The 144,179-nt window shown below is 41.7% G+C and overlaps 4 protein-coding genes across 5 annotated transcripts; 2 read left to right on the forward strand and 2 right to left on the reverse strand.

Moving 5' to 3' along the window:
- The first annotated feature begins 6,094 nt into the window (after positions 1–6,094).
- On the forward strand, positions 6,095–13,879 carry cUnh5orf63 (chromosome Un C5orf63 homolog). The gene is made up of 4 exons (XM_079600327.1): positions 6,095–6,185; positions 7,060–7,133; positions 13,461–13,517; positions 13,662–13,879. Exons 2-4 carry the CDS (start codon positions 7,062–7,064, stop codon positions 13,830–13,832), a joined length of 300 nt encoding a protein of 99 aa, XP_079456453.1. The 5' UTR covers positions 6,095–6,185; positions 7,060–7,061; the 3' UTR covers positions 13,833–13,879.
- Positions 13,880–27,595: 13,716 nt separating this feature from the next.
- On the reverse strand, positions 27,596–46,239 carry lmnb1 (lamin B1). Of its 2 annotated transcripts, none has more exons than XM_079600573.1 (12): positions 45,827–46,239; positions 45,175–45,543; positions 38,948–39,104; positions 35,810–35,935; positions 32,529–32,699; positions 32,263–32,388; positions 31,351–31,571; positions 29,323–29,548; positions 29,125–29,229; positions 28,896–29,015; positions 28,611–28,703; positions 27,596–28,510 (listed from the first exon to the last, which is right to left on the reverse strand). In XM_079600573.1, exons 2-12 carry the CDS (start codon positions 45,534–45,536, stop codon positions 28,469–28,471), a joined length of 1,749 nt encoding a protein of 582 aa, XP_079456699.1. In that variant the 5' UTR covers positions 45,537–45,543; positions 45,827–46,239; the 3' UTR covers positions 27,596–28,468. The 2 variants fall into 2 exon arrangements, with proteins under 2 accessions (XP_079456699.1, XP_079456698.1); XM_079600572.1 differs by having other exon boundaries at positions 45,676–45,839.
- Positions 46,240–47,586: 1,347 nt separating this feature from the next.
- Positions 47,587–59,166, reverse strand: phax (phosphorylated adaptor for RNA export). Its single transcript, XM_079600727.1, has 5 exons — positions 58,960–59,166; positions 57,126–57,667; positions 55,625–55,745; positions 53,024–53,107; positions 47,587–48,730 (listed from the first exon to the last, which is right to left on the reverse strand). Exons 1-5 carry the CDS (start codon positions 59,056–59,058, stop codon positions 48,491–48,493), a joined length of 1,086 nt encoding a protein of 361 aa, XP_079456853.1. The 5' UTR covers positions 59,059–59,166; the 3' UTR covers positions 47,587–48,490.
- Positions 59,167–61,675: 2,509 nt separating this feature from the next.
- On the forward strand, positions 61,676–92,624 carry aldh7a1 (aldehyde dehydrogenase 7 family, member A1). Its single transcript, XM_079598937.1, has 18 exons — positions 61,676–61,972; positions 65,444–65,497; positions 65,592–65,657; positions 67,160–67,240; positions 67,308–67,431; positions 67,513–67,645; positions 67,731–67,775; positions 69,157–69,234; positions 69,381–69,478; positions 79,858–79,899; positions 81,800–81,894; positions 82,016–82,100; positions 82,536–82,642; positions 86,204–86,320; positions 86,408–86,505; positions 89,943–90,016; positions 90,658–90,733; positions 90,868–92,624. The coding sequence occupies exons 1-18, from the start codon at positions 61,778–61,780 to the stop codon at positions 90,920–90,922; spliced, it is 1,623 nt and encodes a 540-aa protein (XP_079455063.1). The 5' UTR covers positions 61,676–61,777; the 3' UTR covers positions 90,923–92,624.
- Positions 92,625–144,179: the final 51,555 nt, after the last annotated feature.

The raw sequence follows: 144,179 nt of genomic DNA on the forward strand, positions 1-144,179 counted from the left end.
ATCTCATCCACATCCCATCCACATCTCATACACATCTCATCCACATCTCATACACATCTCATTCACATCTCATCCACATCTCATACACATCTCATACACATCTCATACACATCTCATTCACATCTCATCCACATCTCATCCACATCTCATCCACATCTCATACACATCTCATACACATCTCATACACATCTCATCCACATCTCATCCACATCTCATTCACATCTCATACACATCTCATCTACATCTCATACACATCTCATACACATCTCATACACATCTCATACACATCTCATCCACATCTCATTCACATCTCATACACATCTCATACACATCTCATTCACATCTCATACACATCTCATACACATCTCATACACATCTCATCCACATCTCATACACATCTCATTCACATCTCATACACATCTCATACACATCTCAATCTCATCCACATCTCAATCTCATCCACATCTCATACACATCTCAATCTCATACACATCTCAATCTCATCCACATCTCAATCTCATCCACATCTCAATCTCATACACATCTCAATCTCATACACATCTCATACACATCTCAATCTCATACACATCTCAATCTCATACACATCTCAATCTCATACACATCTCAATCTCATCCACATCTCATACACATCTCATACACATCTCATACACATCTCAATCTCATACACATCTCATCCACATCTCATACACATCTCAATCTCATACACATCTCAATCTCATCCACATCTCATACACATCTCAATCTCATACACATCTCATCCACATCTCCTACACATCTCAATCTCATCTCATACACATCTCAGACACATCTCATACACATCTCATACACATCTCATACACATCTCACACACATCTCATACTCATCTCACATCTCATACACATCTCATCCACATCTCATCCACATCTCACAGACACATCTCATCCACATCTCATCCACATCTCATCCACATCTCATCCACATCTCATCCACATCTCATCCACATCTCATACACATCTCACACACATCTCATACACATCTCACATCTCATACACATCTCATCCACATCTCATACACATCTCATCCACATCTCATCCACATCTCATCCACATCTCATACACATCTCATTCACATCTCATCCACATCTCACACACATCTCACCCACATCTCATCCACATCTCATACACATCTCATACACCTCACACATATCTCACACACATCTCATACACATCTCATCTACATCTCATACACATCTCATACACATCTCATACACATCTCATACACCTCACACACATCTCACACACATCTCATACACATCTCATACACATCTCAAACACATCTCATACACATCTCATACACATCTCATACACATCTCATTACACATCTCATACACATCTCATACACATCTCAAACACATCTCATACTTCATCTCATACACATCTCATACACATCTCACACACATCTCACACACATCTCATACACATCTCAAACACATCTCATACACATCTCATACACATCTCATACACATCTCATACACATCTCATACACATCTCATTACACATCTCATCCACTTCTCATACACATCTCATACACATCTCATCCACATCTCACCCACATCTCACCCACATCTCATCCACATCTCATACACATCTGTATCCTGATGTACTTGGTAATACATACACTTGGTAATACATACACTTGGTAATACATACACTTCCCGTAATCCTGATGTACTTGGTACATCATAAGAAGAATGGCGTCTACGCTAATATTAGTCTCTCTGTCTATCCCGAGGTTTACCGCTGTCCACCGGAACCAGGCCGTATCCAGATCTGATGAAGGACCAGCGCCAGGACACGACGACGACGCTGACCTGAAGTGTCAACCAGTCTCTCCTCCTCTCCACTCCGACTTCACCCAACCGGAACTGGACAAATACTCTGATTCATTCTGAACTTCATACACTGTTCACTCATTGGCCAGAGGAGAACTGGCCCCCGACTGAGCCTGGGTTCTCCCAAGGTTTTTTTCTCCTTTCTGTCCCTGATGGAGTTTTGGTTCCTTGCCGCTGTTGCCTTGCCTTCTGGCTTGCTTAGTTGGGGACATTTAATATTCAACAATATTATAGATCTGCCTTAAAGGTGGACGATGATGAAATTATTTTTTGTATTATTTTCATGTTATCACTGTGAAGCTGCTTTGATACAATCTGTATTGTAAAAAGCGCTATATAAATAAAGATGACTTGACTTGACTTGACATCTCATCCACACCTCATACACATCTCATCCACATCTCATCCACATCTCATACACATCTCATCCACATCTCATACACATCTCATACACATCTCACACACATCTCATACACATCTCATCCACATCTCATCCACATCTCATACACATCTCATTCACATCTCATACACATCTCATCCACATCTCATCCACATCTCATACACATCTCATACACATCTCACACACATCTCATACACATCTCATCCACATCTCATCCACATCTCATCCACATCTCATACACATCTCATACACATCTCACACACATCTCATATGGCAAGCCGTTTTAGCTTTTATTCATTTCCAGGATATGAATTCTTGATATCAACAATTACATTTTTGATATCAACAATTACATTTTTTGATATCAAAAATGCAATTGTTGATATCAACAATTTAATTCTTGATATCAACAATTTAATTCTTGATATCAACAATTTAATTCTTGATATCAACAATTGCAATTGTTGATATCAAAAATGTAATTGTTCATATCAACAATTGAATTGTTGATATCTGTAATTGTATTTTCACTAGTGAAATGTCACAATAGGCTGCCATTCAAAATCAATTGTTGATATCAAGAATTGATTTCTTACTAGTAAAAATGTAATTGTTGATATCAATAATTACATTGTTACTAGTAAAAATGCCAATTACTGATATCAATAATTCAATTGTCACTAGTTGAAATGTCTATTCTTGATATCAACAATTGAATTGCTACTAGTAACATTTTTCATTTTTGATATCTGAAAATGTATTTATGATATCAATAATATTTCAGATATCTAAAATGGCTTTCTTACTAGTAACAATCACATTCATGATATCAGAAATTAACATTGTCACTAGTGAAAATGGGATTATTGATATCAAAAATTAACATTGTTACTAGTGGCAATTCAATTGTTGATATCAAGAATAGACATTTCAACTAGTGACAACTGAATTCTTGATATCAAAAATAAAGGTTTTTACTAGTAAGAATTGTATTTCTGATATGTGAAATTGGAATTTCTACTAGTAAGAAATCAATTCTTGATATCAACAATTGATTTTGAATGGCAGCCTATGGTGACATTTCACTAGTGAAAATACAATTACAGATATCAAGAATTAAATTCTTGATATCAAAAATTAAATTCTTGATATCTAGAATTAACATTTTAACTAGTAAAAATGTAATTGTTGATATCAAGAATTAGCATTTTTACTAGTGGAAATGTAATTCCTGATATCAAAAATGGCCATTGTTACTAGTATAAATCTAATTCCTGATATCAATAACTATAATTTTAACTAGTGAAAATGTAATTGTTGATATCAAGAATTCATATCCTGGAAATGAATAAAAGCTAAAACGGCTTGCCATACATCTCATACACATCTCACACACATCTCATACACATCTCATACACATCTCATACACATCTCATACACATCTCATCCACATCTCATACACATCTCATACACATCTCATACACATCTCACACACATCTCATCCACTTCTCATACACATCTCATACACATCTCATACACATCTCATCCACATCTCATCCACATCTCATACACATCTCATCCACATCTCATCCACATCTCATACACATCTCACACACATCTCATACACATCTCATACACATCTCATACACATCTCATACACATCTCATCCACATCTCATACACATCTCATACACATCTCATACACATCTCACACACATCTCATCCACTTCTCATACACATCTCATACACATCTCATACACATCTCATCCACATCTCATCCACATCTCATACACATCTCATCCACATCTCATCCACATCTCATCCACATCTCATACACATCTCATTCACATCTCATCCACATCTCATACACATCTCACACACATCTCATACACATCTCATACACATCTCATCTACATCTCATACACATCTCATACACATCTCATACACATCTCATACACATCTCATCCACATCTCATCTACATCTCATACACATCTCATACACATCTCATACACATCTCATACACATCTCATCCACATCTCATACACATCTCATACACATCTCACACACATCTCATACACATCTCATACACATCTCATCTACATCTCATACACATCTCATCCACATCTCATCCACATCTCATACACATCTCATACACATCTCACACACATCTCATACACATCTCATACACCTCATACACATCTCATACACATCTCATACACATCTCATACACATCTCATTCACATCTCATACACATCTCATTCACATCTCACACACATCTCATACACATCTCATACACATCTCATACACATCTCACACACATCTCATACACTTCTCATACACATCTCATACACATCTCATACACATCTCATCCACATCTCATCCACATCTCACACACATCTCATACACATCTCATACACATCTCATTCACATCTCATACACATCTCATCTACATCTCATACACATCTCATACACATCTCATCCACATCTCATCCACATCTCATACACATCTCACACACATCTCATCCACATCTCATACACATCTCACACACATCTCATACACATCTCATACACATCTCATACACATCTCATTCACATCTCATACACATCTCATTCACATCTCATACACATCTCATACACATCTCACACACATCTCATACACATCTCATACACATCTCATACACATCTCATACACATCTCATTCACATCTCATACACATCTCATCTACATCTCATACACATCTCATACACATCTCATACACATCTCATACACATCTCATACACATCTCATACACATCTCACACACATCTCATACACATCTCATACACATCTCATACACATCTCATCCACATCTCATACACATCTCACACACATCTCATACACATCTCACACACATCTCATTCACATCTCATACACATCTCATCTACATCTCATAATCATCTCATACACATCTCATACACATCTCATACACATCTCATACACATCTCACACACATCTCATACACATCTCATCTACATCTCATACACATCTCATACACATCTCATACACATCTCATACACATCTCATACACATCTCACACACATCTCATACACATCTCATCTACATCTCATACACATCTCATACACATCGCAACCAATATCTTCTATGTTATAACATATTATGACAACGTGTTGTGCATTTTGCACGTAATGACTTATGATATGAACTAATGCATAAGGTTGTGTGTGTGGGGGGGGGGGGACTATTCAACAGAGACACATTATAATGTTTTGATCAACATGACATAGGCAGCTGATAATGTAGGAAACCGCAGAGAATTGCACATAATCATTTGCATGGATGCACCAAAGCATTTGCAACTTGTTCAAAGAAATGAGAAACTGCTTTTTTGATGTGCACAAGTGATAATGATGTGAAGATTGAACAGTTAGTTTTCAGAATATCAATTCTGATCTGAGAAATGTACCAAAGCGACTGAGAAAAACTGTAATAAATGCTGTAGGCTATAAGTGCAGTTCATTATTAGTTCATAACTAATGTAGTTAATTAATGTTACCCAATGAACCTTATTGTAAAGTGTTACTACCACTTATTGGAACTGACAAAATGTAAAATGTGTACCTTGAATGCAATGTAAGTCGCTTTGGATAAAAGCGTCTGCCAAATGCATAAAAAATGTTTAAAAAAATATATATATATTGTTTTGTCCGTACTACTGAGAAAAACTGTGACAGGTTTTTTTTTTTTTTTTTTTGTCGCCTCACACTCCAAAACCAGTAGGTGGCGATGCGCGCCCTCAGCTGGTGTGACAACCGCCGATAATCGAAGAAGAAGAAGAAGAAGAAGAAGAAGAAGAAGGAGAAGGAGAAGGACACACTGGGCAGTTTATGTTCTGTCGGTGAGAGGTTGTGAATAGCTGAGCTGTCAGATGATAATAAAAACAACAACAATCTAGCGTAAACTCTTATAATTCCATAAGGAGAATGACGGACAGTGTTTATTTACATAACCCGCTGCTTAATCATCGGCTGGTCAGATCTGCGTGACCCGTACCAACACTTAATAACCTCAGAAACATTCAAACAACTGAAATAAAAACAAACAGTCGTGTTTCACAACATTATATCTAGTCTATTTAAAATGTTTAATAAACTATTAACAGCTTTGGCATAACCGAAACAATTAAAAAACAAAATTCATGAAACAGCAAGAATTAAAAAGAAAGATGCAGAAATGAGTAACACTTTACAATAAGCTCACTCACAATGAGTATTATTATATTTTTACCAGACTCATTAAGCAAGCTATATTAATAGTTTACAGTGTATTGACTGTAATGTCAGTTGTAACATTAGTCAATACACTGTAAACTAATTTGATCTAAAAACTATGTATTAGTAAATGTTGGGATTACTATTAACATTAATACATGCTGTAAAAGTATTGCTACTTGTTAGTTCATGTTAACTAATATTAATAAACTAAGCCTTATATATTAAGTTTTACCCAGAAATCTGAGGGCTTGTTTTGTGCTTTCAGAAATTGTAATTAACCCTATAATGACCTGCATACAATGACATGAAAACACAGAAAGCATGTGTTAACACTGATTATGAATACTCTACATGCTGGACACTCAGCATAACTCACAGATATAAGCTGGTTACAGCGGCCTCTGTGCGACTGGCCCTGGTCTCGCTTGAACTGTGTGTGACGAGGCACGATGTTCACAGTGACCTCAGGCTCATAATAACTGATGATGTCGTTCACAGTCATGCTGCTCTCCAGTGTCTTCAGACGGCTCTGCACCAGCACTCAGCGGCCCGTCCTCCTGCTCTTCACCAAGGTACAGGTGCTGTCCATCACACACACATCTCACACACACACACACATCTCACACACACACACACATCTCACACACACATCTGTCCATCACACACACATCTCACACACACACACACACACACATCTGTTCATCACGCACACATCTGTCCATCACACACGCATCTGTCCATCACGCACGCATCTGTCCATCACGCACACATCTGTCCATCACGCACACATCTGTCCATCACGCACACATCTGTCCATCACGCACACATCTCACGCACACACATCTGTCCATCACACACACATCTCACACACACATCTGTCCATCACACACACATCTCACACACACATCTGTCCATCACACACACACACACATCTCACACACACATCTGTCCATCACACACACATTTCACGCACACACATCTGTCCATCACACACGCATCTGTCCATCACGCACACATCTGTCCATCACACACACATCTGTCCATCACACACACATCTGTCCATCACACACACACACACACACACACATCTCACACACACATCTGTCCATCACACACACATTTCACGCACACACATCTGTCCATCACGCACACATCTGTCCATCACGCACACATCTGTCCATCACGCACGCATCTGTCCATCACACACACATTTCACGCACACACATCTGTCCATCACACACACATCTGTCCATCACACACGCATCTGTCCATCGCACACACATCTGTCCATCACACACGCATCTGTCCATCACGCACGCATCTGTCCATCACGCACACATCTGTCCATCACGCACACATCTGTCCATCACACACACATCTGTCCATCACGCACACATCTGTCCATCACACACACATCTGTCCATCACACACGCATCTGTCCATCACGCACACATCTGTCCATCACGCACACATCTGTCCATCACGCACACATCTGTCCATCACGGACACATCTGTCCATCACGCACACATCTGTCCATCACGCACGCATCTGTCCATCACGCACGCATCTGTCCATCACGCACACATCTGTCCATCACGCACGCATCTGTCCATCACGCACGCATCTGTCCATCACGCACACATCTGTCTATCACGCACACATCTGTCCATCACGCACACATCTGTCCATCACACACACATCTGTCCATCACGCACGCATCTGTCCATCACGCACACATCTGTCTATCACGCACACATCTGTCCATCACGCACACATCTGTCCATCACACACACATCTGTCCATCACACACACATCTGTCCATCACGCACGCATCTGTCCATCACGCACACATCTGTCCATCACGCACACATCTGTCTATCACGCACACATCTGTCCATCACGCACACATCTGTCCATCACACACGCATCTGTCCATCACACACACATCTGTCCATCACACACGCATCTGTCCATCACGCACGCATCTGTCCATCACGCACACATCTGTCCATCACACACGCATCTGTCCATCACACACGCATCTGTCCATCACGCACGCATCTGTCCATCACGCACGCATCTGTCCATCACGCACGCATCTGTCCATCACACACACATCTGTCCATCACACACGCATCTGTCCATCACGCACGCATCTGTCCATCACACACACATCTGTCCATCACGCACACATCTGTCCATCACACACACATTTCACGCACACACATCTGTCCATCACACACGCATCTGTCCATCACACACGCATCTGTCCATCACGCACGCATCTGTCCATCACACACACATCTGTCCATCACGCACGCATCTGTCCATCACACACACATTTCACGCACACACATCTGTCCATCACACACGCATCTGTCCATCACACACGCATCTGTCCATCACGCACACATCTGTCCATCACACACACATCTGTCCATCACACACGCATCTGTCCATCACGCACACATCTGTCCATCACTCACACATTTGTCCATCACGCACGCATCTGTCCATCACACACACATCTGTCCATCACGCACACATCTGTCCATCACACACGCATCTGTCCATCACGCACGCATCTGTCCATCACACACACATCTGTCCATCACGCACACATCTGTCCATCACACACGCATCTGTCCATCACACACACATCTGTCCATCACACACGCATCTGTCCATCACACACACATCTGTCCATCACACACGCATCTGTCCATCATGCACACATCTGTCCATCACGCACACATCTGTCCATCACACACGCATCTGTCCATCACACACACATCTGTCCATCACACACACATCTGTCCATCACGCACACATCTGTCCATCACACACGCATCTGTCCATCACACACACATCTGTCCATCACGCACGCATCTGTCCATCACGCACACATCTGTCCATCACGCACGCATCTGTCCATCACGCACACATCTGTCCATCACGCACACATCTGTCCATCACACACACATCTGTCCATCACGCACGCATCTGTCCATCATGCACACATCTGTCCATCACGCACGCATCTGTCCATCACACACGCATCTGTCCATCACACACGCATCTGTCCATCACACACGCATCTGTCCATCACACACGCATCTGTCCATCACACACGCATCTGTCCATCACGCACACATCTGTCCATCACACACGCATCTGTCCATCACACACGCATCTGTCCATCACACACGCATCTGTCCATCACGCACGCATCTGTCCATCACGCACGCATCTGTCCATCACTCACACATCTGTCCATCACACACGCATCTGTCCATCACGCACACATCTGTCCACACACGCATCTGTCCATCACGCACGCATCTGTCCATCACTCACACATCTGTCCATCACACACGCATCTGTCCATCACACACACATCTGTCCATCACGCACGCATCTGTCCATCACGCACACATCTGTCCATCACGCACGCATCTGTCCATCACCCACGCATCTGTCCATCACTCACACATCTGTCCATCACACACGCATCTATCCATCACACACTCATCTGTCCAACTGCGCAGAATCGGGTCGTGCGTTAATACTGTGCAGAATCGGGTCCCGCGTTCGCTACTGCGTAGAATCGGGTCCCGCGTTCGCTACTGCACAAGATCAGGTCCCGCGTTACTACTGTGCAGAATCGGATCCCGCGTTCGCTACTGCGCAGAATCGGGTCGTGCGGTACTACTGCGCAGAATCGGTTCGTGCGTTACAACTGCGCAGAATCGGGTCGCGCGTTCGCTACTGCGCAGAATCGGATCGTGCGTTCGCTACTGCGCAGAATCGGGTCGCGCGTTCGCTACTGCGTAGAATCGGGTCGCGCGTTCGCTACTGCGTAGAATCGGGTCGCGCGTTCGCTACTGCGCAGAATCGGATCGTGCGTTCGCTACTGTGCAGAATCGGATCGTGCGTTCGCTACTGCGTAGAATCGGGTCGCGCGTTCGCTACTGCGCAGAATCGGGTCGCGCGTTCGCTACTGCGCAGAATCGGATCGTGCGTTCGCTACTGCGCAGAATCGGGACCCGAATCGGGTCGTGCGTTCGCTACTGTGCAGAATCGGGTCGTGCGTTCGCTACTGCGCAGAATCGGGTCGTGCGTTACTACTGCGCAGAATCGGGTCGTGCGTTCGCTACTGCGCAGAATCGGATCGTGCGTTCGCTACTGCGCAGAATCGGGTCGTGCGTTCGCTACTGCGCAGAATCGGGTCGCGCGTTCGCTACTGTGCAGAATCGGATCGTGCGTTCGCTACTGCGTAGAATCGGGTCGCGCGTTCGCTACTGCGCAGAATCGGATCGTGCGTTCGCTACTGCGCAGAATCGGGTCGTGCGTTCGCTACTGCGCAGAATCGGGTCGTGCGTTCGCTACTGCGCAGAATCGGGTCGCGCGTTCGCTACTGCGCAGAATCGGATCGTGCGTTCGCTACTGTGCAGAATCGGATCGTGCGTTCGCTACTGCGTAGAATCGGGTCGCGCGTTCGCTACTGCGCAGAATCGGTTCGCGCGTTCGCTACTGCGCAGAATCGGATCGTGCGTTCGCTACTGTGCAGAATCGGATCGTGCGTTCGCTACTGCGTAGAATCGGGTCGCGCGTTCGCTACTGCGCAGAATCGGGTCGCGTGTTCGCTACTGCGCAGAATCGGGTCGAATCAGGGTCCCATGTTCGCTACTGCGCAGAATCGGGTCGCGCGTTCGCTACTGCGCAGAATCGGGTCGCGCGTTCGCTACTGCGCAGAATCGGGTCGCGCGTTCGCTACTGCGTAGAATCGGGTCGTGCGTTCGCTACTGCGCAGAATCGGGTCGCGCGCTCGCTACTGCGCAGAATCGGGTCGTGCGTTCGCTACTGCGCAGAATCGGGTCCCGCGTTCGCTACTGGGTAGAATCGGGTCCCGCGTTCGCTACTGCGCAGAATCAGGTCCCGCGTTCGCTACTGCGCAGAATCGGGTCCCGCATTCGCTACTGCGTAGAATCGGGTTGTGCGTTCGCTACAGCGCAGAATCGGGTCGTGCGTTCGCTACAGCGCAGAATCGGGTCGTGGGTTTGCTACTGCGCAGAATCGGGTCGTGCGTTCGCTACAGCGCAGAATCGGGTCGTGCGTTTGCTACTGCGTAGAATCGGGTCGTGCGTTCGCTACTGCGCAGAATCGGGTCGTGCGTTCGCTACTGCGCAGAATCGGGTCCCGCATTCGCTACTGCGTAGAATCGGGTCGTGCGTTACTACTGCGCAGAATCAGGTCCCGCGTTCGCTACTGCGCAGAATCGGGTCCCGCATTCGCTACTGCGTAGAATCGGGTCGTGCGTTCGCTACAGCGCAGAATCGGGTCGTGCGTTTGCTACTGCGTAGAATCGGGTCGTGCGTTCGCTACTGCGCAGAATCGGGTCGTACGTTACTACTGCGGATCACACACGCATCTGTGTCGTGTTCGACACAGATGTGGACAGATGTGTGCGTGATGGACAGATGTGTGCGTGATGGACAGATGTGTGCGTGTGTGATGCGTGATGCGTCACAGTAGCGTGTTCGCTACTGCGCAGAATCGGGTCGTGCGTTCGCTACTGCGCAGAATCGGGTCGTGCGTTCGCTACTGCGCAGAATCGGGTCGTGCGTTACTACTGCGCAGAATCGGGTCCCGCATTCGCTACTGCGCAGAATCAGGGTCCCATGTTCGCTACTGCGCAGAATCGGGTCGCGCGTTCGCTACTGCGCAGAATCGGGTCGTGCGTTCGCTACTGCGTAGAATCGGGTCGTGCGTTCGCTACTGCGCAGAATCGGGTCGCGCGCTCGCTACTGCGCAGAATCGGGTCGTGCGTTCGCTACTGCGCAAAATCGGGTCCCGCGTTCGCTACTGGGTAGAATCGGGTCCCGCGTTCGCTACTGCGCAGAATCAGGTCCCGCGTTCGCTACTGCGCAGAATCGGGTCCCGCATTCGCTACTGCGTAGAATCGGGTTGTGCGTTCGCTACAGCGCAGAATCGGGTCGTGCGTTCGCTACAGCGCAGAATCGGGTCGTGCGTTTGCTACTGCGCAGAATCGGGTCGTGCGTTCGCTACAGCGCAGAATCGGGTCGTGCGTTTGCTACTGCGTAGAATCGGGTCGTGCGTTCGCTACTGCGCAGAATCGGGTCCCGCATTCGCTACTGCGTAGAATCGGGTCGTGCGTTCGCTACAGCGCAGAATCGGGTCGTGCGTTTGCTACTGCGTAGAATCGTGTCGTGCGTTCGCTACTGCGCAGAACCGGGTCGTGCGTTCGCTACTGCGCAGAATCGGGTCGTGCGTTACTACTGCGGATCACACACGCATCTGTGTCGTGTTCGACACAGATGTGGACAGATGTGTGCGTGATGGACAGATGTGTGCGTGATGGACAGATGTGTGCGTGTGTGATGCGTCACAGTAGCGTGTTCGCTACTGCGCAGAATCGGGTCGTGCGTTCGCTACTGCGCAGAATCGGGTCGTGCGTTCGCTACTGCGCAGAATCGGGTCGTGCGTTCGCTACTGCGCAGAATCGGGTCGTGCGTTCGCTACTGCGCAGAATCGGGTCCCGCATTCGCTACTGCGCAGAATCGGGTCGTGCGTTACTACTGCGCAGAATCGGGTCCCACATTCGGTACTGCGTAGAATCGGGTCGTGCGTTCGCTACTGCGCAGAATTGGGTCGCGCGTTCGCTACTGCGCAGAATCAGGTCCCAAATCTGCACAAGATGTCAGTGCCATATTAGGACTCTCACCAGTGGAAGAGAGTGAAGGAGCGTCGTCTATCTTTTTTTAGTCTATGGGTAAAACTTGTTAGCAACATGTTAAAACATGCTAGTTATTAGTCTTCCAATAAGTTCACTCACACATGCAAGACGTGACGTGATCAGATCTCTGTCTGTGTACAGGACCCGTGTCCTCTGTGTGACGAAGCGAAAGCAGCCCTCGAGCCGTATACACACCGGGTAAGACTGTCTAGTGTGTGTGTGTGTGTGTGTGTGTCACTCACTCTGTTCACACTGCCCTGGTGTTCCTCTGCTCTCCTCTGTATAATGTGTGTGTGTGTGTGTGTGTGTGTGTGTGTGTGTGTGTGTGTGTGTGTGGTCCAGGTCCAGCTGCAGGAGGTGGACATCACTCTCCCGGAGAACAGAGTCTGGTTCGACAGGTACAGATATCACATCCCCGTATTTCATTTAAATGGACAGTTTTTGATGATGCACCGTGTGAACGCAACACTCCTGGAAAAGCGCCTGGATGAAGCCACTACAACTGGACAATAATATGTGGAGATGTTATGCAGTTCATTCAAATAAAGTTTTTGACATTAGTAGTACCTCTCTGATTGTAAAATGCCTTTGGGTGCCACACTTTGGACGGCTGTGTCCTAGTAAGGCTGGATATCCCGACTGCCTCGTCATCAAGAGTTTGTCAGTGGGTGTGGGGAGTTTATTGGATGGCTGTGGTTTGCTATTGGCTGATCTCATGTGAGTGACAGGTTATAGCCCCGCCCTCGTCATCAGAGAAGAGAAGAGATGCTGCAAGAGGAAGTTCTTCTGACTGAAGATTACAGAGCACATGAATTTTAAATAAATCATTTATAAGAAACAGTCACCATGAAATCAAATTTGACAATTCTTATTTTTTATTGAATATTGCTGTAATTTGAGAGGTTTAGATAGAGGGGTTTAAGTGAAAAACCTGAAGAAAAAATCTGCAACAACGTGAACTTTAGATGTGTTTGATCATACTTATGCAAACAATCGAGGAGAGTTTCCACATGAAAGACACGACAGCTTCATTTCAAACAGGATGAACTAAATTTAAATTGAATGTGGAGGATTTTAACTGTGACAGGACAGTTTAAACAGTGACAGGACACACAGATCTAAGACACAGAGCTGTCCGGTATGTTGAAGTTATGATGAAGTAGTGTCCCAAAGCTGGTCTACTCTTCTGCTACACACTCAAAAGTGTACTTTTCTTCACAAAAACACTACATACTTTTAGGGCAGAGGTGTATAATCCTGTTGGAGATCTGCCTTCCTGCAGAGTTCAGCTCCATTTCCATCCCTGATCAAACACACCTGAAGCAGCGGATGAAGATCTCCGGGAGCAGTGCGGGTGTGGGATCAGGACAGGTAGATCTCCAGGAGCAGTGCAGGTGTGTGGGATCAGGACAGGTAGATCTCCAGGAGCAGTGCAGGTGTGTGGGATCAGGACAGGTAGATCTCCAGGAGCAGTGCAGGTGTGTGGGATCAGGGCAGGTAGATCTCCAGGAGCAGTGCAGGTGTGTGGGATCAGGGCAGGTAGATCTCCAGGAGTAGAGCAGGTGTGTGTGATCAGGACGGGTAGATCTCCAGGAGCAGTGCGGGTGTGTGGGATCAGGACAGGTAGATCTCCAGGAGCAGTCCGGGTGTGTGTGATCAGGACTGGTAGATCTCCAGGAGCAGTGCAGGTATGTGGGATCAGGACAGGTAGATCTCCAGGAGCAGTGCAGGTGTGTGGGATCAAAACAGGTAGATCTCCAGGAGCAGTGCGGGTGTGTGGGACCAGGACAGATAGATCTCCAGGAGCAGTGCGGGTGTGTGGGATCAGGACAGGTAGATCTCCAGGAGCAGTGCAGGTGTGTGGGATCAGGACAGGTAGATCTCCAGGAGCAGTGCAGGTGTGTGGGATCAGGACAGGTAGATCTCCAGGAGCAGTGCAGGTGTGTGGGACCAGGACAGGTTGATCTCCAGGAGCAGTGCAGGTGTGTGGGACCAGGACAGGTAGATATCCAGGAGCAGTGCGGGTGTGTTAGATCAGGACAGGTAGATGTCTAGGAACAGAACAGGTGTGTGGGATCAGGACAGGTAGATCTCCAGGAGCAGTGCAGGTGTGTGGGATCAGGACAGATAGATATCAAGGAGCAGTGCAGGTGTGTGGGATAAGGACAGGTAGATGTCCAGGAACAGAACAGGTGTGTGGGATCAGGACAGGTAGATCTTCAGGAGCAGTGTGGGATCAGGACAGGTAGATCTCCAGGAGCAGTGCGGGTGTGTGGGATCAGGACAGGTAGATCTCCAGGAGCAGTGCGGGTGTGTGGAATCAGGACAGGTAGATCTCCAGGAGCAGTGCGGATGTGTGGGATCAGGACAGGTAGATCTCCAGGAGCAGTGCAGGTGTGTGAGATCAGGACAGGTAGATCTCCAGGAGCAGTGCAGGTGTGTGGGATCAGGACAGGTAGATTAGGTTTAGACAGGTAGATCTCCAGGAGCAGGGCAGGTGTGTGGGATCAGGACAGGTAGATATCCAGGAGCAGTGCGGGTGTGTGGGATCAGGACAGGTAGATGTCCAGGAACAGAACAGGTGTGTGGGATCAGGACAGGTAGATCTCCAGGAGCAGTGTGGGATCAGGACAGGTAGATCTCCAAGAGCAGTGCGGGTGTGTGGGATCAGGACAGGTAGATCTCCAGGAGCAGTGCAGATGTGTGAGATCAGGACAGGTAGATCTCCAGGAACAGTGTGGGATCAGGACAGGTAGATCTCCAGGAGCAGTGCAGGTGTGTGGGATCAGGACAGGTAGATCTCCAGGAACCGAACAGGTAGATCTCCAGGAGCAGTGCAAATGTGTGGGATCAGGACAGGTAGATCTCCAGGAACCAAACAGGTAGATCTCCAGGAGCAGTGAAGGTATGTGGGATCAGGACAGGTAGATTAGGTTTAGACAGGTAGATCTCCAGGAGCAGTGCAGGTGTGTGGGATCAGGACAGGTAGATCTCCAGGAGCAGTGCAGGTGTGTGGGATCAGGACAAGTAGATCTCCAGGAGCAGTGCGGGTGTGTGGGATCAGGACAGGTAGATCTCCAGGAGCAGTGCAGGTGTGTGGGATCAGGACAGGTAGATCTCCAGGAGCAATGCAGGTGTGTGGGATCAGGACAGGTAGATCTCCTGGAGCAGTACGGGTGTGTGGGATCAGGACAGGTAGATCTCCAGGAGCAATGCAGGTGTGTGGGATCAGGACAGGTAGATCTCCAGGAGCAGTGCGGGTGTGTGGGATCAGGACAGGTAGATCTCCAGGAGCAGTGCCGGTGTGTAGGATCAGGACAGGTAGATCACCAGGAGCAGTGCGGATGTGTGGGATCATGACAAGTAGATCTCCAGGAGCAGTGCGGGTGTGTGGGATCAGGACAGGTAGATCTCCAGGAGCTGTGCGGGTGTGTGGGATCAGGACAGGTAGATCTCCAGGAGCTGTGCGGGTGTGTGGGATCAGGACAGGTAGATCTCCAGGAACCGAACAGGTAGATCTCCAAGAGCAGTGCAAATGTGTTGGATCAGGACAGGTAAATCTCCAGGAGCAGTGCAGGTGTGTGGGATCAGGACAGGTAGATCTCCAGGAGCAGTGCAGGTGTGTGCGATCAGGAGAGGTAGATCTTCAGGAGCAGTGCGGTTGTGTGGGATCAGGACAGGTAGATCTCCAGGAGCAGTGCAGGTGTGTGGGATCAGGACAGGTAGATCTCCAGGAACCGAACAGGTAGATCTCCTGGAGCAATGCAGTTGTGTGGGATCAGGACAGGTAGATCTCCAGGAGCAGTGCCGGTGTGTAGGATCAGGACAAGTAGATCTCCAGGAGCAGTGCGGGTGTGTGGGATCAGGACAGGTAGATCTCCAGGAACCGAACAGGTAGATCTCCAGGAGCAGTGAAGGTGTGTGGGATCAGGACAGGTAGATTAGGTTTAGACAGGTAGATCTCCAGGAGGAGTGCAGGTGTGTGGGATCAGGACAGGTAGATATCCAGGAGCAGTGCAGGTGTGTGGGATCAGGACAGGTAGATATCCAGGAGCAGTGCGGGTGTGTGGGATCAGGACAGGTAGATGTCAAGGAACAGAACAGGTGTGTGGGATCAGGACAGGTAGATCTCCAGGAGCAGTGCAGGTGTGTGGAATCAGGACAGGTAGATCTCCAGGAGCAGTGCGGGTGTATGGGATCAGGACAGGTAGATCTCCAGGAGCTGTGTGGGTGTGTGGGATCAGGACAGGTAGATCTCCAGGAACCGAACAGGTAGATCTCCAGGAGCAGTGCAAATGTGTGGGATCAGGACAGGTAGATCTCCAGGAGCAGTGCAGGTGTGTGGGATCAGAACAGCTAGATCTCCTGGAGCAGTGCGGGTGTGTGGGATCAGGACAGGTAGATCTCCAGGAGCAGTGCGGGTGTGTGGGATCAGGACAGGTAGATCTCCAGGAGCAGTGCAGGTGTGTGAGATCAGAACAGGTAGATCTCCAGGAGCAGTGCCGGTGTGTGGGATCAGGACAGGTAGATCTCCAGGAGCAGTGCAGGTGTGTGGGATCAGGACAGGTAGATATCCAGGAGCAGTGCGGGTGTGTGGGATCAGGACAGGGAGATCACCAGGAGATGTGCGGGTGTGTGGGATCAGGTCAGGTAGATCTCCAGGAGCAGTGCAGGTGTGTGGGATCAGGACAGGTAGATCTCCAGGAGCAGTGAGGGATCAGGACAGGTAGATCTCCAGGAGCAGTGCAGGTGTGTGGGATCAGGACAGGTAGATCTCCAGGAGCAGTGCAGGTGTGTGGGATCAGGACAGGTAGAATCTAGGAGCAGTGAGGGATCAGGACAGGTAGATCTCCAGGAGTAGTGCGGGTGTGTGGGATCAGGACAGGTAGATCTCCAGGAACCGAACAGGTAGATCTCCAGGAGCAGTGAAGGTGTGTGGGATCAGGACAGGTAGATTAGGTTTAGACAGGTAGATCTCCAGGAGCAGTGCAGGTGTGTGGGATCAGGAGAGGTAGATCTCCAGGAGCAGTGCAGGTGTGTGGGATCTAGACAAGTAGATCTCCAGGAGCAGTGCAGGTGTGTGGGATCTGGACAAGTAGATCTCCAGGAGCAGTGCAGGTGTGTGGGATCAGGAAAGGTAGATCTCCAGGAGCAGTGCGGGTGTGTGGGATCAGGACAGGTAGATCTCCAGGAGCAGTGCGGGTGTGTGGGATCAGGACAGGTAGATCTCCAGGAGCAATGCGGGTGTGTGGGATCAGGACAGGTAGATCTCCAGGAGCAATGCAGGTGTGTGGGATCAGGACAGGTAGATCTCCAGGAGCAGTGCGGGTGTGTGGGATCAGGACAGGTAGATCTCCAGGAGCAATGCAGGTGTGTGGGATCAGGACAGGTAGATATCCAGGAGTAGTACGGGTGTGTGGGATCAGGACAGGTAGATGTCCAGGAACAGAACAGGTGTGTGGGATCAGGACAGTTAGATCTCCAGGAGCAGTGTGGGATCAGGACAGGTAGATCTCCAGGAGCAGTGCGGGTGTGTGGGATCAGGACAGGTAGATCTCGAGGAGCAGTGCAGGTGTGTGGCATCAGGACAGGTAGATCTCCAGGAGCAGTGCAGGTGTGTGGGATCAGGACAGCTAGATATCCAGGAGCAGTGCGGGTGTGTGGGATCAGGACAGGTAGATCTCCAGGAGCAGTGCGGGTGTGTGGGATCAGGACAGGTAGATCTCGGGGAGCAGTGCAGGTGTGTGAGATCAGGACAGGTAGATCTCCAGGAGCAATTCAGGTGTTTGGGATCAGGACAGGTAGATCTCCAGGAGCAGTGTAGGTGTGTGGGATCAGGACAGGTAGATCTCCAGGAGCAGTGCGGGTGTGTGGGATCAGGACAGGTAGATCTCCAGGAGCAGTGTAGGTGTGTGGGATCAGGTCAGGTAGATCTCCAGGAGCAGTGCAGGTGTGTGGGATCAGGATAGGTAGATCTCCAGGAGCAGTGAGGGATCAGGACAGGTAGATCTCCAGGAGCAGTGCAGGTGTGTGGGATCAGGTCAGGTAGATCTCCAGAAGCAGTGCAGGTGTGTGGGATCAGGACAGGTAGATTTCCAGGAGCAGTGAGGGATCAGGACAGGTAGATCTCCAGGAACCGAACAGGTAGATCTCCAGGAGCAGTGAAGGTGTGTGGGATCAGGACAGGTAGATTAGGTTTAGACAGGTAGATCTCCAGGAGCAGTGCAGGTGTGTCAAGTCAAGTCACCTTTATTTATATAGCGCTTTTTACAATACAGATTGTATCAAAGCAGCTTCACAGTGATAACATGAAAATAATACAAAAAACAATTTCATCATCGTCCACCTTTAAGGCAGATCTATAATATTGTTGAATATTAAATGTCCCCAACTAAGCAAGCCAGAAGGCAAGGCAACAGCGGCAAGGAACCAAAACTCCATCAGGTGACAGAATGGAGAAAAAATCCTTGGGAGAACCCAGGCTCAGTCGGGGGCCAATTCTCCTCTGGCCAATGAGTGAACAGTGTATGATTATGATTCAGGAGCATTACAGGTCAGAAGTTCAGAATGAATCAGAGTGGAGAGGAGGAGAGACTGGTTGACACTTCAGGTCAGCGTCGTCGTCGTGTCCTGGCGCTGGTCCTTCATCAGATCTGGATCCGGCCTGGTTCCGGTGGACAGCGGTAAACATCGGGATAGACAGAGAGACTATTATTAGCGTAGACGCCATCCTTCTTATGATGTACCAAGTACATCAGGATTTACGTGAAGTGTTCCCGGTCCCTGCTGTTCTAAACTATGCAGGCTAACATTGAGTTATATAAGTCTATAATGTGTTATGTGTATGCTAGGCCGAAGAGATGTGTTTTTAGTCTAGATTTGAACTGACAGAGTGTGTCTGCTTCCCGGACAATGGTAGGAAGACTGTTCCAAAGTTTTGGTGCTAAGTAGGAAAAGGATCTACCGCCAGCAGTCGATTTTGATATTCTAGGTATTATTAACTGGCCGGAATTTTGAGATCGCAGTAGACGTGAAGGACTATAATGTGTTAAGAGCACGCTCAAGTACTGCGGAGCTAAACCATTTAGTGCTTTGTAAGTGATCAGCAATATTTTAAAATTTATACGATGTTTAATAGGCAGCCAATGCAGTGTTGACAGAACGGGACTAATATGGTCATACTTCCTGGTTCTAGTAAGAACTCGAGCTGCTGCGTTTTGAACTAGCTGTAGTTTGTTTATTAAGCGTGCAGGGCAACCACCCAGTAGAGCATTACAATAATCTAGCCTTGAGGTCATAAACGCATGAACTAATTGTTCTGCATTATTCATTGAGAGCATATGATGTAATTTAGATATATTTCTAAGATGGAAGAAAGCGGTTTTACAGATACTAGACACATGACTTTCAAATTAAAAATTGGTATCAAAGAGCACACCCAGGTTCCTAACCGACGACGAAGACTTAACAGAGCAGCCATCAAGTGTTAGACAGTACTCTAGCTTATTACGTGTGGAAGTTTATTGTCCAATAATTAGAATCTCTGTTTTTTCTGAATTTAGTAGAAGGAAATTACTAGTCATCAATTTTTTTATATCAGCTATGCATTCCGTTAATTTTGTGAATTGGTAGGTTTCGTTAGGTTTTGAAGAAATATACAGCTGAGTATCGTCGGCATAACAGTGAAAGCTAATTCCATGTTTCCTAATGATATCTCCTAATGGTAGCATATACAGAGTGAACAGCAGCGGTCCTAGTACTGAGCCTTATGGTACGCCATAATGAACTTGTGATTGATAAGACATCTCTTCATTTACTGCTACAAACTGATAACGGTCAGATAAGTATGATTTAAACCATGCTAGTGCAATTCCACTAATGCCAACATAATGTTCGAGTCTATTTAAAAGGATGTTGTGGTCAATGGTGTCAAATGCAGCACTAAGATCAAGTAATACTAATAGAGAGATACAACCACGATCTGATGATAAGAGCAAATCATTTGTGACTCTAACGAGAGCTGTCTCGGTACTATGATACGGTCTAAATCCGGACTGAAAATCCTCGCAGATATCATTTCTTTCAAGAAAGGAACACAGTTGTGAGGATACTGCTTTTTCTAATATCTTTGACAGAAATGGCAGATTAGAGATCGGCCTGTAATTGACTAGTTTTGTAGGATCAAGTTGCTGTTTTTTAACAAGCGGTTTAATCATAGCTAGCATAAAGGTTTTTGGTACGTATCCTAGAGACAAAGATGAATTAATGATATTAAGAAGAGGATCTATGACATCTGGAAGCATCTCTTTCAGCAGCTTAGTTGGTATAGGGTCTAACATGCACGTTGTCGATTTAGATGATTTGACGAGTTTGCAAAATTCTTCCTCTCCTATAGCAATGAATGAATCAAATTTTCCCTCAGGGAGACTACAATGCACTTCCTGATGCGATACTGTATTAGACGGTTGCATAGTTATAATTTTGTCCCTGATATTATCGATCTTATAAGTGAAGAAGTTCATAAAGTCATTACTGCTGTGTTGCTTGGAAACTTCTGGGCTTGAAGCTTTCTTTTTCGTTAGGTTAGCCACTGTTTCAAATAAATACCTAGGATTATGTTTATTTTCTTCTAATAGGGTTGAAAAATAAGCAAATCTAGCAGCTTTTAAAGCCTCTCTGTAAGCAATCGAGCTCTCCTTCCATGAAATCCGAAACACCTCTAGTTTTGTTTTCTTCCAGTTGCGCTCCATTTTTCTGGCTGCTCTCTTAAGGGCCTGAGTGTGCTCGTTGTGCCACGGCGTTGGACTATGTTCTTTAATCTTCTTTAAGCGCAGCGGAGCAACTGTGTCTAAAGTGCTGGAAAAGAGAGAGTTAAAAGTTTCTGTTGCAGTATCAAGTTCTTCTAAGCTATCCGGGATACTGAGATGATGAAACTGATTAGGAAGAGTATTGATAAAGCAATCTTTAGTGGCAGAAGTGATCGGTCTAACATATTTATAACACGGAGTCGGCTTTGCAGCCTTGGCTAAATGTAAATTACACGAGACTAGATAGTGATCTGAGATGTCATCGCTCTGCTGCAGTATTTCAACGGCATCAACATCTATTCCATGTGATAGTATTAGATCTAGAATATGATTACGACAATGAGTAGGTCCTGACACGTGTTGTCTAACTCCAATTGAGTTTATAATGTCTTTAAATGCCAATCCCAATGCATCTTTTTCATTATCTATGTGTATATTAAAGTCACCAACAATTAGTACTTTATCTGCAGCCAATACTAATTCTGATAGAAAGTCCGCACATTCTTTGATAAAGTCTGTATGGTGCCCTGGTGGCCTGTATACAGTAGCCAGCAGAATTTTCAAACGTGATTTATCGTTTACACTAGATATTTTTACATTAAGCACCAACACTTCAAAAGAATTATATTTACTAGATTTCTTAGTGGTTTTGAAAATATTACTATAAATTACAGCAACACCTCCTCCTTTGCGTTTCAGACAAGGTTCATGTTTATAACCGTAATCTTGTGGGGTTGACTCATTTAAAACAATGTAATCGTTTGGTTTTAGCCAGGTTTCTGTTAAACACAGCACATCTAGGTTATAATCTGTAATCATATCATTAACTATTAGCGCTTTTGAAGTAAGAGATCGAATATTCAGCAACCCAAGCTTTATCATTTGCTCATCCGTATTATATCTGTTTTTTTATTTGTTGAAGATCAATTACATTTTTAACCTTAGATGGGTTTGAACGTTTTTTGGATTTCCAAGTTCGGGGAACAGACACAGTCTCTATATGAAGATATCTAGGTGAAAGAGTCTCTATGTGATGGGATTTATCTGACCTTGGTGACGTGAGGCCGCTAGCAGACGGTTGGTTAAGCCAGTCTGTCTGCTTCCTGACCTGAGGCCCAGATTGTCATGTTTTATCTCTAAGACTATGAGCCAAATTACTAGAGAGAAGAGCAGCACCATCCCAGGAGGGATGAATACCATCTCTTTTCAACAGGTCAGGTTTGCCCCAAAAACTTTTCCAATTGTCTATGAATTCTATATTATTCTGCGGACACCACCCAGACAGCCAGCCATTGAGTGAACACAATCTACTAACTATCTCATCACTCCTGCGAACAGGAAGGGGGCCAGAGCAGATTACAGTGCTTGACATCGTACTTGCAAGTTCACACACCTCTTTAATATTAATTTTGGTGATCTCCGACTGGCGGAGTCGAACATCATTAGTGCCGACGTGAATAATAATCTTAGAGAATTTACGTTTAGCATTAGCCAGCACTTTTAAATTTGCTTTGATGTCAGGCTCTCTGGCTCCCGGCAAACATGTGACTATAGTGGCTGGTGTCTCTATTTTCATGTTCCGTGTAATAGAATCGCCAATAACTAGGGCACAATCAGAATAATTCTCAGTGGGTGTTTCACTGAGCGGGGCAAATCGATTTGTTATCGGAACGGAAAAGTGGTTTTTTGATCCGCGACTAGAGCGATCTCTCACTGTCAGGCTCTACTTCAGCCGGAACGGACTCATGTAAAGATTTCACTAGGCGCATCCAAAATAGTATCTAAAGCTCTAGCACTCTTCTTACTATTCTCAATTAAAGTTTGGATGCGTGTAGTTCTGAAATCTTCTCCGTCAGCCTGACTGTCTCCTTGCATTTATCACATATAAATCCTATATTGCCGACAAAGAAGGCTATGGTAAACATGTGACATGGAGTGCAGGTGACAATAACAGTACAAGACATTACTCACCGTGTTTGTTGACTGATTACTCACCTGGGCTTTTATGAACTCAAAGGCGCGGGCGCGCGAGAGAAAAATAAATAACTGAGCGCACGGGTGGTGCGTTAAAAGGCTAGCGAGTTAGCGTGTTGTGCTGACAATAGCGGAAGCTAGCAATGTCAGGTTAATCTGAGATGTTGAGTAAGCTGTATTTAGTAGTATAAACAACTAGAAACGATAATAAATGATGGTTCAAAACAGAAAGAAATACGAAGCTAATACGAGGCTTAGACGCAGCAAACAAACTCACAGCAGCAGCAGTCACAGCGAGGCAGTCACATGTGTAACAAGGACAGAATTACCTGTTACACATGCAGTGCAGGTGTGTGGGATCAGGACAGGTAGATCTCCAGGAGCAGTGCGGGTGTGTGGGATCAGGACAGGTAGATCTCCAGGAGCAGTGCGGGTGTGTGGGATCAGGACAGGTAGATCTCCAGGAGCTGTGCGGGTGTGTGGGATCAGGACAGGTAGATTTCCAGGAACCAAACAGGTAGATCTCCAGGAGCAGTGCGGGTGTGTGGGATAAGGACAGTTAGATATCCAGGAACCAAACAGGTAGATCTCCAGGAGCAGTGCGGGTGTGTGGGATAAGGACAGTTAGATCTCCAGGAACCGAACAGGTAGATCTCCAGGAGCAGTGCGGGTGTGTGGGGTCAGGACAGGTAGATCTCCATGAGCAGTGCAGGTGTGTGGGGTCAGGACAGGTAGATCTCCATGAGCAGTGCAGGTGTGTGGGGTCAGGAGAGGTAGATCTCCAGAAGCAGTGCGGGTGTGTGGGATCAGGACAGGTAGATCTCCAAGAGCAGTGCAGGTATGTGGGATCAGGACAGGTAGATCTCCAGGAGCTGTGTGGGATCAGGACAGGTAGATCTCCAGGAGCAGTGCAGGTATGTGGGATCAGGACAGCTAGATCTCCATGAGCAGTGCAGGTGTGTGGGATCAGGACAGGTAGATCTCCAGGAACAGTGTGGGATCAGGACAGCTAGATCTCCAGGAGCAGTGCAGGTGTGTGGGATCAGGACAGGTAGATCTCCAGGAGCAGTGCGGGTGTGTGGGATCAGGACAGCTAGATCTCCAGGAGCTGTGTGGGATCAGGACAGGTAGATCTCCAGGAGCAGTGCAGGTATGTGGGATCAGGACAGCTAGATCTCCATGAGCAGTGCAGGTGTGTGGGATCAGGACAGGTAGATCTCCAGGAACAGTGTGGGATCAGGACAGCTAGATCTCCAGGAGCAGTGCAGGTGTGTGGGATCAGGACTGGTAGATCTCCAGGAACGGGATTGATTATAATTATAGGAACCCTTTTATACATGTTGTAAAGGTTAACATCTGCTCAGTAATACTACTGTTCACGGAGCAAACGCCAACACCAAAAAAAGTTTAAAAAAATTGCTGGGTCCACCATCTGACCTCAATACGGCCCGGATCCGGCTGACAACAGTAAACCTCAGAATAAACAGAAAGAATAACATTGGCATAAATGACATTATTCTCATGATGTAACGAGTACAACGGGTGTTACAAGAAGTGTCCCCGGTTCCGGCTGACCTAATCTATGCAGCCTAATAATCATTTAACTGATTTGAATATTAGGAATGTATAATTTTCTGTGTTTGCCAGGCCAAAAAGATGTGTTTTTAGCCTAGATTTGAACTGACAGAGTGTGTCTGCTTCCCGGACAATGTTAGGAAGATTGTTCCAGAGTTTTGGTGCTAAATAGGAAAAGGATCTACCGCCAGCAGTCGATTTTGATATTCTAGGTATTATTAACTGGCCGGAATTTTGAGATCGCAATAGACTTGAAGGACTATAATGTGTTAAGAGCTCGCTCAAGTACTGCGGAGCTAAACCATTTAGTGCTTTGTAAGTAATCCGCAATATTTAAAAATGTATAATATGTTTAATAGGCAGCCAATGCAGTGTTGACAGAACGGGGCTAATATGGTCATACTTCCTGGTTCTAGTAAGAACTCGAGCTGCTGCGTTTTGAACCAGCTGTAGTTTGTTTATTAAGCGTGCAGGGCCACCACCCAGTAGAGCATTACAATAATCTAGCCTTGAGGTCATGAACGCATGAACTAATTGTTTCGCATTTTTAATTGAAAGCATGTCATAATTTAGATATATTTTTAAGATGGAAGAATATGGTTTTACAAATACTAGAAACGTGACTTTCAAATGAAAGATTGGTATCAAAGAGCACACCCAAGTTCCTAACCGACGACGAAAACTTAACAGAGCAGCCATCAAGTGTTAGACAGTACTCTAGGTTATTATGTGTGAAAGTTTTGGTAAGTAAAGAAGTTCATAAAGAAACTTTGGAAACTTCAGAAGTAGAAACTTTATTTCTTGTGTATTTAGCCACTGTTTCAAATAAATACCTAGGATTGTTTATTTTCTTCTAATAGGGTTGAAAAATAAGCAGATCTAGCAGCTTTTAAAGCCTCTCTGTAAGCAATCGAGCTCTCCTTCCATGAAATCCGAAATACCTCTAGTTTTGTTTTCTTCCAGTTGCGCTCCATGTCTAACTCCAATTGAGTTTACAATGTCTTTAAATGCCAATCCCAAAGCATCTTTTTCATTATCTAAGTATATATTAAAATCACCAACAATTAGTACTTTATCTGCAGCCAATACTAATTCTGATAGAAAGTCCGCACATTCTTTGATAAAGTCTGTATGATACCCTGGTGGCCTGTATACAGTAGCCAGCAGAATTCTCAAACGTGATTTATCGTTTACACTAGATATTTTTACATTAAGCACCAACACTTCAAAAGTATATTTTAATCTAGACTTCTTAGTGGTTTTGAAAATATTACTATAAATTACAGCAACACCTCCTCCTTTGCGTGTCAGACGAGGTTCATGTTTATAACCGTAATCTTGTGGGGTTGATTTATTTAAAGCAATGTAATCGTTTGGTTTTAGCCAGGTTTCTGTTAAACACAGCACATCTAGGTTATAATCTGAAATCATATCATTAACTATTAGCGCTTTTGAAGTAAGAGATCGAATATTCAGCAACCCAAGCTTTATCATTTGCTCATCCGTATTATATCTGTTTTTTATCTGTTGAACATCAATTAAATGTTTACCCTTAGATGGGTTTAGACGTTTTTTGCATTTCCTAATTCGGGGAACAGACAGTCTCTAAATTAGGGGTCACCAAACTGTGTCCTGGAGGGCCACTGTCCTGCAGAGTTTAGCTCCAACACACCTGCCTGAAAGTTTCTACTATGCCTAGTGAGACCTTGATTAGCTGGTTCAGGTTGGAGCTAAACTCTGCAGGACAGTGGCCCTCCAGGACCGACGTTACCTATCCCTGATCTAGGCCTTGATAGTGGTACCATAGAAATGCATAATTCCCAGTCAGAGAACAGCTCACAGTCATCGAGAGTGCTTCGTTTAACTCATTCATTCCACAGATGATTGCAGTGGCCGTAATGAAAGAGAACACCCTGAACATACATTCAATCAACACTTTATTCAATCATTTGAAATATAAAGGCTGCAGCAAAACAAACGCATGCAAGTGACAATTCTTAAAAGGTTAAATCAATGTATGTGTAAGGCTAGTGTTTGGAGAATACAGACAAAAGCAGTACAAAATACAACTTCAGCATCTTAGCTCGACAACCTGATCTGTAAAAAAACTAATACAGTACTGAATCTTGAGGTTTAATAGCTTGCACACCGATGATGTCAGCAGGCAGTGTTTTCAGGGTCCGCTGGACACACTCCTCTATGGAGACCCGAGTGACACACACAACTGCAGCGCTTCGTGACTCGGCTGGTGCATCATATCACATAAAAACAGACACTTCACATACAGAAAACATTCACTGATCCTACATTGGAGGACAAAGTCACTTTCTCATAAAAAGTAACGACTGTTGGAATAGATGAGTTGACGGGTCAGTCGAGCTGAAGAGCTTGTGATCGTGTAGAGATTACTTACAAGCGCCGCTTTAAATACAGTGACAAACTTCAACATTATTCAAACTACCATGCACATGTCTACTGTCTGTAATACTTTACTAAAACTATTAGCCATTATAAAACACTGTCTATAAAAAGACCTAAAATGCCATCTTATAAAATATAAACATGATAAAAAAAGGGTTAGTCACAGATTCTGAAGTGGACGAGTTTAGAAAAGCATCTCAAACAACTCTCACATGAAAAGAAAGCATTTGGTTCGTTCAATTTAAACAAACATTCACAAAACAAACTCAAGTGAGAGATTTTACAAGTAAAAAAAAAAGAATCTCTCAGAAAAGCGATCACATGAAGCTTTATGGTGGTTAAACTGGCAGCTCTGATTGGCTGAAGTGTTGATCACATGACCAAACAGCCTCTCTTGGCAGCGCGTGGATCTCCCTGTGTAAACAGAGTGGAACACTGAGCAGAAGCTCTCACACACACACTGGATGACGAGGAGGTTTGATGTATGTAATGGATGTGTGTGCTTGTATCAGACCTGCTGGTGAAAGACACGCTCCTCTTCAGCGTCCTCCTCCTCTTCCTCCTCCTCCACGGCAGTGTTGAACACAGTGCTTCTCACAGCCACTTCCTGTAGTGACACTTCAGAAGTCAAGTCATCTTCATTTATACAGCGCTTTTAACAATGTAGATTGTTTCAAAGCTGCTTTACAGAGATAAACGTATAATTTAGGGTAACAGATGGTTTTGGCTTTATAGCGGCTCTTGAATAATGTTCAAGGCGTACAGTAAGAGGAAGCCTGCAGTTATTCAGGGGTCTCACCTCTCCGTCTGGGCTCAGCAGAAGCACTCTGATGTCCTCGCCGCTCCCCCATGAGCTCTGGCTCTTCCAGATCAGGTCAGCAGGAGGACCGGAGCTCACGCCCGCGTCACACGCCCAGATCTGGCCAAAGCAAAAGAAGAGTGTGTGAAGGCGTGTGGTGTTCCCCCAGCAACAGCCGGTCAGGTGACGGGCTTTACTCGTCGTTAAGTCGATGAAGACGTGAGGTTACCGTCACTTTCTGTCCAGCCTTCAGGGTGTATTTAGCAGTGAACTTGTACACCGCGGACACATCAGCGACCGCTCGGATCAGCTGAAATCCTGCCATGGGTTGATCCTGAAATATTCAACCAAAAACTTTACTTGGCATCAACTTCAAAAGTGTAGGAGCATTAAAGTTCATTTGTGAATGAGTGTGTGTCACACGCACCTGCTCAGAGTTGTTGTGCAAGCGAATGAACTTGCCGTCCACGTCCAGCTCGTCGATGCTGATGTTTCCAGTGGCAGACGCCGAGTGAGCGATGCTAACGCTGCTGCTAGCCTCGGACTCCTCCACGTCCACACGCTTCCTCTTCCCGCGCGTGGTGCGCACACTGCGACTGGAGGACGCGCGCGACACCGTCACTCGAGACGAGGGGCTGGGAGACAGCTTCAGCCTGACACAGGAGACGTGCGGTTAGCATCACTCGCCATCCACCGTTAGCTCAAGCTAAACATCCATATAGAAACACACTAGCAGGAGAACAAGAACTTCGGCCAAGATAAGAGATGGCCAACGAGGACTCGAGTCACAGGGGCACCGCTCCATAACAGTGATGCACCATACAGAAGTCTATATTACTAGTCAATCCTACAAAGATACATCATTATGAAAATAAAATGGCCGTGAAAAGGTTCAGCTAAAGTCCAAACTGTTAGAAAACCGCACAAAAAGGGTCTGCAAATTAAATAGAACATTTCCAGTAAATGAAACATGTAATGCTTATTCTTTTTAAAAGCTTAAACTTTTCTTTTTGTGTGTAAACGGACATTTAACTGCTTAAAATGTGACGACACCAGCATTTCCCCCTAGCATTCTGATTGGCCATTGTTTCCATGCTCAACATACGACTGTGATTGGCTAATGAGCAGCGCTTCAGATGTGCTGTAAGTAAGGCTGAGCTCTTGCACAGACACACACGGGAGCGTTGGACAGCAGGAGTCTATCAGCCGATGTATATCAGGGAATCTGCTTTCTGACGCTCCCGTGTGTATCTGTGCACTCGGTGAAGAGTGTCAGAGAGGACCATTTACAGCATGTTTGTCTCATCAGTGGTATAAAGCCGAAGTGTGTCCAGACTGTGGACTGCTGGACTTTACTCGCACGCTAAACCTCTTTTACTTAGGCTAGTTCACTTGTTTTAAATCACAGAAAAAGCACAGCTATGACCAGATCAGTTCATCACTGTGCAACACAATATACTGTCAGCCGTTTACATGCACACCATTTTGCGGTTCGGGTTGAGATCGTTCGGGTTGAGATCGTTCGGGTTGAGATCGTTCGGGTCGAGATCGTTCGGGTCGAGATCGTTCGAGATCGTTCGGGTCGAGATCGTTCGGGTCGAGATCGTTCGGGTTAACGTTATCTACACCGATCTGGTGTTTACATGTGCTGGCGCTTTCAGTCAGGATAATTGTGACCGCACACTCAATCCAGCGCTTTCAATCCGGTCAGGATTGTGCATCACTCAATCGCTGATTAAGTGTAAATTACAGTTTGATCGCTGTAAAGCTGATGTTAGCCGACAGAATCATCCGGCGCAAACCAGGCACGCGCAGAAAGATGCACTCAAAGTCATCGGATCAGCTCGTTTACATGAGTAATCTTGCGTTTGATCGGTTCCTGAAAAGGTTTATTCCCCCTCAATCCCACTGACATTTCAATTGCTTTGAGCATTTTCATTCTGACTGGACTTCTAAACTGGTTATAATGGGAACACAACGCATCATGTAAACGGGCTAGTGTTCACATGCAGGAGACCCGGTGAGGCAGCTAATTTGAGTTTCCTGGTTCATGTATGGTGCTGCATGTTCATTTAGTTCCACTGTTTAATGACGCTCCTTGAATCTTAAGGCCAATTCACACCAAACCGACAGACGCAGACCAACAGCACAATCCCAGAGAACAGAACATCAGTGTTCAGACATTCTGACCTGAAGAGGGTTCAGCGGGTCAGTCCGACAGACACTGATCCGGCAAACCCCACGGGCCGTCTGTCGAGTGCAGTGGGAACTGGCCTGAAGCCGGACTCAAACCGGTCTGGTTTAAACTCAAACGTTTTCTCATGCTTACAGATTTGCAGATGTATGCGAGGAAATATCATAAAAAGACTCCAGCTAGGAGCGTTCTCTTGCGGTTAACGTCACCAACTGACACGGTTCGATTTTAACACTGCCCATATAACAGACAAGTACTCGCCTCTCCTCCTCTCCCTCCAGCATCTTCCTGTAGGCGTTGATCTCCATGTCCAGCGCCAGCTTGACGTCCAGGAGCTGCTCGTAGTCGTCCAGCTGCTGCTGCATCTTGGCCCTGATCTCAGAGATCTCGCGCTCCTTCTCTGCCAGTAACCGGCGGCTCACGTCCTTCTCTCGGCTCAGAGCCGCCTCTAGCTCGCTGATGTGATCCTGCCACGCACGCGCCTGTACACACAACAGCAAGGCCTTCAAAACTGACTGCACATCACATTATGATCACTTAATGGATGTTTCATTGTGGGTGAACTATTCCTTTAACATTTTAAACATCTTATCACTGACTTTTTCTGAGGAAACCAAACCCTTTCGGTTCACATCGACTTCCATTGTATTTTTTGACCCTACAATGGAAGTCAATGGGAATCAAAACTGGCAACCAATTTTCTTTTCTATATGCGTTTGTCCATAGAAATGTGTTAATCACTACTGTACAATGACACTGGCAGACAATCAAATTCGTAGTTTTATTATTTTCATTATCAATTATAACCCATTTTATCAATTGGTTGTTGCAGCTTTGACTAATACACCCAAGGTCATTTAATTCATGTTCAGTTTTCCTTCAACAGCACAGCGTGTGTGTGTGTGTGTGTGTGTGTGTGTGTGTGTGTACTCTGTAACAGGATGTTAAGTATAGCTAGAGTAACAGTGAGGATCTCTCATTAATCACAAATGTCACTTCCTGAAGACTGTCGGACAGAATTAAACACTCGAGTTTAGAGAGTGAACAAGCACTATAACAACAAGTCAACAAGAGATAATGATGAGCAAGACGAGGAGGAAGTTGACTTGTGTCCGTGGGAAAGTGTCCGAGTAATGAGTGTATCCAGCAGATGAGCTGTCGTCGGGTCAGTACCTCTTTCTGCAGGCTGGTGAGCTGAGCGGCCAGACTCTCGACCCTCAGCGCGGACTCGCGCAGCTCCTCGCGGGCCATGCTGGCTGAAGAGCTGTTCATCTCGGACGACAGACGCACGTTCTCCAGCTGAAACACACTCACAGCTCAGACTAATGCAAAGAGGAACTAAACAGAGGAAGTCAGAGACTTGAGGAAGCGCTTCTTCAAACATGTGCAGAGGTCACAAGACGTCTGCTTGGACGTGCCACTGAAACGCCTGCGCTCACCTTGGCCACGTACGTCTGCTCCATCTCCTCCTTGTAGAGTCTGATCTGGTCGTCGTGTTGTTGCCTCATGTCTGCAAACGCCTGAGCCAGTTTAAAGTCGAACTCCATCTGCCGGCCCGAGTCCACCTCCACCAGACGGCTCTCGTGCCTGTGACGCGTGTCCTTGATCTCCTGTCAACAATCACACAATATCAGCTAAAGGCCAAAGCTGGGAATTCTCGGTTCAGTTAATAGATGACAATAACTGGTTACGCTCTCGTCCCTGTGACCATTTCACTGCATGTCTGCAAACCAGTGATGGAGTACTCGAGTCCTGGACTCGGACTCGAGTCCGACTCGAGTCCTTATTCTCTGGACTCGAGTCCGACTCGAGACTCCATTCTCTGGACTCGTGACTCGACTTGGACTCGCGGACTGATGACTCGTACTTGGACTCGGACTCGAGCCGAGGATATATAAAATCGGGCTTGAGCATTCATCAAATGAATGACGTTGTTTCTGAATAAATAGGTTATAAAAATTTGATATAAGATGTTAAACTTTATCTGTTTCGTGCTCCAAGACCGGCCGTGATCTATTTTTTCCCTCACAGACACTGCTACCGCTCGCTCTCCTTGCTTGACAACACACTCACTGACGTCACTCACTTTACGCTTCATTCTCGAGCATTATTCATTTAACAGTAGATAAGTCCCTCTACATCTCATCAGCAATTTCGATTTTGGCACGCTTTGCAGCAGCTGAGCTGACCACTAAGGAGCGAATGTACAGTGACGTGACATAACTGCCAAATTCAAACTGTGCTTTCGTGCTATGGCTGGCGCTGAGCCAAAGACGGACGCGCTCAGCGCTTAAAGGAGAACTCCGGTCAATTTTAACATTGAGCTCATTTTTTTTTTAATTCTCTTTTAATCCCGCTTATCATACCATAACACAATTATGTTTATTTTAGATTTCAGATATTTAAATACATACAATTTATAGCAAAACAATACATTTATAGTTTGTAAAATACAATGGTGTCTATGGAAGTAGCAATAAACAATCCTTTCAAATATATTTGCCGACATATTTAATTCATATCAGATATACACAGTGTAAGTAAGTCAACCATAAAGTTTATTCTTCTCCCAGTTCACCGACCTCTTACTTTCATTTATTTCGGGAGAAACGGATTAATTCAGGAAGAAACCAAGCCTTGAAGAAGCTTGTCGTTTTATTGTTAACTGTTAAATTACTTTACATCGTCAATCTTTTTTCTCTTGATTTTTCCTCACAGCCACACATACTCAGTTGGACACCGCAACATTGTTTAATCCCTTTACAATGAAAATCTCTAAACTTATTAATTTTTTTACAAAAGTAAATACAGTGTACTTGACTCGGACTCGAACACAGGACTCGAGACTCGACTCGGACTCGAACTCAGGTAATGGTGACTCGACTTGGACTCGACTCGGACTCTTCTTTGGTGACTCGGACTTGGACTCGGACTCGAACACTGGGACTCGAGACTCGACAGTTGGTGACTCGACTACAACACTGCTGCAAACATTTCTCATGTATTAAATATGAAGTCTGTTAGCAGCCAAAACTTCATTAGCTAAAAGAAGTATAAAAAGCGAGCCTTAAAGCGAGTCAAATCAGCAGCAAAAGTTACTCTAGCAAAATCATGGAGTGCACAATAACTATTAAATCTAAAAATTTAGAGATAACTTTGTATCAGAGCCTTTCATGTTATAATACTTGTGCAGTGAAAGATTATTAATAGCAGTTCTTCTGTCCTATTCGCTTTTATTTGTTCTCCATCTCCACTAAACCGAGCGCTCGTGCACACCTCGTGCTCAGACTGATGCACTACACAGCGCAAAGCTCAAAGCAAAGTGGGAAGAGATATTGATGCATAGTGCATTATATCAATGCAACAGTTTGAGCCTTTTCTTTAACGGATTTGAATTTCAGTTCCGGTGCGCGTGAAGAACCATTATAGAGGTCTCTACTCCAGTGTGATCTAGCAGACACCCGGGAGAGAGTTACACAAGGAGCAATAAACTCCAGATATACCACAGACCTTTCTCTACAGACCACGTCTAACAGAAACATTGAGTCCTCCCTCTTGAGGTTCATCATGCTGACTGTAGGAACCGAACGCTGTTGGTGCTGGATGGAGAATGACTGACAGCGCAGGGGAGAGTTTACACGAACTTGAATAACTTTAAACTACAGAATGGGTTCAGTACACTTATAATATAGAGCACAACAAGTTGATGGTGCTTTAAAATGTTTGTGTCTTTTGTGAGGCTTAACAATAACAGAATACTACACGCACAACATCAGATTTGGATCGGGCCGTTTGACGACGGCGGCGTCTGAGCATCGGATCACTAGTATGTTTGTTTGCTTCATTAAAGCCGTCTCCTGCCAGAGAGTGAATCTGCGGTTCCCTTCTGCCCATCTGAACGATGTAATGCTTTGGTTTGTTCAGACCCATTTGCATGTGGAAATCAGCTTTTCATGCCAAACATATTTATTCTGTCTTTAGGCGATATGTTTTGTGTCATCGGATTTCCATGAACCATTCAGACGACTTTATTACTCCAATAGAATGTGTGGGAATCCTAATGTGGCGGTGCGGTGATTCATTTATGATGTCATGAGCAACCCAGCTCTTCGTTATAGATCTCTCACTTAATCTGTGTGTGACAGACGTCCAACTGAAGAGGTGAGACCGTTTCTGTCCTTCACTGATACACGAGAGTCCAGTTGAGATGCTCTCTTTCACTAATGCAGCTCTTAAAGGTTATCTAAGCGATCCTGGGTGACGTCACTTCTTGTTGACGTTCGAACTATTGTCAAACAAAACGGAGGCTAGCTAGACTCTTCCTCCTCATCCGCGCACTAACCCCCCAAATCCTTCTTGTCGGTGATTGGCTAGAACACTGTTTGTTATGTTTCGTGGTGCGGGTAGCCCAGTTTATTTTTGTTGATGTTTGTGGAGCCTGGGGTGTCTACAGAGACCGCATTTTTTTTAGAGTGTGTTCAGGAGACAGACAGCTAGCGGATAGTGAGGAGATATTTGCTGTATGTGACAAAAAAAATGTTTGGCCTAAAAAATGCATGACATCGCATGGAGCACCTTTAATTTAGGACTTGTGTGTTGCATTTCTCGAGTGCATCCCAGTGTGCTCCGTCTTCCTCATGAGGAATACACATGCTCAGGCTGAGGACAGAATCAGATTAGAGTACTTTTGGATCTTGCAGGCATTGGTTAGGACACTGACCTCCTCAAACATGTTCTTCCTGAAGTGCAGCTCCTCCATGAGGCTCTGGCAGCGGTTCTCCAGATCCACGCGCAGCAGCGTTTCATCCGACAGCTGCTTCTTAGCCGCGCTCAGCCCGCCCTCCAGCTGAACACACACACACCTCATCACTGACTGGCTCTCACACACACACACCTCATCACAGACTGGCTCTCACACACACACACACATCTCATCACTGACTGGCTCTCACACACACACACACATTATGTTGGCAATGTCAATGGAAACATGTATGCTGGAAAAGTCATGAAACTATGGACCTTCTAAAGTGACCCTGCAAAATAGTCAGATAATTTTGACAATCCCAGAGTGCATTGTGCAGATGTGGGGGATATTTGGCACCTTATACAGTACACTTTTTAAGAAATATATAATACAACCAAGTATTACCAAAAACATTTGCAGTTAAAAAGTACAATATTTTTTCTGAGAATGCCTGATCGTTCCGCTAGAGAAGACTTATTCTCCGGCTGGGGTCGTGCAGGGCCGTGGCGGTGGCGTTTTTATAATATATATCAGTAAATATTGGAAACTTAAATACAATAAAGTTAAATATCAGTAAATATTGGAAACTTAAATACAATAAAGTTAAATATCAGTAAATATTGGAAACTTAAATACAATAAAGTTAAATGAATAAATCTTTTGTTAATGTTTCCACACAAAGACGTGTGATATCGCCTCCCGCTGTGCGCTCAGAGGGATGTGGGACACGCGCAGGAAAGAGACAGCTGAAATCACCCGTGCGAGTGAAACGCTTTACAAATAAACTTGACGTGCATTACCATGTCCAATAACTAGCACAAACCGCGTTAAAGAGAATCTGACGTGCAGGTAAGACGGTAGGCGATCTGTCCTACAGCGTTTTTCTACTTTACCGCAGTAAAGAATACGAAAATAATAGGCTAACAGCGAACCAAGGAAGAAACGTTTATAATCCACTTCGAAAATGTGTGAGACGTGAGTGAAGATGTGGGTAAAGAAACAAGAGACTCCATGCAGGGATGAGTCACGGTTTTTGAATATTCGATTAGTTGATTTAATTCTAGAATATCGAATAGGTTGTGTAATTATTCTCTAAAATAAAATCTCCATGTGTTCGGTGCGGATGCGGTGGTGTTCATGTAACCGGAGGGCGGCGCTGCCAACAACACACATAACAGCCGTCACAAAGAACCAGCAAAAGTCATGATTATAAAGGTGTCAAATTTAGCAAGAAGACATTTTAATTGTTTATTAATATGTTTTCTGTGTCAGTGTCGGGCTGTAAATAAGAAGCTGACTCGTCATCTTGAACTCTCTATAGAGAGCATGCACACTTCATACGGAGTACATCAGCAGACAGTAGGCTAGGCGGTTTCTTTTCGTTTAGAATTGTTTTGTTTAAAAGTAGACAATTCAAGCTTTCTTGAATCACTATCACTAATGGAATATTGTTAAATTTGCTGATAATCGGGAGACCAGATCGCAAACCTTAATTCAAAGCCGATAAAGCTTAATGTATGAGGTCACGCACGACTCTCATTCGTCATGAATCCAAGCGTTTCCATGGCTGCGGTGCAACATTTAATTGCTAACCGATTATTTCTTTTGTAAACAGAGCTTTGTGCTTCACTCGTGTCATATTAATGTAAACAGCATTCACATTTGTAGGGCTGAGCAAATAGGAGCAGAACTCTTTACTGCCCTAATACTTCACAAATCCTTTTAAAAGTATACATGTGAATTAAACGTGGCACAAAGGCCTCTCTCATCACAGTATGCTAACGCCGAGTGCAAGGGATTCATCAGTATGCTGATTGAGGACTGCTGGGACACTACGGGACGGATCTGTCGGCAGTCGTTTACACCTCGACACGTCTACCATTTGCTTCACAGGACATATGCTTTCAACTACATACTGTTTATTTACTAGTGTGTTCTAACATGTAACTATGTCACGCTTGGTCTCATCTGACAGCTTATAAACTGAACTGAGCGGTGGTGAACTTAGAGATATTAAAGTATCCTAATGTACAATCTAGGTACTGTTGCTTAAACCTGCATCGAGGAGAATGTTAATGTTCCTCTCCCCCTCTTGATCTCCACCCATCTGCCTCATCTTTCGGTTTCCTGTCGGTCGCGTTCGGTGTTGTATCCACTCATGTTTAACAATGCTTTGCTCAGGGTGTAAGGAGGAAAGGTAACTGTTGATCTGGGAGAAAGGCTTTAACCCCGCCACTCCCGCACAACCTCATACTATGAGAGAGGCTTTTACGGCCTCGTCTGCACAACAGTGCATTATCTGTTACAACTAAGTTGTCTATACAGTATGTTGTTCCATTCTACTGTCTGTATATTTAAACATGTTACTCAAATAACTCTGCCTGCTTTAAAGGTTTTGAGAATCTTTCCTTTTATCACCGATTATGTGAAAGCTAAAGCTGAATCTAAACGTTCAGGTTAAATCCTACGTTTTCCTATTCGTTCTAAGAAGGACCTTTACATTTAAAGAATAAGAGGTTAAAGAATAACAAACACTTTAATGGAGTCAGATTAATTATATCGGGGTCAGATAAATGTTTGAATTATACACGTCATCCTTCAGCTGCCTTTTGTTTCCGATTATTGGTTTAAAATAGCAGCGTGAGCTTCCAGCCGTACACATACAAAACATGTGATCAATCTGATAAACCGATTATTTGGGTGCATGTCAAGTAGCTATTAGGGATGCTAACGATTAATCCACGGTCGATTCATTGTAAATTGAATCAATAAAACGTATCGATCATGGATTAAGCAAGTTACATTTAAACTAGCACTCACCTGAGGCAGCCCGGTGGTGACGTGTTGTATTAGTAGTTAGATGTCATTATTAAATAAGTAGTTTAAATGATATATCACATGGATTCATCTTACAATCCTAATCACCCTTTATCTAGTCTAAAACCCTTCTCATTCCTTTGGCGAGGAACATGTCGTTTGGAGCGTTTGCACACCCCGTCATGCGGTTGGCTGTGCGCCACTACAGTATTAAGGCGACCCATTGTAATGTGTGATGACCCCTAGCAGCAAAAGGCCCATGATCCTCCACTCTTCATGCTGCGGCTCATGTACCTCCTGCGCGTGGATCTGCAGGTCTGTCAGGGCGTTCTCCACGGTCTTCCTCTCGGACACCGCAGTGTTCAGCGCCGCCTCTCGGGAGTTCAGCAGCGCCTCGACCTCCTTCAGTCGGGCCTGAGCGCCAGCGAGGTCTGCGTCCTTCTTAGCACATCTGTGACACACAACACACACCATCAGAGGCTGAGACCGCTCTCGTGTGCCCGCCACTGCTCTGCTGAGGACTACTGTGTGCATGGCAGCGCAACGCATCATGGTTTAAAAAATAAAATTATCTTGCGGTTTCAGTTAAAAACAAAAGAAACGACAACAACAACAAAATATCACGATTGACAATATTCTCACACACACAATCTAGTTTGGGGTTTCCATTTAAATTGAAACATTTCAAAAGGAAACCAAATAGAGCTTTATCAAGAAGCTGTAATGTCTCTAAAACAAACAAAGGTGACCATTTTTAAATTATGAATAATAAAGTGCACCGTTCAACTTCAGATATGTGGTCAGGCAGAACACCAGAGCCGTAACTAGTGGCGTAGTATTGCACTAACTTGAAATCATTCAACACCAGCCTTTGCTTTTGGAACATTTCTGGAACGGCAACTCGTGAAAAATGCATGTGTCGGCCAGCATCAGTCATCAAGCGCACGGACGCCAGAGGAATACACTTTCTGCGGTTTAGAAATCATGAATGATCGATCATCAATGACTGAATCAAACTCATTGAGATTTTATCATGTTACACACAGCCGTAGTTCCTACACAACAGGGTTGTGCCAAATTAATCAAAATATCAGGATTCTTATTACTTTAAAGTGATTGTATTTTTAATTTCTGTTATATAATTTCCTAGACAAAAAAGTGGACAAGTGAGACAACCCGAATCATGAGACTTGAGCAGATCCAATCACGACACGCATCACGAGACCGTCGGCAACACTCACACACACATCAGGCATATGATCGGACCAAAGAAAAGAAAACCTGCACAAAGCCAAGTCAAGTCAAGAATATTTGTATAGCGCTTTTCACAATACAGATTGTATCAAAGCAGCTTCACAGTATTAAATTAAAATAATAATAAAACGTCCATGTTTGGTAATGCTAATCAATAGTATTATTCATTGATTAATTAAATTGAATATCCCCAACTGAGCAAGCCAAAGGCAAGAGTGGCAAGGAAACGAAAATGTGGCAGGCAGAGCTTATTATAAGATACAATTTAAACCAAATAATAATATATATATATATATATATATATATATATATATACACATCCCTATTACTGCAATAGTAATGTAAGAACACATGTGTATAGTAGGGCTGGGGGATTTAACGCCTTAATCTTTGCGATTAATTTAACGCATAAAAAAAGAAAAGAAAAAGCAATTGACGGAGCACTTTGCCTCATTTTAATGACTTCCTCTTGCGGCTGCTGTTGTGAGTGTGCCGAACCCATTCCCCGTCATGATGGAGAAGGATGTGTACATGTGTGTGCGTGCTCATGGCTCAATTTTCCGCTGTGTGTATATATTGATGTTTAATATTATTTGAATATAGGGCTATTTTCTGTGTTTAATTTATTTAGGTGATTCATCATTTTTTAATCGATTCCCAGCCCTAGTATAAAGCAAACTGCTGCTGCACATCTTGCATGATAACAGTGACTGGCTCTCATACTCCGCTTCACGTTACTCCGCGGTCTGGACGGCGTGCTGTCATAAAGCTAACCAATCACACCTCAGATACCGCCCAAAAACAACAAACTTCTTTATTTTAAATCCCTGGCGATCATCTTTTACATGATTGGTCACGTGAGAGTACCTGTGCACATCTCTATTACAAAAAGAGTTGTGGAGTGAGTTTAATAACCTTGCTTGCTAAAATCAAGCCGTTTCTGTCCAAGAAGTCTCTGGAAGTTGCCATCCATGCTCTTATTACGACCACCAGGCTGTATTACTGCAACTCCGTCTACTACGCTACATCTAAGTCTCAGATTTCCCCTTTAAAAGTGGTTCAGAATGCAGTTGCAGGATTTCTGCAAGGATGTAGAAACCGAACATGTCGGTCTCCTTCTGAAAGATCTACACTGGTTGCCAGTTAATTATAGAACTGCGTTTAAAATCCTATTACGGGTCTGTAAATCTCTACATAATCAAACACCAAGCCATCGGTGTATTCGACTACACACTATAATCCCTCACGAAGCCTGCGGTCTGAGGTCAACAGCGCTGGCTACAGCGTCGGTGATCGAGCGGCACTGTGGCTCGTCCCACAGCAGGGCTTCTCCTTATCTGCAGTCAAATCCAGTCTCAACATACCTGTCGTTGCCTTATAATAGGATTGCAATGTCTTTTGTTTCCTTTTATCGGTCATCTTATGGTCTTATTTTGTAACTGAGGAATGAGAGGAATGTCTCGCACACAGCCGAGAGCGTCTTGAGGACACGAGCGCTCACTTCATGAGCTTCTGAGACTCCTCACTCTTGACATGTGCTACACGACTCGTGTGCTTCCGTCCAGAGAAGCGGAGGGAAACAAAGAGCGCTTGACCTGGAGGCTGGGGAAGCAGCCGGTGCCATCACCTCCTCCAGCTGCCACGGGCCAATGACAGGCTTCAGTCGTAGCACTGAGACACACTGTTAACACACACACTGCTGCTCCTGTCAATCACACCACACACATCACTACACTGATGGACAAACTCAACCGAACACTACGCAGCCCAGACAGCTGTACAATACTGCACTACAACACACACACACAAGATGAGCTTCTGCTCTGAGCCTGTGACACTAAAGAGTCTCAATACACACCACCGCAACACTGCTGATGGTGCGAGACCAACCGTTGGGATCATTCTGGTTCGCCTGGCTAAGCGGGAGCGATAAAAAAATTATATATTATACATTTATCAAGACTATTTCATGGTTTGTGTTCTCGAGACACAGGCACTGATCTGTGCGGATGAGCGGCCGGATCGCATGAAGGGTTTTCTGCTAGAACGGAGTCGTGTTAGCGGACCCTAAGTTAATAACTGATGACCGCTGCAACGGAAGTGAATCAATTATTAATTATTTATTAATTATTAATTAGGGCTGAACGATTAATTGCATTTGCGATAATATCGCGATATGATGAAACGCGATTTTGTAATCGCAGAAGCAGCGATTACACTCTGGTCACGTGACACGCGATAGTAAAGCAGTCTGCACTGCAGATGAAGCATCAACTTGGCACGCTACGCATATAGGCCTGGCATAGGCTACAGGAAAGAACAGTTTGTTTAATTTATTTGATTGTGTTATACATTCTCTTCAACGATTCTGTATGGATTCAGATAATTTCAGAATCGAGTCTGAGCTTAGTTTTAAACACAGATGCGTGATGACGCTGCGTGTGCTTTATACACAATATTCTGCTTGCTTCTAATTCCTCTGTCACACACACACATTCGAACCTTCCGAAAAATAGTCTTTCATAGCCTACAGTTCGGAAAAGTTGAAGCGAATTGGACATTCGCGGGCTTCATTGCACTGACTAGAAGATCATATGGCACTCGCTGTGAAATACGCGCGCTTGATGTTACTCTAGTAACGTTAGTGCGCTGTCTCGCCCGCCGGTATTTTCCTTACAAATGCTCTATAAAGGCATCATATGTATTTTGGAATGCAGTTGGCTTATATATTAAAAATAAAAATATGAAAACCATCGACAGAAGCTGCTTTCAATTTCAAATACTCACGCCCGCTTTGTGAAGAGCGCTCTCACATGCGGCTGTGAGCGACTGTCTACGTGGTTAAATGTACTTGCATCTCAAAATGCGTTTATGACGCGAAATTAATGTAAACAGTCAGTTATGTCTTAAGATATTAAACAGACACAGGACAAACCACATCTTATATTTCAAAAGATATCTGTACATAAGTGTGAAGCAGCTTATCTTATCTAAACTGAGAAAGAAAAATCACTTAATCACAGCTCTTGAATGTAGACATGTGCCGATTTTCGGTAATTCGATAAATCACGGTAATGATTATACACGATATTGTTATCGTGGGCACTTCAAAATACCGTAAAAAATAATAGATCCGAATTTTTTTTTTTAGAACGTGCATTATAGCTTATTTTCCATCAACCGCTTGAACAAACACTGCGTATATGCTGCGCAGAACACGTGAGCGCACCCGGATGTAAACAGTGTTCACGTCACATGTAGAATCAAACTGCACGAAGTGCGCGCCACGGGCACTGGCGCCGCATTCAAATTCTCACATGAAGAAGAAGAATGGCGGAAGGAGGAACGCTGCCGACAATTTATCCCCCTTCAAAAAGGGTAAAGTCAGATGTTTGGAAATATTTTAGGTTCCAAAAAAATGCAGAGGGATTGCTGATCGAAGACAGTTTCCCTTTGTGTAATGGTGCGTTCACACCGGACGCGAATAGCGCGTCGGACGCGAATAGCGCGTCAGGCGCGAGTGATTTCAATGTTAAGTCAATGCAAACGCGTCTTTGCATTGACTTAACATTGAAATCACTCGCGCCTGACGCGAAGTGATTCTATACAAAACAAGGGAACACATGTTCGCTCATATTCGTGACAACCATCCACTGCAATTCAGGGAGATAAAGGATATAATTGTTCAGTTTACTTTTATATTTTATATTGTTTTATTTATATTTATTTGTATTTAAATGTTTGAGTTACTTTTAGTTCATTAAAAAGTTATTAAAGTTACTAAAAGGACACAACTGAAGTTTGTTTCTTTTTTTTAACCTGTTTCTCTTGTAAAATTACAATATCGTGATAATACCGTATACCGTGATAAATGCTCTCTCAATTAATCGCAGCATGAAAAAGTGATACCAGCACATGCCTACTTGAATGGAAAACATTCAGACTACTCTTAAATACTGAAAGCACTCTTTGGTTATTGCTTGTAATGTTTTTTCCCCTCTTTGTTATTGATAGCTTTTATGTTTTGAAGCTATTCGCTTATATAGCCTATTTAAAATTCTTAACATGTGATTGTATTAATTAATTTTTTTTAATGTGTAATTATTTTTAAAAGTAGCCTATTTATAATTACATATGTAATTAAATAAATATTTAAAGTTTTATTAATAAGATTAATTGATAAATAAAAAAAGTTGATCGGCTCATGAGGTGCCTAAAGATTCCCATCCATATTTTACAATTACTTATTGCTTGTGTTTGTTGAATAATATAAAAGATAAAGAGCTTAAAAAAATAATCGCAATCGCAATATTGGTAAAAAATAATCGCAATTAGATTATTTTCCAAAATCGTTCAGCCCTATTATTAATTAATTAAAGTGAAACTTTATCTGGACAATAACTTTATTCTATAGCTGATGTAAAACCAGAACTATCGCTGTTACTGTAATCTCCTGTTATCTCTGTAAAGCTGCTTTCAAACAATATATATTGTTAAAAGCGCTGTATAAATGAAGATGACTTAATTTAACACACAGACAACACAACTACAAATAAAAAGAGTAAAAGAGTGAGCCGACAGGCCTCGTTTTAGCACAAGAGATGAGAATCAGTGTCTGTCATTCTGCAAATGAAGCTGGAGTTGGTGAACCGAGAAAGAGACGAGAGCTTGCGGTCCACACAGTAATGATAGTGAAACAACTAAAAGTATCAAATCTTCTTGTTTAATAAGTTAAGTGTGTTTTCAACCGCTTTTGATTTTCACAGTTGACTGATTATTGTGCAGTGTTGAACCCATTAAAGACGCACTATATCATTTTAGTTATAATAGGTTTAGCAATGTCATTGGAATCGGCCAATAAAGGCTTAAAATGGAATCGGAATGATACGAAAATATTATGCCTAGCCGATAAGATAACAATATAAATGTTACCTTTCAATGTTTAGGTAAAAAAAAACAAGTCATTTTAGGTTTTCGGTCAAGTACATCCACAACTTTTTTTTTGCAAAGAAATTCTCCTTTCGGTGCATCTCAAAGTACAGGTCAATGCTATCTGACCCGAGAGACACCCTAATCTGGACACAGCCTCAGTGCACAGTATTATAAAACATTTTTACATACATTTTAGTTTCTCCAATCCTTTGGTGTATTCGTAAGCAAAAGCATTTTTTGTGTGTATTCGTAAGCAAAATAGTTACCATGCCCATAAAACACAATTATATAGTAGGAGAGAGAAATGAGATTGAAGTTTGAATGAAGTGTCTCACGTGTGCTGTAGCTGCTCGTGCGCGCTCCCGATCTGGCCCAGCTCGATCTGCAGCCTCGCGCGCTCCCGCGCCGTTTGGTCCAGCGCCGTGCGCGCGTCCGCCAGCTCGGTCTCGTAGAGCGCCTTGACCCCGCAGATCTCGCGGCCGCGCTCCTCCTCGTGCGTGCGGATCTGCAGCTGCAGCGCGCTGTTCTCGGTCTCCAGGCCGCGCACCGTGTCGATGTACACCGCCAGCCGGTCGTTGAGCTGCTGCAGGTCCTCCTTCTCCCGCAGCCTGGAGATCCGCGCGGGGCTCAGGGGGGTCGCGCTGCCGCCGCGGGGCAACGGCTGCTTCCCGGCCGGGGTACACGCCGCGCTCGCCATTCTTCAGCTGCAGTCACAGGGAACAGGGGTCAGCGTGAAGGGTCAGTGTCGGGTCACTCCTCGGCTCAGTGAGCGGAAGAACACGATTATAAACATCCGATCAAAGCTAATGATTATGAGCACGACAAAAGCGGTTTACCTTCTGAATGGGAAGTAACTTATAGAAACAACGCTCCGAGCGAACAGGGTGTAACTCTACAAAAGCTGCTTTAAACACGGCAGTGTCCTACATCAACAGCACTGTAAAATATGAAATAATAAATATATATGAGAATGTGTGAGCGTCTTACCGTGAGGCCGGTCGCGTGAGAGAATGAACTGAACTAATATGGCCGCTCATCAGAACCACGCCGACACGTGACCACCGACACTCAATCAGCAACCGCCACGTCATCAGGGTCAACGGTGTATTTGAGACAAAATTCAAACTGCACAAAAACGCGCTGAGAGCAACATCACTACACGTGCTCGTGCTTCCCGTTATAACGCAACAATCAATAAACATTTCATGTAGTCTGACTTTTCTTTTGTGGTCATGCTTGAACAGCGAATCAAATATTCATGATCAGATGATACACACAATTATGACTGACTGTTTTTTTCAGGTTTAAATGATCGTTTTCTACTTTAGTAGTACTTTTTCACAATTGCTAATACACTAAACCCTATTTTCTGAACTAAATGCTCACTATAGCCTAGCCCTAGACCAATAAATCACTCTGCAAAACCTTAAGTCAGTTAGACACTGTCTGCTAATCTCATCCACTCTTTTTGCAAAACTAAACACTAAAGAGGCAAAAGTTAAACACAAATAAAACAGTTGTCATCATTCACACACAACGATTCAAACTTGTACACTCTAGTTTCTAATGTTGTGATCAAATCAACTGTATAAAATATGAAATCGTCTTGGAGGGAGAAGAGGAAGAGTACATATGAGGAAGAGTACATATGAGAACGAGGAAGAGCAGGTGTGGTGTTAGGCCTGTGCTGTGGTGAAGGCCGGAGTCAGCAGGAGGACATGAGGATGAGGAAGAGTATATATATGAGGATGAGTATATATATGAGGAAGAGGAAGAGCAGGGGTGGTCAAGGCTGGAGTCAGCAGGAGGATGAGGAAGAGTATATATAAGAGGAAGAGCAGGTGTGGTGAAGGCCGGAGTCAGCAGGAGGATGAGGAAGAGTATATATAAGAGGAAGAGCAGGTGTGGTTAAGGCCAGAGTCAGCAGGAGGATGAGGAAGAGTATATATAAGAGGAAGAGCAGGTGTGGTGAAGGCCAGAGTCAGCAGGAGGATGAGGAAGAGTATATATAAGAGGAAGAGCAGGTGTGGTGAAGGCCGGAGTCAGCAGGAGGATGAGGAAGAGTATATATAAGAGGAAGAGCAGGTGTGGTGAAGGCCGGAGTCAGCAGGAGGATGAGGAAGAGTATATATATGAGGAAGAGCAGCTGTGGTGAAGGCTGGAGTCAGCAGGAGGATGAGGAAGAGTATATATAAGAGGAAGAGCAGCTGTGGTGAAGGCTGGAGTCAGCAGGAGGATGAGGAAGAGTATATATATGAGGAAGAGCAGGTGTGGTGAAGGCTGGAGTCAGCAGGAGGATGAGGAAGAGTATATATATGAGGTAGAGCAGCTGTGGTGAAGGCTGGAGTCAGCAGGAGGATGAGGAAGAGTATATATAAGAGGAAGAGCAGGTGTGGTGAAGGCCGGAGTCAGCAGGAGGATGAGGAAGAGTATATATAAGAGGAAGAGCAGGTGTGGTGAAGGCCGGAGTCAGCAGGAGGATGAGGAAGAGTATATATAAGAGGAAGAGCAGGTGTGGTGAAGGCCGGAGTCAGCAGGAGGATGAGGAAGAGTATATATAAGAGGAAGAGCAGGTGTGGTGAAGGCTGGAGTCAGCAGGAGGATGAGGAAGAGTATATATAAGAGGAAGAGCAGGTGGCAGTCAGCAGGAGGACATGATCATGTTGAACGTGTGCATCTTGATCTCTCAGCTGAAGGAAATAACCCATTATCAGCTCGAAGTGTTCTCATTGGGCCGACAACTAGAACACAACACTGACACATGCGGATACGGTGGCGATGTATCGTGTGGCCCGAACACATGTGCAGGAGTGAACCTGATCACACAAACCACAGTACCACTGATCACACAAACCACAGTACCAGTGATCACACAAATAAAGGGTTTACGGTTTAATGTCAGCACACACTGAACCTGTTCATGAATATTCGTTACAGCATTTAAATCATTAAAGTATCATTGCCCTCAAACCTAAAGAAGATACAGTGAAAGTAAAATCTTTTTAAAAAGACAGACGTTTTAATCAATCACAGAAATAGAGCCAATATGACAAATGACTTTCATCATCATCATCATCATCATCATCATGTACTGGAGCAGTGCCGCTTCAGCGAACACAGCTTTCCCAACGTCTACAACACACACACGTTCCTTTGAAACAAGTACATTTATAATATGTTCTTACTGATATCCTCTATTATTTTGATAATGTATCAAAAACATTCAGACAGAAAAAGATTACAATTTATTAACATCACTCTAAACTCTAAACCAGCCAAGATAGAAAATCTGTACAAGCTTCGGCTGCTTCTCACAAGCTAAAGAGTTTAACATGTAGGGAACTCAAGTGCTACTCGTGAACATCAGGACAGAGCCTCGGCCGGAGGAACATGTGACGAGTGGAGGAACATGTGACGAGTGGAGGAACATGTGACGAGTGGAGGAACATGTGACGAGTGGAGGAACATGTGACGAGTGGAGGAACATGTGACGAGTGGAGGAACATGTGACGAGTGGAGGAACATGTGACGAGTGGAGGAACATGTGACGAGTGGAGGAACACGTGTGACGCGTGGAGGAACACGTGTGATGCGTGGAGGAACACGTGGCGCGTGGAGGAACACGTGTGACGAGTGGAAGTGTGCGGTCCGTCAGAACACCTCCAGGTCGCTGGCGTTGTAGACCACAGGGCCGTCCTCGGTGCCCAGCGCCGGCTCCTCCTCCTCCTCCTCCGCGTCGCTCGCCAGCGCCTCCCGCGAGACGTCGTCCTCCTCCTGCAGGTTCAGCGTGTTGATGGCCTGCTTCATCTTCTTCGCTACGATCTGCTTCCGTCGCTTCTTAGCAGCCTTTTTGCTGTTGTATTCTTTCTGGTTCTCCTCGTAAAATATCTCCTGTGTGAAGGGAACATGTAAAGAGAGAATTAAAGTGGGGGTTTGTGCCCTCTTCACAAGATGTAAAATAAGTCTATGATGTCCCGAGAGTGTGTGTGTGTGTGTGTGTGTGTGTGTGTGTGTGTGTGTGTGTGTGTGTGTGTGTGTGTGTGTGTGTGTGTGTGTGTGTGTGAAGTTCTAGCTCAAAATACCCCCACAGATATTTTTATATATCATGTTAAAGTTGTCACTTTTTGAGGGTGAGCAAAAACACACCGTTTGTGTGTCCCTTTAAATGCAAATGAGCTGCTGCTCCCAGCACAGGGGGCGGAGCTAAAACAGCGCACACACACACTTTTAGTCTTTTATGTTCAAACCGGAGTCAGACAATAATGGAGAAGACTCAAGAAGAAGTGACAACATGTAGAAGAACAGGACATTTCTGAATGGTTAGTTGATGAATTTATGATGCTTGTGTAGTTATCTTCTAGTTATTGATTAGCATATTCTGTCATGATCTATAAATCGGGTTCCGGGGGCGGGGTTTATGTAAATTCTAGGGTTGGTGATGTCACTAACCCGGGAGGAATGTGGTGTAGTTCCTACCAGCTGTTTGTTGTAGTCCTTAAAAAGTTATTTCTTTAAAAGCAAATATCTCCCTTTGCTCTGAACTTTGAGTGTTGTAACTTTACAGATGTTGTTTATGATCAAACAGCAACATTACACACTAACTACAGCTAGAAAAGTGAAATAACAAAGATCTTCCATACTGGTCTTCTTGCTTCATATTTTCCCATCGTTGTAGGAACGCTGTCTTTCGGGTCTCACAGCGTGAAGCGCACATGACCGGATCACCTCTGCCTCTTTACAGGACAACTTCCTGAAGCCACATCAAGCCTGCCATCGCTTACTCCGTTTCAGATTTCAGCCGTGGAGAGAACAGTAAACTAGAGGTCACGTTCACCTCAGAAAGACATGCACTGTCCATAGCTCTCAATAGTTGGCAATAAACTGACTAACACTGGAGAGCAGCAGCACCAGTCCTACACGGCGGCGCCGGCGCCTGATCTCTGCAGACCTGCATTTATTTGTAAATAAGTGTTTGTTTGTTACGGAGTCCCTAAAGTGACCTTTGCAAACATACAGTGGGGCAAAAAAGTATTTAGTCAGCCACCAATTGTGCAAGTTCTCCCATTTAAAAAGATGAGAGAGGCCTGTAATTTTCATCATAGGTACACTTCAACTATGAGAGACAAAATGAGAAAAAAAATCCAGAAAATCACATTGTAGAATTTTTAATGAATTTATTTGCAAATTTTGGTGGAAAATAAGTATTTGGTCAATAACATAAGTTTATCTCATTACTTTGTTATATACGCTTTGTTGGCAATGACAGAGGTCAAACGTTTTCTGTAAGTCTTCACAAGGTTTTCACACACTGTTGCTGGTATTTTGACCCATTCCTCCATGCAGATCTCCTCTAGAGCAGTGATGTTTCGGGGCTGTCGCTGGGCAATTCAGACTTTCAACTCCCTCCAAAGATTTTCTATGGGGTTGAGATCTGGAGACTGGCTAGGCCACTCCAGGACCTTGAAATGCTTCTTACGAAGCCACTCCTTCGTTGCCCGGGCGGTGTGTTTGGGATCATTGTCATGTTGAAAGACCCAGCCATGTTTCATCTTCAATGCCCTTGCTGATGGAAGGAGGTTTTCACTCAAAATCTCACGATACATGGCCCCATTCATTCTTTCCTTTACACGGATCGGTCGTCCTGGTCCCTTTGCAGAAAAACAGCCCCAAAGCATGATGTTTCCACCCCCATGCTTCACAGTAGGTATGGTGTTCTTTGGATGCAACTCAGTATTCTTTCTCCTCCAAACACGACGAGTTGAGTTGGTACCAAAAAGTTCTATTTTGGTTTCATCTGACCATATGACATTCTCCCAATCCTCTTCTGGATCATCCAAATGCTCTCTAGCAAACTTCAGACGGGCCTGGACATGTACTGGCTTAAGCAGGGGGACACGTCTGACACTGCAGCATTTGAGTCCCTGGCAGCGTAGTGTGTTACTGATGGTAGCCTTTGTTACTTGGTCCCAGCTCTCTGCAGGTCATTCACTAGGTCCCCCCGTGTGGTTCTGGGATTTTTGCTCACTGTTCTTGTGATAATTTTGACCCCACGGGGTGAGATCTTGCGTGGAGCCCCAGATTGAGGGAGATTATCAGTGGTCTTGTATGTCTTCCATTTCCTAATAATTGCTCCCACGGTTGATTTCTTCACACCAAGCTGCTTACCTATTGCAGATTCAGTCTTCCCAGCCTGGTGCAAGTCTACAATTTTGTTTCTGGTGTCCTTTGACAGCTCTTTGGTCTTGGCCATAGTGGAGTTTGGAGTGTGACTGTTTGAGGTTGTGGAAAGGTGTCTTTTATACTGATAACAAGTTAAAATAGGTGCCATTAATACAGGTAACGAGTGGAGGACAGAGGAGCCTCTTAAAGAAGTTGTTACAGGTCTGTGAGAGTCAGAAGTCTTGCTTGTTTGTAGGTGACCAAATACTTATTTTCCACCATAATTTGCAAATAAATTCATTAAAAATTCTACAATGTGATTTTCTGATTTTTTTTTTCTCATTTTGTCTCTCATAGTTGAAGTGTACCTATGATGAAAATTACAGGCCTCTCTCATCTTTTTAAGTGGGAGAACTTGCACAATTGGTGGCTGACTAAATACTTTTTTGCCCCACTGTATATAGACTTTCATGTGCACACAAAAAATGTTTTGCATGCTCGAATTTCCTGTTTATGCATACTGGCCTATAACCCATTTCACTTGTGTGTCACTGCCATGTTACTATGAAGTAAAGGAGAGTATGAATATGGCTCATGAATGAATAAAGCACATCATGTGGCAGCCGTGAAATATGCTAATGAACGACTTCTCAACGGCTCGATGGAGGACGGAGGCTCAACACTGGAGTTTTTCTCCACCTTACGAGAGCAATGTTTTGCTGATCTTTGAAAATAGTGCGGAAAGTAAAACACCGGATAATTAGAGATGTACGGATGCGCTCCAACGTCACCCGAATCCACAGCCAAACAGATCATCCACCCGCCACTCACCCGCTCCAATCATTCTCTCTGATTCAAGTGTCCGCACCCGTTGGTCAAACTACTATTATTCTTATGTGTTGTAGCGCGTGAGGATAAATTGATTATCAATTTACTCGACGACGGTTGCTGCGCGCATCTCTGGTATAATACTCTGATGAGTGAGCGCTGCTTTTAAATGAACATTTCTTTAAAACAAAATGTATTTGACAGAATTTAATTTTCTTAATGGCATTAACAGGCTTTACTCCCTTGAAACTTAAACTGGAATGGAACATGCTCATATTTTAGAGAATGTAGTTAATATTTTCGTTAATAATGATTTATCATATCCAGCCGCGACCCACCCGAAATTAATCAGAATGTTATTTTTATTACTTGACATATTGCTCTGTTTTACTTCATTTCCCGGGTCAGAGCGTCTACATTGGGTTGTTTCGGCAGTGTGTAGTGTAAATGCAAATATCGGATATGGGTCACTTTTAAAAGATGATGTAGTGGGCGGCAGTGGCTCAGTGGTTCATGTAGGTTGTCTACAAACCGGAAGGTTGGTGGTTCAATCCTGTTAGATTTGAATTAAGGAAATCAGCATTTCTCCGCCACCGGTAAGGATGCGTTCAATCCGACAAAGTGGTTTAATAAAAGGAGTTTTGATTTGTGTAATATAAATTTTTAGTAAAACGTACCAATCATTTTTTCATTGGCATTAAAGTTTTATATGGGACTTTATAAATACACTGCCCTAACGACAGCCGTAATGGAGCACTTTCTGCTGCATCACTTTGTGGATCCTGACGGTGGCCTACAGCGCACAGCGGATGTTAAAGCGGACACAGGCCATGACATCACAGGTGCTGCCCTAATGAAAGCCAGAGCTTAGGCTAAATACATCTCTATTAATTCATGCGCATCCATCTTTCATCTTCTTCATAGTAAAATGGCAGTTAAACACAAAAGAAATGGGGGATAGCATCCAAAAAATTGACATTTTTTGGGGGGGAAACCTGAGTGTGCACACGTGAAAAGTTTCTCGTGTGCATGTCGGTTCTGGTTTTTGCAAAGGTCCCTCTGGGCAGTGGTTCTCAGCCTTGTGTGGGCCAGCGCCCCCTATCCAACATCCAGTGGACCGTCACTGCTGGCATTATTAGAGTTTTATATTTGAGTTGATGAACACAATGCTTTATATTAGTCCAGCCACACACTGACCTTCACCTGCCCGTCAGAGATGCTGGGCGTGTTCTTCAGCAAGTTCAGATACACTCCACCAGGTGTGCGTCTCCTACTGCCATCCTGCGGGAAACACAACACCGAGTCATGTTCATCCGATCTTCATTTAGATTCAATCCAACAGGATCAACACGTTTGAAAATATACTGGCAAGAAAAGTACGTAAACCCATTGAAATGAACTGGTTTTCTGCAGTAATTTGCCATAAAATGTGATCGGATCCACAACAATAGACAAACACAATGTGCTTAAGCTGATAACACACAAACAATTCCTTTTTTTGTTTTTACTTTGTCTTTATTGAACACACGCATTAAAGGGATAGTTCACTTTAAAATTAAAATTCTGTCATCATTTACTCACCCTCAAGTTGTTTCAAACCTGTATTAATTTATTTCTTCTGCTGAACACAAAGAAAGATATTTTGAAGAATGTCAGTAACCTAACAGTAGTCTGTACCCATTGACTTCCATAGTATTTTTTTTTCCTACTATGGAAGTCAATGGGTACAGACTACTGTTTGGTTACTGACATTCTTCAAAATATCTTTCTTTGTGTTCAGCAGAAGAAATAAATGAATACAGGTTTGAAACAACTTGAGGGTGAGTAAATGATGACAGAATTAACTATCCCTTTAACCCTTCACAGTGCTGGAGGAACGAGAGCCTGTTTGGCAGCAGGACTGCAGCCAGCTCTGGCTCATAAACTATGTCTACCTGTCGACGGATTCCTCATAAACGATGTCTACCTGTCGACGGATGGATGAACACTGACTGCTGTGCATCCCTTAATGGAGATCTCTACTCCTGATTGCACACAGAGACATGGTTCACATCAGGTGATGCTTCTTACCAACGAATCGTGAGATGTTTGAGTGCATCAAAGTAGCTGATTAAAACATTTTTATTAAATTAAATTGTATCTGCAATAATGTGGACTTTTATAAAGATCCGTTTGGCCATTAACTTGTAAATGCATCATCATGCATGGATATGAGGAGTCTCTGCATGACAGACCCACGACTGCAGATCAGCGCGCCTCTGCATTCTCTGCGATACGGTAGGGCAATAAGTGGAGGATTTTAAACTGTGACCAGATGACTGACAGGCCAGTGACAGAGCAACCGTTACAGAAGTGACTGTATGCCGGGAGAGTATATGCCAGAGCTCGTCTACTCTTCTGCTACACTTAACAGTGTGTACCTCTTCTTCAGAAAAACAGTACATATTTCTGTGGCGTAGTACAAGTGGATACTCCAGCACTGTGAATGTTCAATGCGTATACTCCAGCACTGTGAATGTTCAATGCGTGTTCAATAGAGAATTGCTTGTGTGTGATCAACTTAAGCACAGTGGCCTCGTTTATCAATCTAGCATGCAGACCTCCTCTTACGACAGGCTTCACGTGCGGTTCATCAAACATGATAAATGTGGCGTCTGAAAACTATCATCATCAGAATATCTGAGGTTCACGGCTTAGGTCGCCGTCCCTGGAGTTCACGACACGGAGAGGCGGAACCCGGCCAAGAACAGCTCGTGTCTCGTGAAAGAGAACATTATTTAACTTTTAAAAACACCTGTAATTGATTAAATCAATTGAAATAAACATGGATTTAAGCACTTAAGTTTTTTTTTTTTTTTTTTTAAGTCTAACAGTATTTAGGCAAGAAATACTACAGAAATGAAAGTAATAAAATATGAAATAATGCTGGATGGTCCTCATTGTAAAAATTAAATCCAGAGAAATGCTTACAACTAAAGTTATTCAGTGAAGAGCAGTGAGTTTTCTCTGTGATTGACATGACACACTGAAACACTTCATGCACAGATCATCAATAACACACTGGGTTCAGGACCCTGTTTTTACACAGCACTTTGGGATGTGCATCAGAAACAAGTGCTGGAAACACCACATCTACTAATTTTATATTGCAATTTTATATTTAGATTATATTTTTACACTCACTTGAGGTGTTTTTTGACTTGTGAAAAAAAAGAGTTAATACAAATAATGTGAAATGGAAACGCATTTGCTGAATAAATAGACGTAGCGAACACTGAACCCACGCGACTAATTTGCTGTTCCCGCTGAGAGCTGGTTCTAGGTCACCGATACCACCGGCATACACGCGACGGAAATGCACCAAATCCGCTTTGGTTTGTGCAACTAGAGCTGCACAATTCTGGATAAATGAAGAATCACTTCTTTTTTTTTGTTTAAACAGAGATCCCAATTCTCACACGATTCTCAATAGACAACTAAACTAAGCTGTTCTAACTGAACGCATATCTTGAAACATGACTCATGATGCACAGCAGTAATGTTCTCTTTCCAAGGCATATTTGTTAAAGCTACTTAAAAGCTTTAACTGAACTAAGGCCTAATCCTGGCTTAATCTAAGCCCTGTCTGGGAAATCAGGAGTTAGTCAACTAAAACTTGCCTAAACAAAATAGTTTGATTAAATATGATAAAAACTACATTTTTAAAAAAGTACATTTTGACAAAACAAAAAATAGCTGACAAAATGACCAGTACTCCGAACTCCAATCGCATGTCCTGCCCTGGAGATTGGCACATACCACGGTGTAGAGCCCTCCGGTCTGCTCGATGGTTGCCGTCTCTGACAGAAGCTCGATGGCCTTCTTCTTCCCGATCACTCGCACCACACGCTCGATCAGATCCTTCTTCGGCTCCATGAGTCTGCGCCAGAGCGCACGAAAGCACGGTTATTTAAAAGGTTCACAGTCAAGGAAGGTATATGAAGATTATGGCAAGGGACTTTTTTCATCCAACCATCTTAAAATATTGAAACATAAATATTCCTGAGCATCACAGCCAAACTAATGTCCCTATTTTAAAAACAAAGCCTTAGGTAACACAATATAAAATAAAAAAAGAATTGCAGACATTTAGGCCAAAGTGACGAAGATAAAAAAATCTTTGTCATTTTCTTTGTTATTAAAAATTAAGAACAAAGATACACATACACAACTTAATATACAAATTAAATAAACAGTGCTTTATTTTTTCAGCTACAGGTGTATTTAACAGCATTGAAGAAAGTAATTAAATGAACAAATATGAAAATAAAACAAAACAGACTTCACTGTATAAATTTTACATTGATTCTTATTACAGCTACTATTAAAGTTCTCAGTCAAGAGTGAGTGAGATGCTCTTTGTATTTTGTTGTTTTATTAACAGGGATAGTTCTCCCAAAAATTTAAATTCTCTCAAGCCGCTTTAAACCCGAAAAAGTCTCCCTCTTCTGTTGAAAATAAAAGTTATTTGGAGGAATGTGGGTAAACAAACAGTTGATGTACCCCAGAGACTTCCATAATAGTTTTTTCCTACTATGGTAGTCAATGGGGACCAGCAACCGCCCGGTTAGCCACACTCCTCAAAATATCTTCTTTTGTGTTCAGCACAAGAAAGAAATGAATACAGGTTTGGAACAACATTAGAGAGTGAGTAAATAATGACAGAATTTTTATTTTTGGGTAACTGTCCCTTTAAGGACAAGCGGCAGCATGTTTACTATTAGTCTACTGTCACTTTAAGATCTGCGCGCAGCGAGTCTACACGCATTTGACAAGCAGATTTTTTCTTCATTTTTTCTATTGTTCTTTCACTTTAGACATAACCAACTTTCTTTATGTAAACCTTGTGTGCATTTGACAGTATTAGCGCAATAATGCGCTCAGAAAAGCGCTCGTTAGAACAGCGCATCAGCAGCGAATGACATGTTTAACCGGCAAGGCTTTAAAGCACATGCAAATAATTAATTTTTATGAACTACAGTGTCCCGTTCCTCTGCATTTCATGTACGTCGCGCTGTACAGTATGTTGAGACGGAGGCGCCAGAAATTCAAACTGATAAAATGGACGATCCTACGATATTTCTTCAAAAGCAGATCGTGGAGACATTTTAATCGTCCACGATCAAAATCGTAATATCGCACACCCCTAATTGCAGTATGTATCAGGAGCCGCACATGGGACATTCCTAACACACTAACGCCTGCTTGTGTATTTCAGTGCGACTACGACAGCACTACATCTGACCACATGTTCTCTGACCTGTGTGCGATTTCCTCAATCACTTTCTCGTCAGGGTCCCCCTCCGCGATCTCACAGCGGCCCTTGACGTCCATCTCCGCCCGAGGGCCCAGCCGGTCCTTGGCCGAGCGCTTCCTCTTCAGCCCCTCGTCTCTCCGCATGTACCCCTCCAGCTCCTCGTCCAGCATGCTCTTCACGCCCTCCTCCTGCTCGCCGCGCTCCTTCTCCATCATCTTGCGGGCCAGGACGTAGTTGTAGGTCTCGCTCTGGCGACTGCTCATGCTGACGCCCGCCTCCATGCCCAGGATGCCCAGCTCGGCTGCGACCGCCTCCTGGCTCTGCTCCTGCACCACCGGGCCCCAGATGTTGTTGACCCTGCGAGCGGCGCCGGCCGGGCCCGCCGGGGCCGGGGGACTCGAACACCGGAGCCGCTTCTGCCGCCAGCGCACGGCCTCGTCCTCGGAGTCCGAGTCGCTGTCGCTGGAGCCCGTGTTCTTGCAGGTGCGGTATCCCGCGGCGGAGGCGGCGCCCGAACACGGGCCTCTGCTCTGGAAAGAGGAGACCTGCAGACGTGGTCATCAAAAAGAGATGAAAACATTATGAAAAACATTGCATAATGACATCAGCTTATATTGGATTCAAAGCAGAGCAAGTTTGATTATAAAGACTAAAATTTTCCTTTACAACAACATGCACGGAGTAATCGATCTCAAGAAGACTAGGAACATTGTGACTGGAGTCCACTTTAAACGGGTTATCATCTAACACCAGCTGATAGCCATGGTCAACCATTGCATAAGCAGTTTACATCTGAAAGGGTTTAGGATTTGATGATACACCTTTAGGATTACAGTGATCACACAGATTTAGAGCTATATTGTATGTATATAAAGCATTCACAGGAAGATTTGCTTTATGTATTTCCCTGCCGTTGAAATCAGGCTCATATAAATGTCAGGAAACATGATTCCTGCTGCATGTCAATATCCATGATCACTGGATCTGTGATAAGTTGTAAGGAACACTATATCGAGTCCAGCCTTTAGTTTAACTGATAATGGTTTGTTTTACTGGTGTTTTCCCAGTTTCCACTGTTAACTCCAGTCACACAGCAGCTCTTCTGCCACTCGGCCCGGCTGAGCGAGTGTGTTCCTGCGGGAGAGGGACCTCAATGCATTGCCTCGGACAAAAGTTTTCGGTGCCAGAAGTTACAGATTAACCTGGGTTAACATTTTCAAGTGTAAAGATACAAGAAGCCTGGGTTAGGGTATAACTAGCAGTCGATCACAGGGGTTACCAACCACATTCCTGGAGCAAACACACACTCCGCAGGTCTCAGTCAAACACACACACCTGCAGGTCTCAGTCAAATACACACTCCGCAGGTCTCAGTCAAACACACACTCTGCAGGTCTCAGTCAAACACACACACCTGCAGGTCTCAGTCAAACACACACACACCTGCAGGTCTCAGTCAAACACACTGATTCAGGACATCAGCTCATTAGTAGAGAAATGTGCAGTGTTGGCTCCAGGAACGTGGTTGGGAACCCCTGGTCTAGCAAAATATCGAAGAATGCTTCAAACGTGAAGTATCTTGTGCAAAGCTGGAAAAGCTGAGGGGAAGAACAGAACTAACGTTACCTACAACTGGCCTAGACTGCTTCATTAGAGTGCACAACAGTGTTAGTGTCTATGATACATCAGCGGACACTGGAGGCTGGTGTTTAAACGGCTGCAGATTCATCACTGATTCGCACAGAAATCTCAACATACAGTCAGTCAGTCAGTCAGTCAGTCAGTCAGTCGATATGAACACAACAAGAGCGTGTGTTACAGAATGAACAGGCTTCACCTGCACTCGCTCCTCTGCAGCATCCCGCATATCAGACTCGTGATCAGACTCCAGCTCTCCATCCTCGAGATCCGCCATTCTGGCTCGGTCACCCGCCATTTCTCTCGCCCGGAAGTAACGAGCCCGTATTTACTGCAGCGTCATAGACGACGTGCGCTCTCATTGGCGCATTTTCCTGTAGGACGTTCTCCTGGTGATATTTTGAGATGGGTCTGTCTGCGGACTGCAAGAGAGGGGCGTAACAGAAAGTGGGCGTAACTTGAAGTGGGCGTAACTTGAAGTTGTCCAAATCACACAGAACCACGCGATATGTCAAACTCAAAACGAGATGTTGTCGGCAATATGCATGGCAATATGCCAGCTCGTATAAGAGTCAACGGTAATAATAGTTTCCAGAGATAACCGTGTAAATCGAAGTGTATAACGTTAAGTCATATTGCTGCCTTTTACATCGCAGCAAGGGCTGAGTAACAGAGCAAAGCGTTTGGAACTGTGAGCTTGTCAATCTGTCTTGCTGAGTGTCACACAGATGCAGGTCATTCTACAGAAACGTCCACTTCTATGGCAAGATGTCTTAAGTTAAAATGGATATATTTTTCTAACGTTTAAACTTAGACCACATTATTAGATTACCATTTGACTTTATGAATACACATAAATGACAGCTTAATGATTTTTTATTTTTTTTGTGTGTTTGTTTAAAGACCGCATATACACCATTTTTTGTCACTGGTGTTACCTTACTTATTTAGCCATATTAACGGTTTTTTATTTTTTTGTGATTTTAAAAAGTGAATCAAGTTTAAAAATATATATATTTCATTTATAATTGCTTTTTGAACTTTCTTATTCACAAAATATAAAGCAGAACGACTGTTAATATTAAAATAGACCACAGCCATTTTATTAGCCTACATTTATGCATTTGGCAGACGAAAAGTGTGCTTGAATGAGGTTAGTTCATTTGCGCAACCATGTATTTGCTATAACGATGAACATATTTGAACACCAGTTAAAATCAAGTAGCCTAATGATGCAATCCTTTACATCTTAATTTTTGAGTGTAGCAGAATTAAATGGATGTAAAATTAAAAATAATTTTACAATATGTAATTTTTCAAATAACATATTGTTTTGTTTTAAAATGTAAAGAAATTGTAACCCTAAGGTGTCTTTTAAGTGTAATATTTCTGTAAAGGCTAGGGGCAGAAAAATGGATATTTCCATAGAATGACCCAGTAGTAGATTGCCCTGGAGTGGTCGCTTTCCATTTAATATTATATTATAATGATTATAATGTAAATGCATGGGTAAGATGTCACCTAATAGATGTAGCCTACATGCATAGATTTTATTTATTGTTTTCTATATCAGTTTACGACTGTTTACTCTTTATTTTTTTGTGCAGCTGTGGTGCTTTTGAGGTGACAATTCTTCATTTGTCCTTTAACCCTCATTGTGTTGCCTTTCAATTAAAATATTTTGTTATCGGTGTGCAGTGTGCTTGTTGTTAATTTGTCTCAAAAGTATCATAAGATTTGTTTGTCAGCGGCGCATTTAGCTGTTAGTGCTGTTGATATCAGTCAACATTTTGAAATCAAAGGGAAAAAAAATAAAATAAAGCCCAATTCAAAAACGATATATTAGAGCTTGCTCCACACTTTAGTTGAGGTGGGAAGAATAATTGATAGAACGATTGCAATATTGTTTTCTTGCAATACATTATAGGCTATCTGGCACTAATGCAGATTAGATTACAGCTTGCTTTACTGTATACCAAAACAAGTATTTCGGTTCTTGAACAGCTAAGAGTCAGTTTAATCAACTCTACGCGAGAGCGATTCAAATCAAAAGCATACGGAACTGTCTGTTCTCAAATCGCTCTCGCGGTACTTTGATATCATACACTGACCGGTGTGTGCAGCGCTGCTTTAAGTGGAAAAAACAGTGAGCAACTTGAAGTAGACGTAACTTGAAGTGGGCGTAACTTGAAGGGGCGTAACTTGAAGGGGCGTAACTTGAAGTCTTGCAGGATGCAGACAGATACTATTGGATATTTTGGCGGTCGGCATTATAGAAGGTGCACTTCCGCCCCCTACTGGACCAGAGTGCGAAACACACAGCGCTTACAGTTTGTTTTTTACAATAGTATTTCAATTTCATTCAAAATAATTTACGAGACTTATTTATTTTCTTTGGCTTTTAATGCTCCTTGATTTAGGTATGATTAGGCCTATTGTTTATCTATTGTTCTGTGTTTCTCATAGACTGTAAAAAAAATAGGGGTGTTTCTTTATTGGTTGTTTTATTTATTTTTTATTTATTCTGTTCTGTACAACACTTTGGTCAGCCTTGGTTGTTTTTAAATGTGCTTTATAAATAAATATTGTATTGTATTCAAAAGCGGAAACTTAGGAATCATGTTGTGCTGTAATGTAAACACGGACCGTGTAATATACACTGCAGTGAATAAACAGTAGAGTGGCATTCTTGTTTTGTAAAGAAAAGGACTAAATAAAACATTGTTTATTGATACCTGGTGTTAGTGTGTCTCTCACCTCGAAAAGCCTCATCTGTATCTCTGCTAAATTAATTTAACATTTGTGATGCCCTTTATTTGTAAGTTCCTTTTTTTGTAATTCTGTAATGTTTTGAAAATAAAAAAAATAAAACATAAAAAAAAATAAAAAAATAAGTGAACTACCCCTTTAACCAGACGAAGGGGGTGAGTCGCGGCTGACCAATCTGAAGTGCCGTACACACGTGATCGCGGGCGCGCATGAGCGTTGGTTTCGCTGCCGCTCGCCGTCAGTAGTTGATGATGCAGCGCGTGCTGACGTTGAGACTCGCGCCGCTCCGCGTCTTGAGGAGTAGATCCTCGCCGAGCGTCAGACCCGCGGCCAGCATGTCCAGTCTGCTCATCACACAGCCCCAGTACAGCTGGCTGAAGGAGCTGGGCCTCCACGAGGACAACGCCGGCGTGTATAACGGCGCGTGGGGGGGACAGGGAGAGGTAAGCGGAGCTCGCGAGCGTCACGCGCGCTAAATATAGTAAAGCCGAAGCGCTCTCATTCTTTCATGGTGTAATATAACGTTAATATAACTTTCACTTGAGTGTATGTGTGATGTTTGTGAACCTGCGTCCTCCTGAATGAGTTCTGCAGAGTTAAGCGACTCTGAGGTGCAGAAGTGGAAAGAGTCCAGCTATTCAAACTGTTATTTGTGACTGAAATTAAACATCAACTCATCTAGCAAACATTGACAGTCTATGGGGGATACACGGTTGGCACACATCTGCTCACATTTTTACTATAATTCTTTCCAGCTACTTTTCTACACCATTAACTAATTGTTTAAGAAATGGATAAAGTGGCAAGTGCACATCAGTAGTCTTCATGGCTATATGACGGAAGCAGAGGTTCTAAATGCCACATATATTTGCAAAACAATAATTTTTAACTTTGGTTTAACTTAGGAAGAGTTCAGAAATACGTTTTTATGTGGAATAACCCTGATTTTCAATCACAGCTGTCATGCGTCTTGGCATGCTCTCCACCAGTCTTTCACATTGATGTTCACATTGACTTTATGCCACTCCTGGTGCAAATATTCCAGCAGCTCGGCTTTGTTTGATGGCTTGTGACCGTCCATCTTCCTCTTGATCACATTCCAGAGGTTTTCAATGGGTTCAGGTCTGGAGATTGGGCTGGCCATGACAGGGTCTTGATCTGGTGGTCCTCCATCCACACCTTGATTGGCCTGGCTATGTGGCTTGGAGCATTTTCCTGCTGGAAAAAACAATCTTTAGAGTTGGGGAACATTGTCAGAGCAGAAGGAAGCAAGTGTTCTTCCAGGACAACCTTGTACGTGGCTTGATTCATGCGTCCTTCACAAAGACAAATCTGCCCAATTGCAGCCTGGCTGAAAAACCGCCATATCATCATCATCATCACCGATCCTCCGCCAGATCATCATCATCACCGATCCTCCGCCAGATCATCATCATCACCGATCCTCCGCCAGATCATCATCATCACCGATCCTCCGCCAGATCATCATCATCACCGATCCTCCGCCAGATCATCATCATCACCGATCCTCCGCCAGATCATCATTATCACCGATTTTCCGCCAGATCATCACCATCACCGATCCTCCGCCAGATCATCACCATCACCGATCCTCCGCCAGATCATCACCACCACCGATCCTCCGCCAGATCATCATCATCACCGATCCTCCGCCAGATCATCATCATCACCGATCCTCCGCCAGATCATCATCATCACCGATCCTTCGCCAGATCATCATCATCACGATCCTCCGCCAGATCATCACCACCACCGATCCTCCGCCAGATCATCATCATCACCGATCCTCCGCCAGATCATCATCATCACCGATCCTCCGCCAGATCATCATCATCACCGATCCTTCGCCAGATCATCATCATCACGATCCTCCGCCAGATCATCATCATCACCGATCCTTCGCCAGATCATCATCATCACGATCCTCCGCCAGATCATCATCATCACCGATCCTCCGCCAGATCATCATCATCACCGATCCTCCGCCAGATCATCATCATCACCGATCCTCCGCCAGATCATCATCACCGATCCTCCGACAGATCATCATCACCGATCCTCCGCCAGATCATCATCATCACCGATCCTCCGCCAGATCATCATCATCACCGATCCTCCGCCAGATCATCATCAATACCGATCCTTCGCCAGATCATCATCATCACGATCCTCCGCCAGATCATCATCATCACGATCCTCCGCCAGATCATCATCATCACGATCCTCCGCCAGATCATCATCATCACCGATCCTCCGCCAGATCATCATCATCACCGATCCTCCGCCAGATCATCATCATCACCGATCCTCCGCCAGATCATTATCATCATCACCGATCCTTCGCCAGATCATCATCATCATCACCGATCCTCCGCCAGATCATCATCATCACCGATCCTCCGCCAGATCATCATCATCATCACCGATCCTCCGCCAGATCATCATCACCACCACCGATCCTCCGCCAGATCATCATCATCATCACCGATCCTCCGCCAGATCATCATCACCACCACCGATCCTCCGCCAGATCATCATCATCATCACCGATCCTCCGCCAGATCATCATCACCACCACCGATCCTCCGCCAGATCATCATCATCATCACCGATCCTCCGCCAGATCATCATCATCACCGATCCTCCGCCAGATCATCATCACCGATCCTCCGTCAGATCATCACCACCGATCCTCCGCCAGATCATCATCATCACCGATCCTCCGCCAGATCATCATTACCACCGATCCTCCGCCAGATCATCATCAAATTGTTGAGTGACATTCGGATGAGTTGGCGGTCCTCCCGGTCAGTGGAGAGCCGCTCTCGCCCGCTGCCGGTAGCTTTGCCGTCCCCAATGTCTGCTGCCTGACCTCGTTCTTATGAACCGCCGTCGTGGAATTAAGCATCCCTTGAACCCTTATTTTCTTCTCAAAACTTTCCTTTTCAACTCTTGATTACATTTAACTCTTTTCTGAACTCTTCCTAAGTTGAAACATTAGTATTGTGTTTAAAAATGAATATTAACTTATTTTCTGTCCATTATTCGAGGTCTGACAACACAACATCTTTTTTGTTATTTTGACCAGTTGTCGTTTTCTGCAAATAAATGCTCTAAATGACAATATTTCTATTTGGGAGAAATGTTGTCAGTAGTTTATAGAATAAAACAAAACTGTTAATTTTACCCAAACACATACCTATAAATCGTAAAATCAGATAAACTGACCATTTTGCTATAATGGTCTCTAAATTTTTTCCAGAGCTATATATATATATATATATATATATATATATGATTCTACCAAATCAGCTTATCTTTGTAAAATGGCACAGCTTTTTAAATATCTGAACGTACATCAGTCAATGAAACATTATATTTTGATAATCAAGCACTATTTAATGATAGAATTAGAACTATTAAATTAAATTAGAACTGAACTAAACACCAGTTGAATGAGGAAACTGACAGCTGTCCATCACTGCATTCATGACTGCAGGTAATAAATAAGTTTTTATAAGCTGACGTAATCTGAATTTATTATAATAACAATCATTTAGTTCAGTTAGAGAACAGACACTACAATTACAGTTCAGTTTGAGCGAATCGTTGCTGTCTGATTGGCTTTCAGTTCCTACGAGTCATGGTTGCATTTGAATGTTTTCTCAGCCCACCCAGTTGAACTAACTAAACGGTCTTTGACCGTTGCACGAGAGAGTCGCGTGTTTAGAAAGCCATGTAAAGTTAAAAGAAACTATTGGAGGATAATAAAACACAAAATTGCTTTTTATTCATAGTTATCCTATGTTTGTCAGTTGTTGCGTTTTACTGTAAGAAACGTTATTTGTATGTTCGTTGTACAGGATCAGTTTAATGAGTCATGTTTCGTACAGGTGATCACTTCATACTGTCCAGCCAACAATCAGCCCATCGCCAGAGTGCGCCAGGTAACGCACACTGCTTTTTGTTTCATAAAACAATGCATTACTGAATAAACGCATATTAAGAGGCATTCCCTGAATGAGTTTTGTCTTCATACAGGCCACCGTAGCAGAATATGAGGAAACTGTCCGGAAAGCACAGGACGCGTGGAAAGTTTGGGCAGATGTAAGCGTTCGTGTTATCAAGTATTGAGTAAGGCTGGGTAATACCAGCGATGTGAGGATAGGGTATAAACCCTTAATGATGCGCACGATTGACGTATGCCAGCAATTTCATTTCCATATACAATTTATAACTTTCCCAAACCAGTTTCTATAAACATTTAACTTCTGCTGGGGTAACAGTAGAGCACAGCCTCATTAGGGCCACACTTCTTGTGTAAAAACACCTTGTGCAACTTTTTACTTTACTTTACTATTTCTTTACTGAAGAAATCTCCACCGACGCAAAAGCAATGCCCGCTTTGTGAACGAACTGATTCTTTCCAATAAACCGGTTAAACTGGTTCACAAAGCGCAATGGTCTCTACGATGAGCTTAGCTCAGTGCTTGGTTTATATGTACATGTAGGGCTGGGCGATACGGACAAAAATTATCACTATTTTATTTTTTTATATCATTCAATATCGAAAATCGATAAATGTCAAATCTTTATTTCTTTCAAGTTTAAAGGCATATTTTTGCTCCTAAGTGAAAGTTGTAGAAACCAGAGCGTTAATTGTGGTTTTTAAACTACTCTTTATTGTCAGAACATATCCTGACAAACACTTGCCAAACAGGGGAACATTCACTAATCTGAGTGAACATTCAAACATTTGTCATTTTTCCTTAACAAAATAAATATCTTAATAGAAAAAAATATTTCTTAGTTTCTGCATGTGCTCATTTTTATTTGGTAAAATGTAATATTCTGACTGTTTGAGTTCTATTAAAATTAACCATTGGTCATCCAGCATCATGCATTCAGATCATGATAACCAGAGATAAACCGGGCATAGCTACAGCACCTCACCGTCATGGCAACATGTTACTTTATGGTTTCTATAGTATTTGTATGAAAACCAGTAGCCTAAATACATGATTAAATACTGTAATTATATTCCATTGGTCCTTTAATCCATTGTCTACATTAATAATATAATACAATTCCCACATTATATCCCACATTTCATAGTGCAGTTAATATTACTAGCTAACGTTACAGTAAATCCATGGTAATGATGGGAATGTGTAGACGCAAAAGCTTCTGACTGTATCGCTGCGCACAGTGTTTCTCCTGTTCGTCATCTGCCTTTACACCGGTGTAGTTCACTGAGACGTGTGTTCTTCGCTGAACTCAAGCGCTTCTCACTGGATCCCGTGACCGAGACGGATCAGAGTAAACACATCCGCTAGTGAGCTCGCGCTGTGCTGCCGTTTGGACTCTGAGCCGAGCGGATAAACGGTCCGTGAGGCGCGCAGTTCAAATGAGTTTCGTTCCGCTTTTGGCGCATAAACATTATTGGACTCTTAATATCGTTTTATCGAGACAAATTATATCGCGATAAGTATCGTTATCGTTTTATCGCCCAGCCCTATGTACATGTGTTGTATAGCTCTTGATAGAAGTGGTCCACAGATATATATCTGCTATAACCACGAGCCCTTGTCCACGCGTGTGTCATTCAGGTTCCTGCTCCGAAGAGAGGGGAAATCGTCCGACAGATCGGAGACGCTTTGAGGAGGAAGATCAAGGCTCTCGGCAGCTTGGTAAGCTAGCACTGAGATGACTGTGCGGATCCGTAGATGAGTGACGTGACGTGAGTGCTGTGTGCAGGTGTCTCTGGAGATGGGCAAGATCTATGTGGAGGGTGTGGGTGAGGTGCAGGAGTATGTGGATGTGTGTGACTATGCTGTCGGACTGTCCCGTATGATCGGCGGACCCATTTTACCCTCTGAAAGTGAGCTTCACATTATACATGCGTATAAACAGGGCTGTGGTTATATTCAAATAAACTGAGTGTTTTTCTCGTGTGTTTGAGGGCCGGGCCACGCGCTGATCGAGCAGTGGAATCCGGTCGGCTTGGTAGGAATCATCACTGCCTTTAATTTTCCTGTGGCCGTGTATGGCTGGAACAACGCCCTCGCTCTCATCTGCGGAAATGTCTGTCTTTGGTTAGACTCTTTTCTCCTCGGGTGGCGACTGATGTAGAGGAATAGCAATTAATGTCCAGTTGATGACTTATAATTGTTTTCACAGGAAAGGAGCTCCGACGACACCCCTCACAAGTGTTGCCGTCACCAAGTACGTCATTTACATGTATCCCCCCCCCCCCCCCCCCCCCCGGTCTTATTTTACATTTATTTGGCTTATCAAATTAGAAAAAAGGCAGGACTTGATTTTATGTATTGGTAAGGATTGACTGGATTGTGAGAAGTGCTGCGGTCTTGCATACGTCAGCGTATCACATGACGAGCAAGCTAAGGCTTTTTGAATAAAGACTGCGAGGTCAAAAATGTTTTGAATTGTTTGTAATAAAACCAGTTAAGTGCATTATGACAATAACTAGTACATTTTTCTTTCTTGCTGAGCCTCAAAGAGAAATATCAGTGCGCTTAAAAGTGATGTAAGATTGTTAAAATACTGCACAATCTCTTAACCCTGATTGGTCATTGACTGCTATTAGTATGCGGTTTGTTTTTAAAAACTCACGGTTCGGATCATATTAGTTTGAGTTCTCAGTTTAAAAAACCCTTTCCATTTATTACTTGAAGAACACTAAAGTACTTTTTCGATACCACACAAAAACCGCTTGCCTAACTACTAAGCTGCTGTCATTTGAAGACCTAATGCACAAATCCAAAAATAATGATCCACTGCAAATGTATTCCTCAACTGTGTACGTTCACTTAAGACATAACCAACTGATACACTTTCACTCTATGATGGTTAAACTTTGCCACTAGTCCGGGCAAAACATCATTACTTGGTCAGTTTGCTAAAGTTTTGAGCATGCTGTAGAGAAATGACACTGTTATAACATCACATCTGAAATGTCAGAGAGGTATGAAGTGAAGAGTTACTAGGTGTGCTCGTGAAGGTGGTTATAGGCGGTCTTGGGCTCGTGATACGGCGGAATGGATATCATAGATGGTTAGCATAGTTCCAGGAGTATTTAAAGCGCCACAGGACCCACCAGTCATGGTAAGGGCTGTGACATCTCCGAAACATGCTCTGAAGTTTTAGACCAATCATAGCAGACCGATTCCAGCTGACCAATCAGAGCAAACTGGGCTTTTCGGAAGGCGGGTTTTAAAGAAACCGAAGCTAAAGAGTGTTCAGAAAGAGGGTAAAAACAGGTGGTGCAACAATCTAAGAGATTATAAAAATGAGTTAAAATGATCTATGTAAACAGTAACTTGTGTAAAAATATTTTAGTTGACCCCCTAATCAAAATTATGAATCTGGAAGTGAGCATTGTATGGGGCACTTTTAAAATATGAAGAAACTGTTATACATTCAATATTGTACGACACATTTAAAAAACACTGATATTGGAGAATGTGTTGTGTATCTCTAACTTTGATAAGTTACGGTTTCGAGTTTTAGCTCGAGTTTGTAGTGTTTTCTCTCTCATATCCGGACCCTGATTTAGATTTTCTTCTTGTGTCATGTTGTTGTGTAGGATTGTAGCTGAGGTGTTGGAGCACAATCATCTTCCTGGTGCGATCTGCTCTATGACGTGCGGTGGTGCTGACATCGGGTACGTGACGCATACATCAAATAAAGCACATTTATACTCCTATTAGTTTAGCACTTCAGTCACATAAGACCACTAGATCATCATGAACATTGTGACTGTTATTCTGATACCATACTCTTACTGTGTGTGTGTGTGTGTGTACACAGCACGGCCATGGCAAAAGATGAGCGCGTGGGCCTACTATCCTTCACAGGCAGCACTCATGTGGGCAAACAGGTGGCCATGATGGTACAAGAGCGGTTCGGTGGGTTTTATTCTTCATATCACATCATACAGCTTTACACACTGGCATGTTACAGGACAGGCACAGGACCTCGAGCGCTGGGCGCCTGAGGCACAGCTGCGACATATGCTATTGCTCCGAGACACGCCTTTAGCTTTAATTACTTACGATTTGTGCTGAAAACAAACAATGTTTTGTTCTGCTGATTTGGAGTTATGATTAGGGATGGCCCGATACCACTTTTTCCAGGCCGATACTGATACTTTCATTTTTGGTACTCGCCGATACCGATACAGTAACCAATCCCTGTATTTTTATTTTCAATTAATTTAATTCATGCATTTGTCATTTTTAAATGTATTGGTAGAGAAACCAAAAGAATATCAAATCATATTTGTTTATTAAATGTAAACTTAATTTGTTCATCAAATATATTTAATGCACTGCATATTCATTACTGTATAAATTAAATATAGATGGATCTTTTTGTGAAGTTACAAAAAAAGGTAGCCTATTTAGTCAAGAGATAATCCTTTGTCTGGTTAACATTAAAACACAGCAGCAGATTAATTCAACTGCTGCCCCTTTAAGACCGAACGCACGGACCCCATTTGAATTATACTGTCTACGTTCACTTGACATATAATATACTTTGTTTACTAGGATACTCGCCAAGACGGGCGTTTTTACACAGTTTTGTGTGAATTCATCCGTACAAGCGCAATAGTAAAAGAATTCCACTCAGTGTTCGCGCGCTGTCTGAGGCGATGGTTTTCGGGGCGCGCGCTTTGGATGTTTGAAGTTCATGTAACTTCTTGACCTGCAAATGTCCTGTAATGTTGTTAAACATAAATAAGGTAACAGTTCATGTTTTACTTACATATACGATTTAGTTTTAATCCAAATATACGTGCCGAGTGAACGATCAGCATACATTTACTTCATAGACAGCCTTCTTTTTTATCCCCATTATACTTTCTGTTGTCAGTGCTTCTTTGTCTGGACACAAACACTGTACACACGCTGCCTGGTATCGGTTGTTGGTATCGGGGCGCTTTTACGAGTACGAGTACATGAGCTCAGTATCGGGCCGATACCCGATACTGGTATCGGGCCATCCCTAGTTATGATCATTGTGGGGCATCTGTTAGAAAGCACGAATCTGTTGTTCTCCATCTACATTCTCTTTTAGTTATAGGGCTGGGTATTGAGTTAAGCACCAACAGAATATCCTCAATACCATTGAGTATCAAAAACATCTTGTCGTTCGGTACTAAACTTCGATACCTAAGGAGTTAATCTCGTCACCGTTAGTGAGCCGTAAGCAAGCAGCGTGATTGGCTGTGGCGAGGCATCAAGGAAAAACACTAGTTTACGCCGTTACGCCCAGAGACGTGACAATATTGAACTTCTTAAATAAACAAGTGGTTAGTAGCATGTTAGTTTTTTGCTGTGGTACTGGTATTGAGAATTGTGAATTTCACTGGTATTATTATTGAATACTAAAATTTTGGCATCAGGAAAACCTAGAGCTTCACGATTAATCGTTAAAACATGGCGATCTCAATCCAAACACCCATACGCTCTTATTCCTTAATGACAACGATTTGACTGTCTATTAAACCTTTGACACCAGAACACAGCGGAACAGTGAAACCTGTGTCTGTGCTGCCGCTGATCCAGAGAGAGTAGTTATCGTGTACACAAACACTGTTTTCAGCCACACAGTATCATTATTTCTGTCTTAAAAATGAGTAAATCACCTTTTGAAAGTCACTTGGTATTTGTGTCGACTGAACCAGCCATACTAATCATTGGTGAAATAATCTTTCTTTTGGTTCGGCTCTTTCTAAACCGGTCTGAAACTATTCTGATTCGTGCGGACCGCTCTGCCGCTGAGTCTTCTGAAGCGGTTTCTCGGTCAGTGAAATGGAGAACTGTCTTCAGTTGTTCCAGTAGTTTAGCACGGCCCTGCATAGGGATGGGCGATATGGCCTAAAATCCATATTGCGATATACATTGCAGCCTCTTGCGATAACGATATATATCACGATATATAAATTAAAATAAAACCATTTCAGAACAGGTTACACAGACCCTAAGGAAAGCCAAACAACTGCTAAATGTATTTTCTTTAAAGAAAGAAAGAAACAGTGTATGTAGTTTTGAGAACATTTATTGTGCAAAAAAAAACATAATGTTGCAGATAAATAAAATTCAAGAACACTAGCTGCAGAGACTTTAAGTAGCCCTAATGTTTATATTATGGCAAGCAGCTTATGAAACCCCAAATTCAAAATTAGAATATTGTGAAAAGGTTTTCATAAGCTGTAAGCCATAATCATCAAAATTATAACAAATAAAGTCTTGAAATATCTCACTTTGCATGTAATGAGTCTATATAATATATTAGTTTCCCCTTTTACTTTTGCTTGATATTCTAATTTTTCGAGTTTCACATGTATACGTCAACTAAAGAAAATGCTTCAAGTATAAAAGTTTGTTTACAGTAGTGCCATGCCATAGACAGTAAAAAGTGCAGAACAGTGCAGAAGGCACTCCAAATGTAGTTTTAGTTAGGCTAGGCTATTTTTTTAAAGGACACAAAAGATGCAAAGAGCAGAAAAACTGATGTCTTCTCAGTTAAAAATCAACACAACAACGAATCTTAAAATCGGGCACACGGAGATTTTGTTTACACCACTATTTTGTGAATATGCGCTGGTATTCAGTGACATGTTTCGTTTTGAGGTGGTAGAACAGATTAGTCGTGTGTGTTACCGAACTGTTGCCCCACACACTCTGTATAGTTTGGTGCTGCTCGTCGGACGGCTTAAATCCGAACCAAGTCCAAATAATGGATGTTGCACCGATCTTTTTCACCAGCTCCTCCGTTTCGCTGTCAGCCATGTTTACTCAAGATGACGACGAATATGATGCGTTTCAGCCGGTTGCAGCTCGTGGCTCTAAATTTCGCGGGTAGATTGCGTCATCAACATGCATTATCGCGATAGTGCAATAGAATTAAAATCTCTATCGTAGGCCAATTTTGTATCGTTTATATCGCATATCGTTTATATCGCCCATTACTAGCCCTGCACACGTTTACTCCCGGTGCCGGACACTATTATTGCACAGCGCTGCGACAACCAGTGGGAAGCGTTTCAATTCGACGGACACCTCTCCGTTACAAACCACAAATCACTCGATGATTTAACTAGTGTTATATCGGATGAAACCGCCTCAACATTCCCAACACGACTGATGAGGAAAGCAGCAGAAACATTGTGCCATGAGCGAAGTTAGAAGACTTTAAAGGGCACCTATTATGACATTTAAAATGTTCCTAATGTTGTTTTGGGAGTCCCCAACAACAGTTTTACGTGCATGCAATGTCAAAAAACACTTTTGTTTTCGTATAATATGCATTTATTTTTACCTGATTTGCTCACCGACTCCCAAATGATTCGTTCAACGACTCATTTTTCCAAACCCCTCCTTTGTGCGACGCTAATCTGCGATTGGTCAGATGACCCAGCAGTGTTTACAGAGATAATACTTAGTTTAACACGGAGTACAATGATACTTTTATCAATTAAATCGTGTTATAATAATGATTATCAGGGTTCCCGCGGAGTCTTAAAAAGTCTAAAATTCTGAACTTTAAATTTAAGGCCTTAAAACGTCTTAAAAATGGCCCGATTTTCAGCCGAGGTCTTAAATTTAATTTAGTCAGGTCTTAAAAAAGTTTTACCCTCGTTCATTTCCTGAAATGCTGGCCACAGAAAGTTATTACAAAGTAGCAAAAAAGTATCGAGTCGTAGCCTACAAAGCGTAGCTGTAGCAGGGGTCTCCAACACGTCGCTCGCGAGCTACCAGTAGCTCGTGCCCTGATTGGCGGTAGCTCGCCAAGAGGCTGTTCACACTTTTGCGCGCTCAAGTTCGTTATTTCAAATTTAGGCGCGCGCCAAGCGCACTCATATTAGAAGCAATGCGCAATTTTTTCCAGGCGGAGTGAGATAAAAATAAAAAAAAGCTCAAGTTTTCAGAATTCTGCAAGCGCACCGCAGGTCATGTGACAAGAACCAACCAATCCGCTTCACCCTTTCCGTAACAACATTGAAAGCTCAGTCAACATGAAGGATGGGGGTGCACCGTGCACCCAAACACTGCAGGTGTTTTTCTCTTCTCCGTCAATAAATAATGGCTACAGCAAGTGTTTATCAGTGGTGGAAATCCATTAGCTAGCTACTAAAACTTCTTTGTCGTTGTGGAGAGCGCAGTGCATGGTTGCATAGCAACGACAGACGCAACGGGAAAATCGGACCAAATCTTACTATTAATAATAAAAGATAAGCTAATCTGCATTGTGAATGTCAGTCATTTATCTTTTTTTGACATTAATTCTATAAAAGATTATTTAAAGGCTGAAATACGTGAGGTTTATCTTTTTATAAAACCTTTTTTGTCAAAACGTTATTTGAACTTGTACATTAGTAGATAACATGTTGCAAGACACTCTTTTAAAATCTAGCCATCATTTTTTACGTTATTTTAATGTTTATGTAAACAAAAAGTGCATATTGATGCTAATTGTATTTGTTATTTGCTGTTAATGCGTCATGTAGGTCTTAAATTTAAATCTTTATGGTCTTAAAATGTCTTAAAAAGGTCTTAAATTTGACTTACTGAAACCTGCACGAACCCTGGATTATAGTCCACTGCTTTGTAGTTTGTAGTAAAAAACTAAAAATAAGATAAAGAATTTAATGTTATGTTAGCGAGCATAGCCCAGAGTTCATATTGTAAAAGTACAATCAGTCTTTGTTTGCATTAACGTTAGCCCGATGCATAAACACAACGTTTAAAAAAAAAAAAAATGCAGTTACGTTACTACGAGGTATTACTCTATTCTTTAAGACAACTCCGAAAACAACGACAAACACTTCACATATCTCAATACAATTGTCATTGAAGACCTAGAAGCTAAACGGTGCTTACACAACAAACAAAATAATAATTAAGCATGCTACATAAAACATAAAAGCAACAATTATTAATAACACTTACAGGTTGTGATACGGAGGAGGAAGCTGATGCAAATACACTTAGAACTGAACCTTCCTTCAATATCAGCCGACTCGCGAATCCAAGTTTGATTGCATTTAAAAAGCAATCGTCTTCAAAATGGCGCGAACAAAGCACAAGGCTCGGACTATACTTCTGTGGTATAGTTGTATGAATTGTAGCCACTTAGTCTTCAAATGCTCCTCCTTGGGCAGATGAAAAAAGTTGGCTTTTGAGAACTTCAGAACACAGCGTCTCGTCGCCATGATATTTTCCCTGGCCTTGGAGCGCAATAAGTGGGCGTATCGTATTCAAATAACTTGACAAGTTGACGTCATCTAGTCAGAGAAAAAGCTTCGGTCTTCTAACGATTCATAAAAATGACTCCGAGTCGACTCTTACTTTTGAAAGACAATAACTTTATATACGGTGCACTTTCATATTTCAAACTTTACAGGATGTTTTTGTTCACTTAGATCTGTTACACACTACATGAAAGGTACATTTCAAAATTCCATAATAGGTGCCCTTTAAATCCCCTAATCACCACCCTTACAAACACTGCATAGGAATGTTATATTGAATACTATAGTCATTTACAGATGGTACTCAACCAGAATGCCTATTACCGCCGCGACAGGTAAAAATAATCCAGTCGCATTTCAAAGTCATTCGCGAAATGACCGCCAGGTGGCGCAGAGGGACATTGTGCAAAACAGCAGCTATTGCCGTATTTTGAAATGTAAGCGGGGTTAATGTCAGTTAACAGATGAAATAGGCTACTATAGAACATTGTTTAGGACAGAAAAATAGAATCATAATTTAAAAATAGAGACGAGAACAATATAGCCTTTATTTCATATTGTAGCCTAGACGTCGGTGGGCGACATAAGCCTATTGCCCGTTGGGAGCAGCGTGATAAAATAATAATAATAACAAAAATAACGAACAAAAATAAATTAGGTGCAAAGAAGCTGATTATTTGTTTACTACTCTGAGGAATGAGACGGATGATGAGCGCTTCTCTGGAACAGATTGGATAAACCGGGCATTTCTAAATGAGTAAATTCATGGCCGAGTGGTAGAACTTGCGTATCGGTCATTTGAATGACGCGAGTTCGAATCCCGTACAAACAAAGATTATTGTACATTTTATATTAGCCTATTAATGCATGGCATAGCCTATTATTAATGCAGACAGACAAACAAACAAAAAAATTGTTTATACAGGATAGCCTTTTTTTTGGGTTCCTATAAAGAGTTTGTAAAACATGGTTTTAAGCAAGGTGCGATTTGCCAGGGGGGATGGGGATTTCCTTCTGGTCTAAACATCCCTTCTGCTGAATTATTTTAATCCCCCCTCCCTCCACAGTAATCAATGCTATAAATTACTTCACCAATAGACCATTTAAAATATATAATGTAAAGATATGCAACAGGCACGTTTAAACGACAAACAATAAAATCAGAACCAGTTTCAGTTCATGGTTCCAGTGGCCTTAATGCATGCACGGCTTTCAAAATGTCACAAAGCGTTTTGAGATTATTTTGAATGAAATATTGAAGTTTATAATTAAGTATTTTGGCACACCACGCCGAGAGGCGCTATCCATTGTTCTAAAGTCGGTTTTTTTCTGGCATGTTGAATTAGTGTTCGGCAGACGCGGCTGCGCGTTCATTTGGATTTATTTTTCTCATAACAGACATCTAAAATAACTTAGGCCCTTTAGGCTACTCCGTAGTTTTTTTAGTCATACAGATCAGAGTAGAGTAGCCTACATCGTTCAAACCTTCAAAAATGAACCGAAAGCCACTTTCCTCCGCTCAGTCACGATAAGAAATCGGCTATGTCTGAAGCCTTTAAATGTCTAAATATTTAATAAATGTTATCTGATTAGGTAATCCGTATGAAACCGAGAGGTGCAGAGGTACTCAAACTAGCTGTGAGCGCTTCCCAATGATGAACGGACAAGGGTGAAAATCTCGCTATAATTAAATGTAGTCTAGGCTAAATCACCCTGAATTAAATTGTAAAAATAGATCCGATAATTTATTTGTCGAAATGTTGCGATATTGTTTCATTTAAGTTCATAATTATTATATAAATGTTATTTAGTTTAGCAGCAGCAAGCACTGTGGTTCGAGATTTATATAAAAAAAAATTATAATAGCTAATTCACAAATCGCGCACCCTGGTTGTAAGGATCCAAAGATCCCCGTGGAATTTAACATTGAGTTGAACATTGTATTCATGACAACAAATGAACATGCGTTTGAACAAATGAACATGAACAAATAAACATGCGTTTGAACAAATGAACATGCGTTTGTATTTAGGTTTGCTTGGAAAAAAGCTGGCCCAAACCGAGGTAGTGTTTTATTTCTTCAATTATTGAAATAATTAAATGTTTATTAATAAACTTTTATGACAGAAATATTAGCCTATTAGCCTACATGTAGCCTAAATAATTTAATTATTTAATTATCAACACTTTACTTGCCTAATGCTATGTCTAGAATGAAGTGTGAATTGCGACTTCTCTTTGTTTTAATTCGGTCTCAGACTCAGATCGCCTGGGTTGGGGGTTCAGGAGGTGTTAAATGTTCTGTCTTTCATATGCAGAGCGAGCCTGATGACCAGGCAAAGGCAAAATACTTTTAAAGATAAATCTCTCGATGTGTCCAAATGTAGGCCCTTAAATTATAAATATTGTAGTTTTATGTAGGCCTATTGTATTTAAAGAGGTCTCACACACACTTTCAGTTGAAGTGTTCAATCCATTTGTTTCAACTGGTTTTGTAGAATTTTAACACGTTTGAGCAGTGTGTTTGTCAACAATCTGGCATTATCTAAACATGAACTATCGACGAAACGCGTTCTTGCCAACTACGCAACGAATGCAAGTGAGCAGCAGATACAGAGCGCTTATTTGCGATCCACCTCGTTTTATTGTACGGTGAATTCAACCAGGCATTCTGTTTGAAGCAAGACTCAATCATTTGTTACAGTTTTTTTTTCGTGATTTGTATGGATGACACACAGCGACATAAGTATTATCTGTATAATGGGGTTTTACCCTGAAATCTCGTTTAATGTCGAGAGAGACCCGGCGCGCGCAGTGCAGGGAGAGGAGACTAAATCAACTAAAATAAAAGAGATCCAGCGCGAGAGAAGCAAAGAAAATCTTAATTTATGTTGCTTTGAACTATTTTCGTTTTGTAGACTAGCCTACTGTTTTAATTGTTTATTTAGCTGCAATTTCTTTGGCAATACAGATTTAAAATGTCGCAAGAATAAGATTCTGTTTCTTACTTAGGGTTGCATCGAGTTAGAGTTTATTTTCTGTTTTAAATAAATAAACTGCCCCCGACACTTTATTTAAACCTTGAAATGTCCAGGATCTGTTTTTAAAAATTTCTTCCTTTGCTATGGCGGGTATCAATTGTCAGTCATCTCAATTTCGAATTGACTTCAAATAAACAGTTACCTATCTAAGCATCAAGAATGGTAAAACATTTAACGCTGTCAGCCAAAGCTAGAGAGATTCGATCTCGCATCGCTTGGAGCTCCGTGAAGCTCGTGCTATTGCGTTGTCCACTGCGCTATCGTCGGTCCGCTGATAAGACGTTGCTCTTGCAAAGCCTCATTTACCCCTTTTCCACCAAGGCAGAGCTGGTGCTGGTTCGGAGCCAGAGCCTAGTTTCAAATCGGTTCTTTGTTTTTCCACCGCCAAAGCACCAGCTCCGAACCAGTAAAACTGGTTCTTAAGTAGCACCAAATCATTGCAGGGTCTAGAACGGAGCCAAGTAAGAACCGCTTGCGTCAGGGGCTGGGGGCGGGGTTACCGTGACCAACAAGACGAATAGAAACTTGTGACCGCCATTTTTAAATAGCAGCTAGTCGAGCTAATAGCAGCTCGATTATAATATCCGTCTATGTAAGTTACGGCGAGCTGCACGAACGCGTTGGATTCCGATGTATTTTTGCAATCCCATGAGCATCCATAGTATTGCAACGTCCGTTATTGTTGATGGCTTGTTCGAGATGCATCGGAGCGGCGCGGACCGATCAGAGCTCCGGGAGTATTTGGAGAGCATACGACTCCTTGTGCTTTTGATCGATTTCGCAGTGCTTTAATGTCACGCGGCGATCGGTCTGCGAGAAGCCGAACCATTTCGAACAAGCCTGGTGTGTTTTTGTTTGGCGCTGCCGCGCTAGCGTTGCTGGGCAACATGAGATGTATACACAGTGACGTAAGATCTGGCTCTGTTTTGGCTCTCTAGCCTGTGGAAAGGCAAACCGGTTCTTAGAAGAACCGTCAGTAGAACCAACTCCGAACCGGCTCTAGCTCTAGCTCTGAACCAGCACCTGGTTCTTGTTGGTGGAAAAGGGGTAATTGATGTAGCCTAATATTTTTCTATTGCAATGTTTTGTGTTGAATGTTTTCATTATTTATTAAATGTATTAGGCCTACATTTAATTTCAGTCTTGTGATTATATGAATTCATTTAACTACATGTTTAACTTGAATTGATCTGTTTTACCACATTTCAATCCTTCTCAATGAGCCGCGGCGCGGCGGCAGATTACGCAATAGAGAGAATAAACTGACACTTTTCAAAGTCTGCGATTGTAGCGCCTCTTAGCGGTCAAAGCCAGCAAATACACCCCCGCAATTTTACCGCCGCGGGAACGGCGGCGGTAAAAGTCTCACTCTGGTTGAGTACCATCTGTATATTGCATTAGATTTATTAGGGGCTTAGAGGAATATAGGCTAAAGTAATTTTTTCTTTGTGAAGGTGTGTATAGTTGTTAACCTGTGTTCAGGCATTTGTAATACAGTGAGAGTGAGTAGCCTGTGGTTATCAAGTCTCACTGTCTCACATTATAAATAAAATAATTCTTATTTCTTACCAATAGCTATGAGCTTGTGTAATTTAACCCAAGGAAAATAGTTGTACACCGCTGTAAATGATCAAGTTTTTATTTATTATGGTCTTCTATCTGCATACTGTTGCGTACCACATTTCCAAGTAAATGCAATACTTTTTTAGGTTTACTTTAGCTTATTTATTGAAACTCATGTTTCAATAAATAATGTTTCAATAAATAAGATAAACATGCCCACCTCAACTGTTCAATTTGATAATCCGGCCCTTGAATGTAGCTAATGGAGTAGCCCTGTAATCTAGTACATTGCATGTTATTTTGTTTAGTTGTTTGTTCATAATTGTGTGAGAATCGTGATATATATTTGAAAAAAATAAAAACAAAACAATGCATCAAGGATGGTTCCTGATTTGACTTTATCTAATATTTTGATTTTGTACAGGCCGTCAGCTGCTGGAGTTGGGAGGAAATAACGCCATCATAGGTTTGTTGCATTTCATTAATTGAAATTTTGTTGGAAAAAGTTGTATAAAGGCCCTTTCACACCAAGCACGATAACTATAATGATGTAGTTATAAAGAGGTAGCAGAGGTCACACCACAGCTATAAGGATATCGTTGGAATCACTTTCAGAAAGATGTTTTCCAACTGATAAACAATAAAAAATATCGACAGCCAATCAGAATCTATTCCGCTTTAAAGAGCTCGAGCATTTAAAACATTTAAAGTGTTATCATTTGTTGGTGTGGACGCTAATGCAGTTCTAGTATACGGTTATCTTTTATAGTTGTTCTTGGTGTGAACTAGGGCTGTCACATTTGAGAAAAATCTAATTCGAACGAATATCAAATACCAAGCTATGTATTCGAATATATTCGAATATCTACCGCCCCCCGAGAAAAAAAAAAAAAAACTTACGGAGATTCAATCACAACTTAAATAACAGTCATGAACAGGACTTCGGAAATTACACTTATAGGACTTGATATCCTTGCAAATAAACCTTGCCTTTCACGTGCATCTGGTAATTGGTGCCGACCGGTTGTGCAGGAAAGTATGCAGTTATACAATGTTGGACGCCTGGCGATACTCTGACCGTCTGCTGTGTTTCTGGGGCTGTTTACACCTGGCCACTTCAAGCGTTTTCTCAGATCGGATAGCTATCTTTTTTTATCAAAACGATTCCATTTACACCTGGTCACATAGGCCTAAATGTGTTTTTGCAAAACGGATATAAATCCGATCTTCAATTCCCGCGCTATATATGGATTTATGTCACCGAAAGCAACAGATATGAGCTGCATTTTATTGATTGATCATCAGCTAACATTTCAAAATCAAAGACTGCAATAAGAGAGAGCGGCAGCCCTGGTAAGATAATTTAGTTTCTTTACTTTTAATGAAGATTATTATTGTGTGTTAAAGCGTCTGCGACTTACTTTCACTTTGATTTGCGATAGTTTGCACGTTGGCTTGACGCTTGATGAATAGATCATCTGCGGTGATGCGTGTTGCAGCGCGCCGTCATATCTGACTACATACAGCCTGTAACACGCTTTCAAAATAACATGCTTTTTTAAAATAAAAAACAAACGATCTAAACATAGACTGTAAAAAAATGCGCTAGACATGGCACTTTAAAAACCGGATAGTTTATTTGTAGTTCGATTACGGATATTTCACGTCATGTTCGAATGCATATTCGAATATCGAATAAAAAGTGGCAGCCCTAGTGTGAACGGGCCTTTAGTCTTTTGAATAATTATAATGAATAAACTGTAGGTCTGCAACAACTAGTTGATATAATCGATAATGAAAATAATTGACAACATTGTATTAGTCAATCACAGAGGAACCCAGTCAGTGATGTGATTTACAGTTATGAACAACGCATTTCTATTAGAAGAACATGCTTTGAAACTCTGGAGGTCACAGTGAACCGGCTTCTGCAAAGTCCAAAGCAGGAGAAAACATTATTACACACATGCTTGGGAGCCGTTTCAGTTCTTATTGTTGGATATTAAAGTTAGCTTGTAAATTGACAATAATTACTTGAAATCTTACTGATGTAGCAAGTAATGATATTTGCATGAGAACAGGAACTAATGGGATAGAAGTATAAAAGGTTTTACTGTATTAAAACATTTACAACACTTAAATGACAGTAATGTGTACTATAATCAGAAGTGAACGAGTGTTCAATCTACTTCTTACGGCAAACCATTTGTTTGTACTTTTTAATCTGCTTTAAAACTTAGCTTTGTAAACCCTTTGCTGTGTATCATGGCCAACATTCATACATTTGAATCTGTTCAAAGCCTCCACCTCCAGTTTGCACATAACTATCTGTCTTTGTAGTCCATTAAGTCCTGTTTTTGTGGCAGTGTTTGAGGACGCGGATCTTAATCTGGTTGTGCCGTCTGCTGTCTTCGCCTCTGTGGGAACGGCTGGCCAGCGATGCACTACTACCAGAAGACTGGTTAGTATCGTGTACTAAAGAGAAGCACTAGTTAAACCATGTTTTTTCTTTATTTACTAGTTTCTAATTTTTTCCATCTCTTCGTCTGCTTGTTTTTCAATCTGCTGTCCTGCTGGATCAGATGCTGCATGAAAGTGTACATGACGAGGTTGTGGAGAGGATCGCTAAAGCTTACAAGCAGATTCGCATCGGTGACCCCTGGGACCGTAAGTTCAGTACAGAGTTATGGGTCTCATTCACTAATAATTGTGTGGATTATTCATAGTTCACAGGAGAACTTTTCACCCAATATTTCCATCTAATTTACATGTGCGTACATGCATGAATTTGTTCTTGGCCTCGTTCTGATGTTAATAAATCTATAAGTAATTTGGAGTATTTTAAATGAGTGACTCCATGCTCTGGGTTAGTTATTTGCATAAAACTATCTCCACATAAGGCCTTTCTGCATAACAGCCTTTCACACACACATTTCCTAAAGATGCACTCTTATCTGAGCGCATGTGCAGCAAGATCCTCAAACATGTGCAATCCTCATTTTCACTATTCAAATACAGTTTTATTGAGAAATGCATGAGACCCAATGTGTTCTGTCTGTTTGAAATACACACATGCATTAATTGTTCTGCATCCGGTGACAGCAAGCACTCTGTACGGACCTCTGCACACCGAGCAGGCAGTCCAGCAGTATCTGGCGGCCGCAGAGCAAGCGGAGCAGCAGGGCGGCACGCTGGTGTGCGGGGGAAAGGTGACGCTTCATTCTGTGCCTATAGCAGTGTGGTTGTCATTATTACACCAGAAACGGTGTCTTCTGACAGTTACTGTTAAAGCAACACTAAGGAAGATTTCTTAACTTAAAATAATGTTTCCAAAATCGTATCAGCGGTTCATCAAGTCGTAACCGGGTGAACGGCACTTCTGCCTCCGCTCTGCGGTCCTTTATCTGCTATAACCACACACTGTAAGATTGCCAGATCGGGTCACATTTCTGTTGTTCTAATGAGACATAAGAAAACTACAAATTTGACTTGCTTTACGTCAAGCATTAAAATAGTAATTATTTCGTTTTTCTTCGTTTCTGATGTCGCAATACATCATACTATCATGCATCATACTCTACCCTGTCTGTGGACATCGTTCATCCCAGAGCCGGCGCTGGATAAACAGCGAGCGTGCGTGCGACGGTACGCTGAATTATTTACGACGGCGGTAATGGGCGGCCTGTAGGGCGGCCACAGAGGAAAAGTTCTTTAGTGTTGCTTTAATGTTGATATGATGTTCCTCCTTTTTAGCCCTTTAAAGATATTCAGTTTATATTTAGGCCTTTAGCCGATCCTCTTATCCAAGACGAGGTTTTTTTTTAGCATCACATAGGAGGCAAATATCACGTATCGGCTAGAACCAATGAGTCCTGAACAACCTGAAGTGTCCTGAGTCCTGAACAATCCTAGGAAGACTTCTGTATTCCAGAGTCTATTCTACCTCCTTTAGTGGATTTTAACATTTTGGGTACGATCAACAGAACAGAAACTGTGCGCCTATAGTGACAATAATGTATTACAGCACTGATTACAGCATGATAAACTACAGCACAGATTACAGCATGATAAACTACAGCACAGATTACAGCATGATAAACTACAGCACAGATTACAGCATGATAAACTACAGCACAGATTACATCATGATAAACTACAGCACTGGTTACAGCATGATAAACTACAGCACTGGTTACAGCATGATAAACTACAGCACTGGTTACAGCATGATAAACTACAGCACTGGTTACATCATGATAAACTACAGCACTGGTTACAGCATGATAAACTACAGCACTGGTTACAGCATGATAAACTACAGCACAGATTACATCATGATAAACTACAGCACTGATTACAGCATGATAAACTACAGCAGAGATTACATCATGATAAACTACAGCACTGGTTACAGCATGATAAACTACAGCACTGGTTACAGCATGATAAACTACAGCACAGATTACATCATGATAAACTACAGCACTGATTACAGCATGATAAACTACAGCAGAGATTACAGCATGATAAACTACAGCAGAAGTGCCGGAGTACTTATACGGCTGTGCAGCTGTTAACAGAGTTTTTCTGTTCTAGTAAGCAGTCTAGAATGGAATTCCATAGCTGACATAATAATAAATACATAAATATACGAGGAAATGTAAAAAAAATGTTTTATACATAAATATACAAAGTAAAAATAATAATAATAAAGAAATGTAAAAAAAATGCTTTACCTAATTTATATATAATTGTATTTTTTTCCACATTTATTTATTTCACATTTATGTATATTTGAATTTGTCTACATTTATGAATGACTTAGAGATAGCCACTATGGCCAACATCTTTTATCACGTTTTAAGCCGTTTAATATCACCCTAAAGGCCAATTTATACTTCTGCGTCGGGTGCTGACGCGCACCTCCTCAAAAATGTAATTGCATGTCGCGACGACGCGGACCGCAAGATCTGTGAATGGTCGGCTTGGTAGCATTGCGTTTCCTCCTACGCTTTTCCGGCGTGTTCTTCTGCACCGCCCGCCATTTTTAAATTCAGAAGTTCTGTAAATTCAGAAATTTCACTAAAATTGACTTTTTCCCACTCGATAAGCTCCAGCTCCAACATGATCCGCTCTCTTTCAGTCGCCATTGCTTGTAGTAGCCAAATCAAAACAGCCACGAGAAATCTATACACAGTGGAACATTAAAACCCGACCCCGCCAACTAGCGTTACGGCGATGTAACTGCAGAGCAACGCAGACATAAACGCAGAAGTATAAATGCTCATGACGGCGTCGCCTACGTGCGTAGCCTACGGCGTACACCTGACGCAGAAGTATAAATCAGCCTTAACTGTGTGTATATTGGGTGACCATAGATGCTCTTATCCTGGGCATGACCGTAAAACATCGTCCGGTCGGATCACTAAAATGTCTTGGCACACATGAACAGAAACCACTTCTTCAACAGATCTAATAACAGACACCTTGACACAGAAGCACGTACACGTGAAATTATCCATATATATTAATCATATTTAATGTAAATGCACTGAAGGGGGCTGATAAGAGCTTATGGTCATGAGACTGCGGAGAGAAACCACTGCACATTTCACTGAAGTCTACGCAAGCATATTGATCAATGTTTCAAACATGACTGTAAATACAGTTTACATTTGCATTTCCTAATTTTGCATGTACAACGTGACAATTTAAATGCTTAAAAAAATTATGCATTTTAGAGAGGGGGCTCTTAGATAAACACAATTCAAGTCATCAATTGGAATTATTCAGCATTAAATCGAAGAAAAGATGCTCATGTAAGCACACACCTCACGCCATACACTAGATAAGTACACCGAAGCTTCATGCCTTGCTCCTGTTGAGCCCCTCAGATTCATGAGCCAACTGCATTTTAAAAAAGTAACTTCCAAATACAACATTGACAGCGACAGAAACAAACTTTTGAAATTAGTTCACTTCAGAATAAAAATGTCCTGATAATTTACTCTCCCCAACGCCAAGATGTCCATGTCTTTCTCTCTTCCGTGGAAAAGAAATGAAGGTTTTTGAGCAACACAGTCCAGGATGTTCTCCATATAGTGACTTCAACGGGTCGAAGCTCCAGATGTGAGTTTCAGTGCAGCTTCAAAGTCTCCACACGATCCAGCCGAGGAATAAGAGTCTCATCTAGACAAACCAGCGGACATTTTATAAAAAAACTAAACATTTACATACTTTTAACCACAAATTATCATCTTGCACGAGCTGCGATGCGCCACACATTACGTGATCACGCTGAAAGGTCACGCGTGACGTAGGCGTAAGTACCGACCCAGTGTTTACAAAGCCAACGTGCAAAGACTGAAGTCAAACGCCATTTACAAAAAATAAAATAAATAAAAGGTAAAACCATGATGTCGGACGATTTTGAAGTTGGAGAGAAAATTAGTTTTTTCGCCCTACATTTCTAAAGCGTAACAACCGTGACCTTTCCACGTGATCACACAATGTGGGGTGCATCGCAGAGCTAGTGCCAGACAAGCATTTGTGGTTAAAGTATATAAATAAATGTGGGGGGAAATACAATTATACATAAATTAGGAAATTAAAGTATAAATACTCTATTTATTTATTATATTTATTTGTGTATTTTAGTGTATTTTAGTGTTCTCTTGTATTTAAGCATGTTTGTGAAGTCAGCTTTTGCACCTCTTAACTTCACGACCTGGATGATGCATTGAAGTTGTGAACTGAAATCTGATTGGCAGATTATGGATCGCCCCGGTAACTATGTGGAACCCACTCTTATCACCGGACTGCAACACGACGCTCCCATCGTTCACGCAGAGACCTTCGTGCCTATCCTTTACGTGCTTAAATTCAAGGTGGGATATTTTATTTTATTCTATTTTGCATACTTTATAATATTATGAGATTCATATTTTTCTTGTAACATTTTACTCTGGTTTTAGACAGAGGACGAGGCGTTTGCCTGGAATAATGAAGTGAAACAAGGGCTGTCTAGCAGTATCTTCACTAAAGACATGGGCAGAGTGTTCCGCTGGTTAGGGTATGTGTGCAACGTAGTTCCTCGACAATAGCTGCTTCTCCACTGTCGAGCCAGGGCTAACTTAACTTATCAAGCCTTACCTTAACACTCCTCCATAGAACAGCGTCACCACACCATTCACCAGCTGACGGAAAACTAGCTGGATAGCTAAATGAGCATGACAGGAGCAGACGTTTGGTTTTACTCAAGACTCCAGCATAGTATTAACCTATGAAATCCGTTTTATTTTTTCCCAAAATCAGTTTTATTTTCTTGACTTTATTTTTTTATTTTTTACTCCATTTAAATTTTTTGGGGGACTTTTAGGGCTGTTTAGGGCCCTATGAATTTTTTTTTTTTTTTTTTGTCATATTCCATTTTTTCCTAATTCTGTGTTTTCCATTTTAAGTTTTCTGGATTTCATTTTAATGGTTTAATTACATTTTAATAATCAAAAAAACATGTATAATATTAATTGAATTCATAAAAATAACCATTTTTATCTATGAATTTTTTTTTCACAAATTCTGGTAAAGATATATGACAAATGAAGACATAAAACAACCATTTTTCTTTTAATCATATGAAATGAAACTGTCAAAATTATAATAGTTTTTCTCATATGAAACCGTAAAATGCTCAGAGCGGCTCTGGAGATGAAGTTCATGTTTATGTCCACATATATGGCGCTTTTCCACTGCATGATACGGCTCGGTACAGTTCGGCACGGCTCGGTTTGCTTTTCCACTGCAGTTAGTCCCGCTTTAGTGGGTGGGATTATAGCCTGATTGTTATAGTTTATCTGCTCCTCGGCAGCCAACGAGAGGAACGTCTGCACTTCGTCCACTGACCACGATTCAGCCATTTCTTTTTTTTGGACGTTTTTTTTCCAAGCAAGTAGTTTAAAAACAGGTGCTATGGCGGTGGCTGTTACTGGCTATTTAAATCGGGTTTGGTGTCTCTTGTCGCGCAAATACAATGATGCTGGTAGTGACTATTCTTCTGGCCAATCAGTGATCTGCAGTGTTTTCACGTCACATTTTAGTATCGGTACGGTACCCTTGGAACCTCAACAGAGGTGGTATACCATGCAGTGGAAAACCGCCACAGCGTGCTGTACCGAACTGTGCCGTACCGTACCATCCATCCATCTTCTTCCGCTTATCCGGGGCCGGGTCGCGGGGGCAGCAGTCTAAGCAGAGACACCCAGACTTCCCTCTCCCTAGACACTTCCTCCAGCTCTTCCGGGGGGACACCGAGGCGTTCCCAGGCCAGCCGGGAGACATAGTCTCTCCAGCGTGTCCTAGGTCTTCCTCGGGGTCTCCTCCCGGTGGGACGTGCCCGGAACACCTTCCCAGGAAGGCGTTCAGGAGGCATCCGAAACAGATGCCCGAGCCACCTCAGCTGACCCCTCTCGATGTGGAGGAGCAGCGACTCTACTCTGAGCTCCTCCCGAGTGACCGAGCTCCTCACCCTATCTCTAAGGGATCGCCCAGCCACTCTGCGGAGAAAGCTCATTTCGGCCGCCTGTATCCGGGATCTTGTTCTTTCGGTCATGACCCAAAGCTCATGACCATAGGTGAGAGTAGGAACGTAGATTGACCGGTAAATCGAGAGCTTCGCCTTGCGGCTCAGCTCTTTCTTCACCACGACAGACCGGTACAACGACCGCATTACTGCAGCAGCTGCACCGATCCGTCTGTCAATCTCCCGTTCCATCCTTCCCTCACTCGTGAACAAGACCCCAAGATACTTAAACTCCTCCACTTGAGGCAGGAACTCTCCACCAACCTGAAGTGAGCAAGCCACCCTTTTCCGACTGAGGACCATGGCCTCGGATTTGGAGGTGCTGATTCTCATCCCAGCCGCTTCACACTCGGCTGCAAACCGTCCCAGTGCATGCTGAAGGTCCTGGTCTGTAGGGGCCAACACGACAACATCATCCGCAAAGAGCAGAGACGAAATCGTGTGGTCCCCGAACCTGACACCCTCCGGCCCCTGGCTGCGCCTAGAAATTCTGTCCATAAATATTATGAACAGAACCGGCGACAAAGGGCAGCCCTGCCGAAGTCCAACATGCACCGGGAACAAGTCTGACTTACTGCCGGCAATGCGAACCAAGCTCCTGCTCCGGTCGTATAGGGACCGGACAGCCCTTAGCAAAGGACCCCGGACCCCATACTCCCGGAGCACCCTCCACAGGCCGCCTCGAGGGACACAGTCGAATGCCTTCTCCAAATCCACAAAGCACATGTGGATTGGTTGGGCAAACTCCCATGAACCCTCCAGCACCCTGTAGAGGGTATAGAGCTGGTCCAGTGTTCCACGTCCGGGACGAAAACCGCACTGTTCCTCCTGAATCCGAGGTTCTACTATCGGCCGTAATCTCCTCTCCAGTACCCTAGCATAGACTTTCCCGGGGAGGCTGAGAAGTGTGATCCCCCTGTAGTTGGAACACACTCTCCGGTCCCCCTTCTTAAAAAGAGGGACCACCACCCCAGTCTGCCATCCCAGAGGCACTGTCCCCGACCGCCACGCGATGCTGCAGAGGCGTGTCAGCCAAGACAGCCCCGCAACATCCAGAGACTTGAGGTACTCAGGGCGGATCTCATCCACCCCCGGTGCCTTGCCACCGAGGAGTTTCTTGACTACCTCGGTGACTTCAGCTTGGGAGATGGACGAGTCAACCTCCGAGCCCTCAGCCTCTGCTTCCTCAATGGAAGACGTGACGGCGGGATTGAGGAGATCCTCGAAGTATTCCTTCCACCGTCCGACGACATCCCCAGTTGAGGTCAACAGCCGCCCACCTATACTGTAAACAGCGTTGGTGGGGCACTGCTTCCCTCTCCTGAGTCGCCGGACAGTTTGCCAGAATCTCTTCGAGGCCAGCCGATAGTCATTTTCCATGGCCTCACCGAACTCCTCCCAGGCCCGAGTTTTTGCCTCCACAACCACCCGGGCTGCAGTTCGCTTGGCCTGCCGGTACCCGTCAGCTGCCTCAGGAGTCCCACAAGCCAACCAGGCCCGATAGGACTCCTTCTTCAGCTTGACGGCATCCCTTACTTCCGGTGTCCGTACCATGCAGTAGAAAACCGCCAATAGTGAGGCGGCAGAGGCTGAAAACACTGAGTGTGTGTGTCTGTGCCATTCATTCACTCAGAGACACGCAGAACATGCAGGATTTACGAAATAGTCTTTTTTGTGGGTTAATATTAACAGACACTTGTATATCGCGATTTGATTTAAGTGTACTGACCTGTTATTTTTTTTTGTTTGCGTGAAATTCCGCGTTATACAGTAAATTCAGTTTTTATGACTGGATTCTGTGATTCCATCCACTTTTTCTGTTGCCTAAATCATACAGCCCTAGTATAGATAAACTGAATGTTATGGAAGTGTCTTTATGTAAAACTTGGTGAGTTCATGTGAATGTCTAAGAGTTGTTTTTCTACCTATAGGCCCAAAGGCTCTGACTGTGGCATTGTGAACGTCAACATTCCAACCAGCGGCGCTGAGATCGGAGGAGCGTTTGGTGCGTGTCAATACATCAGTACCACACCGCTCTGTGTGTATCAATACATCAGTACCACACCGCTCTGTGTGTATCAATACATCAGTACCACACCGCTCTGTGTATCAATGCATCAGTACCGCACCGCTCTGTGTGTATCAATACATCAGTACCACACCGCTCTGTGTGTATCAATACATCAGTACCACACCGCTCTGTGTATCAATGCATCAGTACCGCATCGCCCTGTGTGTATCAATACATCAGTACCGCACCGCTCTGTATCAATACACCAGTACCGCACCGCTCTGTGTGTATCAATACATCAGTACCGCACCGGTCTGTGTGTATCAATACATCAGTACCGCACCGCTCTGTGTATCAATACATCAGTACCGCACCTTGCACACACAGTGCCTTATTGCAGTCGGCCATGCTGAAAATACCATAGACATTCGGAAACTCCACCACCAATTGAAGAAATGCAAAATGTGATAAAAAAAATTATTAATAGTTTGCGTGAAAATAAAGTAATTTATTTTCTTAGTCCTTCCACAACGATATCCCATTGGTCAGAGTTTGTCAAGTGTCACATTTGTAGGATTTGCCTGAACCAGAATGACTGCCGGTGTGTAATCTTCTTTTGATGTGTGTGTGTGCAGGAGGAGAGAAACACACGGGAGGTGGGCGCGAGTCGGGCAGTGACTCCTGGAAGCAGTACATGAGAAGATCCACATGGTGAGTGTTAGTCTTCAACACAACCTCAGGAAGTTTGGCAGCATGCTTGACATGAAATCTAGCGCCTATCATGTACAATGACTTTTCCTGTTGACATTTCAAACTGGTCTGAGACTGTCGTCCTCCTCTTGCAGCACGATCAACTACAGCAAGGACCTTCCACTGGCCCAGGGGATCAAGTTTGAGTGAGCCGTGATGTTGCCTAGTTAGCAGTGGGAAATAGCATTTATGATAGTTTTATGTAAATCTGTTTGTTTGTACTGCCACATAAAATAATCCAAAACAGCTCATCAGTCATTGCAGTGCATTTTGTAGCGCTTCTCCATGCTGCCCTTAAAGGGCACCTATTATGACATTTAAAATGTTCCTAATGTTGTTGTGGGAGTCCCCAACAACAGTTTTACATGCATGCAATGACAAAAAACACTTTTGTTTTCGTATAATATGCATTTATTTTTACCTGATTTGCTCACCGACTCCCAAATGATTCGTTCAACGACTCGTTTTTCAAACCCCTCCTTTGCGCGACGCTAATCTGCGTTGATTGGTCAGATGACCCAGCAGTGTTTACAGAGATAATACTTATTTTTAACACGGAGTGCAATGATGCTTTTATCAATTAAATTGTATTATAATAATGATTATAGTCCACTGCTTTATAGTTTGTAGTAAAAAACGAAAAATAAGATAAAGAATTTAATGTTATGTTAGCGAGCATAGCCCAGAGTTCATATTGTAAAAGCACAATCAGTCTTTGTTTGCATTAGCCCGATGCATAAACGTAACGTTTTTACAAAAAAGAAAAAAATGCAGTTACGTTACTACGAGGTATTAATCTATTCTTTAGACAACTCCGAAAACAACGACAAACACTTCACATATCTCAATACAATTGTCATTGAAGACCTAGAAGCTAAACGGTGCTTACACAACAAACAAAATAATTATTAAGCATGCTACATAAAATATAAAAGCAAAAATTATTAATAACACTTACAGGTTGTGATACGGAGGAGGAAGCTGATGCAAATACACTTGGAACTGAATCTTCCTTCAATATCAGCCGACTCGCGAATCCAAGTTTGATTGCATTTAAAAAGCAATCGTCTTCAAAATGGCACGAACAAAGCACAAGGCTCGGACTATACTTCTGTGGTATAGTTATATGAATTGTAGCCACTTAGTCTTCAAATGCTCCTCCTTGGGCAGATGAAAAAAGTTGTCTTTGAGCCGCACTTCAGAACACAGCGTCTCGTCGCCATGATGTTTTCCCTGCTGGCCTTGGAGCGCAATAAGTGGGCGTATCGTATTCAAATAACTTGACAAGTTGACGTCATCTAGTCAGAGAAAAAGCTTCGGTCTTCTAACGATTCATAAAAATGACTCAGAGTCGACTCTTACTTTTGAAAGACAATAACTTTATATACGGTGCACTTTCATATTTCAAACTTTGCAGGATGTTTTTGTTCACTTAGATCTATGTTACACACTACATGAAAGGTAAATTTCAAAATTCCATAATAGGTGCCCTTTAAAGACTCAACACTGTTTATTACCGATAAACCATGAGTCTATAAAACTGAAACTCTTACAGTGCTTTTGGGAAACGCTGCCCTGGACATGTTGAAAACTTTTAACAAGCGGAATTGAGAAGCACTGGAAAGGATGATTATTGGCCATTCAAATAACGAAAAAACTCTCAATGCTAAGATTGTAACTGAGAATGTCTTTTATGACCAGATGTCATCTGGTCTGCATGAGAATTAGAGCTGACACAGAAAGCTAATGCCATGCTTCCTAATAATATCAAAGAAAGCAAATACATGCTAGTTTGAAAGTTTTTGTGGTGATAGTCATTCCACACGATTAAAGAAAAAAGTTTTTGTCGTCATATGTGCTTCATTTGCCTTTTCTCTCACCAACCTTTAGCTTTAACTAAGCAATGTGTGAGGGACAGAAGCCGGTGGAGCCCAGAGGACATTGTTCACCCATGACCAGGAATAGAGGTTCTGGACAGTTCGAGAACTATATGATATTGTTTCGTCTGTGCATGGAACCATGTCTTCTCGTAAGCGTGAATCTGCCATTTGTAATACATGCGGGTGAGCGGCCTGAATGGCGGCAGCCATGTTGCGCCTCCATCTTGAAAATACATTAGCCAAAGAGGGACATAACTGGAAATTCAAGCTTCAAATGCGAGCGGAGATTACTCGCGACTGCCGGCAGATTTGAAATAATACGGCCACCGTAGGAGTTGAAATGCGTTCGGAGTGGGAGGGGCTAGAAAGTAATATTCAGTTGGTAGTCATATACAGTTTCACCGCTAGATGGGAGAAATTCCTACACAGTGTAGCTTTAAAGAAAAAAAAACGTAATTACTCAGATTTTATTACATTTAACAGGGTTCCCACGGGTCCTTGAAATCCTTGAAAGTTTGTGAATCGGAAAAAAAGATTTCAAGGCCCTGGAAAGTTTTTGAAAACGATCATAATAGATACAAGTCCTTGAAAGTGCTTGAATTTATTTTGTGCAAGAAGTTTTCTGGAAAAAAATCCATATTATTCCCTCCGGTCCGCTAATGTGTTACTTCGGCAGCACTTTGTGGCCTATACGTACTAGCTTGCTTGATTTGCGTCAGTTACGCGCATTTACGCGCTTCGTTAAAAGAGAAGTTCACTTGAAAATGAAAGTTAGCCCATGATTTACTTCTCCTCAAGCCATCCTAGCCTTTATATAGGGAGCTATACAGTTGGTTACAGGACATTACAAGTTTTTATTTTTTTAACGCCTCCAAATGGCACTTTTCTCACTTCAAACATTGTTTTTAAAGGCTTCCACTTTTAATGTGAAAATAAAAATATTTTTTATATATATAGTTCTATATATATATATATATATATATATATATATATGTGTGTTAAAATGGGAAAAAAATAGCTCATACATTTTTTATAAATATTGCGTAGTATCATAAAATCCCTTCAAAATTCGAAATAATCCAAAAATATTATTGAACAAAAATATATTACATTGGTTTTCCTGGGGGGGAAAAGAAGTTGCATGTCAAGGCTTCGGTCACTTTTGACCGCGACAGAGCCAAGTGTGACCCCTAAATGAAGATGACCAGAGGGTTAGGTCCTTGAATTTTAGGCTATTGGACCTGGAAAGTCCTTGAAAGGTCCTTGAATTTGAGGTTAACCAAGGTGTGGGAACCCTGATTTAAGCCCCTTTCACACAGCGCGTTGAGTGCCTTCTGTGTGAACGCAAACACGTCCTGGATTGATCCCGGGTTGGGGACCTAGTAACATTGCCGGGGTCCCGGAACTGTGAACAAAGAGCCAGGACCAATGCCGGAAGGGGTGTCGTAGTGATGACGCACGTGCCATCGCACAACTGTTGCTCTTAGAAAAAAGTTTGTTTGTGTCATCAACAAAGAACGAAAAAGTGTCTGCAAACTGGAAGGAAGCCGAGACCAGGAGCTCCTCACTATCCGCGCGGAAGCTGAGAGCGCTCGCCAGCTCTGTGGAGCGGTACACGATGTGTTAGTGTGCATGTTTCCGACGGGTACGTTACACGTCTCATCCTGACGTGTGAACACACTCACAGATCCTGGAAAATCACTGGCAGTGTGAATGAACCAAAATCAAACGACACATTATCTGTGTATTTTCTGGAATCTCTGTGTGAAAGGGAAATTAGTGTGATGGTGATTTACACTGATAATACAGTGCCTTGCGAAAGTATTCGGCCCCCTTGAACTTTTTGACCTTTTGCCACATTTCAGGCTTCAAACATAAAGATATAAAACTGTAATTTTTTGTGAATAATCAACAACAAGTGGGACACAATCATGAAGTGAAATTAAATTTATTGGATATTTCAAACTTTTTTAACAAATAAAAAACTGAAAAATTGGGTGTGCAAAATTATTCAGCCTCTTTACTTTCAGCGCAGCAAACTCTCTCCAGAAGTTCAGTGAGGATCTCTGAATGATCCAATGTAGACCTAAATGACTAATGATGATAAATAGAATCCACTTGTGTGTAATCAAGTCCGTATACATGCACCTTCTCTGTGATAGTCTCAGAGGTCCGTTTAAAGCACAGAGAGCATCATGACGAAAAAGGAACACACGAGGCAGGTCTGAGATACTGTTGTGGAGAAGTTTGAAGCTGGATTTGGACACAGAAAGATTTCCCAAGCTTTAAACATCCCAAGGAGCACTGTGCAAGATTCAAGATTTACTTTATTGTTGTTGTGGCAAAAATTCATCAAACAAACATCACTGCGTAAGGGAGACTCAGAGTCAAATTATAAAAATTAGAAGTATTTATTCTTGCAAGAATAGGAGCAGTCTAATACACAGTTGTTACCCTGTGCAGAAGAGTGACACACCCCCAGACAGACTGAACCAGCTTTTTATCCTAATCTCCAAGGTCTTCTTCCTTGCCAGAGCCTTCCTACCAGTAGTTTTCCACCCTCCTTCACCAAATGGCCTTCTGACATCTAGGTCAGAGGTCCTTGTTCGTCTGTTCTCTGGAGTGTCTCTCCCTTCTGCCTTCCCAAGTACATAAAAAGAATCTTCTCTCACTACAAGTGAGAGTCACACATGTGACATTCTGTTGAATCATCCATATTTTACTAAAGATCAGTGAATATCATAAAATCGCCACCACAACTCCTCTCTGTTTATCATTCTCTGATCTTTGATAAATCAAACATTTGTAATAATAGTAATAATAAATGCAAGTTCAAGTCATTACATCATAAAAATCACTCTCCTTGAACCTGTGAAGAAAAAGTTTAGAATGAAGAAGCATAAGGCTGTTTTTGTGGGGGGAAGCCCCATAATTTTTTTGCAAGCAAGTAAACAATTTACTAATGCCGGGCTAAACTGGGAAACAGTGTTCCCGAGCTTCTGACAAGCAGACCCTCAGTCACACTAGTAAGGAATAAATAGTTATAACACAGTAGGAAAACAAACAAATAAAATGCAAATGGTAAAAGCATAAAAAAATTAAAAAAAATTAAAAATCCCTCAGTTTCAAACCCTCTCCTTGTACGCCATCTCGTAACACGGATGACTGCTGCTTTTGACCCTCCTTACATATCAATCGTTCTCAGAAAGAAAAAGAAAACATCAACACATTTAACTGTAATCTCTACTTGAATCATCTGCATAATTTTGTTCATCATCATCATTCGGATAGACTGTCATTTTCACCAATTGAACAGACATTCCAGTTTTCTCATTTCACCCCTGAATAACAAAATTATCAGAATAACACATACAATCATAACTCATACACATTCAACATTTTCCCCATATCCATTTCCCTAACCATATTTTGTTATTTTACCTTTAACTTTTAATTCAATCAGGCAGTGGTTCTACGTAATAAGCTTCCATAATAATCCCTATAATTTAAATTAATTAATGGATCTTCTCTTCCTGAAAACATTTGCCTTAAATATTTTCTGTATATCAATACGTTCGCCCCATGGACTAATGGGATGGTTGCGGCCTGTTGGTGTAGGTGAGTGGCTTGGACCCAGGTGTCACACTGATCTCCTGAGATCACCACCGCACCCCCACTGGAATGAACCATTTCCTGCTTGCTGTCACCTGTGAATGGAGACCTTTAGTATTTTGTTAGTGACCGCTTGTCTTTCCCTCGTCCCTTTTGGTGTGACCTGTGGAATTTTCACCATCTGTTTACAAACTGAAACATATTATCATTAGACATTTCTTGCTTATTAGAGTCAGAGTCCTTTTCCCCTGAAAAACACATATCGTTCACAAGTCAATATTCATACATTTGGAAAACAGAATCAGTTCAGCTTGATGCAATCCATCCTGACATTCTGCAAAAGGAAAATTTTTAGTTATGCTGTACAAGGTGTAGCTTTCTGCCACAATAATAACCCAGACCAGGACAGTTAGCAAAATTCATCCGTAGCCATTATTTCATTGGGCACATTTTCCCCTGTCTACCAATCCTGCATGCTCTCTGTAAAGAAAAACAAATTTCGAGGTTATTGTCAGATAGTAAAGTCTGTGCTGCCACGGCCTTTGATGCCCTTGGAAACGTCCTGTTGAAACAATCCAGACAGCAATTTTGTTAGGCAGAAAAATGGCTTCTTTCAGGGCTTTTACCCAATTACCCTTAGTGTTCTTCCAACATTTATTCCTAATAAAACATAAAGCATCCCCCTTTTGATGGTCGACACAACTCGATCATCAATTTAACATAACATTTAACATAGTGTCTACATTTAACACCCAAGCGTTGTCCTTCAGACAAATTTCCTCCAGACATCTTTCTCTGCCTCTGAAACAAAATATTACATTCTTCACTTAAAGCCACAATTTCATTTTCTTATCGAAGTATTTGAAGGGCAACGGCCCTCAGTCTCACCGCGTATCCTGCTTTTCAGGCCTGTTGTTTTGTCTCGCAACCATTTTTAAAAGTCGTCAGGTCGTGCTTGTACAGACTTGGTCAATGTCAGTCAAAAAAACAACAACATTCTCCTCCTGTTTACAACAATCATAAATGGCTCTCTGGATAATTTGATATTGACTTTGTTGTTGCCGTCAAATCTATAACATCTTCTTTTATTTCAACCCACTCCACAATTCCAATTTATATAAATACCTAAACTTATCCAAAAGTAATTCAAATCCACATCATAAATGACAAAAGTAATTACTACCAGACCGAGCATGACGACCAATCAACTTAAAGCTCGTCCCATGTTCTCTATCATCTTCTCATCAGATTCACTCAGCATTTGCCTTCTTTAAAATGTGTCACTTGCCTTAACCCATCTGTAATGATAAAACACTCTCCAGAGGTTAAAGACACAATATACTCACTATTCAGGTGGAATAGCTGCCCTAAACTAACCTACAAGACATAAAGTGCTGTCACCATCTCACACACTCATGCTAGACACGCATATGTTAACTGCTAATTTCCAATGTTCGGTTTTTTATTAACTCTAATTATAATATATAAGGTTTAAATAAGATTTAAACTTCACATTTTCCTGTAGATTTTATATAATTTTACATGGCCTTTCAAACCGTTTCAAAATGTTCATTATTTTGTCTTTAGAAAAGTCAGCTGGGTTGTTTTGGTTCATTATCATTATTTTGTTTAAGCTTGCCTTACCAGGCCTGATAACAGAAAGACAGACAGAGCACCAATCCCTCAAGCAGTCTCTCTCACTATACACAAATAATCTTTTCAACAGCCTCCTAAGACTGAAACTTAATTAATCATAGAACCCTTAATAGTTCACAAATGTTTAACTCAAATTAGAACCATTACAACAATCTAAAATACATTATGCTATCATTTTCTAAGGTTATCTTGTATAAATTCAATTCACCTTTATTATCCAAACTCTACAAAAACTGTCTTAATCTTTATCCACCACCATGTCTAATGATCTTCAGGAGTTAAAACCATCCTATAGACATATTAGTTTGAAATCAACTTCTATAATTTTCCTTGCCCATAAGGCAACCAACATCATGTTCCTGATATAAATTAATAAGTTTTGTTACTGTCTCCCCAACAAATAAGGACAATCACCTCATGGTCTCAGCTGACTCTTGAAAGCACATTTCCCATTTGCTCTATCTATAATTTCCATCAGACTTGTCACAATTAAAAACAAGCCATACAGTGAATTGCGGGGGTTTTTCTCTGGTGAGTGATATAGAGAGGAACTCACATTCTCTTGGGTCAGACCGTCGCGATTCCTCACAAAGCATCTGACCTCCCAATGATCTGCTGACCCCAGTTGACCTCCAGTAATCAGCGCTCAACTCTCATACCTTTCTCACATATTAACACCTCCATCCGGAGGTGTCCAGTGTTATTGCGTGACCTCCCTGCCTTAGGTATAGTCCCCTGGCCAGGAAGATCTGCCCCGTCGTTGGGTAGGCCACTCGTACACACTCTGACCCGCTCATTCCCAATCAGTTTCTTCAACAGAACTCAGCTGTTTTTCTGGAGCTTAGGAAAGGCACATTCAAGAGTCACCTCCATCTCGACTGCCTAATAAATGTTAAGGGAGACAGGTTAATAACAACAGTATTTAATAACAAATCTGTTAGACCTGTCCGAATCAACAAAATCTCAGTGAACTTTATTCACATCCGTCTATTCAGTGTACATCTATAGCCATGGTCATAGGTCCTGTGTCATGGTGAAGGCTAAGATCAGACAAAGACTGGTCCTAAAATAACAAGTACAAAAATGTCATTTCTGTCATTCAGGTCTACATTATTATTTTAAAGACTTCTTTTAAGTCATTCCGTTTTACAATCTAAAATATTTAAGTACTAATTGCCCTCTGAATGGCAATGATTTCCTTTAACATGATTTCTTTTAACATCTGTGTCTATAATTTTCAACTGAAACACTGTGCTTTACTATAAATAGCTTATCGTCACGACAGGCTAAGATAACAGCCTTCTGACATTGAATGAGAGAGAGACTCTGAGGCCTTCAGGACTTGGTACACTGTTTCTCATCCCTAAACATTCTCTACTTTAGCTACTTTATCTTTTAATTCTAGCCCAGTTTAAGGCATCTTTGCCAGCAATTACATACGTTTTCAATATAAAATAATTTTATAGTTGTCTTTAACTCATACAGGGAATTTAGACATTACAAATTCCACTCATATTGAGACTGTCATACAGTTTCAGCCAAGTCCCAAGCTTATCTTTTGAAACCAAAACATCAGCTTCTAGTTCCTTCATGGTCAATTTCCAAGCTGTTTGTTTAATCAGATCCATTTCTACAAAATTGTTTTTACATTTAGCAACCCAGTGCTACTGCTTCTGCTTATTTGATCTTAAATACAAATAGTTATTCTAGTTCTCAATAACGTTTCATTAAAAGACAATCATCTTTTTAGTTACCTTTACTTTTACAAATATTTTTCTTATCTGTAATTTTACATTTTGCTGGTACTTTAGTTATTTTCCTTTTAAAATGATTTCCTTACGACTTAAATCTTTCAACTTTCTTTTCTCTTTCAATCTACTTACGACTTCCATCTATCAACTTTCTTTTCTCTTTCATTTACTTAGCACTGCATTCACATTCTTAGTTCTTTCTCAGACGAAAACTTTAATATCATCTTCAAATCCTGTTCTACTTTCAAACCCACATTAATACACGTCACTTTCACATTCCATCAACTTTCTTTTACACCTTTCTGAGTGGGCATTTACAGTTACTGCTAAATGACCCCACTGACCCCAATTAAAGCATTCTCTGTCCCCTTGCCTACTGCACACTTGATCTCTCTGTGAGCTTTCAAAACAGCTCCAACTTACTGCACACACTTGAAGCAGTGTCCCAATCAGGAATGTAAACACAGCTGATAAGCTGTTCTCTCTATTCTTTTAACAGTCCACCAGTGGCGGATTCAATCACTAGCCAAATCATAATCTTCATCATTATTGGCAGAACATTCATTTTCATAAACTGCACGGAAATGCATAAATTGTTTCTAAGTTGTTTTCACAAGTTTCTGTTTAAACTTTAACACTTGTCCAGGGAAATTATCCCCGACCCATAATTTCCTTTATAAAACAGACAATGTCTTTTTTCCCTCAATGACTTAATATCAAACAAAATATCCGACATTTTACATTATTGAATTCCAAAATATGTCTTTACATCTCTCTAATTCGGTATTATCATCAACAACACTGATTACAATAGCAAATACACATTTAACATCCGGAAGCCGGGCTGAATAAGCACGCGCTGTTGCTGTACTCCCAGCTGGAGTCTTTAGGTTCAAAAGACAATGGTTGTCAAACTAAAAATAAACATAATTTCACTCTTTATTTTACCACTAAAATATAGAATTGTTCCCCATTTTGCTTAATGAAACATTCATTATCTTTATCTCATGTTAATCCCTGTTAATCATACGCAATACCTTATTATTATTTTTAATCTGAACCTCACTTTTCATACCATTTCTTAGTCTGACTTAACAGGCGTTCATAAATAGTTCCATACATTTTATCAGAAATGTTATTTTCATAACATACATTTTCTACAGTTGTTTTCTTCTCAAAATGGTTAGTCTGCAGATTCAACAAGTATTATCATTACTGTCTCAGTACCACTTATCTCTACTGTTTTTACAGAAACCAAAATATCATATTACTCAAATCTCAATCCTTCACAAAGACAGCCTTATTGCTGCTTGCTACTTCAACTTTTGTTACAAACAAAATCTTCTGACATCTAATGTCATGCATCCATCTAATGGATGAAAAATAAAAACCCTTTTATCAGTTATATTCAATCTTACTATATGGCAATACATTCTACATAGACTCTGTTCTCTTTTATCTGCTTCAAGCCAACAACTCATTGTCTTTTCACACTTTTACACACGTTGAACGCAGACACAACAACCTTTCTGTTTCTCACTGCCCTGTTCAACTGATTCCCGCACCATCTTTAATCTTGTGGCGCTCAATATCATACATTTCTGCCCTTAATTTTATTTCATTTGACAAAACACCGGTGTACCAAATTTCGCAAGCTTGCTTTTCAGACTTCCCCATATTGGCCGCTTATCTATTCTCTGTGGATTTCTCTTTTATGCGCGTTCTCTTTATTTGTCAGGCGTCCCCGACAAACCCGATCTTTCTTTTAACCCAAATCGGACGGGTTACACTATTAGTGTCCTCCTAATTACGGTTTACCAAAAAAAATCTGTTACGACTTTCTTGGCTCCCCCTAATTAGCTCTGACATCGGCCGGCCTCTCTCTCTCAAGTTTACGAGGTAGAGCTGGAACTTACTCAGTCCAGGTGGCCAAACACCGTCCGATCTCAGGTCCAGGAGGCATCGTCCAAGGAATCCCACTATTCTGACACCAAATTGTTGAAATTCATCAAACAAACATCACTGCGTAAGGGAGACCAGTCAAATTATAAAAATTAGAAGTATTTATTCTAGCAAGAATAGGAGCAGTCTAATACACAGTTGTTACCCTGTGCGGAAGAGTGACACACCCCCAGACAGACTGAACCAGCTTTCTTCCTGCCAGAGCCTTCCTACCAGTAGTTTTCCACCCTCCTTCACCAAATGGCCTTCTGACATCTAGGTCAGAGGTCCTTGTTCGTCTGTTCTCTGGAGTGTCTCTCCCTTCTGCCTTCCCAAGTACATAAAAAGAATCTTCTCTCACTACAAGTGAGAGTCACACATGTGACATTCTTTGAATCATCTATATTTTACTAAAGATCAGTGAATATCATAAAATCGCCACCACATTGTCATTCCACAGTACACTGTAGTATGAAATTACGTGCAAAGTTCACAGCTAAAATGTAGCATAAAACAAATCAAAAACACCATTAAAAAAAAGAAATCGCGCCGATTATACGCCAACCTTCTCTCGGTTGGATCTCGATTGGTGTTTTTAAAACCTTTATCTACATTTCTACCGTGAACCATCACAGCCGCTGCCGGCAAGGGCGCCGCCAACAGAGTAAATTCCAGTATGCAAGCGATAATATTGAAATGGAAGGAGTATCAGACCACTGCAAATCTACCAAGACCCGGCCGTCCCTCTAAATTTCAGCTCACAAGGAGAAGACTGATCAGAGATGCAGCCAAGAGGCCCATGATCACTCTGGATGAACTGCAGAGATCTACAGCTGAGGTGGGAGACTCTGTCCATAGGACAACAATCAGTCGTATAATGCACAAATCTGGCCTTTATGGAAGAGTGGCAAGAAGAAAGCCATTTCTTAAAGATATCCATAAAAAGTGTCGTTTAAAGTATGCCACAAGCCACCTGGGAGACACACCAAACATGTGGAAGAAGGTGCTCTGGTCAGATGAAACCAAAATGGAACTTTTTGGCAACAATGCAAAACGTTATGTTTGGCGTAAAAGCAACACAGCTCATCACCCTGAACACACCATCCCCACTGTCAAACATGGTGGTGGCAGCATCATGGTTTGGGCCTGCTTTTCTTCAACAGGGACAGGGAAGATGGTTAAAATTGATGGGAAGATGGATGGAGCCAAATACAGGACCATTCTGGAAGAAAACCTGATGGAGTCTGCAAAAGTCCTGAGACTGGGACGGAGATTTGTCTTCCAACAAGACGATGATCCAAAACATAAAGCAAAATCTACAATGGAATCGTTCACAAATAAACATATCCAGGTGTTAGAATGGCCAAGTCAAAGTCCAGACCTGAATCCAATCGAGAATCTGTGGAAAGAACTGAAAACTGCTGTTCACAAACGCTCTCCATCCAACCTCACTGAGCTCGAGCTGTTTTGCAAGGAGGAATGGGCAAAAATTTCAGTCTCTCGATGTGCAAAACTGATAGAGACATACCCCAAGCGACTTACAGCTGTAATCGCAGCAAAAGGTGGCGCTACAAAGTATTAACTTAAGGGGGCCAAATAATTTTGCACGCTCAATTTTTCAGTTTTTTATTTGTTAAAAAAGTTTGAAATATCCAATAAATTTCGTTCCACTTCATGATTGTGTCCCACTTGTTGTTGATTCTTCACAAAATACTTTCGCAAGGCACTGTATATAATGTACTGATGATACAAGGTTCAGATTTGCGTAGTCACTCGTGGAGAAATCGAAACAAATCAGAGCAGCACACAAATAAACTGTTAACTTACTGCACTAAACATTCAAAATGTGGAGTTTTTATATTTTTAACACATTTAAATTAAGCAATCCCACATGACGTAGAGTTTTTTCCGGAATACCATCGATTGAAAATCTGACACTGATTTCATACAACAGTTCAATAAATAGTAGCATTTAAGTCATTGAAAATGTAATTAAGCAATTGTAAATAGTTCAAAATAAAGATCGCAGCAGAACCACAAATCTCACAGCAACATTTAGCATTGTGAATGATTTGAGTCAAAGATTCAATGACCCATAGACAACTGCCTCATTCTGAATAAATGTGAACGAATCGTTTGAGTGAACAATTTTAATTGTGTCGAAGCTGATATAACACTGATGAGAATATTGCTTAAAAATAAATTATATTTAGGCGACAACAAACAAATACGATATTTTCCAGACAAGCAACTTTTTTTACTCTGACAATTCATCATCGTAACACGAACATAAAACGGGGTCAAAGTGAACGGAATATATGAGCCAGGATGGAGGAACCGAAGCACGGCGCCGTTTCAACAGCAAGCAGAGCTCATGTTCTCCGAACGGAAGGCCATTACTGACGTAACAATAGAGAAAGAAATATACGAAGACATGTAAAAAAAAACACACACATAAATTTATACACATTTAATATACAAAGAAATGTAAAAAAAAAAAAATTACTTCCTAAGTTATGTATAATTGTATTTTTTCCACATTTTTTGTTTCATTTCCACATTTATTTATGTATATTTGTATTTGTCTACATTTGTTAATTTCTCCATTTCTTCCTCTGTATGCTAATGAGGGGGGTGGGTTTTAGCTCAGACATAGTAATCGAGCTCAGAGTGGCAGTGCTGAAGCTTTGAGGCCACAGTGACACCATGTGGCGAGACCAGACAAAAACGCAAGCCTTTGCAAGTCACGCAGGGAATGACTGACTTTGAGTGGGCAGCACTATTGCCAAAATCACGGTTTAAGTTATTTAATTTCTCCCTAACTGTATGTATATTGGGTGACCACCCCTACGAAAAGAAAATATATTTCCCTATATATGAATGCTCAATACATTAAATGATTTAACAGTTTATTTGAACACATACAGAATAATATATTACAATATATTGAATAATAAAGAAGGAATTGACGCTTTTTATATATTGTCAATATATTTACTAATATATCATTATGTATGTAATTTTATATTCAGTAATACACTTCAGGATATATAGATATATGATCAGACATGGTACTGCTGCATTTGTATTGTGTAATATATTGCAGATATATTTACTCATGCAGCATAAACACATATATAGAACAACAGGTAAAATATTTCTTATATTTTTTAGTTTTTCACATGATTAAAGTTTCATATTTATAAGCCAGTTGTAAAAGCATTTAACCAAGAGACTATCACTGTGCTGAGGTAGTAATTAATTATAATATTAATGGTGTTTGGCCAATCATAAGCACAATGACCCCAAAAACTCACACATACCAGAAAACCTTTTAAATTCCAAAATAATATATTACATAATACGTTTCCATTGATGGGAAACTAGTGCTTATATTTTTTAAAATACTGCAATATATGCATTGACTATGTATGGCTATATATTAATACATATAAAAAATGTATAAATGAAGACAAAAATAGCATTACATGTAATATTCTCAAAGTTTTATCCTTTATTGTGTACATATATTGCACACACATTCTCGGAATGAGTTACAACCAGGTTACAACAGATTTCTAGTTCCCAGCATGCTTTGCTTCTGACTGTTAAAAGAAGAGCAAATGTCAAAGTTGTTAGTGTTATTTAATGTATTTTGCTCAATATTAACATAGGGGAGATCTGTTAGTGTTTAATGTTCTATCACATTATCCCAGATCAACACCCAGATCAACACCAACACCATCACCCGATCAACACCATCACTCAGATCAACACCAACACTCAGATCAACACCATCACCCAGATCAACACCAACACTCAGATCAACACCAACACCCGATCAACACCAACACCCAGATCAACACCATCACCCGATCAACACCATCACCCGATCAACACCATCACCCAGATCAACACCAACACTCAGATCAACACCAACACTCAGATCAACACCAACACTCAGATCAACACCAACACCCAGATCAACACCAACACCCGATCAACACCAACACCCAGATCAACACCAACACCCAGATCAACACCAACACTCAGATCAACACCATCACCCAGATCAACACCAACACCAACACTCAGATCAACACCAACACCCGATCAACACCCAGATCAACACCATCACCCGATCAACACCATCACCCAGATCAACACCAACACTCAGATCAACACCATCACCCAGATCAACAACAACACTCAGATCAACACCAACACCCAGATCGACAACACCAACACCCAGATCAACACCAACACCCAGATCAACACCAACACCCAGATCAACACCATCACCCAGATCAACACCATCACCCGATCAACACCATCACCCAGATCAACACCATCACCCGATCAACACCATCACTCAGATCACTCAGATCAACACTCAGATCAACACCATCACCCAGATCAACACCAACACTCAGATCAACACCAACACCCAGATCAACACCAACACCCAGATCAACACCATCACCCGATCAACACCATCACCCAGATCAACACCATCACCCAATCAACACCATCACCCGATCAACACCATCACCCAGATCAACACCGACACAGAGATCAACACCAACACCCAGATCAACACCAACACAGAGATCAACACCAACACAGAGATCAACACCAACACAGAGATCAACACCAACACCCAGATCAACACCATCACCCAGATCAACACCATCACCCGATCAACACCATCACCCGATCAACACCATCACCCAGATCAACACCAACACCCAGATCAACACCAACACAGAGATCAACACCAACACCCAGATCAACACCATCACCCAGATCAACACCAACACAGAGATCAACACCAACACAGAGAACAACACCAACACAGAGAACAACACCAACACAGAGATCAACACCAACACCCAGATCAACACCATCACCCAGATCAACACCAACACCCAGATCAACACCAACACTAAGATCAAAACCAACACCCAGATCAACAACAACACAGAGATCAACACCAACACCCAGATCAACACCAACACTCAGATCAACACCATCACCCAGATCAACATCAACACCCAGATCAACAAAAACACCCAGATCAACACCAACACCTAGATCAACACCAACACCCAGATCAAGATCAACACCCAGATCAACACCAACACCCAGATCAACACCAACACAGAGATCAACACCAACACAGAGATCAACACCAACACAGAGATCAACACCAACACAGAGATCAACACCAACAGAGAGTTCAACACCAAGACAGAGATCAACACCAACACCCAGATCAACACCAACACCCAGATCAACACCAACACCCAGATCAACACCAACACCCAGATCAACACCAACACTCAGATCAACACCAACACCCAGATCAACACCAACACCCAGATCAACACCAACACTCAGATCACCACCAACCCCCAGATCAACACCAACACTCAGATCAACACCAACACCTAAATCAACACCAACACCCAGATCAACACCAACACTCAGATCAACACCAACACCCAGATCAACACCAACACCCAGATCAACACCAACACCCAGATCAACACCAACACAGAGATCAACACCAACACCCAGAATAAACACCAACACTCAAATCAACACCAACACCCAGATCAACACCAACACCCAGATCAACACCAACACCCAGATCAACACCAACACCCAGATCAACACCAACACAGAGATCAACACCAACACCCAGATCAACACCAACACCCAGATCAACACCAACACAGAGATCAACACCAACACCCAGATCAACACCAACACCCAGATCAACACCAACACAGAGATCAACACCAACACAGAGATCAACACCAACACCGAGATCAACACCAACACTGAGATCAACACCAACACTCAGATCAACACCAACACAGAGATCAACACCAACACCCAGATCAACATTAACACCCAGATCAACACCAACACCCAGATCAACACCAACACCCAGATCAACACCAACACCCAGATCAACACCAACACTCAGATCAACACCAACACTCAGATCAACACCAACACCCAGATCAACACCAACACTCAAATTAACACCAACTCTCAGATCAACACCAACACCCAGATCAACACCAACACCCAGATCAACACCCAGATCAACACCCAGATCAACACCAACACCCAGATCAACACCAACACCCAGATCAACACCAACACTCAAATCAACACCAACACCTAGATCAACACCAATACCCAGATCAACACCAACACCCAGATCAACACCCAGATCAACACCAACACCCAGATCAACACCAACACCCAGATCAACACCAACACAGAGATCAACACCCAGATCAACACCAACACCCAGATCAACACCAACACTCAGATCAACACCAACACTCAGATCAACACCCAGATCAACACCAACACTCAGATCAACACCAACACTCAGATCAACACCCATATCAACACCAACACCAGATCAACGCCAACAGATCAACACCAAATAATTAGTATTGAAGATACTAATTATCTTCAATAAATAATTCTCCAACATTCATAGTTGTGCCGTGGTCATTGCTTGTGATTTTTTTTTTTTGTTTAAAAGAAGTATACTAACAGCACACTTGAATAAACGTATTTTTCGTAAGGGCATACATACTCATTGACTCCTTCTGATGTTGCATCAGCCATGTAGTAGTCCATCCATATGACCTAATGAATATATTTTTAGCCAAAGGGTCCTCAAAAGTTATTTTGCTATATATTCTTATAGACTTCCTCTGATGTTAAATCAGCTAAATGGTCCATATTTGACCAACTGAACATATTTCTGGCCAAAGAGTTCTTGAACATTGACTTACTACATACTCATAGACTTCTTCTGATGTTACATCAGTCATACAACAGTCCATATATGAGCAACTGAACATATTTCTGGCCAAAGAGTTCCCCACAGTCTTGAACTTTCTTTTCCCTCTGATTCCTGAAGCTAAACAAAAGGTATATCTCAGCATAAAATTATTCTGCTATTTTGAGCATTTTTATAAACATACTTTTTTAATCTCCTCCTAGACCACACAACACCAAATGTTGTATGTATCATCTAGAGACCCTGTAGAGAAAAAGTTATCAAAAGAATTTGGATTCATCAAATGGTTTAAAAGATATAGTTTTTGTCATAAGTGTCATAGATGATACATGCGAAATGTCATGTGAATCAGTCAAGTGGTTTAGGAGGAGTTAGAAAAATATTTTGGCTAATGGCTAACGGACTACAAAATGTTTTACTAATATTGTCCACTAGGGAGAACCAGAGGACAAGAAATCCTTCTGAGGCTAGTTCAGTCATAATGAGTTAGTCGGTATCTGACCTCCATCCATCCATCTTCTTCCGCTTATCCGGGGCCGGGTCGCGGGGGCAGCAGTCTAAGCAGAGATGCCCAGACTTCCCTCTCCCTAGGCACTTCCTCCAGCTCTTCCAGGGGGACACCGAGGCATTCCCAGGCCAGCCGGGAGACATAGTCTCTCCAGCGTGTCCTAGGTCTTCCCCGGGGTCTCCTCCCAGTGGGACGCGCCCGGAACACCTTCCCGGGAAGGCGCAGATGCCCGAGCCACCTCAGCTGACCCCTCTCGATGTGGAGGAGCAGCTGCTCTACTCTGAGCTCCTCCCGAGTGACCGAGCTCCTTACCCTATCTCTAAGGGATCGCCCAGCCACCCTGCGGAGAAAGCTCATTTCGGCCGCCTGTATCCGGGATCCTGTCCTTTCGGTCCTGACCCACAGCTCATGACCATAGGTGAGAGTAGGAATGTAGATTGACCGGTAAATCGAGAGCTTTGCCTTGCAGCTTACCTTCTTCACCACGACAGACCGGTACATCGACCGCATTACTGCAGCAGCTGCACCGATCTGTCTGTCAATCTCCCGTTCCATCCTTCCCACACTCGTGAACAAGACCCCAAGATACTTAAACTCCTCCACTTGAGGCATCTGACCGGTTTTCTGGCCAAAGAGTGCTCGATCTTGACCTTTCTATAGATACTCATAGACTCCTCATGTTACAACAGCCAGACAGTGGTCTATATTTGACCTACTAAACATATTTCTGGCCCATGAGTCCTCGATCATGATCATGACTCAGGAATTAGTTAGTTAGTAGGTACTAGTGCTTATTCTTTAGATACTAGTGCTTATTATTTAGATACTAGTGCTTATTCTTTAGATACTAGTGCTTATTATTTAGATACTAGTGCTTATTATTTAGATACTAGTATCTATTAATTAGATACTAGTACTTATTCATTAGATACTAGTACTTATTCAATAGATACTAGTAACTATTTATTAGACACTAGTATCTTTTGTAATTGTTACTAGTAACTATTCTTATTTTACTAGTCACAACTGCTTTTTTACTAGTCTTATGTTATGACTAGTCAGAACGGCCATGGTAGAGTTCAATTAAAAATCTTACTAGTAAAATTTTAAATCTTACTAGTAACATTTGGAATAAATACTAGTATCTAATAAATAGGCACTAGTATCTATTGAATAAGTACTAGTATCTAATGAATAAGTACTAGTATCTAATGAATAAGTACTAGTATCTAAATAATAAGCACTAGTATCTAAATAATAAGCACTAGTATCTAAAGAATAAGCACTAGTATCTAAATAATAAGCACTAGTATCTAAAGAATAAGCACTAGTACCTAAAGAATAAGCACTAGTATCTAATGAATAAGTACTAGTACTTAATGGAATAGATACTGGTATCTAAAAAATAAGTACTAGTAGCATGAAAATAGATACTAGTCGGTTGAAATGATTAAATGTTAAAACGGCTTGCCATAGTCAGAACTGAATAGTTGATATCTGAATGACAGATCCCATAGAAGTCAATGGCAAAAAAAAAAAATTTGTAACAAAAGAATAGTTACTAGTCACTATTGAAATAAGTACTAGTATCTAATGAATAAGTACTAGTATCTAATAAATAAGTGCTAGTTTCGAATGAATAAGTGCTAGTACCTAAAAAATAAGCACTAGTATCTAAAGAATAAGTACTAGCATGAAAATAGATACTAGTCGGTTGAAATTATTAAATGTTAATACGGCTTGCCATACCATTGTATTGCATCCATTGTGTACTGAATAGATTACACATAACATATGATGTTGCATTGCATTGCATAACACCAACTAACTTGTTTATTTGTGCATTGATGAGAACATATTACATAGGCTATTGCTTTACAATGCATGCCAGAACTAACTCATTCCCATGTGCATTAAAGAGATGACATGTGTTTTTGCATTGCAATAAGCAATCTAAAATTGTGCATTGAAAAATATAAGCTATGCACTTGCATTGCATTGCATTGCATTGCATTTTATTGCATTGCATTGCATTGCATTGCATACCAGAACTAACTCGTTCCCATGTGCATTAAAGGATAACTTGTTTGTTGCATTTGCATTGCAATAAACGATCTAAAATTGTGCATTTAAAAATATAAGCTATGCACTTGCATTGCATTGCATACCAGAACTAACTCAATCCCATGTGCATTAAAGAGATAACATATGTTGTTGCATTGCATAGGAGAACTAACTCATTCCCATGTACATTAATGGATAACATATGTTTGTTGCATTGCAATTGCACAAACGATCTAATTTTGTGTATTGAAAGATATCATATTAACTATGCACTTGTTTCATTGCATACCAGAACTAACTCATTCCCATGTGCATTAAAGAGATGACATATGTGGGTTTTGCATTGCAATAAATGATCTAAAATTGTGCATTGAAAAATATGCTATGCACTTGCATTGTATTGCATTGCATTGCATTTTATTGCATTGCATTGCATACCAGAACTAACTCATTCCCATGTGCATTAAAGAGATGACATTTGTGTTTTTGCATTGCAATAAACAATCTAAAATTGTGCATTGAAAAATATAAGCTATGCACTTGCATTGCATTGCATTGCATTTTATTGCATTGCATTGCATTGCATTGCATTGCATACCAGAACTAACTCGTTCCCATGTGCATTAAAGGATAACATATGTTTGTTGCATTTTATTGCATTGCATTGCATTTTATTGCATAGCATTGCATTGCATAGCATAGCATTGCATAGCATTGCATACCAGAACTAACTCATTCCCATGTGAATAAAGAGATGACATTTGTGTTTTTGCATTGCAATAAACAATCTAAAATTGTGCATTGAAAAATATAAGCTATGCACTTGCATTGCATTGCATTGCATTGCATTGCATTTTATTGCATTGCATTGCATTGCATTGCATTGCATACCAGAACTAACTCGTTCCCATGTGCATTAAAGGATAACATATGTTTGTTTGCATTTTATTGCATTGCATTGCATTTTATTGCATAGCATTGCATACCAGAACTAACTCATTCCCATGTGCATTAAAAAGATGGCATATGTGTTTTTGCATTGCAATAAACGATCTAAAATTGTGAATTGAAAAATATAAGTTATGCACTTGCATTGCATTGCATTTTATTGCATTGCATTGCATTGCATTGCATTGCATTGCATTTTATTGCATTTTATTGCATTGCATTGCATTGCATTGCATTGCATTGCATTGCATTTTATTGCATTGCATTGCATTGCATTTTATTGCATAGCATTGCATTGCATTGCATTGCATAGCATTGCATTGCATTGCATTGCATTGCATTGCATTGCATTGCATAGCATTGCATAGCATTGCATAGCATTGCATAGCATTGCATAGCATTGCATAGCATTGCATAGCATTGCATAGCATTGCATAGCATTGCATAGCATTGCATAGCATTGCATAGCATTGCATAGCATTGCATAGCATTGCATACCAGAACTAACTCATTCCCATGTGCATTAAAGAGATGACATATGTGTTTTTGCATTGCAATAAACAATCTAAAATTGTGAATTGAAAAATATAAGTTATGCACTTGCATTTTATTGCATTGCATTGCATTGCATTGCATTGCATTTTATTGCATTGCATTGCATTGCATTTTATTGCATTACATTGCATTGCATTGCATTGCATTTTATTGCATTGCATTGCATTTTATTGCATTGCATTGCATTGCATTGCATTTTATTGCATTGCATTGCATTGCATTGCATTGCATTGCATTGCATTGCATTGCATTTTATTGCATTGCATTGCATTGCATACCAGAACTAACTCATTCCCATGTGCATTAAAGAGATGACATATGTTTGTTGCATTTCAATTGCACAAACAATCAAACTTTGTGCATTGAAAAATAACATATTGTAATTGCATACCAGAACTAACTCATTCCCATGTGCATTAAAGAGATGACATATGTGTTTTTGCATTGCAATAAACGATCTAAAATTGTGCATTGAAAAATATAAGCTATGGACTTGCATTGCAATGCATTGCATACCAGAACTAACTCATTCCCATGTGCATTAAAGGATAACATATGTTTGTTGCATTGCAATTGTACAAACGATCTAACTTTGCGCATTGAAAAATAACATATAAGCTATGCACTTGTTTCATTGCATACCAGAACTAACTCATTCCCATGTGCATTTTATTGCATTGCATTGCATTGCATTGTATTGCATTGCATTGCATTGCATTGCATTGCATTGCATTGCATTGCATAGCATTGCATTGCATAGCATTGCATTGCATAGCATTGCATTGCATTGCATACCAGAACTAACTCATTCCCATGTGCATTAAAGAGATGACATATGTGTTTTTGCATTGCAATAAACGATCTAAAATTGTGAATTGAAAAATATAAGTTATGCACTTGCATTGCATTGCATTTTATTGCATTGCATTGCATTGCATTTTATTGCATTGCATTGCATTGCATTGCATTTTATTGCATTGCATTGCATTGCATTGCATTGCATTGCATTGCATTGCATTGCATTGCATTGCATTGCATTGCATTTTATTGCATTGCATTGCATTGCATACCAGAACTAACTCATTCCCATGTGCATTAAAGAGATGACATATGTTTGTTGCATTTCAATTGCACAAACAATCAAACTTTGTGCATTGAAAAATAACATATTGTAATTGCATACCAGAACTAACTCATTCCCATGTGCATTAAAGAGATGACATATGTGTTTTTGCATTGCAATAAACGATCTAAAATTGTGCATTGAAAAATATAAGCTATGGACTTGCATTGCAATGCATTGCATACCAGAACTAACTCATTCCCATGTGCATTAAAGGATAACATATGTTTGTTGCATTGCAATTGTACAAACGATCTAACTTTGCGCATTGAAAAATAACATATAAGCTATGCACTTGTTTCATTGCATACCAGAACTAACTCATTCCCATGTGCATTAAGGAGATGACATATGTGTCTTTGCGTTGCAATAAACGATCTAAAATTGTGCATTGAAAAATATAAGCTATGCACTTGAATTAAAGAAATTAACATCTGTTGTTGCATTGCACAAACGATCTAACTTTGTGCATTGAAAAATAAAATACAATCCACTTGTTTCATTGCATACCAGAACTAACTCATTCCCATGTGCATTAAAGAGACAACATATGTTGTTGAATTGCATTGCACAAACAATCTAACTTTGTGCATTGACAAAAAACATTCCCATGTCCATTAAAGAGATTAACATATAAGCTATGAGTGCATTGCATACATACAGTAACTAACTCGTTCCGATTGTGCATTGAAGAGATACCATTTTTGGAGTAACATTCCATTGCATAAAAGATCTAAATTATATAGTTAGATATAACAATACATTATTATTGAACGCATCATTATTAGATCGTGTTATCTTTTCCTTGCACATGAGGTATGTTATTTGTAACGCAGAAGCTAATGCAATTTCCCGTCAATGCAAAAATGAATAAGTTAGTTGTTGTTGTATAGTTATATGTGTCATAGCAGGTATACAGAGGTCCCTCTTTGACCTACTGAACATATTTCTGTCCAAAGAGTTCTTTGGACAGAGGACCCTGGTTTTAAACCTCAGAAGGACATAGGCTATAGAATCCTACTGATGTTACATTACCCATACAAAACTCAATTTTTGACCTACTAAACATGTTTCTGCCAAGAGACCATGAATATTAACTTACTCAAATATACTCAAATACAGTCCATATTTGACCTATTGAACACTATTTTGGCCAAACAGTCCTCAAAATGTTTTTACTATTATAAACTTTTAGACTCCTTCTGATGTTAAATCAGCCACAGAGAAGTCCATATTTCAACTACTGAACATATTACTGGAAAAAGATTTCTCGATCTTGAACTTTCTAAACACACTCATAGACTCCTTCTGATGGTTCATAAGCCATTTCGAATTCCTTATCTGACATATTTCTGGTCAATGGGTCCTCAAAAGGTTTTAAAATATATACACTCACAGACTACTTCTGATGTTAAATCAAGCATACAGAGGTCCATTTTTTACCTACTCAACATATTTCTGGCCAAAGAGTATTCGAACTTGAACTTTCTAAATATTCTTGTTGACTCGTTCGGATGTTGTATCAGCCATAAATGTTTTACCAACTGAACATATTTCTGGCCACAAACCTTGAATATTAACTTACTAACTGACTTCTCTCAATATTAAATCAGGCAGAAAGTTGACAAATTTTTGACCTACTAATTACTGGAAAAAGAGTTCTGACTCCTTCTGATGCTTCATAAGCCATTTAGAAGTCCATAGTCCATATCTGAACTACTCAACATATTTTTGTCCAAAGAGTCTTTGAACATTAACTTTCAATGCATATGGACTCATCTTGATAATACATTAGCCATACAAAAGTCCATATTTGACCAACTGAACATATTCTGGTCAAAGAGACCATGATCTTGAACTTTCTGTACATGCTCATTGACTGCTTCCGATGTATCTTCAGCCATACAGTAGTTCAAATGTTATATTTTGAACATATTTCAAAACACCTTGAATTTCTGGCCTAAGAGTCTATGAACTTGAACTTTCTATACATACTCATTGACAGTGCAATGCAGTATTTCAGATTTGACATATTGAACATATTTCTGACTGAAGCGTGATTGATCTTGAACTCTCTATTAATGATTATAGACTTTTTCAGGTAGTAGTACATCAGCCAGACAATTGTCCATATTTCACTATTGAACATATTTCTGGTCCAAGAGTCCATGAACTTGAACTTTCCATACCAGAATCGACCTACTGAAAATATTACTGGCCAAAGAGTCCTCGATCTTGAACTTTCTACTTATAGACTCCTTTCTGATGCTTCATAAGCCCTTTGAAAGTCCAAATCTGACCTATTGAACTTATAGAAGCGTGATTGATCTTGAACTCTCTATTAATGATTATAGACTTTTTCAGGTAGTAGTACATCTGGTCAATGGGTCCTCAAAAGGTTTTAAGAGATATAAACTCATAGACTTATTCTGATGTTAAATCAGTAATACAGAGGCCCCCTTTTAAACTACTGAACATATTTCTGGCCTAAGAGTTCTTGAACTTGAACTTTCTATACATACTCGTTGACTCCTTTTGAGGTTACGTCAGCCATAAAGACGTCCATATTTGACCCTAGGAATATATTCCTGGCCAAAGAGTCCTCAATATTGAACTTTCTATATAGACTCCTCCTGATGCTCCATAAGCCGTATAGAAGTCCATATTGAACTTATTTCTGGTCAAAGGGTCCTCAAAAGGTTTTAAGCGATATAAACTTGCGATCATTCTGATCTTAAATTGGTACTACAGAGGTCCCTTTTTGAACAGATGAACATATTTCTGACTTAAGAGTTCTTGAACTTTAACTTCCATATATACAGATTGACTTCTTGCGATGTTATAGTAGCCAGACAGGCTATAATTTACCCGCTGAAAAAATTTCTGGTAAAACAGTCCTCGATTTTGAACTTTTTATACATGCTCATAGACTCCTTATGATGATTCATCAGCCACACAGCAGCCCATAAATTACCTACTGAAAATTTTTCTGGAAAAAGAGTCCTCGATCTTGAACAATCAAAACACACTCATAGAATCTAGAATCTGATGTTTCTTCAGCCATGCAGTATTTCAGATTTGACTTATTGAACATATTTCTGACTGAAGCGTGATTGATCTTGAACTCTCTATTAATGATTATAGACTTTTTCAGGTAGTAGTACATTAGCCAGACAATTGTCCATATTTCACTATTGAACATATTTCTGGTCCAAGAGTCCATGAACTTGTACTTTCCATACCAGAATCGACCTTCTGAAAATATTACTGGCCAAAGAGTCCTTGATCTTGAACTTTCTACTTATAGACTCCTTCTGATGCTTCATAAGCCCTTTAAAAGTCCAAATCTGACCTATTGAACTTATTTCTGGTCAATGGGTCCTCAAAAGGTTTTAAGCGATATAAACTCATAGACTTATTCTGATGTTAAATCAGTAATACAGAGGCCCCTTTTTGAACTACTGAACATATTTCTGGCCTAATAGTTCTTGAACTTGAACTTTCTATACATTCTCGTTGACTCCTTGTGAGGTAATGTCAGCCATAAAGAAGTCCATATTTGACCCAAGGAATATATTTCTGGCCAAAGAGTCCTCAATCTTGAACTTTATATATAGACTCCTCCTGATGTTCCATAATCCATATAGAAGTCCATATCTGACCTATTGAACTTATTTCTGGTCAAAGGGTCCTCTAAAGGTTTGAAGCGAAATAAACTTATAGACTAATTCTGATGTTAAATCGGTTATACAGAGGCCCCTTTTTGAACTGATGAACATATTTCTGACCTAAGAGTTCTTGAACTTTAACTTACTATAATATATACTGATTGACTTCTTGCGATGTTATATTAGCCAGACAGGAGTCCATAACTGAAAATATTTCTGGTAAAACAGTCCTCGATTTTGAACTTTCTATACATACTCATTGACATTGCCATGCAATATTTCAGATTTGACATATTGAACATATTTCTGACTGAAGCGTGATTGATCTTGAACTCTCTATTAATGATTGTAGACTCTTTCAGGTAGTAGTACATCAGCCAGACAAATTGTCCATATTTCATTATTGAACATATTTCTGGTCCAAGAGTCCATGAACTTGACCTTTCCATACCAGAATCGACCTACTGAAAATATTACTGGCCAAAGAGTCCTCGATCTTGAACTTTCTACTTATAGACTCCTTCTGATGCTTCATAAGCCCTTTAAAAGTCCAAATCTGACCTATTGAACTTATTTGTGGTCAATGGGTCCTCAAAAGGTTTTAAGCGATATAAACTCATAGACTTATTCTGATGTTAAATCAGTAATACAGAGGCCCCTTTTTGAACGACTGAACATATTTCTGGCATAAGAGTCTATGAACTCGAACTTTCTATACATACTCGTTGACTCCTTTTGAGGTTAATAAAGAAGTCCATATGACCCAAGGAATATATTTCTGGTCCAAGAGTCCATGAACTTGAACTTTCCATACCAGAATCGACCTACTGAAAATATTATTGGCCAAGAGATCTTGAACTTGAACTTTCTATACATACTCGTTGACTCCTTTTAAGGTTATGTCAGCCATAAAGAAGTCCATATTTGACCCAAGGAATATATTTCTGGCCAAAGAGTCCTCAATCTTGAACTTTATATATAGACTCCTCCTGATGCTCCATAAGGCATATAGAAGTCCATATTTGACCTATTGAATTTATTTCTAGTCAAAGGTTCCTCAAAAGGTTTTAAGCGAGATAAACTTATAGACTCATTCTGAGGTTAAATCGGTTATACAGAGGCCCCTTTTTGAACTGATGAACATATTTCAGACCTAAGAGTTCTTGAACTTTAACTTACTATAATATATACAGATTGACTTCTTGCGATGTTATATTAGCCAGACAGGAGTCCATAACTGAAAATATTTCTGGTAAAACAGTCCTCGATTTTGAACTTTCTATACATACTCATTGACATTGCTATGCAGTATTTCAGATTTGACATATTGAACATATTTCTGACTGAAGCGTGATTGATCTTGAACTCTCTATTAATGATTATAGACTTTTTCAGGTAGTAGTACATCAGCCAGACAATTGTCCATATTTCACTATTGAACATATTTCTGGTCCAAGAGTCCATGAACTTGAACTTTCCATACCAGAATCGACCTTCTGAAAATATTACTGGCCAAAGAGTCCTTGATCTTGAACTTTCTACTTATAGACTCCTTCTGATGCTTCATAAGCCCTTTAAAAGTCCAAATCTGACCTATTGAACTTATTTCTGGTCAATGGGTCCTTAAAAGGTTTTAAGCGATATAAACTCATAGACTTATTCTGATGTTAAATCAGTAATACAGAGGCCCCTTTTTGAACTACTGAACATATTTCTGGCCTAAGAGTTTATGAACTTGAACTTTCTATACATACTCGTTGACTCCTTTTGAGGTTATGTCAGCCATAAAGAAGTCCATATTTGACCCAAGGAATATATTTCTGGCCAAAGAGTCCTCAATCTTGAACTTTATATATAGACTCCTCCTGATGCTCCATAAGGCATATAGAAGTCCATATCTGACCTATTGAATTTATTTCTGGTCAAAGGTTCCTCAAAAGGTTTTAAGCGAGATAAACTTATAGACTCATTCTGAGGTTAAATCGGTTATACAGAGGCCCCTTTTTGAACTGATGAACATATTTCAGACCTAAGAGTTCTTGAACTTTAACTTACTATAATATATACAGATTGAATTCTTGCGATGTTATATTAGCCAGACAGGAGTCCATAACTGAAAATATTTCTGGTAAAACAGTCCTCGATTTTGAACTTTCTATACATACTCATTGACATTGCTATGCAGTATTTCAGATTTGACATATTGAACATATTTCTGACTGAAGCGTGATTGATCTTGAACTCTCTATTAATGATTATAGACTCTTTCAGTTAGTAGTACATCAGCCAGACAATTGTCCATATTTCACTATTGAACATATTTCTGGTCCAAGAGTCCATGAACTTGTCCTTTCCATACCAGAATCGACCTACTGACAATATTACTGGCCAAAGAGTCATTTCTGGTCAATGGGTCCTCAAATGGTTTTAAACTATTTAAACTCATAGACTCCTTCTGATGTTAAATCAGCCAGACAGAGGCCCCTTTTTGAACTACTGAACATATTTCTGGCCTAAGATTTTTTGAACATTAACTTACTACATATTCATATTTGACCTACTGAAAATGTTTCTTGCCAAAGAGTACTCGAAACTTGACCTTTTTTATACATACTCTGTGACTCCATCTGATGTTAGGTCAGCTATACAGAAGTCCATAATTGACCCAAGGAACATTTTTCTGGCCAAAGTGTCCTCAATCTTGAACTTTCTATACATACTCATAGTCTCCTTCTGATTTTTCATAAGCCATATATATGTCCATAAATGGCCTATTATTATTTCTGGTCAAAGGTTCCTTAAACGTTTTTAAACTATGTAAAATCATAGACTCATTCTGATAATAAATCAGCCATACAGAGGTCAAATTTTGACTCTTGAATCAATATGTATCTGAAGTTAATGTTCTATGGTTCTTTGGCTAAAAATACATTCAGAGGGTCACATAGTGATTTAAGTGATTTATCATCAGAATAAGTCTATCAATATTCAGTTAGCTAACTTGTGAGGACCCTTTTTGCCAAAAACATTTTCAATTCGCCAGATATGGACACCTATATGGCTTATGACGAATCAGAAAGAGTCTATGAAAGTTCAGATTGAGAAAGTTCAAGATTGAGAACTCTGGCCAGAAATATGTTCTTTGGGCCAACAGTGGACTTCTGTATGGCTGATATAACATAAGAAGAAGTCAATGAGTATGTATAGAAATTTCAAGTTTCGAGTATTCTTTGGCCAGAAAAATGTTAAGTAGGCCAAATATTAAATTTTTCAGGCTGATATATGTATATGCGTATATATGTGTGTATTTATGTGTATATGTATATATGGTCATATGATGTGTATATGTGTGATGTTTTGTCTCTGTTTTTAGGGTGACTTTTTCTTAACATTCTGTCAAGGGTCTACAGATGTAAAATAGCCTTTTAGGCTAATTCTGGCACATTTACATTTATGTTTATTAATGTGCATTGCCCCTGTAAACACAATAAAAATCTCAGTAATATCAAATTAGGTCAAATCTGCAGTAGGTCAAATATGGAATTCTGTCTGCCTGATTTATCATCAGAATGAGTCTCAAAGCGTATATAATTTAAAAGCATTTGAGGACCCTTTGACCAGAAATATGTTTAATCAGTCAGATATGGACTTCAATAAGAACATCTATATGGCTTATAAAGCATCAAAAGGGGTCTTGTATAGAAAGTTTGAGATCGAGGATTCATTGGCCAGAAAAATGTTCGTTGGGTCAAATATGAACTTCAGTATGGCTTTACATCAGGAGTCAACAAGTATGTGTAGAAAGTTAAAGTTTCGAGTACTCCTTGGCCAGAAATATTTTTAGTAGTTAAAATTTTGACTGGCGTCTGGCTGATCTGAATTTATGGTAAGTTAATCTTTGGCCAGAAATGTGTTCAGCAGGTCAAAAGGAGTCTATAAGTATAGAAAGTTAATGTTAAAAATTTAACATTAGAAGGAGTTGATAAGTTTATAATAGTAAAGAAAATTCTTTGGACTAAAAATGTTTCAATCGGTCAAATTTGGATTACTCTCTGCCTGATATAACATTACGAGAAGTCAGTCTGTATGTATAGTGAGATAATGTTCAAGGACTCTGGCAAGAAATATGTTAAGTTGGTCAAAAAATTACTTTTGTATGGCGGATGTAACATCAAAAGGAGTCTGCAAGAATGTATGAATGCAAAAATGGACTACTGGATGGTTAATATAACATCGCAAAAAGTCAATCTGTATGTATAGTAAGATAATGTTCAAGAACTCTTTGGCCAGAAATATGTTCATTATGTCAAAAAGGGACCACTGTATAGCTGATTTATCATCAGAAGGAGTCTATAAGTTTATTTAGTTTAAAACCTCTTGAGGACCCTTTGACCAGAAATAAATTCGATAGGTCAGATATTGACATCTATATGGCTTATGAAGCATCAGAAGGAGTCTATGAATATGTATAGAAAGTCCAAGATCGAGGACTGTTTTACCAGAAATATTTTCCTTGGGTCAAATATGGACTACTGGCTGGTTAATATAACATAACAAGAAGTCAATCTGTATGTATAACAAGATAATGTTCAAGAACTCTTTGGCCAGATGTTCATTAGGTCAAAAAGGGGACCTGATGATTTATCATCAGAATGAGTCTATAACTTTATATAGTTTATAAACTTTTGAGAACCCTTTGAGCAGAAATAAGTTCAATAGTTCAGATATTGACATCTAAATGGCTTATGAAGCATCAGAAGGAGTCTATGAGTATGTATAGATAGTCCAAGATCGAGTACCTTTGGCCAGAAAAAAATTCAGAATGTCAAATATGGACTTCTGTATGGCTATTTTAACATCAGAAGGGGTTGATACATTTACAATAGTAAAAAACATTTTGAGGAGTCTTTGGCCAAACATATGTTCAATCGATCAAATATGGACTACTGTCTGGCTGGTAAAACATCACGAGAAGTCTTTATAGTACGAGAAGTATTTATAGTAAGTTAATGTTCAAGGTCTCTGGTCAGAAATATGTTCAGTAGGTCAAATATGGACTATTGTATGGCTAATGTTCAAGATTGAACATCAAAAGGAGTCAACATGTATAGAAAGTTATATTGTGGAGAAAGTTCAAAGACACTTTGGTCAACAAAATTTTCAGCAGTTCATAAAGGAAGCTCTGTAAAGCTGATTTAACATCAGAAAGAGTCTATTCGTTTATTTAGTTTAAGAACTTTTGTAGAAACTTTGACCAGAAATAAGTAGTAGTAGTCTATGAGTATGTAGAGAAGGTTCAAGATTGAGGAGGCTTTTTCCAGCAATATGTCCAGTAGGTCAAATATGGACTTCTGCATGGCTGATTTAACATTAAAAGGAGTCTATCGAGGACTCTTTGGCAAGAAAGATTTTCCTTGGGTCAAATATGGACATCTGTATGGCTGACGTATAAGCTTTGCACTTGTTGCATTGCCTTGCATACCAAACTAACTCATTCCCATGTGCATTAAAGAGATAACATACTCATTGCGTTGTGCTCTGAGGAGATAAACTGTACGCTGTTGCATTGCATTTCACAGACGATCTAACGTTGTGCCTTGAAAAATTACTTATACGCTATAAACTTGTTGCATTGCATTGCATACCAGAACTAACTCATTCCCATGTTCATTAAATAGATAACATGTGTTGTTGCATTGCATTGCACAAACGATCTAACTTTGTGCATTAAAAAATTACATACAAGCTATCCATTTGTTGCATTGCAAACCAGAACTAACTCATTCACATGTGCATTAAAGGATAACATATGTTTGTTGCATTGCAATTTGTTGCATTGCAATATGTTATGCACTTGTTTCATTGCATACCAGAACTAACTCATTCCCATGTGCATTAAAGAGATGACATATGTGTTTTTGCATTGCAATAAATGATCTAAAATTGTGCATTGAAAAATATGCTATGCACTTGCATTGTATTGCATTGCATTGCATTGCATTTTATTGCATTGCATACCAGAACTAACTCATTCCCATGTGCATTAAAGAGATAACATTTGTTTTTGCATTGCAATTGCACAAACGATGTAATTTTGTGCATTGAAAAATAACATTTTGTAATTGCATACCAGAACTAACTCATTCCCATGTGCATTCAAGAGATGACATATGTGTATTTGCATTGCAATTAACGATCTAAAATTGTGCATTGAAAAATATAAGCTATGCACTTGCATTCTATTGCATTGCATTGCATTGCATGCCAGAACTAACTCATTCCCATGTGCATTAAAGAGATGACATATGTGTTTTCGCATTGCAATAAACGATCTAAAATTGTGCATTGAAAAATATAAGCTGTGGACTTGCATTGCATTGCATTGCATTGCATTTTATTGCATTGCATTGCATTGCATACCAGAACTAACTCATTCCCATGTGCATTAAAGGATAACATGTTTGTTGCATTTGCATTGCAATAAACGATCTAAAATTGTGCATTTAAAAATATAAGCTATGCACTTGCATTGCATTGCATACCAGAACTAACTCAATCCCATGTGCATTAAAGAGATGACATATGTTGTTGCATTGCATAGGAGAACTAACTCATTCCCATGTACATTAATGGATAACATATGTTTGTTGCATTGCAATTGCACAAACGATCTAATTTTGTGTATTGAAAGATATCATATTAACTATGCACTTGTTTCATTGCATACCAGAACTAACTCATTCCCATGTGCATTAAAGAGATGACATATGTGGTTTTGCATTGCAATAAACGATCTAAAATTGTGCATTGAAAAATATAAGCTATGCACTTGCATTGCATTGCATTGCATTGCATTTTATTGCATTGCATTGCATTGCATTGCATTGCATTGCATTGCATAGCATTGCATAGCATTGCATAGCATTGCATAGCATAGCATTGCATAGCATTGCATAGCATTGCATAGCATTGCATAGCATTGCATAGCATTGCATAGCATTGCATAGCATTGCATAGCATTGCATTGCATTGCATTGCATAGCATTGCATACCAGAACTAACTCATTCCCATGTGCATTAAAGAGATGACATATGTGTTTTTGCATTGCAATAAACGATCTAAAATTGTGAATTGAAAAATATAAGTTATGCACTTGCATTGCATTGCATTTTATTGCATTGCATTGCATTGCATTTTATTGCATTGCATTTTATTGCATTGCATTGCATTGCATTTTATTGCATTGCATTTTATTGCATTGCATTGCATTGCATTGCATTTTATTGCATTGCATTGCATTTTATTGCATTGCATTCCATTGCATTGCATTGCATTTTATTGCATTGCATTGCATTGCATTTTATTGCATTTTATTGCATTGCATTTTATTGCATTGCATTGCATTGCATACCAGAACTAACTCATTCCCATGTGCATTAAAGAGATGACATATGTTTGTTGCATTTCAATTGCACAAACAATCAAACTTTGTGCATTGAAAAATAACATATTGTAATTGCATACCAGAACTAACTCATTCCCATGTGCATTAAAGAGATGACATATGTGTTTTTGCATTGCAATAAACGATCTAAAATTGTGAATTGAAAAATATAAGTTATGCACTTGCATTGCATTGCATTTTATTGCATTGCATTGCATTGCATTTTATTGCATTACATTGCATTGCATTTTATTGCATTGCATTTTATTGCATTGCATTGCATTGCATTGCATTTTATTGCATTGCATTGCATTGCATTGCATTGCATTGCATTGCATTTTATTGCATTGCATTGCATTTTATTGCATTGCATTTTATTGCATTGCATTGCATTGCATTTTATTGCATTGCATTGCATTGCAATTGCATTGCATTGCATTGCATTGCATTTTATTGCATTGCATTTTATTGCATTGCATTTTATTGCATTGCATTGCATTGCATACCAGAACTAACTCATTCCCATGTGCATTAAAGAGATGACATATGTGTTTTTGCATTGCAATGAACGATCTAAAATTGTGCATTGAAAAATATAAGCTATGCACTTGCATTGCATTGCATTGCATACCAGAACTAACTCATTCCCATGTGCATTAAAGGATAACATGTTTGTTGCATTGCAATTGTACAAACGATCTAACTTTGCGCATTGAAAAATAACATATAAGCTATGCACTTGTTTCATTGCATACCAGAACTAACTCATTCCCATGTGCATTAAGGAGATGACATATGTGTCTTTGCGTTGCAATAAACGATCTAAAATTGTGCATTGAAAAATATAAGCTATGCACTTGAATTAAAGAAATTAACATCTGTTGTTGCATTGCACAAACGATCTAACTTTGTGCATTGAAAAATAAAATACAATCCACTTGTTTCATTGCATACCAGAACTAACTCATTCCCATGTGCATTAAAGAGACAACATATGTTGTTGAATTGCATTGCACAAACAATCTAACTTTGTGCATTGACAAAAAACATTCCCATGTCCATTAAAGAGATTAACATATAAGCTATGAGTGCATTGCATACATACAGTAACTAACTCGTTCTGATTGTGCATTGAAGAGATACCATTTTTGGAATAACATTCCATTGCATAAAAGATCTAAATTATATAGTTAGATATAACAATACATTATTATTGAACGCATCATTATTAGATCGTGTTATCTTTTCCTTGCACATGAGGTATGTTATTTGTAACGCAGAAGCTAATGCAATTTCCCGTCAATGCAAAAATGAATAAGTTAGTTGTTGTTGTATAGTTATATGTGTCATAGCAGGTATACAGAGGTCCCTCTTTGACCTACTGAACATATTTCTGTCCAAAGAGTTCTTTGGACAGAGGACCCTGGTTTTAAACCTCAGAAGGACATAGGCTATAGAATCCTACTGATGTTACATTACCCATACAAAACTCAATTTTTGACCTACTAAACATGTTTCTGCCAAGAGACCATGAATATTAACTTACTCAAATATACTCAAATACAGTCCATATTTGACCTATTGAACAACTATTTTGGCCAAACAGTCCTCAAAATGTTTTTACTATTATAAACTTTTAGACTCCTTCTGATGTTAAATCAGCCACAGAGAAGTCCATATTTCAACTACTGAACATATTACTGGAAAAAGATTTCTCGATCTTGAACTTTCTAAACACACTCATAGACTCCTTCTGATGGTTCATAAGCCATTTCGAATTCCTTATCTGACATATTTCTGGTCAATGGGTCCTCAAAAGGTTTTACAATATATACACTCACAGACTACTTCTGATGTTAAATCAAGCATACAGAGGTCCATTTTTTACCTACTCAACATATTTCTGGCCAAAGAGTATTCGAACTTGAACTTTCTAAATATTCTTGTTGACTCGTTCGGATGTTATATCAGCCATAAATGTTTTACCAACTGAACATATTTCTGGCCACAAACCTTGAATATTAACTTACTAACTGACTTCTCTCAATATTAAATCAGGCAGAAAGTTGACAAATTTTTGACCTACTAATTACTGGAAAAAGAGTTCTGACTCCTTCTGATGCTTCATAAGCCATTTAGAAGTCCATAGTCCATATCTGAACTACTCAACATATTTTTGTCCAAAGAGTCTTTGAACATTAACTTTCAATGCATATGGACTCCTCTTGATAATACATTAGCCATACAAAAGTCCATATTTGACCAACTGAACATATTCTGGTCAAAGAGACCATGATCTTGAACTTTCTGTACATGCTCATTGACTGCTTCCGATGTATCTTCAGCCATACAGTAGTTCAAATGTTATATTTTGAACATATTTCAAGACACCTTGAATTTCTGGCCTAAGAGTCTATGAACTTGAACTTTCTATACATACTCATTGACAGTGCAATGCAGTATTTCAGATTTGACATATTGAACATATTTCTGACTGAAGCGTGATTGATCTTGAACTCTCTATTAATGATTATAGACTTTTTCAGGTAGTAGTACATCAGCCAGACAATTGTCCATATTTCACTATTGAACATATTTCTGGTCCAAGAGTCCATGAACTTGACCTTTCCATACCAGAATCGACCTACTGAAAATATTACTGGCCAAAGAGTCCTCAATCTTGAACTTTCTACTTATAGACTCCTTCTGATGCTTCATAAGCCCTTTAAAAGTCCAAATCTGACCTATTGAACTTATAGAAGCGTGATTGATCTTGCACTCTCTATTAATGATTATAGACTTTTTCAGGTAGTAGTACATCTGGTCAATGGGTCCTCAAAAGGTTTTAAGCGATATAAACTCATAGACTTATTCTGATGTTAAATCAGTAATACAGAGGCCCCTTTTTAAACTACTGAACATATTTCTGGCCTATGAGTTCTTGAACTTGAACTTTCTATACATACTCGTTGACTCCTTTTGAGGTTACGTCAGCCATAAAGAAGTCCATATTTGACCCAAGGAATATATTTCTGGCCAAAGAGTCCTCAATCTTGAACTTTCTATATAGACTCCTCCTCATGCTCCATAAGCCGTATAGAAGTCCATATTTAACTTATTTCTGGTCAAAGGGTCCTCAAAAGGTTTTAAGCGATATAAACTTGCGATCATTCTGATGTTAAATTGGTACTACAGAGGTCCCTTTTTGAACAGATGAACATATTTCTGACTTAAGAGTTCTTGAACTTTAACTTCCATATATACAGATTGACTTCTTGCGATGTTATAGTAGCCAGACAGGCGATAATTGACCCGCTGAAAATATTTCTGGTAAAACAGTCCTCGATTTTGAACTTTTTATACATGCTCATAGACTCCTTATGATGATTCATCAGCCACACAGCAGCCCATAAATTACCTACTGAAAATTTTTCTGGCAAAAGAGTCCTCGATCTTGAACAATCAAAACACACTCATAGAATCTAGAATCTGATGTTCCCTTTCGTCCAGGGAACTCCGACGTACGTCGGGTTCCCCTGACGAATTGGGATCACGCTAGGGAGCCTATTACCTTCGAGAAACTAACAAAGAGCCAATGAACATTGGCATGCAACATTTGCATTCCGCGGACCTGCCCATCAGCGCGGGTATAAAAGCCGGAAGTAAACATTGCATCATCGCCTTTCGCTTCGGAGCCTCAGTTGTACTGTGCCTACCTAAGCCTTTTGGAGAAACAACAGCTTACCTGGAGAGCAGAATCGCCGGTGTGATAGCGCGGTGCAGCGATCTTCGCCTTCAAAGCAGCAAAGGGTTGCAGTTTCCCCCGTCTGTCTGCTGCGGTGGTCCCTCGGTGCTTCGGCGCGTTCTCTCTCTCTCTCTCTCTCTTGTTTTTCTCTCTCTCTTTTCTTTCTAAAAGAGCTGGCGGGTGTTTCGCGTCCTTTTCAGGATGTCGACTCACCCGTGCGTTTCTGGATGCGGTAGACTTCTCCCTCCGGATGACGGCCATCAACACTGTCTCGCATGTTTGGGCTTAAAGCATGCTGAGGCAGCGTTGTTGGATGAGTCATGCTCTCTCTGTGGGAGCATGGCCATCGCGACGCTCCGCTCGAGACTGAGATCCCTGAAATATGGGGGAGTCCCTTCGGATAATGCCCGGTCTAGTTCGTCTGTCGGCTCAGTTCGACAGGCGGCTACTTCGGTCATTCCCGTTGGTGAGCGTATGAGGGTTACAGTGCGGAATGACTCGTGTGGTGAAATATCTTCGCGAGCTTCCCACTCCTCTAGTAGCTCGCTGCCAGCGGCGCTTCCGGCGGAACTTCCGGGGCCGTCCCGCACGGTTCCGGTTGTTTCCTTTGGAGCGCCCCCGGAGGACCAGATGTCTATCGCGGCATCGGAAGGGGAGCAATCATCTTCGGGTGACGAGTCAGCGGGTCTACCCCCTTCGGGTGTGGTGACTGCAGCTGACGCTGATCCTGAGGTGGTTGCTATGCTCGAAAGGGCGGCCGCGAATGTGGGACTCGAGTGGAACCCTCCGCCCGGGCCCTCGCATTCGCGGCTTGATGATTGGCCTGCTGCGGTACGTGCGGATGCCCCGCGTACCGCTCCAGTGCCCTTCTTCCCTGAAGTGCATGAGGAGTTTAGGAAGTCCTGGTCGGCGCCTCTGGCGTACCGGCGGGGGCCTCCTCGCCCCTCCCTCTTCACCACCCTTGACAGCGGGGCGGCGCACGGGTACGAGGGAATCCCCACAGTGGAGCGGTCTATCGCGATGCAGCTGTGTCCGAAGACCGCTTCCACCTGGCGGGGTGCCCCTTCACTCCCCTCCCGCGCCTGTAGGTTCTCCTCGGGTCTAACCGGGGAGGCCTATAAGGCGTGTGGAGACGCCGCCTCCGCTCTGCATGCCATGGCTCTGCTTCAGGTCCACCAGGCCAAAGCACTCCATGACCTGCAGGGGGGTGGTCCCGACCCAGCCTTGCTGCAGGAGCTGCGTGCGGCGACCAACTTCGCTCTACGGGCGACGAAGGTTACCGCACGTTCGCTGGGTCGGGCGATGTCCACGCTTGTGGTCCAGGAGCGCCACCTGTGGCTTACCCTTGCGGATATGCGGGAAGTCGAGAGGAACAAACTTCTCGACTTCCCCGTGTCCCATGGGGGCCTCTTCGGCGAGGCGGTGGATAACTTAGCCCAAGAGTTTTCCGCCGCCCAGAAGCAGTCGGAAGCTATGCGGCATGTCCTGCACAGGAGGAAAGCCGCTGCTGGCCCAACTCCTGTTGCTGCACAGCCTCCGGCCGCTCGTCGCCGAGGTCGTCCTCCGGCGGCCGCTCCCCCTCCAGGCCAGCAGTCTCAGCCTGGGGGACGGAGGTCGGGCCGTAAGAGGGCGGCCCAGCCCGCTCCGACGCCACCTGCACCTTCCAGGAAGAAGAGAGGTGGACGTCGTTCCTGATGCGGGCGACCTGGAACTGGATGCTGCTGCTCTTCGGGAGGCGGTCCCGATTCGCCTCCTTCCCCCGGGGGAGGGCCGGGTGGAGAATCCTTTGTTTGTAATTTGTGTTCCCCCACTGACACAGTCAGTGGTACCCACTTCCTCAATAAAAGAGCAGTTTCCGTATCCTTTTCCAGGTCATCCACGGCCGAGACTGTCGGGCACGCAGTCTCCCCCGTGCGAGAGGGTCGCAGCGGCGGCGCGTGTCGTCTCAGTGCGACACGGCCCCCGCTCCCCTCTCCCCAGCCTGCGGGTAGCGGCCTCGCGAAACCCTCCGCGTCGCCCCGGCCTACGGCTGGCCACGGAGGCGCAGAGACGGGGTTGCGAGGAGTCAGGGCCTCGTTCCTCGTCTCTCCCCCTCCCCTCGCCACGGGGCAGCCCGCAGCAGAGGGTACACGAAGAGCCCTCTCTGCCGTCTGCCCCCCGGAGTGGACAGGTAGGTGTCAGTACCTGCGCCCTGACCCCGCTCGCGGTCGCCATGTCGTCGCTGGAGCTGGGTCCCTGTCCCCCGCTCTGCTGCCCCTCCGCGGGTACGCCGGTGGTTCGGGTGGGTCTACTCGCTCGGTTCTTGGAGGCCTGGCTAGCGCTTCCAGCTCCGTCCCGGTGGATCCTCCGCACCATTCGGCTCGGCTACGCAATTCAGTTTGCCCGCCGGCCTCCCAGGTACAGGGGCATTCTCTTCACCCGTGTGCGGTCAGAGGATGCCCCTGTCCTGCGGAAAGAGATCGATGTCCTGCTGGCGAAGGACGCGATCGAGCCGGTCCCTCTTGCCGAGATGAGGTCCGGGTTTTACAGCCCCTACTTCATTGTACCCAAGAAAAGCGGTGGGTTACGACCAATCCTGGACCTGCGTTCCTTGAATCGGGCCCTGCACAAACTCCCCTTCAAGATGCTCACGCAGAAGCGCATTTTCGAATGCATCCGTCCCCGGGATTGGTTTGCAGCAATCGACCTGAAGGACGCTTACTTTCACGTCTCGATACTTCCTCGACACAGACCGTTCCTGCGGTTTGCGTTCAAGGGTCGAGCGTATCAGTACAGAGTCCTGCCCTTCGGGCTGGCCCTGTCCCCCCGTGTCTTCACGAAAGTCGCGGAGGCGGCCATTGCTCCCATGAGAGAGCAAGGCGTTCGCATCCTCAATTACCTCGCGGGAGGTTCTGTGCGAACACAGGGACATGGTGCTCCGGCATCTCAGTCAGTTGGGTCTTCAGGTCAACTGGGACAAGAGCAAACTCTGCCCCACGCAGAGGATCTCTTATCTCGGTATGGAGCTGGACTCGGTCGCCCAGACTGCGCGCCTCACAGAGGAGCGCGTCCAGTCAGTGCTCACCTGCCTCAGGTCTTTTCAAGGCAGGACAGCGGTTCCACTGAAACAATTTCAGAGGCTCCTGGGGCATATGGCGGCCGCAGCGGCAATTACACCGCTCGGCCTGTTACATATGAGATCGCTACAGCGCTGGCTTCACGATCGAGTCCCCAGGTGGGCGTGGCAGAGTGGCTCGTTCCGGGTCCAAGTGACCCCGCACTGCCGCCAAACCTTCTCCCCGTGGTCGGACCCTGCGTTCCTTCGGGCTGGAGTGCCCCTGATCCAGGTTTCCAGGCATGCTGTGGTTTTCACAGATGCCTCGGCCACGGGGTGGGGGGCCACGTACAAAGGGCATGCAGTCTCGGGTCTGTGGACGGGGCCCCAGCTGCATTGGCACATCAACTGCCTGGAGTTGCAAGCAGTACGTCTAGCTCTGTGTCGCCTCGTAGGGGTTCTCAGACACAAGCACGTACTGGTCCGTACGGACAACACTGCGACCGTTGCGTACATCAACCGTCAAAGTGGTCTACGCTCCCGTCGTATGTCACGACTCGCCTCCCACCTCCTCCTATGGAGTCAGAAGCATCTGAGGTCGCTTCATGCCGCCTACGTGCCGGGGGCTCTCAACCGTGTGGCCGACGAGCTTTCACGGTTCACCCCCCTGCCCGGAGAATGGCGACTCCATCCCCAGGCGGTCCAGCTGATTTGGAGTGTCTTCGGAGTGGCACAGGTCGACCTGTTCGCCTCTCCGGACACGACCCATTGCCAGTGGTTTTACTCCCTGTCCGAGGGGACCCTCGGCACGGACGCCCTGGCTCACAGCTGGCCCCGGGGCCTACGCAAATATGCGTTCCCCCCAGTGAGCCTTCTTGCGCAGACTCTGTGCAAGGTCAGGGAGGAAGAGCAGCAGGTCTTGCTAGTGGCGCCGTACTGGCCCACCAGGACTTGGTTCCCAGAACTCATGCTCCTCTCGACAGCCCCTCCTTGGCTGATTCCTCTGAGGAAGGATCTACTTTCTCAGAGACGGGGCACTCTACGGCACCCGCGTCCAGACCTCTGGAAACTCCATGTCTGGTCCCTGGACGGGACGCGGAGGTTCTGAGTGGGCTGCCACAGGCAGTGGTAGACACTATCGCTTCCGCTAGAGCCCCCTCTACGAGGCGCCTCTATGCGTTGAAGTGGAACCTGTTCGTCGCTTGGTGCTCCTCCCGTCAGGAGGACCCCCGAACTTGCCCGATCGGCGTTGTGCTTTCTTTCCTGCAAGATGGGTTGGAGCGTAGGCTGTCCCCTTCAACCCTCAAAGTGTATGTCGCTGCCATTGCGGCGCATCACGATGCAGTTGACGATAAGTCGGTGGGAAAGCACGACCTGGTCATCAGATTCCTGAAGGGTGCTAGGAGGTTAAACCCTCCTCGCCCTGTACACTCTGTACCCCCTTGGGACTTGACTCTGGTACTGAGAGCTCTCCAGAGTCCTCCCTTTGAGCCTTTGCTGACAGTAGAGCTTGATATCCTGTCTATTAAGACAGCGCTCCTGTTAGCATTGGCTTCTTTTAAAAGGGTCGGGGATCTGCAAGCATTTTCGGTCGACGAATCGTGCCTAGAGTTCGGGCCGGGCCTGTCCCACGTAACACTGAGACCTCGCCCCGGATATGTGCCCAAGGTTCCTACCACTCCGTTTAGAGATCAGGTAGTGAACCTGCAAGCGCTGCCCCAGGAGGAGGCAGACCCAGCCCTAGCTTTTCTCTGTCCCGTCCGCTCCTTGCGGTGTTACGTTGACAGAACGCAAAGCTTCAGGACCTCAGACCAGCTCCTTGTCTGTTACGGAGGCCGGCAGAAGGGGAAGGCCGTCTCCAAGCAGAGGTTAGCCCACTGGATAGTGGATGCCATCACCCGAGCCTATGAGGCTCAGGGTGAGCCTTGTCCCCCCAGGTTGCGCGCTCACTCAACTAGAGGTGTTGCCGCTTCCTTGGCGTTGGCTCAAGGCGCCTCGCTGACAGACATTTGTAGAGCTGGGGGCTGGGCGACACCTAACACGTTTGCTAGGTTCTATAACCTCCGTGTGGAACCGGTTTCCTCCCGGGTTCTGGCTTCGTCCAGTGGGTCGAGGGAATAGGTTGTGTCGGCTTGCTGCGCCACTCTGTAATCAGATAAGTGCGTCTCTTCCGCTCCGCTGGCCCCTAAGTGGTAACCTCGTTGAGCTCCTCCATCACCCCCCCGGCGCCCGGCGTAGCGGACCGCCCGGCGCCAGGTTTGCTCCTCTAGCAAGAGTCGTAGCAGACTGGGTGTTCAGTGGTCTTGAGTACCGGTTTTTGCCACGTGCAGTCCAGCCGTGTCTTTCCCCGACGGACTCGCGCCGTCGTCCTTGTTGTATGCGCTCCCAATTCCAATGGTTGGGACCATCTCAGGGACTCCATATGTTCACTATGTGAATTCATATGAGTATTCCAGGCCAGTTCAGGCATCCTGGTTTTCCGTAGTGTGCCTCCCCCCCCCGGGGGTTGAGGCACGCTTCCCAGTGTTATCCAATGTCCTCTGTGTGGGTCTTGCGGAACAGCAGTGGATTCCTAGCAGCCCCCGAAATTTATTGAAACTGCTGTAGGGCGGCTTAGCTGGGCACTGGAAGGGGCCAGCACCATGGCGTTTTATTAGGGATCCCAATTCGTCAGGGGAACCCAACGTACGTCGGAGTTCCCTGGACGAAAGGGAACGTCTCGGTTACGTATGTAACCCTCGTTCCCTGAGTACAGGGAACGGAGACGTACGTCCCTTTGCCATGTGGCTGTACCTTCGCGGGGGTCGTACTTCGGCTCCTCAGCGAAAAGCGATGATGCAATGTTTACTTCCGGCTTTTATACCCGCGCTGATGGGCAGGTCCGCGGAATGCAAATGTTGCATGCCAATGTTTATTGGCTCTTTGTTAGTTTCTCGAAGGTAATAGGCTCCCTAGCGTGATCCCAATTCGTCAGGGGAACCCGACGTACGTCTCCGTTCCCTGTACTCAGGGAACGAGGGTTATATACGTAACCGAGACGTTTCTTCAGCCATGCAGTATTTCAGATTTGACTTATTGAACATATTTCTGACTGAAGCGTGATTGATCTTGAACTCTCTATTAATGATTATAGACTTTTTCAGGTAGTAGTACATTAGCCAGACAATTGTCCATATTTCACTATTGAACATATTTCTGGTCCAAGAGTCCATGAACTTGTACTTTCCATACCAGAATCGACCTTCTGAAAATATTACTGGCCAAAGAGTCCTTGATCTTGAACTTTCTACTTATAGACTCCTTCTGATGCTTCATAAGCCCTTTAAAAGTCCAAATCTGACCTATTGAACTTATTTCTGGTCAATGGGTCCTCAAAAGGTTTTAAGCGATATAAACTCATAGACTTATTCTGATGTTAAATCAGTAATACAGAGGCCCCTTTTTGAACTACTGAACATATTTCTGGCCTAAAAGTTTATGAACTTTAACTTACTATAATATATACAGGATGACTTCTTGCGATGTTATATTAGCCAGACAGGAGTCCATAACTGAAAATATTTCTGGTAAAACAGTCCTCGATTTTGAACTTTCTATACATACTCATTGACATTGCCATGCAGTATTTCAGATTTGACTTATTGAACATATTTCTGACTGAAGCGTGATTGATCTTGAACTCTCTATTAATGATTATAGACTTTTTTAGGTAGTAGTACATTAGCCAGACAATTGTCCATATTTCACTATTGAACATATTTCTGGTCCAAGAGTCCATGAACTTGTACTTTCCATACCAGAATCTACCTTCTGAAAATATTACTGGCCAAAGAGTCCATGATCTTGAACTTTCTACTTATAGACTCCTTCTGATGCTTCATAAGCCCTTTAAAAGTCCAAATCTGACCTATTGAACTTATTTCTGGTCAATGGGTCCTCAAAAGGTTTTAAGCGATATAAACTCATAGACTTATTCTGATGTTAAATCAGTAATACAGAGGCCCCTTTTTGAACTACTGAACATATTTCTGGCCTAAGAGTTTATGAACTTTAACTTACTATAATATATACAGATTGACTTCTTGCGATGTTATATTAGCCAGACAGGAGTCCATAACTGAAAATATTTCTGGTAAAACAGTCCTCGATTTTGAACTTTCTATACATACTCATTGACATTGCCATGCAGTATTTCAGATTTGACATACTGAACATATTTCTGACTGAAATAAAGATTGAAATAAGAAGAAATAAGAATAAAGAATAAAGAAGAAATAAAGACAAGATTGATCTTGAACTCTCTATTAATGATTATAGACTCTTTCAGGTAGTAGTACATCAGCCAGACAATTGTCCATATTTCACTATTGAACATATTTCTGGTCCAAGAGTCCATGAACTTTAACTTTCCATACCAGAATCGACCTACTGAAAATATTACTGGCCAAAGAGATCTTGAACTTGAACTTTCTATACATACTCGTTGACTCCTTTTAAGGTTATGTCAGCCATAAAGAAGTCCATAATTGACCCAAGGAATATATTTCTGGCCAAAGAGTCCTCAATCTTGAACTTTCTATATAGACTCCTCCTGATGCTCCATAAGCCGTATAGAAGTCCATATTGAACTTTCCATACCAGAATCGAGCTACTGAAAATATTACTTGCCAAAGAGTCCTCGATCTTGAACTTTCTACTTATAGACTCCTTCTGATGCTTCATAAGCACTTTAAAAGTCCAAATCTGACCTATTGAACTTATAGAAGCGTGATTGATCTTGATCTCTCTATTAATGATTATAGACTTTTTCAGATAGTAGTACATCTGGTCAATGGGTCCTCAAAAGGTTTTAAGCGATATAAACTCATAGACTTATTCTGATGTTAAATCAGTAATACAGAGGCCCCTTTTTAAACTACTGAACATATTTCTGGCCTAAGAGTTTATGAACTTGAACTTTCTATATATACTCGTTGACTCCTTTTGAGGTTATGTCAGCCATAAAGAAGTCCATATTTGACCCAAGGAATAAATTTCTGGCCAAAGATTCCTCAATCTTGAACTTTATATATAGACTCCTGATGTTCCATAAGCCGTATAGAAGTTCATATCTGACCTATTGAACTTATTTCTGGTCAAAGGGTCCTCAAAAGGTTTTAAGCGAGATAAACTTATAGACTCATTCTGATGTTAAATCGGTTATACAGAGGCCCCTTTTTGGACTGATGAACATATTTCTGACCTAAGAGTTCTTGAACTTTAACTTACTATAATATATACAGATTGACTTCTTGCGATGTTATATTAGCCAGACAGGAGTCCATAACTGAAAATATTTCTGGTAAAACAGTTGTCGATTTTGAACTTTCTATACATACTCATTGACATTGCCATGCAGTATTTCAGATTTGACATACTGAACATATTTCTGACTGAAGCGTGATTGATCTTGAACTCTCTATTAATGATTATAGACTCTTTCAGGTAGTAGTACATCAGCCAGACAATTGTCAATATTTCACTATTGAACAAATTTCTGGTCCAAGAGTCCATGAACTTTAACTTTCCATACCAGAATCGACCTACTGAAAATATTACTGGCCAAAGAGATCTTGAACTTGAACTTTCTATACATACTCGTTGACTCCTTTTAAGGTTATGTCAGCCATAAAGAAGTCCATAATTGACCCAAGGAATATATTTCTGGCCAAAGAGTCCTCAATCTTGAACTTTCTATATAGACTCCTCCTGATGCTCCATAAGCCGTATAGAAGTTCATATCTGACCTATTGAACTTATTTCTGGTCAAAGGGTCCTCAAAAGGTTTTAAGCGATATAAACTTGCGATCACTTTGATGTTAAATTGGTACTACAGAGGTCCCTTTTTGAACAGATGAACATATTTCTGACTTAAGAGTTCTTGAACTTTAACTTCCATATATACAGATTGACTTCTTGCGATGTTATAGTAGCCAGACAGGCGATAATTGACCCGCTGAAAATATTTCTGGTAAAACAGTCCTTGATTTTGAACTTTTTATACATGCTCATAGACTCCTTATGATGATTCATCAGCCACACAGCAGCCCATAAATTACCTACTGAAAATTTTTCTGGCAAAAGAGTCCTCGATCTTGAACAATCAAAACACACTCATAGACTCTAGAATCTGATGTTTCTTCAGCCATGCAGTATTTCAGATTTGACTTATTGAACATATTTCTGACTGAAGCGTGATTGATCTTGAACTCTCTATTAATGATTATAGACTTTTTCAGGTAGTAGTACATCAGCCAGACAATTGTCCATATTTCACTATTGAACATATTTCTGGTCCAAGAGTCCATGAACTTGAACTTTCCATACCAGAATCGACCTACTGAAAATATTACTGGCCAAAGAGTTCTCGATCTTGAACTTTCTACTTATAGACTCCTTCTGATACTTCATAAGCCCTTTAAAAGTCCAAATCTGACCTATTGAACTTATTTCTGGTCAATGGGTCCTCAAAAGGTTTTAAGCGATATAAACTCATAGACTTATTCTGATGTTAAATCAGTAATACAGAGGCCCCTTTTTGAACTACTGAACATATTTCTGACATAAGAGTCTATGAACTTGAACTTTCTATACATACTCGTTGACTCCTTTTGAGGTTAATAAAGAAGTCCATATTTGACCCAAGGAATATATTTCTGGTCCAAGAGTCCATGAACTTGAACTTTCCATACCAGAATCGACCTACTGAAAATATTATTGGCCAAGAGATCTTGAACTTGAACTTTCTATACATACTCGTTGACTCCTTTTAAGGTTATGTCAGCCATAAAGAAGTCCATATTTGACCCAAGGAATATATTTCTGGCCAAAGAGTCCTCAATCTTGAACTTTATATATAGACTCCTCCTGATGCTCCATAAGGCATATAGAAGTCCATATTTGACCTATTGAATTTATTTCTGGTCAAAGGTTCCTCAAAAGGTTTTAAGCGAGATAAACTTATAGACTCATTCTGAGGTTAAATCGGTTATACAGAGGCCCCTTTTTGAACTGATGAACATATTTCAGACCTAAGAGTTCTTGAACTTTAACTTACTATAATATATACAGATTGACTTCTTGCGATGTTATATTAGCCAGACAGGAGTCCATAACTGAAAATATTTCTGGTAAAACAGTCCTCGATTTTGAACTTTCTATACATACTCATTGACATTGCTATTGCTATAGCCAGACAATTGTCCATATTTCACTATTGAACATATTTCTGGTCCAAGAGTCCATGAACTTGAACTTTCCATACCAGAATCATCCTACTGAAAATATTACTGGCCAAAGAGTCCTCGATCTTGAACTTTCTACTTATAGACTCCTTCTGATGCTTTGTAAGCCCTTTAAAAGTCCAAATCTGACCTATTGAACTTATTTCTGGTCAATGGGTCCTCAAAAGGTTTTAAGCGATATAAACTCATAGACTTATTCTGATGTTAAATCAGTAATACAGAAGCCCCTTTTTGAACTACTGAACATATTTCTGGCCCAAGAGTTTATGAACTTTAACTTACTATAATATATACAGATTGACTTCTTGCGATGTTATATTAGCCAGACAGGAGTCCATAACTGAAAATATTTCTGGTAAAACAGTCCTTGATTTTGAACTTTCTATACATACTCATTGACATTGCCATGCAGTATTTCAGATTTGACATACTGAACATATTTCTGACTGAAGCGTGATTGATCTTGAACTCTCTATTAATGATTATAGACTTTTTCAGGTAGTAGTACATCAGCCAGACAATTGTCCATATTTCACTATTGAACATATTTCTGGTCCAAGAGTCCATGAACTTTAACTTTCCATACCAGAATCGACCTACTGAAAATATTACTGGCCAAAGAGATCTTGAACTTGAACTTTCTATACATACTCGTTGACTCCTTTTAAGGTTATGTCAGCAATAAAGAAGTCCAAAATTGACCCAAGGAATATATTTCTGGCCAAAGAGTCCTCAATCTTGAACTTTCTATATAGACTCCTCCTGATGCTCCATAAGCCGTATAGAAGTTCATATCTGACCTATTGAACTTATTTCTGGTCAAAGGGTCCTCAAAAGGTTTTAAGCGAGATAAACTTATAGACTCATTCTGATGTTAAATCGGTTATACAGAGGCCCCTTTTTGAACTGATGAACATATTTCTGACCTAAGAGTTCTTGAACTTTAACTTACTATAATATATACAGATTGACTTCTTGCGATGTTATATTAGCCAGACAGGAGTCCATAACTGAAAATATTTCTAGTAAAACAGTCCTCGATTTTGAACTTTCTATACATACTCATTGACATTGCCATGCAGTATTTCAGATTTGACATACTGAACATATTTCTGACTAAAATAAAGATTGAAATAAGAAGAAAGAAGAATAAAGAAGAAAGAAGAAATAAAGACAAGATTGATCTTGAACTCTCTATTAATGATTATAGACTCTTTCAGGTAGTAGTACATCAGCCAGACAATTGTCCATATTTCACTATTGAACATATTTCTGGTCCAAGAGTCCATGAACTTTAACTTTCCATACCAGAATCGACCTACTGAAAATATTACTGGCCAAAGAGATCTTGAACTTGAACTTTCTATACATACTCGTTGACTCCTTTTAAGGTTATGTCAGCCATAAAGAAGTCCATAATTGACCCAAGGAATATATTTCTGGCCAAAGAGTCCTCAATCTTGAACTTTCTATATAGACTCCTCCTGATGCTCCATAAGCCGTATAGAAGTCCATATTGAACTTTCCATACCAGAATCGAGCTACTGAAAATATTACTTGCCAAAGAGTCCTCGATCTTGAACTTTCTACTTATAGACTCCTTCTGATGCTTCATAAGCACTTTAAAAGTCCAAATCTGACCTATTGAACTTATAGAAGCGTGATTGATCTTGATCTCTCTATTAATGATTATAGACTTTTTCAGGTAGTAGTACATCTGGTCAATGGGTCCTCAAAAGGTTTTAAGCGATATAAACTCATAGACTTATTCTGATGTTAAATCAGTAATACAGAGGCCCCTTTTTAAACTACTGAACATATTTCTGGCCTAAGAGTTCTTGAACTTGAACCTTCTATACATACTCGTTGACTCCTTTTGAGGTTACGTCAGCCATAAAGAAGTCCATATTTGACCCAAGGAATATATTTCTGGCCAAAGAGTCCTCAATCTTGAACTTTCTATATAGACTCCTCCTGATGCTCCATAAGCCGTATAGAAGTTCATATCTGACCTATTGAACTTATTTCTGGTCAAAGGGTCCTCAAAAGGTTTTAAGCGATATAAACTTGCGATCAATTTGATGTTAAATCGGTACTACAGAGGTCCCTTTTTGAACAGATGAACATATTTCTGACTTAAGAGTTCTTGAACTTTAACTTCCATATATCCAGATTGACTTCTTGTGATGTTAAAGTAGCAAGACAGGCTATAATTGACCCGCTGAAAATATTTCTGGTAAAACAGTTCTCGATTTTGAACTTTTTATACATGCTCATAGACTCCTTATGATGATTCATCAGCCACACAGCAGCCCATAAATTACCTACTGAACATTTTTCTGGCAAAAGAGTCCTCGATCTTGAACAATCAAAACACACTCATAGACTCTAGATTCTGATGTTTCTTCAGCCATGCAGTATTTCAGATTTGACTTATTGAACATATTTCTGACTGAAGCGTCATTGATCTTGAACTCTCTATTAATGATTATCGACTTTTTCAGGTAGTAGTACATCAGCCAGACAATTGTCCATATTTCACTATTGAACATATTTCTGGTCCAAGAGTCCATGAACTTGAACTTTCCATACCAGAATCATCCTACTGAAAATATTACTGGCCAAAGAGTCCTCGATCTTGAACTTTCTACTTATAGACTCCTTCTGATGCTTTATAAGCCCTTTAAAAGTCCAAATCTGACCTATTGAACTTATTTCTGGTCAATGGGTCCTCAAAAGGTTTTAAGCGATATAAACTCATAGACTTATTCTGATGTTAAATCAGTAATACAGAAGCCCCTTTTTGAACTACTGAACATATTTCTGGCCTAAGAGTTTATGAACTTGAACTTTCTATATATACTCGTTGACTCCTTTTGAGGTTATGTCAGCCATAAAGAAGTCCATATTTGACCCAAGGAATATATTTCTGGCCAAAGATTCCTCAATCTTGAACTTTATATATAGACTCCTGATGTTCCATAAGCCGTATAGAAGTTCATATCTGACCTATTGAACTTATTTCTGGTCAAAGGGTCCTCAAAAGGTTTTAAGCGATATAAACTTGCGATCAATTTGATGTTAAATCGGTACTACAGAGGTCCCTTTTTGAACAGATGAACATATTTCTGACTTAAGAGTTCTTGAACTTTAACTTCCATATATCCAGATTGACTTCTTGCGATGTTATAGTAGCAAGACAGGCTATAATTGACCCGCTGAAAATATTTCTGGTAAAACAGTTCTCGATTTTGAACTTTTTATACATGCTCATAGACTCCTTATGATGATTCATCAGCCACACAGCAGCCCATAAATTACCTACTGAACATTTTTCTGGCAAAAGAGTCCTCGATCTTGAACAATCAAAACACACTCATAGACTCTAGATTCTGATGTTTCTTCAGCCATGCAGTATTTCAGATTTGACTTATTGAACATATTTCTGACTGAAGCGTGATTGATCTTGAACTCTCTATTAATGATTATCGACTCTTTCAGGTAGTAGTACATCAGCCAGACAATTGTCCATATTTCACTGTTGAACATATTTCTGGTCCAAGAGTCCATGAACTTGAACTTTCCATACCAGAATCATCCTACTGAAAATATTACTGGCCAAAGAGTCCTCGATCTTGAACTTTCTACTTATAGACTCCTTCTGATGCTTCATAAGCCCTTTAAAAGTCCAAATCTGACCTATTGAACTTATTTGTGGTCAATGGGTCCTCAAAAGGTTTTAAGCGATATAAACTCATAGACTTATTCTGATGTTAAATCAGTAATACAGAGGCCCCTTTTTGAACGACTGAACATATTTCTGGCATAAGAGTCTATGAACTTGAACTTTCTATACATACTCGTTGACTCCTTTTGAGGTTATGTCAGCCATAAAGAAGTCCATATTTGACCCAAGGAATATATTTCTGGTCCAAGAGTCCATGAACTTGAACTTTCCATACCAGAATCGACCTACTGAAAATATTATTGGCCAAAGAGATCTTGAACTTGAATTTTCTATACATACTCGTTGACTCCTTTTAAGGTTATGTCACCCATAAAGAAGTCCATAATTGACCCAAGGAATATATTTCTGGCCAAAGAGTCCTCAATCTTGAACTTTCTATATAGACTCCTCCTGATGCTCCATAAGGCATATAGAAGTTCATATCTGACCTATTGAACTTATTTCTGGTCAAAGGGTCCTCAAAAGGTTTTAAGCGATATAAACTTGCGATCAATTTGATGTTAAATCGGTACTACAGAGGTCCCTTTTTGAACAGATGAACATATTTCTGACTTAAGAGTTCTTGAACTTTAACTTCCATATATCCAGATTGACTTCTTGCGATGTTATAGTAGCAAGACAGGCTATAATTGACCCGCTGAAAATATTTCTGGTAAAACAGTTCTCGATTTTGAACTTTTTATACATGCTCATAGACTCCTTATGATGATTCATCAGCCACACAGCAGCCCATAAATTATCTACTGAACATTTTTCTGAAAAAAGAGTCCTCGATCTTGAACAATCAAAACACACTCATAGACTCTAGAATCTGATGTTTCTTCAGCAATGCAGTATTTCAGATTTGACTTATTGAACATATTTCTGACTGAAGCGTGATTGATCTTGAACTCTCTATTAATGATTGTAGACTCTTTCAGGTAGTAGTACATCAGCCAGACAATTGTCCATATTTCATTATTGAACATATTTCTGGTCCAAGAGTCCATGAACTTGACCTTTCCATACCAGAATCGACCTACTGAAAATATTACTGGCCAAAGAGTCCTCGATCTTGAACTTTCTACTTATAGACTCCTTCTGATGCTTCATAAGCCCTTTAAAATTCCAAATCTGACCTATTGAACTTATTTCTGGTCAATGGGTCCTCAAAAGGTTTTAAGCGATATAAACTCATAGACTTATTCTGATGTGAAATCAGTAATAAAGAGGCCCCTTTTCTAACTACAGAACATATTTCTGGCCTAAGAGTTCTTGAACTTTCTATACATACTCGTTGACTCCTTTTGAGGTTATGTTAGCCATAAAGAAGTCCATAATTGACCAAAGGAATATATTTCTGGCCAAAGAGTCCTCAATCTTGATTTTTCTATATAGACTCCTCCTGATGCTCCATAAGCCGTATAGAAGTCCACATTGAACTTATTTCTGATCAAAGGGTCCTCAAAAGGTTTTAAGCGATATAAGCTTGCGATCATTCTGATGTTAAATCGGTAATACAGAGGTCCCCTTTTGAACAGATGAACATATTTCTGACTTAAGAGTTCTTGAACTTTAACTTTCATATATACAGATTGACTTCTTGCGATGTTATAGTAGCCAGGCAGGCTA

This window comes from Phoxinus phoxinus (assembly GCF_949152265.1).
Source record: "Phoxinus phoxinus genome assembly, chromosome: 23".
Lineage (NCBI taxonomy): Eukaryota > Metazoa > Chordata > Actinopteri > Cypriniformes > Leuciscidae > Phoxinus > Phoxinus phoxinus.

What these genes read in the sequence shown, in the direction of transcription:
- phax (XM_079600727.1), bottom strand. Translation starts at nt 59,058, where the DNA reads ATGGCGGGTGACCGAGCCAGAATGGCGGATCTCGAGGATGGAGAGCTG. An exon ending in ATTGAGGAAATCGCACACAG is followed by an intron (nt 55,746 to 57,125) that starts GTCAGAGAACAT and finishes GCTCTGGCGCAG; the next exon opens with ACTCATGGAGCCGAAGAAGG. An exon ending in CCGGAGGGCTCTACACCGTG is followed by an intron (nt 53,108 to 55,624) that starts GTATGTGCCAAT and finishes TGTTTCCCGCAG; the next exon opens with GATGGCAGTAGGAGACGCAC.
- lmnb1 (XM_079600573.1), bottom strand. Translation starts at nt 45,536, where the DNA reads ATGGCGAGCGCGGCGTGTACCCCGGCCGGGAAGCAGCCGTTGCCCCGC. An exon ending in TCACCAGCCTGCAGAAAGAG is followed by an intron (nt 31,572 to 32,262) that starts GTACTGACCCGA and finishes TTGTGTGTACAG; the next exon opens with GCGCGTGCGTGGCAGGATCA. An exon ending in CTGGAGGGAGAGGAGGAGAG is followed by an intron (nt 29,549 to 31,350) that starts GCGAGTACTTGT and finishes CTCCTGTGTCAG; the next exon opens with GCTGAAGCTGTCTCCCAGCC.
- aldh7a1 (XM_079598937.1), top strand. Translation starts at nt 61,778, where the DNA reads ATGATGCAGCGCGTGCTGACGTTGAGACTCGCGCCGCTCCGCGTCTTG. An exon ending in CGTGGGGGGGACAGGGAGAG is followed by an intron (nt 61,973 to 65,443) that starts GTAAGCGGAGCT and finishes TGTTTCGTACAG; the next exon opens with GTGATCACTTCATACTGTCC. An exon ending in AGAGTGTTCCGCTGGTTAGG is followed by an intron (nt 86,506 to 89,942) that starts GTATGTGTGCAA and finishes TTCTACCTATAG; the next exon opens with GCCCAAAGGCTCTGACTGTG.
- cUnh5orf63 (XM_079600327.1), top strand. Translation starts at nt 7,062, where the DNA reads ATGCTGCTCTCCAGTGTCTTCAGACGGCTCTGCACCAGCACTCAGCGG. An exon ending in TCCTCCTGCTCTTCACCAAG is followed by an intron (nt 7,134 to 13,460) that starts GTACAGGTGCTG and finishes GTCTGTGTACAG; the next exon opens with GACCCGTGTCCTCTGTGTGA. An exon ending in TCGAGCCGTATACACACCGG is followed by an intron (nt 13,518 to 13,661) that starts GTAAGACTGTCT and finishes TGTGTGGTCCAG; the next exon opens with GTCCAGCTGCAGGAGGTGGA.